Raw genomic sequence first — 144,179 nt, 5'->3', positions numbered from 1 at the left:
TCAGGGGTTAGTCAAATGTGGCCAAAGTTCAAGAATCCCTAGCCTTGGCAGGCATCTGTTTTGCTTTGCTCTTTCCTAATTGCCAGTGATGTTAAGAAGCTGTTTCTAAAGTCTGAGTCCCTTTCTGCAGCCAAATTACTGACAGGTGTTAATAGTGCCCCTCATAAACTGCCAATCGTGCACACGATCATCAACCCCCATAACTCAAGGGCATATTTGGCTTCATAGGGCATAAAAAGAAAGGAGATGTAGAAAAATATCCTAGTCAAAGTACACATTATAAATTTAATACTAGGAGTAAACTTAAAATTTTCCACTACCCCAGAATCTTTGGAAAATCTTAAAACAAGAGTACTAAACAGGAACTCAAACAGATACTTGTATGCCAGCGTTCACAACAGCTTTATTCACGATAGCCAAAAGGTGAAAGAACCCAAGTGTCCACCAAAAAATGAATGCATGAACAAAATATGCAATATCCACGCAATGGAATATCATTCAGCCATAAAAGGAAGCAAAGTTCTGATACAAACTACAACATGGATAAACCTTGAAATATTATGCTGAGTGAAATAAGCAAGGCATATAAGGACAAATACTGTATGATTCCATTTAAATGAAATAATCTGGAAATAGCAAATTCGTAGAGACAGAAAGTAGATTAGAGTTTACTAGGGGCAGGGGGGAGCTGGTGCTTGGTAGGTAAGTTATCTCTCCATAAACCAAATTTTTTTTCCTTTGGCTACATTTTTATTTCATAGCACTTATCACAATTATAACTAATTAATTGTCTGCATAATTACCTATTTAATGTCAGTCTCCCTGGTTATTCTGTAACTTCCTGAGGGTAAGGAGTAGGGCTATTTTTTTTATATTCCCCATGTGGAGTATATTGGCTGGCAGACAGTAAGTGCTCAAAAAAAAAAAAAAAAAAACTGTAGATGTTCTCTTTGCAAAAGTACCATGCTTTAATTATCTCAACGTGTCACTTAAATTGTCTCAAAAGCACTTTGAGACACTTCCTGGCTTTATTAGACTATAGTTTTGCATATTTCTATCGTATATTTTTGCATATATATTTCTAGATGGATATTTATATGGCATAGTTATACTATGGTTATGTAAGATATTACCAGGGTGAAGGGTACAGGGGCTCTCCCTGTACATTTTGTGCAAGTTCTTATGAATCTACAATAATTTCAAACTAAAAGGTTACCAGAAAAAAGGACTTGCTTCCTGCCATCAACTTCCGGGATTTCACTGAACAGTAGGGATTTTCATTTCGAGCCTGTCTCACCCACAATGTATTTAACTTCCTGGACTTCACCAATGTTTTCTGGGAGCTCAACTTCCAAGGATGTGAATCCTGGACAACCTAATAGCAGCTACAAACCTCATCTGTATCTCCCTCCAACCCCCAACAAAACGGATCACTTTGTACCGGCCAACATGCCAAGTATGATGGTCATTTTCATACAATTCACCCCTTTCTTTCTTCACGCAGAGACCACCAAAAAGCTACCACATGGTAGTAATTTTCAAGAACAAGCTGAAATACCAAGGGAAAGATGTGATGTTGATGAGCTAGCTGGTGAGCCCATCACTCCCCCCAAGATTTGGGGTTGGCAGTAAAATACAATCCAGCTTCCCAGCCAATGAACCACACCCCTAAGTGCTATTTCGCCACATCCTTGCAGCCTCAAATTACAAAAAAAAAAAAAAAAAAAAAAAAAAAAAAAAAAAAACAGGCCACCACTGAGCTGACGAGAGCCTTTTAAACTGTACAAAGTACATGAAAATCAACCAAAGGCCTTCCCGCGTCACAATATTTGGATAACTTCTCACCCCTCCCAGTTCCCCCACACACACGAAGCCATCACTGGCTAAAGTTTCACACCGCTGACTGAAATCGCATAATCAAATTCAAACTCTTAAACAAACCGCTAAACAGATATTAACTTCCCTGTGAGCCTTGGAATCCCATCCAGTGCTGCTAGAGGCCAAGTCTGTGTCTCGGAGCAGAGCCCAGTCAGGATGGCAGAGCGTATCAGAAAGTGAGTTCACAGCTGCCCACACCAGCTCCAAGCTGAGACCCCACACTCAGGGGCTCCTCCTCCCAGTAGTTTATTCCCTTCCCCGGTGGAAAAACTAAAAACAAAACGTGGCTTAAAAGTCTCATCAGTCTCTGTGGGTCAGAAAAAGGGAAAGGCTGCTTTCTAGTTTTCTAGCACATCAACAGGCTTAAAGCGTCTCCTTTGGTTGATCCTCAGCAACTCTGAGCTATCCTGCCCCGATTTACAGATGAGGAAACTGAAGCTTCTAGAATCATAAAGTTAATAAAGAGGCAGAGCCAGCAAAACAGTGGATCCATCAACGGTTTGGTAGAGACAAAAGAAGCAGATGGGTGTTGCCATGCTGTGCTTTGGGGAAAAAAAAGAAAAGAAAAAGAAAAAAAAAAAAAACCAGTTGGGGTGTGGGGGCAGCAGGTAGTGGAGTCAGTGTGGGGGCTCATCTCAGCCTCTGTGGTGGGCCTGGGACTGTGGAATCAGGACTTCAGAGAGTTACGATTATTCTAACGCTGACAAGTCAAAGAGAATCGTCCCTAAACTGATAAATTCTCATTTCAAAGGTGATTCATGAAACATTGTCTCCCAAAAGAAAACCACCCAGAAATGTGAGATTAGTGAGTTACAAAGGGCCCCAGCTGTTACTTGAATGGGTCGGTGCCTCCAATGGGCACCAGCTTAAGCCAAAATATCAAAGGACTTTAAAACTGAGCATCTCACCTTGTCCTGAGTTTGGAATACACCTGGGGCCCCAGGTAGGGGAGCCAGAACTCAAAGGCCAGGCTCATGGTACATGTCGCCTCCTCTGATTCCTTCTGACCTCAGCCCTAAGGAAAGGACAGTGGGGCCACACCATCCTGTGCTGAAAGAGAAGCTTCTCTTCCCCAGAGTTCCTAGTCCACCAACTTTTTAAGCACAGACGTACACACATCCAAACTTTCACAGTGTAGATTGGGTTTTAGGCAGATAGAGATAAGAGTGATGCAGTGGAAATGATGTGGAAGAAACACAGCCCCAGGTACTGGCCTGGGCTTTGCCACTTACCTGTGACATTATTTCCATTTCACCACTGGGAATAAAAGTACTTTCTTTTACCACCCCACAGGGTGTTGTGGAAACCCAATTTTTATGAGCACCCTTGGAATACATAAAGATAAAGCCTCATTCTGTAAACCTTGGGGAAATAAGTTACTTGGCAAACTCAGCCTACAATTCCATTTTGGATTCTTAACCATGAAGGTTTTCTCTGCCTCCTGGTTGGATGATCTGAAACGACGCTGGGTTTTTTTAACAGCCATTTAGGAGATCAGCAAAATTGCTCATTTCGAGTATGCTGAATCTGGCCCATGCGAGACCAGCGTGCTTTCATGTTACCCCCTGCTAGAGAATGTTTGAGGCACGTCACCCAGGACAGAGGCTAAGGAGAGCAAGAGGACACCCCCCAACTATGAGCATCCAAAATATACCAGCACCTGGAGTAGCTGCCTTGAGGAAGGCTCAGCTGCCCCAGTCACTGGGTCCCAGCATGGCCTCGTGGAGCAGAGATGACCAGCTGCCCGCCAGCATTTTAAGAGAGAGAAAACGAAACTTCGGTCACTCAAAACACAGACAGAAACTTGGGATGGATGGGATCAGGCAGCCCAGTGCAAAACTCACTTTTTGTGAGACTTCGGGATGTATTTATTATATTTTAATATAGCATAAATTTGCTATACCTTCATCCACTGTGAAATAACTGAGCCTCCCTCCCTCTTCCCAGCACACTCTTCTGAAAGTTTATTCTGGATTTCTTTTTTCACTCTAAAAACGGTAATAATGGATGTGAGAAACAAGCACTATTCCTAAAAAGGAACAAATGCTCACCAGATTGTGGAGAAGAAAAGAATTTATTCACAGTCTTGCAAGAACGGTGGCCCAACCAAATGTGGGGGTTGGTGCCCAGAACAATAGAGTCAGCAGTATTTATTCCCTAAACCTAACCACAAGTCCCTCCCCTGTTTCTCCATTGGCTGGATACTCCAGAGGTTACATTCTATTGGACAAGACTAACTAGCCTGCGCAAATTTGAAACATGCAGCCCGCCCAAATTGGAAACATTTGAAATACGTTTCTACGGCAAATTTGCAACATTAGGAACCCTTGGAACAAATCCCTATCCTTGACTATAATGGTTATGCCCAGGCCTCTTTAGAGCCAGTCTGGGCTAGTTTGGTAACAAGTTATGAGGCTATTTTGAGAACCTCTATTCTGAGGCTCCACCCTGCAAGGATAGTAGATAGTGGGTGGATAAGCAGGGGGACTGACTGTGGATAGTGGGCGGATAAGCAGGGGGACTGACTGTGGATTACAGTTTGTCGTTTTAACCTTCTACCAATTCCTTAACTGCCCCACCCTGCTAGGCACACCTGTCCTGTGTGAAAGCTAAACTTAATCTCATTCTCACAATGGATCAGGCTTATCTTGCTGCCCTTTCTCACAGCTGCCCAAACTGAGATAAATAGAAATGCACGGTGCGCCCCAATCTAAAGAGAACTGTCCTCTTACTATTGCAATGTCCTGGCCCAAACCTAGAGAAGAGGGGCTGGCCCCTTCCTGTCCCAGCTGGGGCTTGGGGATCTGACTCTGCAGCTTCCAAAGCCACTCTCCATGTTCAGTGCCCCTCACACACAGCACCCACCCCAACTCTCACACATATACCCCAGGCCCATCAAATCAGAGGTCCTGTCATCCCTGGGGAATGGGTCTCTGTGCCTACTCACCAGACTGCAGCCACCCCCAAACTCAGGGACTAACTCATCCAGCCCCTGCATTCCAATTTCCCTCAACTGTGAGCATCCAAAATATACCGGCCCCACACACCCTCTAAATGGAACTCAGTATTTTGAAAACAAAATACCTCCTAACTCTGCTATGTGGGCAAAGGAAGCCTCAGGTCTCCTGAACACAATGCCCTTCTCTCCCCTTGGGTATTAGAAGGAGAGGGAGAAAAAAATCTCAGTAAATTGTCCTGCTCTGTACAGTTTTGTGCTTACTCTCTAACACCAATAAATAAGCTGCCTTCAACCTCACGTAGTTCAAGCATCAGATGGTTAAAGTGCAGAAAAGGATGCTTTTCTGCCCCTTCTCAGGAAGATTAGAAATCATCCTGCAAGGAATCAGGAGGACAGGCTACTTCCAAGGAGCATGAGACTGTCATCTTACCTCTTATGGAAAGGGTTGCTCTCCATTTATTTAAAAAAAAATAGGGCAACTGCAGAAGTAATTACATGGAGCAAATATACTACTCCCCACTTCAAGGAACCTCTTCACTGAGACCCAGGTAAGTCTGTCATTAAGGTCCACAAAGAAAAGGGCATATCAACATTGAGGTTTTTGTGGCAAGCCATGATGAGGTCTCCCTAGAGTTTGCTGCTGTATCTAACCAGGCTACTTTATCCCAACATGGCTGTGGTTTGCTCCTCAAACAAGTTGAAAGATAAGCAAATACCACCCCCTTTCGGGTTACATTTGACTGCCCTCAGCATCAAGCGTGTTTTGTGAGTGCCAACAGGATAGTGGAAATCCCCAGTTCACCCACACTCAACCTCAGAACCCCCAGCTGGAATGAACCAGAGTTAGAACAGAGCTTCCCAACCAAAGAAGAAAATCAAATTTGATTAAAGGTGATACAGCAGCCTCTCTCAGCCACTGATCCTTTTGAAGTGGGAAATGAGAGAGTTAGGGAAATAAGATGAGTAATTCAAGTCACTATAAAACAGTGCCAGACAGCACAAATTGTTTCTTTTTTTTTTTTCTTTTTAATTTTTATTTTTATTGAGATTGTTCAGATACCATACAATTATCCAAAGATCCAAAGTGTACAATCATTTGCCCCTGGTACCCTCATACAGCTGTGCATCCATCACCACACTTAATTTTTGTTCAATTTTTAGAAACTTTTCAGTAATCCAGACAAAAAATAAAGTGAAAGATGAAAAAAGAAAAAAAAGAAAAGGAAACTCTAATCCTCCCATATTCTTAACCAAGCCCCCTCAAATGTTGACTCATAGTGTTAGTGTAGTACATTTGTTACTGTTTATGAAAGAATGTTGAAATACTACTAACTGTAGTATATAGTTTGCAATAGGTATATATTTCTTCCCTATATGCCCCTCTATTATTAACTTCTAGTTGTATTGTCATACATTTGTTCTGGTTCATGGAAGAGTTTTCTAATATTTGTACAGTTAATCATGGACATTGCCCACCATAGGATTCAGTTTTGTACATTCCCATCTTTTGACCTCCAACTTTCCTTCTGGTGACATATATGACTCTGAGCTTCCCCTTTCCACCTCATTCACCCACCATTCAGCACTGTTAGTTATTCTCACATCTTGCTACCAACACCCCTGTTCATTTCCAAGCATTTAAGTTCATCCTAGTTGAACATTCTGCTCATGCTAAGCAACCACTCCCCATTCTTAAGCCTCGTCCTGTATTTTGATACCTTATATTTCATGTCTATGAGTTTACATATTATAATTAGTTCTTATCAGTGAGACCCTGCAATATTTGTCCTTATGTGTCTGGCTTTTTTCAATCAGTATATTGCCCTTGAGGTTCTGTCATCAACCCATTTTATTTTTTTAAGAAGATTTTGTTCACACACCATACACTCATCCTAAGTAAACAATCGATGGTTCTCTGTATGGTCACATATTTATGTGTTCACCACCTTCACCACTATCTATATAAGGGCATCTACGTTTCTTCCACAAGGCAGGAGGGAGAGTCAAAGAAGGTAGAAAGGCAAAAGAAAGAGGGGGAAAAAATGACAGCTAGGAAGTAGCAAAAGGAAAAGTAACCTTAGATCAAAGTAGAATAAAGAGTCAGACAACACCACCAATGTCAAGTGTCTAACATGCCTCCCCTATCCCCCACTCTTATCTGCATTTACCTTGGTATGTCACCTTTGTTACATTAAAGGAAGCATAATACAATGATTCTGTTAGTTACAGTATCTAGTTTACATTGATTGCATCCCTCCCCCAGTGCCTCCCCATTTTTAACACCTTGCAAGCTTGACATTTGCTTGTTCTCCCTCGTAAAAGAACATATTTGTACATTTTATCACAATTGTTGAACACTATAGATTTCACCAAGTTACACAGTCCCATTCTTTATCTTTCTTCCTTTCTTCTGGTGTCTCACATGCTCCCAACCTTCCTTTCTCAACCGTATTCATAGTTACCTTTGTTCAGTGTACTTACATTGCTGTGCTACCATCTCCCAAAACTGTGTTCCAAACCACACACTCCTGTCTTCTCCTATCACTCTGCAGTGCTCCCTTTAGTATTTCCTGTAGGGCAGGTGTCTTGTTCACAAAGTCTCTCATTGTCTGTTTGTCGGAAAATATTTTGAGCTCTCCCTCATATTTGAAGGACATCTTTGCTGGATATAGGACTCTTGAATGGTGGTTTTTCTCTTTCAGTATCTTAAATATATCACACCACTTCCTTCTTGCCTCCATGGTTTCTGCTGAGAGATCCGCACATAGTCTTATGAAGCTTCCTTTGTATGTGATGGATTACTTTTCTCTTGCTGCTTTCAGGAGTCTCTCTTTGTCTTAGACATTTGATAATCTGATTATTAAGTGTCTTGGCATAGGCCTATTCAGATCTATTCTGTTTGGAGTACACTGCACTTCTTGGATCTGTAATTTACATCTTTCATAAGAGATGAGAAATTTTTGTTATTTCCTCTATTATTGCCTCTGCCTCTTTTTCCTTCTCTTCTCCTTCTGGGACACCAATGATACATACATCTTGTACTTTGTTTCATCCTTAAATTCCCAGAGATGTTGCTCATATTTTTTCATTCTTTTCTCCATCTGCTCCTTTGCATGTAGGCTTTCAGGTGTTTTGTTCTCCAGTTCTTGAGTGTTTTCTTCTGCCTCTTGAGATCTGCTGTTGTATGTTTCCATTTCGTCTCTTGTGTTGTGCCTTTCACTTCTGTAGATTTTACTAGTTGTTTTTTTGAACTTTCGATTTCTGCCTTATGTATGCCCAGTGTTTTCTTTACAGCCTCTATCTCTTTTGTGAAATATTCTCTAAACTTTTTGAATTGATTTAGCATCAGTTGTTTAAATTCCTGTTTCTCATTTGAAGTGTACGTTTGTTCCTTTGGGCCACAGCATCATTTTTCTTAGTGTATGTTGTAGTTTTCTGTTGTCTAGGCATCTGACCTCCTAGGCCACCCCAATCAGGTTTTCCCAGACGAGAACAGGCTCAGGTCACAGAAGGAGGAGATATTCAGTATCTGGTTTCCCTGATGGTTTTTCTTAGAGGATTGATACACCTGTGCTTTTCTGCCTGGCAGGTGCACCTGTCAGCCTGTCACCGGCTGGTGTAAGAGGGTGTGGCCTTTGGCTCTCCTCCCCCAGGCTTTGGGGTCTGGTTCCTGGAGTAAGGCAGGCAGTAGAGCTGGGCCCCTCCCTTTCCTCTTGGGAAGCTGTGCCCCCTCCAGAGAGGTCATTGCATATCAATAAGTTCTTTGTTTCTCTGACTCTGCTGATCAAAGTCTTTTGATTTTAAAATGGCTGAGGCTGTCTTTACTGTAAAGCACTGTGGGCTGAAAGTGGCTGAGGTTTTCTCCACAGAGAAAGAAAGGGACAGAAAAGCTCCCAGGTTCACCCGTCAGCCAGAGATAGCACCAGGTCCTCTGGGCTCCCCTTCCTGAGATATATATGTCCCCCAACTCTCTCAAGGTCAGTTGTCACCAAAAGCCCCTGTCTGCTTGTTGAGGATTCGCTGTCTGTATTGAGCTGTTAACATTAAAGCCCCAGTTGGAGCTGGACTGAGAGAGTGCTGCTCTCTAGCACCGTGAGGCTTCCGTGAGGGAGGGGCTATCAGCTCTCAGCTCTCGGCATGGGTCTGCAGTTTTACTTACAGATTTTATGCTGTGATCTCGGGCATTCCTCCCAATTCAGGTTGGTGGATGATGAGTGGACAGTCACATTTGTCTCCCCGCAGTTATTCCAGGTTATTTACTAGTCTTTTTGGTCATTTATGGATTGTTCCAGGGGAGACTAACAGTCTTCCACTCCTCTCTATGCTGCCATCTTAGCTTCTCCTCACAAATTGTTTCTTAACACCAAAAAGAAAACTTAGAGAACAAATTTTTAGACAATATCTGCACTGCCCAAACAGAGGTCACTAGCCACATATAGCTATTAAAATTTAAATTTAAATGAATTAAAATTAAATAAAATGTAAATGTCACCTCCTCAGTTGCACTGACAACACTTCAAGTGCTCAGTAGCCATACATGGTTGGACAATAGCTAGCATCATATTGGACAGGAGATAAAGAGAACTGTCTTCATCACAGAACATGCTACTGGAAAGCACAGGACTAAATACTAGAAAGTGAGAGGAAAAGGGAATAAAACAGAAACAAATGCTTTTTTTTTAAAAAAAAAAAAAGTGTTAGGTGACTTCTTTTGCAGCCCTAGGACCAGATAGACCAATATTGTTCATTAAAAATATGGTAAGAGTACATGAACCATGTATAGTTACTTCTGTTATTATCACAGCTTTTTAAATCAACTGAGAGCAACCCTTTCAACAAACCATTGCTTGGTGGTCTCATGCTCATTTTGGCAACCCATTTTCCTGATTTCTGGTATGATGATTTTAGATCTTCCTGAAAGAGCAGGAAAACATCCCACTTCAAGAACTTTTAGGATTCATTTATATATTATCTCTCTTCTTTCCATAATGTTCTTCATAGATTAAATGATTTCTTATTTTAGCATCTAAAGGAATTTTCTTAGCTCCAGCATTTGCCCAGGAACACCCCAGGCCTTTCAGTCCTCCTTTCCCGCAACATTGGATGTTGGATACAGAACAGAAGAGATTGTCTTCATCAAGGTTCTTTGCATAATGCATAGCAAAAACTCATAGGGGTTATCTTAATCAGAAAAGTAAATTTGTTAGAAGGATGCCTGGGGTAATAGGGCCCTTGAGGGACTTGGGAACCTAAAAATCTGTAAATTCTCTCTCTGCCTCTCATCTTTGCTTCTTTTTGTCTGACTACTTAATTGCTCTCTCTCTACAGAGCTTCATTCTCTACTTCACTTCTCACAAGGTAGAAGAAGGCCACCTTATGGCTTCAAGAACCATAAGCAGCCACCCTACAACTACTGGATTCTCACATATCCCTTGGTACAGTCAATCACAAGGGCTACCTGGAATCTCTGAGACCCAATTCCAAGTGCCCAGGAAAACTAATTGTCCCACCTGGGATTAGGGGTCTCCCAATTGTCCAAAGACTTAACCATTGCGAGAGGGTAGATCTAATGGTATAAACATGTCAGCAGCAGTCACTGGGGTAGAAGAGAGTGGGGCAGACAGTTCTCAGGGAGAGGAAATCATCATATTCTGGGCAGAGATACCAAGGGTGTGAGGAAAGAAAAGGCACATTTAAGAATAAAGCCATCTGTGGGGGCTTGAAGTATAGGACAAGAAGGTGTGACCCATCTCAATCAGGATAGTTGGTCTTAATCCTATTACTGGAGTTCTTCATAAGTGCAGTGAAATTCAAACACAGAGAGAAAGCCACAGAAAGTAAAAAGCTGAAATAATGAAACCCAGAAGAAACAGAGAAGCTAGAAGAGGCCACCATGTGCTTTGACATGTGACAGAGGAGCCAAGGATCACCTTGATGACTCCTTGATTTGGACTTTCTTTTAGCCTCAAAACCATAAGCTAATAAATTCCCACTGTTTAACCTGACCCATTTCATGGTATTTGTTTTAGGCAACCTGGGAAACTAAAACAGACTTTGGTACCAGAAGAGTGGGGTGCTGCTGTTGCAAATACCAAAAATGTGGCAACAGCCTAGGAATTCATAATGGGTAGACACTGGAACAATTGTGAGGTGCTTGATAGGAAAATCCTAGATTGCCTTGAAGTGGCTGTTGGTAGAAATAGGAGCACTAAATGTGCATCAGTGAGGCCTTGGAAATGATGAATGTGTTACTGGAAACTGGAGGGAAGGCAAGCCTTGCTTTAAAATGGCAGAGAACTCAATGAAATTGACTTCTGACGTTGGATGGAAAGCAGAACTTGAGAGTGACAAACTTGGATATTTAGCCAGGAGATTTCCAAGCTAAGTGTCGAAAGTGTAGCCTGATTTCTCCTCACAGCTCATGGTAAGATTTGAGAGGAAAGGGATATGCTGAGAACTAAACTCCTGGGCACAAAGAAACCAGAAATTGATGGTTTGGAAAATTCTGAGTTTCTGAAAAGTGAGTCCCCAGAGAATAGTGCTCCATGTGAGGGTTTAACTGAAAAGTCAGCCATTTCAGAGGAAGTCAGGATTGGAGATGCAGTTAGTCAGGAAGGATCTGTGGAAAGTCCTACTATCTGATGGTTGGGACCCTTGTGAACTACATGCAAGGCCAACAAAGTTTTTTGTATAATTCATATGAAAGAACCACTACTGGCCTGGTCTGGAATTAGACAAGGGACAAATTGAAGGAAAAATCACTTCAAATACAGAACCATGGAAGCTGAGATCTGGACCAAAGACATCTTCTTGGGCCAAGAGAGTGGGCCAGCCACGTGTGTGGAGAGGGTGACTCTGCCCCCGCACTTAGAGAGGGTGGGCCTTCTGCCCCATTTTGTTAAGGAAACTAAAACAGCCATCTAATAGATATATTCAGATACCAAAAAATACTGTAATACAGGTGTCCATAAACTCTGGAAATACAGGTAATTACTTAAATATGTCCTTGACAACAAGGATATTCATTCACCTGTTTTCAAATTTTATGCTTCTTCAGGAACCTGACCCTCATTGCTATAATGCTCAAAGATAACAAATGTTTTATAAGGAGATTAAATTTCCTGCAGACATTTATTTTCCAACCTATTTGAAAAGTTGAGCTAATTTTTATCTTGAAATTTCTGCATATGCATTTTTCTTTACAAGAAAAAATGGGCTAAATCAAAGGAATTATAGTCATTTTGGATCACTTAAGTTAGTGTTTCTGTAATAGCTTTTATTTTGGAAACAGTCTATTGAATTGATTTTGTTAATAATTATGTCTCTACCTGTTTTTTTTCAGAGATATTTAATATTGATATTCTTTGCAAGGAACTGAATAAATGCCAAATTATTATCTTTATAGTTGTGCTGTATAAAACTAAAACAGTGAAAGTTTATAGATCACTCATTGCAGCTAATTATTTTTTGTAAACATTAATGCCATATTTTAATTTTTAATATATGCCCAAAGTTTATTTCTTAAATTATAAAATCATTTCTAAAGGAATATTTTCCCCTGACATTGAAAAAAATGATTTCGTTATTCATGGTACCTTTTTACCAGGTATGTTTTTTACTCCCTGTAGTTCCCAGAATAAAATAAAAATCAGGTCATTTAAAATAGGAGTGGATCAGTTTTACTCATCATTTGACCCAGAATGGCCAAGGAAGTAGATGAAGAGCTGAGACTTTGCTGTATTTCATTGGCTTTTCGCATCTCTTGGCCCAGCCTTTCAACATCTCCAGCAATCCACTCCAACTTGCCCCCTGTCCATGGGGTAACAAGAAAAATATAGTCTTTGAAGTCAAACTCCATGGAAAATCTATTTCATTTTGAGCAAGTTACTTAATCACACTGAGCCACAGTTTCAATGCAAATCTCACAGACCTGTGAAGGTTAAAGGAGATCATGTGTATAAAGCACCAAACCTGGTCCTCGATGCTCAATAGTTATAAATGTATATTAGTGTTAGATTTATTGTTATCATCTTTCCCTCAGTGAGGTAGATGTTAATATGGACTGTACTCCTGAAAATAACCTTCTTTGGCTTGGTCTTCTTGATAGTTTGAAGCTGTATGCACCACCACCCCCCACTGCCCCTGAAAACATCATGTTCTTGGATCTGGTCCATTCCTATGAGTGAAAACCTACTACAGATGGGACATTTTGATTAGGTTATTTCAGTTGAGGAGTGCCCCAGGGAGGGTCTTAATCCTCTTACTGGAGTCCTTTATAAGAGGCTAAGAAAAAGAAGAGAAACACAGGAAAAGGCCCCCAGACAAGCTACGAGGGACAGAAGCTAAAAGAGAGAAAAAGGCAAAACTCAGAGAGGAAGCCACTGAAGCCAGAAGCTGGAAGCAATGAAACCTGGGAGAGAAGGGAGAGACCAGCAGACGTTGCCATGTGCCTGGCCATGTGACAGAGGTGTCCTGGATTTCCAGCAGGCTTTCTTCAGGAAGAAGGTATCATCCTGATGATGCCTTGATTTGGACATTTTTACAGCCTCAGAATTATAAACTTGTAGGTTATTAAATCCCCATTGTAAAAGCCAACCCATTTCTGGTATATTGCATTTTATCAGCTTTAGCAAAATAAAACAGCCTTGAAAACCCGTCCTCTGGGCATCCCAACTGGGCACATAGCCTAATAGCCCAGGGTCCCCCACCCTCAGCTCCATTCCTAGCGTGCTGACCCAGACACTGAAACTAAGAAACTGCAAGACAAAAATTCGTTCTTTGAAAATGCTATTAATATTGATAACCCTCTCTAAGACTGATGAAAAGAAAAAGGGAGAAGACACAAATTAAAAAGTACCAGAAATAAAAAACACAGATATGACTACACATGCAGCAGATTAAAAAGATAGAAAATTTGAGAATATAAATGAAATACATAAATATCTAGAAAAATATTAATTGTCAAAAATGACTCTTGAAGAAATAGAAAATTGAATGGTCCTTTCTATCATTTTAAAGATTTAAAAATTAATTCAAAACCTTTCCTTTCCTGGGTGATAAGACTGTTGGATTTATTCTACTATTCTCTCTACTTCCTATTAAGGAAAAAATCAAGTATACACAAAAGTCCAAAAAGAAACATTTTCCAGAAAGAAATGTTTCGGTAGGTAAGTCTTATCAAACATATAAGGAAGAGGGAATTGCAACCACTCATAAAGTTTTTCAGAGAATAGAAAAAGAGGAAACAATGCAACTTATTTTTTCACTTTAATATAATCTTGATGCCAAAAGCAGAGGATGAGATTAGAAAGGAAATTTTACATCAGAGGAGCAGTACTGGGAACTGGCACGTGCCCATGCAGAGGTTATGCCCCCTGATGGCTTTCCCTTGAACTAAAGGCAAAGCCATATTTTATATTAAAATTTGCAGGATCCTCCCCCACTTATGTTGTCATTTATTTTGTTCAAACTCTAATCCCTCCTTTAACATCTGATAAATCCTTACACCATACAGGGTAGTGCCGTGGGTGGAAAGGAGGGAAGATTTTTAAAATGCATGGTTCCTGCCCTACACCCATTGCCATTACCCACCATCCCAGCTCCCAGAGGCAGGTAGTATGGTGGCATGGGAAGCCCTAATTCACGTGCTCCAAGAAGAAATCCTACGTAGAGTAAGCAGCCAGGATGCAGCTGCCTCCATATGGCTTTGCCATTGCTCAGACCCCATCATCGTGTGAATGTTCTAAGAAATTACTTGATCTGGGCACAATGTGTGAACCAGCTGGGTGCAACTCACAGCAGCGCTGCCCCACAGCCAGGCTCAGGACAGGCCCAGGATGAATGTCCCCTGCTCCTGTCATCAACAGTGAGGCCCACTTCTCACTGACCTTCACCCCATAGATGAGAAACAGAAACAAAGGGACTCAGAGCTAGTGATGCTTTACTCCAAATCCCTCCTCCATACCAAGGGTGGCCTCCTTCATATTATTAACCCAACTGTACCATTTTAGTAACTTCAGGAATGAAAATATCCTTGCAGTCAGCAATTCCTCATTTCCCCAGGCTAGAGAATCACAAACAGAATTGGTCAACACAGGAATGGACATGAAGCATTTAACTGGTGGCAAGATTTCAGCCTGATTGATCCAGAGAGTTCATTGCAGGAGTACAGAAAGGCCAGTTTGTCTATACCAAGTTAGACTAAGATGAGCACGTTTTTACTTATTTGGGTTGACCATTTTTTCCCCTAAATTTTTTTTAGTTACAGTGCCATTTCAATGAATGAAATCTTATACCAGCCTTCAATATATAAAATCAACCAAAACAGAGCTGTACTTCTTGAGATAGGACCATGGAGATTCAGAGATTCAGCTGCTTGACCTTCTCTCATCCCTTGGGTCAGCCCCTGGGACAACCTCTCAAGGCCTTAAACTCCAGCCCTCAGCCCTATGGTCCCTGAGCAAACACTCCAAAATCCACTGCTATTAGCACTTAATTTCCACTTAAAACCTGTATCAGAGGGTCATACCATTCTCCTTGCTGTTTACTCTGCTTAGGATTTAAAATTGAAGGTGTTGAGTAAAATAAAATGGCCACCTACATTGGGCAGTTCCAGGGGAGACCCCTTTCCAAGAAAGGATTTTCCTTTCAATTGTTTTCCAATCAAAAACAACTGAACTGCAGGGGCTTTCTGAGAAAACAGAACAATGGAATGCACCCTTCAAAAGGGCAGATGAGCAACACCTGCTGATAAACCAGTTCCCACCCAGTAGAGAGAACTTATCAGAATGGACAAGCATACCATACTAATCATTATATACCTGCACGCCACTTTGTAAGACCCTGTGGTGGTGTGGAGCCCAGAAAACTATGTTCTTAAACTTAATCCTTTCCTGTGGGTGTGAACCCATTTGATGAGGTTACTTCAGTTAGAGTGTGGCCCACCTCAATCAGGATGGCTCTTAATCCTTTTACTGGAGTCCTTTGTAAACAGAATGAAATTCAGACACAGAGAGAGAAAGCCATGGGAAGCAAGAAGATGAAGGTCAATAGCACCTGGGAGAGAATGGGGATGCCATCATATGCATTGCCATGTGTGATGGCTTAAAGGTTTTATGGACCCCAGAAAAGTATATTCTTAAATTTAATCCATTCCTGTGGGTGTAGAACCATTGGATAAGGGATTTTTTGATTGGATTATTTCAATTGAGATGTGACCCACCTCATTCAAGGTGGGGTTTAATCTTCTTATGGAATCCTTTATAAGAGGATAAAACACACAGAGATGAAATTCAGAGAATCACACAGAAAAAGACACAGAAGCTGAGAAAGGAAGCCACAGATGGAGAAGCAAAAAGCTGAAAACAATGAAACCCAGAAAGGAAGGACCAGCAGATGCCAGTCATGGGCCTTCCCATGTGTCAGACATGTCCCGGATACCAAGCAGCCTGTCTTCACAGTCCAGGTATCTTCCTGTTGATGCCTTGAGACAAATATTTTTATGGCCTAAGAACTTTAAGTCCTAGGTTAATAAATCCCCATTGTAAAAGCCAACCCATTTCTGGTACACTGCATTATGGCAGCTTTAGGAAACTAAAACACCATGTGACTGAGGAGTCAAAGACCAAGGATTGCCAGCAGTCAACCCAGAATACCAGTCTGGGGAAAAAAAGCATCACTTTGATGACACCCTGATTTGGATTTGATTTAGACTTCTCCTACCCTCAAAGCCATGAGCCATTAAATTCCCATAGTTTAAGCCAACCCAGTGCACAGTATTTGCTTTGGCAGACAGCAATAAAATCAGAACATTTCATCACTTGCTTCTGCATTTGCCCTATGTAAGGTCCTCTTTACCACCCCCTCCATGGAGCTCCTTTCTATTTTCTAAATGGGATGCTGCCCAGTTCATGAACCGCTCAATAACACTGCGAGATTCTAAATTTAATGTTGCAAAGATTTTCTTTCAAGTTTTGGTGATGAGGACAGAACCCTAAGGTGACTGCTGATGACTCTGGAGACAAGAAAGACAGGCAAAGGCACTCACTGAACCCTTTGAGTTCTCTTCTCTGTCCTTCCTGCCATCCCCAAGGGTCGTGGTGAGTCCCTCTCCAATCTGGGCCCCACTCTTGTTGTGTTTGAGATCTCCAATATCACTAGCTTTAGTCCAAAGGTTAGTAGGTTGATCTTGTTGATTCCAAGACTCAAATGTTGAGCCCTGAGTCCCAAGCCTTTTGATGATGTCCATCATTTCATTTTTGCTACTGCTGGTTTACTTGTCCCATGCACAAGGCAAATAGTGACAAAGTAAAGATGGGGCACTCAAATTGGTAAAACTTTGATTCTCCACCCTCTGACACCCCAACGTATTATGTTTTCAAAAATCATGGGGCTAAAAGCTGTGCCTATCTAACAAAATAGTAAAATCTCACCAAGGACAACCGAGAGTTGCAATGGCCATTGTGGGGAATGTTCCAATTAGACAGATGTACACTCAAGAAAAAGGGGTACCATGTTAAATAGGCCAGATAAGATACCTATTTTAATTGGTACTCAGAGTCTGCTAAGAAATTGTAAGACTAAAATAGCTTATATAAACTAATGAATTGTGTATTTCTGTGTCTTCTTTGTTTCTGTGTTTTTGTGCCTGACTCATGGCCGAAAAAAATTAAACTGAAGCTATAAGCTATTTCTGTTTTTCTATATATTTAGTGTAGGATATTTTCCTACCTCCAGATGGTATTAACAAATTAACCTGTACAACCCCTTAAATGAGGTCTAGTCAAATTGGCTTAAAGGTCAATAAGCACTTATATATAAATTGATATTCCTAAAGTCCCAGAAATTAAGGAAATCAAACTCTAATATTTCCAAGGAAAAAAGAGTATTTGTAGACCTAAACCCAAATATTTTTAAAAATTCAAGTTCAACCAAAGCTAAATGTCTATAAGAGGGGGCTATAAGGGAGTGGTATGGGATTCTTAGTGTTGCTGTTGTTGTATGACCTTTCCATTGTATTCTATTTTATTTTATTTTTTCTCCAACTTTAATTTTTTTATTCCTATTTTTTCCTTTTCCTCTAGAAATGGCAATGTCCTCATATAAATTGTGGTGGTAAATCATAATTTATGTGATCATACCAGGAATCATTGATTGTTTACTTAGGATGAATTGCATGGTTGTATGAATAAAACTATTTAAAAAATAAACAGAGGGGTACAAAAAAATTCAATTTCACATAATTCAGGTAAATTTTTGACAAATGGGACTAGTTTAGTATTGTTAGTTAAATAAAAAAAGCTATGTCTTCAGAGTTATCAATGTTAAGTGCAATATAATCATACAACTTTATTCTACTTGGGTTTTTGCTTCCTAAATTTATACAGGTTTACTGATCAAGTGAGCTACCATTGTATCTACTAGGTCATTAAAATAAAAAATGTAAATTTGTTTTTTAACAAATTGTGTTGTTATTCTGACAAAGCTTATTTCAAAAGTAATTGGGTTTTCTGGATTTTGGCTTGAAGACCATTTCCAAGATCTTGCTGGTAACTTAAATGTGTCAGGTATGCAGGATGTGTTTTTGTTAAGGAAAAAGAGAGTGGTTTTGTGCCAAAGTAAAATGACTAGTTGTTGCAGAATGAGAAACAAGAATGTGTAGGACAATTTTGAATGGATATGGAAAGTTGTAATATGTTTGCAGGAAAGGAATTTTATTTGTTTTGGTCAAGGTTGGCTAAGACTTGATAGGTTTTTAAGATTTTTACGAGTTTTCTATCAGAGAGTATCTGCATACAAAACTAGAATTTGGTTTTCTGTTAAAATGATGAAGTTTTCTTGGATTTTTGGTATACTTCTTAGTAAGAGGTTGTGAAAGGTTTTTCTTAACCATCTGAGTAATCCACCTAGAAGGCAAAGATTCTGAATCTTATCAAAATAATATCCTGTGCTTTCACTGACCTTGTCGTCCTATATTGTTTTAGAGAACAAGTATTCACACTTTTGAAAGAACTAAGTTTTTTTTTTTTTACAGCCATGTTAACTCCACTATTTACTTTAAAAATCCTATGACCTGTGATGTTTAGGTTCATGTGTCAACTTGGCCAGGTAATGGTGCCCTATTGTTGGTCAAACAAGCACTGGCCTAATTGTTACTGTGAGGGCATTTCATGGACTTAATCATCAGTAAGTTGATTGCATCTATGGCTGATTACCTCTACAATCAACTAAGGGGAGTGTCTTCGACAACGAGAGACATCCAATCAGTTGAAGGCTTTAAAAGAAGTGATGACTACTTCAGCAGTCAGAAGAGAGAATTTTCATCTCCACTTCAGCCAGCCAGCCTCTCCTAGGGAATTCATCAAGAACCTTCATCCAAGTTGCCAGCTTGCAGCCTGCCCTAAGGAATTTAGACTTGTACATCCCCACAGTTGCATGAGAAGCTTTTAGAAAATCTCTTATTTACAGATATTTCCTCTTAGTTCAGTTTCTCTAGAGAACTCTGACTAATACATGGCCCATGATCCAAAAAATCAAACCCTAAATGATCTCTTCTTGATCTCAAACTGTCTTTAGGATTTTCCAGAGGGCCCCTGGAAAATCAAAAAGGATTTGTTCTCTCACCTTGGAAAAGGAGAGGTGCTAAAAATAGTTTATTTGAAATGTTGTGAATTGCATGGGAAGTGTGGTTACATTCAAAAGGATTTTCTAACCTTCTGTTGGTTAATTTCTATGAATAAAAAGTTAATATGAAATATATACATAATTTCATATAAATTTAAAATTTTCCCTTAAGCTGTGTGTAATTCATAAAGCATTCATCTTTTTCCCCCTGCCTGATCCCTCCAGAATTTGGAAACTATTTGTACTTTTAATGGCAATATAATTATTTGCATAGGTTCGATATAAGTTTGTCCTCCTTATTAACAGGACATAATTGAAGACACTGATTATATAGGCAAGGCTTTGACTGAAATGTCATGTTTAAGAATAATGCTCATTAATCAGATGTGACCAGATACTTTTAAGAAGCTAAGGTTCATTTTTGGGGGCCATTAATAAAATACTCTTGGAAAAGTCTAGTACCTGATTCCAGGGTTCTCAGCCTTATATGTCATTAAAGAAGTTTACTTCTGGAAAGCATAGGAACCATATGATATTTGGGGACCTCAGGAAAAAGGAATCCACCCAAATCTATAAGTACTGTAGGTGAAACATGGTGGTGTGCTCTTCATTTGGCTTCCTGGCCTGGAGAGGCTTTTAAAAGTCCAGTTGGGAGTCGGGGCAAGATGGCGGACTGGTGAGCTGTATGTTTTAGTTACTCCTCCAGGAAAGTAGGTAGAAAGCCAGGAACTCCATGGACTGGACACCACAGAGCAATCTGACTTTGGGCATACTTCATACAACACTTATGAAAATGTAGAACTGCTGAGATCAGTGAAATCTGTAAGTTTTTGCGGCCAGGGGACCCGCGCCCCTACCTGCCAGGCTAAGTCCCGTGGGAGGAGGGGCTGTCAGCTCCAGGAAGGAGAAGGGAGAACTGCAGTGGCAGCCCTTATCGGAAACTCATTCTACTGATCCAAACTCCAACCATAGATAGACTGAGACCAGACACCAGAGAATCTGAGAGCAGCCAGCCCAGCAGAGAGGAGACACACATAGAAAAAAACAGCACGAAAAACTCCAAAATAAAAGCGGAGGATTTTTGGAGTTCTGGTGAACATAGAAAGGGGAAGGGCAGAGCTCAGGCCCTCAGGCTCATATGCAAATCCCGAAGAAAAGCTGATCTCTCTGCCCTGTGGAACTTTCCTTAATGGCCCTAATTGCTTTGTCTCTTAGCATTTCAATAACCCATTAGATCTGTGAGGAGGGACCTTTTTTTTTTTAATCCTTTTTTCTTCTTCTAAAACAATTACTCTAAGAAGCCCAATACAGAAAGCTTCAAAGACTTGCAATTTGGGCAGGTCAAGACAAGAGCAGAACTAAGAGAGCTCTGAGACAAAAGGCAATAATCCAGTGGCTGAGAAATTTCACTAAACACCACAACTTCCCAAGAAAAGGGGGGTGTCCGCTCACAGCCATCATCCTGGTGGACAGGAAACACTCCTGCCCATCGCCAGCCCCATAGCCCAGAGCTGCCCCACACAAACCAGTGTGACGGAAGTGCTTCAAATAACAGGTACACTCCACAAAACTGGGCGTGGACATTAGCTTTCCCTGCAACCTCAGCTGATTGTCCCAGAGTTGGGAAGGTGAAGCAGTGTGAATTAAAAAAGCCCCATTCAGCAATCATTTCAGCAGACTGGGAGCCTCCCTACACAGCTCAGCAGCCAAGAACTGCCCTGGGGGGACAGCACTCACCTGTGACATAGCACAGTCATCCCTCAACAGAGGACCAGGGGGTGCACGGCCTGGAAGAGGGACCCACTCGCAAGTCTCAGGAGCCATACGCCAATACCAAGGACTTGTGGGTCAGTGGCAGAGACAAACTGTGGCAGGACTGAACTGAAGGATTAGACTATTGCAGCAGCTTTAAAACTCTAGGATCACCAGGGAGATTTGATTGTTAGAGCCACCCCCCCCCCTCCCTGACTGCCCAGAAACACGCCCCATATACAGGGCGGGCAACACCAACTACACACGCAAGCTTGGTACACCAGTTGGACCCCACAAGACTCACTCCCCAACTCACCACAAAGGCAAAGCAGGGGAGAACTGGCTTGTGGAGAACAGGTGGCTCATGGAAGCCACCTGCTGATTAGTTAGACAAAGTGTACTCCACGAAGCTGTAGATCTGATAAATTAGAGATAAGGACTTCAATTGGTCTACACATCCTAAAAGAACCCTATCAAGTTCAGCAAATGCCAAGAGGCCAAAAACAACAGAAAATTATAAAGCATATGAAAAAACCAGATGATACGGATAACCCAAGCCCAAGCACCCAAATCAAAAGTTCAGAGGAGACACAGCACCTAGAGCAGCTACTCAAAGAACTAAAGATGAACAATGAGACCATAGTACGGGATACAAGGGATATCAAGAAGACCCTAGAAGAGCATAAAGAAGACATTGCAAGACTAAATAAAGAAATAGATGATCTTATGGAAATTAAAAAAAGTGTTGACCAAATTAAAAAGATTCTGGACACTCATAGTACAAGACAAGAGGAAGTTGAACAACGAATCAGTGACCTGGAAGATGACAGAATGGAAAATGAAAGCATAAAAGAAAGAATGGGGAAAAAAATTGAAAAAATCAAAACGGACCTCAGGGATATGATAGATGATATAAAACGTCCTAATATAAGACTCATTGGTGTTCCAGAAGGGGAAGAAAAGGGTAAAGGTCTAGGAAGAGTATTCAAAGAAATTGTTGGGGAAAACTTCCCAAATCTTCTAAACAACATAAATACACAAATCATAAATGCTCAGCGAACTCCAAATAGAATAAATCCAAATAAACCCACTCCGAGACATATTCTGATCACACTGTCAAACACGGAAGTGAAGGAGCAAGTTCTGAAAGCAGCAAGAGAAAAGCAATTCACCACATACAAAGGAAACAGCATAAGACTAAGTAGTGACTACTCAGCAGCCACCATGGAGGCAAGAAGGCAGTGGCATGATATATTCAAAATTCTGAGTGAGAAAAATTTCCAACCAAGAATACTTTACCCAGCAAAGCTCTCCTTCAAATTTGTGGGAGAGCTTAAATTTTTCACAGACAAACAAATGCTGAGAGAATTTGCTAACAAGAGACCTGCCCTACTGGAGATACTCAAGGGAGCCCTACAGACAGAGAAACAAAGAAAGGACAGAGAGACTTGGAGAAAGGTTCAGTACTAAAGAGATTCGGTATGGGTACAATAAAGGATATTAATAGAGAGAGGGGAAAAATATGACAAACATAAACCAAAGGATAAGATGGCTGATTCAAGAAATGACTTCACGGTTATAATGTTGAATATAAATGGATTAAACTCCCCAATTAAAAGATATAGATTCGCAGAATGGATCAAAAAAATGAACCATCAATATGTTGCATACAAGAGACTCATCTTAGACACAGGGACACAAAGAAATTGAAAGTGAATGGATGGAAAAAAATATTTCATGCAAGCTACAGCCAAAAGAAAGCAGGTGTAGCAATATTAATCTCAGATAAAATAGACTTCAAATGCAGGGATGTTTTGAGAGACAAAGAAGGCCACTACATACTAATCAAAGGGGCAATTCAACAAGAAGAAATAACAATCGTAAATGTCTATGCACCCAATCAAGGTGCCACAAAATACATGAGAGAAACACTGGCAAAACTAAAGGAAGCAATTGATGTTTCCACAATAATTGTGGGAGACTTCAACACATCACTCTCTCCTATAGATAGATCAACCAGACAGAAGACCAATAAGAAATTTGAAAACCTAAACAATCTGATAAATGAATTAGATTTAACAGACATATACAGGACATTACATCCCAAATCACCAGGATACACATACTTTTCTAGTGCTCACGGAACTTTCTCCAGAATAGATCATATGCTGGGACATAAAACAAGCCTCAGTAAATTTAAAAAGATTGAAATTATTCAAAGCACATTCTCTGACCGCAATGGAATACAATTAGAAGTCAATAACCATCAGAGACATAGAAAATTCACAAATACCTGGAGGTTAAACAACACACTCCTAAACAATCAGTGGGTTAAAGAAGAAATAGCAAGAGAAATTGCTAATTATATAGTGACGAATGAAAATGAGAACACAACATACCAAAACCTATGGGATGCAGCAAAAGCATTGCTGAGGGGGAAATTTATAGCACTAAACGCATATATTAAAAAGGAAGAAAGAGCCAAAATCAAAGAACTAATGGATCAACTGAAGAAGCGAGAAAATGAACAGCAAACCAATCCTAAACCAAGTAGAAGAAAAGAAATAACAAGGATTAAAGCAGAAATAAATGACATAGAGAACAAAAAAACAATAGAGAGGATAAATATCACCAAAAGTTGGTTCTTTGAGAAGATCAACAAGATTGACAAGCCCCTAGCTAGAATGACAAAATCAAAAAGAGAGAAGACCCATATAAACAAAATAATGAATGAAAAAGGTGACATAACTGCAGATCCTGAAGAAATTGAAAAAATTATAAGAGGATACTATGAACAACTGCATGGCAACAAACTGGATAATGTAGAGGAAATGGACAATTTCCTGGAAACATATGAACAACCTAGACTGACCAGAGAAGAAATAGAAGACCTCAATCAACCCATCACAAGCAAAGAGATCCAATCAGTCATCAAAAATCTTCCCACAAATAAATGCCCAGGGCCAGATGGCTTCACAGGGAATTCTACCAAACTTTCCAGAAAGAACTGACACCAATCTTACTCAAACTCTTTCAAAACATTGAAGAAAATGGAACACTACCTAACTCATTTTATGAAGCTAACATCAATCTAATACCAAAACCAGGCAAAGATGCTACAAAAAAGGAAAACTACCGGCCAATCTCCCTAATGAATATAGATGCAAAAATCCTCAATGAAATACTTGCAAATCGAATCCAAAGACACATTAAAAAAACCATACACCATGACCAAGTGGGGTTCATTCCAGGCATGCAAGGATGGTTCAACATAAGAAAATCAATCAATGTATTACAACACATTAGAAATTCAAAAGGGAAAAATCAAATGATCATCTCAATAGATGCTGAAAAAGCATTTGACAAAATCCAACATCCATTTTTGATAAAAACACTTCAAAAGGTAGGAATTGAAGGAAACTTCCTCAATATGATAAAGAGCATATATGAAAAACCCACAGCCAGCATAGTACTCAATGGTGAGAGACTGAAAGCCTTCCCTCTAAGATCAGGAGCAAGATAAGGATGCCCGCTGTCACCACTGTTATTCAACATTGTGCTGGAAGTGCTAGCCAGGGCAATCCAGCAAGACAAAGAAATAAAAGGCATCCAAATTGGAAAAGAAGAAGTAAAACTGTCATTGTTTGCAGACGATATGATCTTATATCTAGAAAACCCTGAGAAATCAACGATACAGCTACTAGAGCTAATAAAAAAATTTAGCAAAGTAGCAGGATACAAGATTAATGTACATAAGTCAGTAATGTTTCTATATGCTAGAAATGAACAAACTGAAGGGACACTCAAGAAAAAGATACCATTTTCAATAGCAACTAAAAAAATCAAGTACCTAGGAATAAACTTAACCAAAGATGTAAAAGACCTATACAAAGAAAACTACATAACTCTACTAAAAGAAATAGAAGGGGACCTTAAAAGATGGAAAAATATTCCATGTTCATGGATAGGAAGGCTAAATGTCATTAAGATGTCAATTCTACCCAAACTCATCTACACATTCAATGCAATCCCAATCAAAATTCCAACAACCTACTTTGCAGACTTGGAAAAGCTAGTTATCAAATTTATTTGGAAAGGGAAGATGCCTCGACTTGCTAAAGACACTCTAAAAAAGAAAAACCAAGTGGGAGGACTTACACTCCCTGACTTTGAAGCTTATTATAAAGCCACAGTTGTCAAAACAGCATGGTACTGGCACAAAGATAGACATATAGATCAATGGAATTGAATTGAGAATTCAGAGATAGACCCTCAGATCTATGGCCGACTGATCTTTGATAAGGCCCCCAAAGTCACTGAACTGAGTCATAATGGTCTATTCAACAAATGGGTCTGGGAGAGTTGGATATCCATATCCAAAAGAATGAAAGAAGACCCCTACCTCACACCCTACACAAAAATTAACTCAAAATAGACGAAAGATCTCAATATAAAGGAAAGTACCATAAAACTCCTAGAAGATAATGTAGGAAAACATTTTCAAGACCTTGTATTAGGCGGCCACTTCCTAGACTTTACACCCAAAGCACAAGCAACAAAAGAAAAAATAGATAAATGGGAACTCCTCAAGCTTAGAAGTTTCTGCAGCTCAAAGGAATTTCTCAAAAAGGTAAACAGGCAGCCAACTCAATGGGAAAAAAATTTTTGGAAACCATGTATCTGACAAAAGACTGATATATTGCATATATAAAGGAATCCTACAACTCAATGACAATAGTACAGACAGCCCAATTATAAAATGGGCAAAAGATATGAAAAGACAGTTCTCTGAAGAGGAAATACAAATGGCCAAGAAACACATGAAAAAATGTTCAGCTTCACTAGCTAGTAGAGAGATGCAAATTAAGACCACAATGAGCTACCATCTAACACCGGTTAGAATGGCTGTCATGAAACAAACAGGAAACTACAAATGCTGGAGGGGATGTGGAAAAATTGGAACTCTTATTCATTGTTGGTGGGATTGTATAATGTTTCAGCCACTCTGAAAGTCAGTCTGGCAGTTCCTTAGAAAACTAGAAATAGAGTTACCATTCGATCCAGTGATTGCACTTCTCGGTATATACCTGGAAGATCGCAAAGCAGTGACACGAACAGATATCTGCACGCCAATGTTCATAGCAGCATTATTCACAATTGCCAAGAGATGGAAACAACCCAAATGTCCTTCAACAGATGAGTGGATAAAAAAATGTGGTATATACACGCGATGGAATACTACACAGCAGTAAGAAGGAACGACCTCATGAGACATATGACAACATGGATGAACCTTGAAGACATAATGCTGAGTGAAATAAGCCAGGCACAGAAAGAGAAATATTATATGCTACCACTAATGTGAACTTTGAAAAATGTAAAACAAATGGTTTATAATGTAGAATGTAGGGGAACTAGCAATAGAGAGCAATTAAGGAAGGGGGAACAGTAATCCAGGAAGAACAGATAAGCTATTTCATGTTCTGGGGATGCCCAGGAATGACCATGGTCTGTTAATTTCTGATGGATATAGTAGGAGCAAGTTCACAGAAATGTTGCTATATTATGTAACTTTCTTGGGGTAAAGTAGGAACAGGTTGGAAGTAAAGCAGTTATCTTAGGTTAGTTGTCTTTTTCTTACTCCCTTGTTATGGTCTCTTTGAAATGTTCTTTTATTGTATGTTTTTCTTTTTTTTTTTTTTAATTTTTTTTTCCATACAGTTGATTTAAAAAGGAAAAAAAGGTTTTAAAAAAAAAGGGAAAAAACAAGGAAAAAAATATGTAGTGCCCCCTTGAGGAGCCTGTGGAGAATGCAGGGGTATTGGCCTACCCCACCTCAATGGCTGCTAACATGACCACAGACATAGGGGACTGGTGGTTTGATGGGTTGAGCCCTCTACCATAGGTTTTACCCTTGGGAAGTCGGTTGCTGCAAAGGAGAGGCTAGGCCTTCCTATAATTGTGCCTAAGAGCCTCCTCCCGAATGCCTCTTTGTTGCTCAGATGTGGCCCTCTCTCTCTAGCTAAGCCAACTTGAAAGGTGAAATCACTGCCCTCCCCCCTACGTGGGATCAGACACCCAGGGGAGTGAATCTCCCTGGCAACGTGGAATATGACTCCCGGGGAGGAATGTAGACCCGGCATCGTGGGACGGAGAACATCTTCTTGACCAAAAGGGGGATGTGAAAGGAAATGAAATAAGCTTCAGTGGCAGAGAGATTCCAAAAGGAGCCGAGAGGTCACTCTGGTGGGCACTCTTATGCACACTTTAGACAACCCTTTTTAGGTTCTAAAGAATTGGGGTAGCTGGTGGTGGATACCTGAAACTATCAAACTACAACCCAGAACCCATGAATCTTGAAGACAGTTGTATGAAAATGTAGCTTATGAGGGGTGACAATGGGATTGGGAAAGCCATAAGGACCACACTCCACTTTGTCTAGTTTATGGATGGATGAGTAGAAAAATAGGGGAAGGAAACAAACAGACAAAGGTACCCAGTGTTCTTTTTTACTTCAATTGCTCTTTTTCACTCTAATTATTATTCTTGTTATTTTTGTGTGTGTGCTAATGAAGGTGTCAGGGATTGATTTAGGTGATGAATGTACAACTATGTAAAGGTACTGTGAACAATTGAATGTACGATTTGTTTTGTATGACTGCGTGGTATATGAATATATCTCAATAAAATGAAGATTTAAAAAAAAAAAAAAAGTCCAGTTGAAGTTTCCTTATAACAACTCCCAGCAAAGCAAACTTTAAAAGGGCCCATATGGGAAATCACCATTCTTGTTGCACCTGTGTAAATAATCAGGCCAAATCTAATGAAACCAGCCTTATTTTATGATGGGGGGTATCTTTGATCGAAAGGAAGGTGACTTCAGAGAGAAATTTTGTGCTTCAGTGGAAGACTACAGCACACTCCAGTGAGTTATCAGAGTCTGCTCCTTGTTCATTGTCCAAGATATTTTGCATCCCCTTTGTAACTGCAGATAACTGCATTGTATTGTTACCTACCTGTTAATTGGACTGGATCCTACGATGTTGGGTATATTTTCTACCCTAAATGCCAGTCAAAAAGTTGACTTAGGATCTTGAAATATACTGAGGTTTATGAAAAGAGCTTTAAAACCACCCTGAATTCTCTTCAGGCCCTCCAGGCTGAAGTCAACAGGTTAGCATCAGCGGTCTTGCAAAACATATGGGCTCTAGATACCCTGACTTTCCATGAACAATGTTGCTTTTATGTTAATAAGTTTGGCACAGTGATAAAGAACCTGAATATTTTAAAGGACCAAGTAAAGGTGTTTCATGATATCAACCAGGCTCAAACATTTCAATGGATGGACCTATTTCCTGAACTAGATTCTTAGTTTAATGGAATATAGGAACAAACTAGTATGCTTTGGATTTATGCTTTTAATTGTGATTATCAGTCTATATGTTTTATTTCTTGTTGTACAAACCGTGTTTCATGATTCTTTTCAAGTTCCTTGTCATCAAGGAAGACGATTGCTCTTAAGATAGCTAATCAAAAGGAAAATGAAATAGAAATGATATTTCTCTAGTGGACCAAGACTAAAAATAAAAATAAATACTAGAATCTAAGAATAAATCCAACCAAATATGTAAACCATTTGTCCACAGAAAACTTCTTTGTTACAGAAATCAAAGAAGACTTAAATAAATGGAAGGACATTCCATGTTCATGGATTGGAAGACTAAATATTATTTAGATGTCAGTTCTAACCAAAGTGATTTACAGATTCAACACAATCCCAAACAAACTTCCAGCAACGTTCTTTGCAAAAGTGGAAAAGCCAATCATCAAATTTATATGAAAGGATAAGGGAGCCCAAATAGCCAAAGCTATCTTGAAAAAGAATGAAGCTGGAGGACTCACGCTTCCTGATCTTAAAACAAAGCCACAGTCATCATAACAGCGTGGTACTGGACAAGGATAGACATATAGACCAATGGAATTGAATTGAGAGTTCATAAATCAATCCTCATATTTATGTTCAACTGATTTTTGACAAGGGGGTAAAGACCACCCAAATGTAAAACAACAAATGGTGCTGGGGGAATTGGATCTCCATATGCAAAAGAATGAAGGTGGACCCTATACACACCATATACAAAAATCAACTCAAAAGGGACCAAGTGCCAGAATTATAAAACTCCTAGAAGAAAACACAGGGAAGCATCTTCAGGATCTTGTGTTGGGCAATGGTTTCTTAGAGTTTACACACAAAGCACAAGCAACAAAAGAAAAAATATATATAAATGGGATGACATAAAAATTAAAAACTTTATTATGAAAGTAAAAACATAATGGGGGAAAATAATTTGAAACCACATATCCAGTAAGGGTTTATTATCCAGAATATGTAAAGAAATCCTTCAACTCAACAACAAAAAGACAAAAAACCCAATCTAAAAATGGGCAAAGCACTTGAATAGACATTTCTCCAAAGAAAATATACAAATGGCCAAAAGGCAAATGGAAAGATGCTCAACATCATTAGCCATTAGGGAAATGCAAATCAAAACCACAGTGAGATACCATTTCACACCCATTAGAACGGCTACTATTTTAAAAAATGGAAAATTACAACTGTTGGAGAGGATGTAATGAAATAGGAGCACTCATTTAAAGCTAGTGGGAATGTAAAATGGTGCAGCCACTGTAGAAGACAGTTTGGCATTTCCTCAGATAGTATAGAATTACTGTATGACCTGCAATCCCACTTCTAGGTATATTACCCAAAGAATTGAAATCAGGGACTGAAAGAGATATTTGCATACCAATGTTCATAGAGGCATTATTCACAATTGCCAAGAGATGGAAGCAACCCAATGTCTAACTGATGAATTGATAAACAAAATGTGGTATATACACACAATTGAATATTATTCATCCCTAAAAAAGGAATGAAGTTCTGATACATGGGACAACATGGATGAACCTTGAAGACATCATGTGGAGTGAAATAAGTCAGAAACAAAAGAACAAATATTGAATGATTTCACTGACATGAAATAATTAGAATGAGCCAACTCATAGAGTCAGGATCTAGAATATAGGTTACCAGGGGTTGGGGTGGGAGTAGGGAATAGGGAGTTAAGGTTTAAAATGTACAGTTTCTATCAGGGATGATGGTTGCACAACATTGTGAACATAATTAACAGCACAGAATTATATATTTGAATGTGGTTAAAAGGAGAAATTTTAGATGATACATATGTTACTAGAATAAAACTTTTTTAAAAAATCCATGGAATGGCACAAGGCAAACTCTGAACCCTAAGTTGAACCATGGATTATAATTAACAGTACAATTATATAAATGTCCTTTCATCAATTGTAACAAATGTACTGCATCAGTGCAAGGTGTTAATAATAGGTTGGCATGTGGGAACCCTGTATTTTATGCATGATTTTTCTGTATATCCACAACTTCTCAAATTAAACAAACAAATAAATAAATAAAATATGCCCTAACTCAGAGAGAGGGTTGTACCCATAATCCGTTCGATTGAGTAACCCCACTCCAGGGGTCTAAAATGTAATTGAACAGTCACCCAATGAGCCTCACTGAATTCAAGAAAGGAAACAAACACGAAAAATGAAAAGGAAAAATGCAACAAAACCACTGACAGAGCCTACCCAATTGCCTGACAAGAAAAGAAATGAATGGTGGTGATCAGAGTGTTTTGGTCATGTTTCCCATGTGATCGTTGGAAACATGACCAAAAGAGGTGACTGTTGAGTAAAATAAAATGGTCACCTGTGTTGGGCATTGCCAGGAGGGACCCCTTTCCAAGAAAGGATTTTCCAGAAGACAAAACCAATTGACCTATAGGGACCTGCCAAGAAAAAGGAACAATGAAACACACTACAGAATGGCAGATGAGTGACACCTGGTGATAAACCAGTTCCCATCCTGTTGAGAAAGTTATGAGAATGGACAAGCATACCAGAGTAATCAATGTGTATCTGCTCCCTACTTTGTAAGGCACCCCTCTATGTAAAATGGAAACTTAACGTTAGCCAATCAGAACATTTCCTCACCTGCTATATAAAGTCCCCTCCCACCTCCTGGGCGGAGCTGCCTTCTACTTTCTGAATGGGGTGCTCCTCAATTCATAAATCACTCAATAAAGCTGTGAGATCCTAAACTGAATGCTGTTGCAAACTTCTTCTTTTAACAGAGGTTTATTAAAACAAGCCCTTCGTTTTGCAGATAAGAAAACTGTGGGAGGAAGGGCCTCAGGGGCATGTCTCAAGTTCACGGCTACTCAGTGGCAGAGGCAAAAGTGTTATGTGTGTACCTGACTTCTACCTCCTCCTATTTCCATCACACCCTGCTGACGCTTTCACCAATTAAATGAACTTGAAACTGTTGAACTTACATTCATTAATTATCCCTATGTTGTTAACTCTTCCCATACCTGCATGTCATGTGTATACACTTCAGGAATTTCTAACGATACGTGTAGCAGAAGTCCTGGCTAGACTGTGGCTGAAGGGAAGATGCCTGGCTCCAGGAAATGCATCCCACACGCGTGCACATATTCACACTATTTGATTCATTAACACTATTTGATTCATTCATTATGGAGGCTGGAAGCCTTCTGGGAGATTACTTCTTTGGCTGTTGAGCCTTGGGGCAGGTAGAACAGTGAGGAGTCAATAGAAGGTAGGAATAGGGGAGATTGAGGGGGTCCCTGAGCAAGAGCCCACTGCACTGGATAAGGGATTTGGGCCTGATGATCTAGACTCACCAACAGGACCTAAATGTTAGAGGGAAACAGCAATTCCAGCTGTGACAAAAGAGTCACCTGTATGCTGTCCCCAAACTTGACCACAATGATGGTGTATAAATGACTTGTGAAAGAAAATGAATGTGCAAGAAAGCAAGAAAGCTGTCATTCCTAGAGGATCCAGCACCCTGCACCTTTGCAGAGGGGACCTTCCAGAAGAGCAGATTGGAAAGATGTTTCTCTACCAGCAAAAGGGAGTAAACCCCAGGAATTCAGAAGATCAGGAGGCAACAGACACTACCCACCCCCACCTCACACACACTCCACCCACCCCCAATGAGTATCAGCTTCCTGAAGGAGGCTTGGAGCTCCAGGAGCAGAAGGCAAACCCTAGCTGCCAAGTCCAATGTAGAAAACTCCAGAACAACCTTGACTGACCCTGTTTGAGATACATGACAACTCCTGAGGCCAATTGCCACGGTGAAAAGGATGTGGTGCCGTGAGGTGACACACCTGTGATTCAGGTGCTCTTTGGGCTAACCATCCCTCCCACAACCACACATGGTGGGGAAAACAACAGGACCCCAAAGGCGAATTGAGGTTCTGTCATTGGAGGAGGCTGTGCTAAGCAGACCGCAACAGCAGATACCTGCCACAGAACCTCAGGGTGAGAAATGTCTATACAGTTAACCTGAAAAGGGTCAAGAATAAAAGGTTTAAATAAGTTGAAATCATTTTGGAGAGGAATAGGTGAAAGAGAAGAGGCAAAGGTGAGAATTTAAGAAGATAAGAAAAGGCAATCACACATCCAGGAGGATAATAAGGGGGAAAATAAGGAGCTAAGTCAACCAAAAATAGAAGCATGGAAATGAAGAAAGATAAAAGGAAGAAACTAAAGATCAATAAAAGCTACCATTTAGTGATACCTCCGAGCGCAACATGAGGCATTTCATTTAATCCCCCCAAATGACCCCATCTTAGAGCTGAGAAATCTGAGTCTCCCAAGGTCAAATAATTCACCAAAGGTCATTCACCTAGTTACATGGTAGGATTGGGACTGACCTCAAAACCTCTCCCATCCCCTTTCATCCCTTTCAAATCTCTCTGCAACCTCATCTCCACCCTCAGGCCTCTCTCTATGCCATACTGTCACCTGCATCCTGCAGAGTTTTAAGGTCAATCATGAGGATTTTGGAGCTGGTACATTTTTTGAAAATGCAATAATAGCTGAATTAGAGGTTAGTGTATGTATAAGCTTTCAATACCTACTTTGAATATAACTAGATGGGAGAGAGAACTGGAAAACCAGGAAGGTGTGCGGCAGTAAGTTTCGAGTGTTAATGCTGCAAACTTCTCTGGGTGCTGTTACAACTGCACCTCTAGGTCCTCCCCTGAGAAATTCAGATTCTTTGGGTCTGGTGTGGGGCCCAAGAATTACAGCTCCAATAAGAACCAGCTGATTCTGAGATAGGGAGATGGCAGACCAGCATTCAGATATACTGGCGAGAGACCCCGGAGGGTTAATGATAGGAGGATGTGAAAAAAATAAAAGAAAGTTGAAAGATGCCTATGTTCTAATGTTGTGAGAACTGGAAATGAGGAAAACAAAAAGTGTCAAAGGTGACCACTAAATCTAGTTGTCTACTTTTAAAGATAGATGTAGTCTTTGTCCCAGAGAGAGAACATTCTGGAAGAGCTAGGCAACTGGGTTAGGAAGTAAGTGTGGGGAGGGTGTGCCTTCTGTGTCACTAAGTGGCAAAGTACCAAACCTAAGCCAAGGCTTAAAATAATTATTAATACTTGATCTAAGGTTATAAAAGAGTAAAGGAAGAAAATAAGAGGAAAGAATGCACTAAGTCAATGTTATTGATTTACACTCTGAAAGAAATGCCAGAACTATTATTTAGATGTCAAAATAACTCCAAGAAGAGTACAAGGCCGTTTTGATCATTTGAAACCAAATACCTGCCTTCTTTGAGATGGAGCTTTCAGACAGAGAGCCTCCTTAAATACCACTACGATGCTCTAAACAGGTCAGATTTCCCCTTCAAAGGTTATACCATGTTAAATTATATGCAATTTCCAAAAGAACAAGTCGTTGTCCTACTTTGAGTCACCCTTCTCTTAAAAGGATGTTTTGACTAAGATTAATTTATAGCCCAAGGAGATTTAGAGAAAGGAAAGAGCCTTGAAATTGCAAGTAAAAATAACTAAGAATTCTGGTCGCTTCTTAAATATCAAGGAATGTTGTTTTGGGAATGGGACCAGATTTGCACATAGCTCAGGTAAATGGGCCGATTGTTTGATTTGGAGTGTCCAGTAGACACTTTGGGGAAACAAAAACTAGCTGAGGCCACAGTGCTTGGAGTAGCTGTAATGGAGCCCAACATGGGGCAGTTTGCTCACCATCGAAGTGGTTCATCAGATGGGAAGCAATGAAGTATGGAAAAAATGAGGCTGTGCATGCTCCTTTACCTTGCAGAGTGTTACGACATTAATTAGCAAATGCCCATGAAACACCTAAGTGGGATGATTCTTGGTGCATCTAATTTTAGGCTTCTATAAAACGTACTTGCCTCCTAGATTCACTGTACCTTAAGTACCGATCGCAATAGCCAGGGGACATGATCATGTAGAGGGCTCTTTCTATATTAAATAAGACCCTTCATTTCCTTAGTAAGATTTTTCCATAATAATTTATCATTTGAGTTTTTCTTTAAAACATCCTCTTGTGATTCTGCTTTCTTTCTGCATGTTAGGAACTACTTCATCAGTCACTTATATAACACTTGCTTTACCAAATCAGTATAACTAGTTATTCAGGACGATCAAAGGGGCCCCAGAAGATCTTACTAAGTCACCTAGCACTAGGGTTTATTCACTCTCTTAAAGAAGAAAAACTTTCTTATACTGCTCGACTTTTGCCTAGAGTAACTTTGATAATTCCATCTCCAGCATTTTTTGATTAGTCAGAAGCCAATTGCTGAAAAGAAAAGATGTTTTTCACAAGAATAGGGGATTAACTGATTGTACAGCAGACTTTTATCTGTTGAGGAATGTCCTAAAACTTTGGATTTTAAATTTTGTCCCCATGCTTGTTTCTTTAGGAATAGGATATACCAGAAACATTAAGAGAATCAGATATGAAAACCACAAAGAATGGTGGAGTCTTCTCAGGTATTGTAAATTGATCCATACCAACACCAACTGGTAAATAGTCCTGCCAGTTTGAAACTGTTAAGGATCCCAGAAGAACCATGACCTTTTAATCCAATCTTATTGGGTGGAAGCTTTTGATTGAGTGTTTCCATGGAGATGTGACTCACCCATCTGTGGGTGAGATCTTTGATTAAATTATTTCCATGGAGGTGAGGACCCCACCTATTCAGGGTGGGTCTTGATTAGTTCACTGGAGTACTTAAGAGAGATCAAGAGCCGACACAGACAGTGATGCTTAGAGATGCTTGGAGATGCAGACAGAAGGACATTTTGAGATGCTGAGCTAAGAGATGAAGGCCAGAGTTTGCCCAGGAGAAGCTAAGAGAGGACCTCCAGATGCTTAGAGAGAAACACCCTGGGAGAAAGAAGCAAGGATGCACAGGAGCTGAGAGAAAGGAGCAAAGACAGAAGCTCAGAGACATTTTGGAGAAAGTCATTTTGAAACGCAACCCAGGAACAAAGGACCAGCTGATACCAGCCACCTGCCTTCCCAGCTGACAGAGGTGTTCCATACACCATCGGCCTTTCTTCAGTGAAGGTATCCTCTTGTTGATACATTAGTTTGGTCACTCTTATGGTCCCAGACTGTAAATTTGTAACCTAATAAATCCTCTTTATAAAAGTCAATCCATTTCTGGTATTTTGCGTAACGGCAGCATTAGCAAACCAGACCCTGACATAAGCATACCCCTGACATAAGTCAATTATATTTAATAAAAGCACTATATTTGTGGGAAGCAATTGGTGTTATTTTCTAATCTTAGCTATTAAAAGGGGCTTCCACCCAACCAGAAACCCTTGGACATTCATTTCAGTTGCAAATGATTAAGTACATCAAAATACATAGCTTAGAAACCACCTGTTTCTAGCTTCTGATGGAAAAAAAAATATTGTGGATGCAGCATTGAACAAACAAAGCAATGAGGGCTTTCAACTTGATATCTTTTCTGAAAAACTGCTGCAGTTAATTTCAATAGCTGTTACTATTTCAATAAACAATGAGATGCAATCCTGGTGGTACTTAATCCAAGATTTATAAAAATCTATGCAAACATCAAATGTGATTAGCCAATGAGGAGGTTGCAGCTTCTAGCACTGGGTTGCTGTTGGCCCATGGGATGCAGTATTTTTCTTCATTGAGATCTGTGACTATTAAAATGGGATAAAGTCACAAGCATGGGATCATTGAACAGAGGCGTGAGATTCTGGAAACAGTCCTAGATTGTTCACCATTATCCATACAACCACTTAAGACAAATTTAACCAACCCCTACTGAGAGATTTTTCTGAACCTCACTGTGCTCAACCCTTTTTGGGCAGCTCATGACATTTCCATCAGTTGTCTATCAGAGAGAAAATATGTCCCTGCCTTCTCAGCCTAACCAGTACTGTGAGCTTAGATTTCCCATTCATCTTTCCAATCTTTATTATTTTTTCCTTGCTTCCAACATTGAATTACTTTCTTATAAGTCCTAAATCCATGATACTTTGTATCACTACACCTACTAACAATTGTTAAACAAGTGGGATGATGGATACCAGTGTGGGAGAAACACAAGAATAGCCTGTGTTATAGACCTCTGTAGTAAAGCTATTCGTGTGTTTATGACATATTCGACCTTGAGGTGACCTCATTCACCACCAGTGTGGCTGATAAAGGTGTCTGAATTGGGGAATATATGCATGTTACACTCACTCTAAACAGGGACATCACCATTGCCAAGTTCCATTCTGTCAACGGCACCCCCAGTTCTGAAGGACTTTCAAGGTCAGGAACTGCACCATCCGATTTCTTCTCTTGATACTGTTCCCAAATGATCAACCCAAAAGAGCACAATTTAGGACCTTTGGCTAATTCAATGGTATTACACATTTGTAAGAAATATTTAGAGTGAGTCGAGTGAGCGGTAGAAAACATGATGGTTACATGCAATTCCCAGGTAGAAACCACTTGTTCACTTCAACAGAGTTTGTCACCCCTATGTCTCCGCTCTTCATAGAGAAAGGGGGAAAGCTCCTTTTCACTCAGCTTCAAGGAGTCACCTATTTCACAATTAACAAGGTTTCTTCTTGGTAAAACTTGTATAAGACAATCTGTTGTGAATTGCCAGCAATCTGTTTGAAAAGTATACATATATATATGTATATATATATATATTCAAATATATATATTTGATTAAAGGAAACTCTGATGATCATCATCATTGTCATTATCCTTTATTCAACACATTTATTGGGCATCACCAGAAACTCTGCTGAGCCCTGGGCACACGCTGGGGAGCACAAAGACACAAGCCCAGCCCGCAGGAAGAGTCAGTACAGTGCTACTGAAAGGTAGCAGTTTGGAAAACCTTACTCTATTTTTCTCTTTTGCGTTTTTTGCCCTGATCTGAGACAACCCTCTGCCAAAGGGAAAGATGAGGATTATAGAAGGAATAGACAGAAAAGGACCACAGTAATTGCAATGGTTAGGTTCATGTGTCAACTTGGCCAGATAATGGTGCCCAGTTTTTGGTCAAGCAAGTGCTGGCCTAATTGTTACTGTGAGGACATTTCATGGACTTACATCATCATTAAGTTGATTGTATCTATGGCTGATTACATTTACAATCAAATGAGAGACATTTTATCCAATCAGTTGAAGGCTTTAAAAGGAGAAGTGATTATTTCAGCAGTCAAAAGAGAATTTTCATTTCTTCTTCAGCTGGCCATCTTCTCCTTGGGAATTCGTGGAGAACTGTCATCAGAGTTCCCAGCTTGCAGCCTGCCCTATGGCATTTGGACTTGTGCATCTCCATAGTTGCATGAGACAATTTCATAATATTTACAGATATGTCCTGTCAGTTCTGTTTCTCTAAAGAACCCTGACTATTACAGTAATATTTACCTTCAGGCATTCAAAAAAGACAATTTTGCAGCAAGATATAGCCTCTGGGGCTGGGCTGTTGATCTGAGAAAGGATATCCGGGGCCCCATAACTTCCTCATAGCATTGCAAGAGCAAGACTTGGAGGACTAAACCATGGAGGGTTAATAAGGAAGACCTAGACAGGGCCTTTTGTTTCTGGCCCTGGGCGGCCTGTGGTAAGGAGAAGGGAACCCGGAGGCAGGAGGTCAAGTCAGGCCAACAGGTGTCCCATTTTTCAAGTGAAGTTATCAGGGCAGAGGTTTCTGGTGCTGCTACTTGTGTTAGGCTCTAGAAGGAGCCACCGTACAGTCTGCCCCATGCCAAAATGGAGCACACCCACAACTAGTAAATTTGACAACACAAAAGGCCTGGCCATTCAGAAGGAAGCCTTGAAGATCAGATGTCCTGGACTCCTCTGTTCCTGTGTGGCTCGGTCCCTGAGCTGAGAGGTAACTTCTTGCAGTGTGGATCCCCAGCCTGGGGCCAGGTAGAGACTAATGCTCAGGGGTCTGCAGGCTGCAAAAGCCACCAAAGGAATGATGGCAGATGTATCCGGGGAATATTGCCTGAGCCCTACGAGTTTAGCAAACAGCAGAACCAGCACGGGGCTGGGACATGTGTAAATACTACCTACTACCCACTTGCATCCAGAAGCCATTTTAGAAAAAGAAGTATGGTAGGCTATTTGAGCACGTTTATCTTTGGGCTATTGCCTAAAGGAGCCACTTAAATTCAATTGGGGCTTTTTAAATTAAATTGGATGGGACTAGGATTTAAACTAGATGGAGCTAAAAGGACAGCAACAGATAAAATGAAGGAATTGCATTTTCTCTGTAGTGTGAGTTAAAACCCTGACCCTGCACCATAGGAAGCATTGGTTGAGCGCCAATTACCAGCAGGGCATTCTGCTCTCCCTGCCGAGCTCCATCTCATCGTTTCTGACATCAGCCCTCTTCCAGTCCCCATTTGACAGATGAAGACGTGGAGGTACAGTGTGGGCATAAACTTTCCAGAAGCACTGCCAGCAGGATGCAAACCCAGGTGGGATCCCCTCGGGAAGCCACAGACCACACACCCCCAATCAGGAAAGAGCTACAGCAAAAAGCCTGGGGAATGAGGGGGCCCACTGAATCAAAAGAGAGATGCCATATGAATTTTTTAAATATCAAAGCAAAAGTCCTATACCAGCACGTGAAGCTCCGTAACTTCTAAGCAGCTTGAGTCCAGTGGCACAAACTGCCTAAAAGGTACATAACAGCAGGAGCAGTAATTAAAGATGAGATGAGAACAATTAAGAGAAAAGGAAAGTTAGAAGAGGTTTCCTGGGAGATTTGTACTTTTAGGGAAAGAAAGAGGAAGAGAAGAATGATTTTTCTTCTGATGACTCTATCAGACTCTGAGGTTTGATGGAAGATATGACCTTGAACCAGAGCAGAGAATAATAAAAGACAATTTCCAGTAAGCATGCTAGCTCGAATTAATGATTCACTTTTTATTTTTAAACTGAATTCAGCAGAGATTTACATGCATTAGGTTACAATGATTAACATTTGAAATTTGACCTTGAAATAATCTTTATGTCGTAAATTCTTAATGATCAAAACAATGTTCTCAGTGATTAAAACATATTAGTAATTAATTATTAAAGAAGAATAATTGCAAATACACATTCCTAAAATCTCTAGGCTTTTAAACCATTTATACAAATGACTGTACATTTTTAAAATTTGAAGGAAAAAAAACCTCCAACTGATTCCCATTTTCATTGTCAATTCAACAACAAAAAAAACCCTTCTCTGCCTCTACCTCTCTGTTGCCTTGCAAGCTAGAAATGAAGCAACTATCTGATCCGATCGAAGTCAAAGAAAGAAAACAAAATTGTTTCATACAAACATGTAACATTAAATAAAAAAAAGAAAAAAGAAAATCCCCAAAATTTCTTAAGTAAGATCAATAGTTTTGGTCATTTTAAAAAATCACTTTGTAAATAGTTTAATAGTTTAGATACAGGGCATGATCTTAGTGCTGCAACTAACAACTCTGATGCCCAAATGCAAGAGGGCAAGTGGAACTACCTAACAAATCAAATTCCCCTGAACAATTTATACTGCCTAATAAGATTTCAAGAAATAATATATCTGGTGCCACAGAGAAAAAAAAAATTCAGCCAGATATCGGCCCTGTGTTTTTTAAACAATCTCTACCTAAACCATGGCTTTCCTTAGCTTAGATGCACTTGCCTGGAACAGGTTCCTTTTGACAGAAGAAAAGCAAATATGTGTTCAAGACATACTGTCCACTGCCCAAGACTGTCCCAAGGGCCCCACAGGGGCACTTGCCTCCCATAGAAACACATCCCCTAAACTCTCTCCAATCCAGCCCCTCATCCATGGAATTCCATGTGAAGTGATGAAGTTCAACGGAAAAAGACAAAAAGGCAATTTGCTTGGACTTTTGATGTATGTAATTGTCGAACATAACTTTTTGCAATTTGGTCTTGGTAGATTATCAGCAGACTTTTTCCAATATAAAAGGAGCGATATTTGAAACGGCACCTGTATTGGTTTTCTATTGCTACGTAATAAACTTAGCAGCTAAAAACAACACAAATTTAGTATCTAGCCGTTTCCTAAGGTCAATAGTCCAGCACATTTTAGCTGGCTCTTGGATCTTCTGCTCAGGGTCTCACAAGACTGAAATCAACATGTTGGCCAAGTGCATCTTCATCACGAGACTAAATTAGGGCAAAATCCACTTCCAAGCTCCCTTGGGTTGTTGGCAGAAGTCAATTTCTGGCAACTATGTAACCGAGGTCGCCATTTTCTTGCTGTCAGCCAAGAACCACTCAGGCTACTCTGAGCTCCTTGCCATTTGGACCTCTCCATAGCCCTCACACATTTCAAATCTCTCTCTTCAGAAAGGACTCTGTCCCTTTAAAGGCTGATTAGGTCAGGCCCTCCAAGGATAATCTCCTGATTAATTCAAAGTCAACTGTATCAGGATCTTAACCTATTTATAATATTCACAGCCCATCCACACTTAGGGGGAGGAGATTTTACGGGCATATGCACCAGGGGCAGGAATCTTGGGGTACCATCTCAGAATCCTGCCTATTGCAGTTCTAGATTCTACGTCAAATTCTCTAAGACTATTACTGTAATAGTCTTAGACTCAGATTAGAGTCTGAATCGCAAACATTCTCAATGTTGTTTTAAGTATGATTTACATATGAATCATTGTAATGAAATGACCCATCCTGAACTTTTGAATGAACACTGAACTCCATGCTCCTGAGAGTAAGGAGCAAGTCTTCACCAAAGAGACTGATGGAAGGTTTTATCAGAGTTGGCTTTCTTGAGAGAGGTCAAGACAGAACTCAGAGGCCAAGTCTTAGACCGGCAGGGGAGCTCCTGCCTTACGTTAAGGTTCACTCTTGAGGCAGGACCTGGAGACTCACAGAATGAGCTGGCGATAGGCCAACAGTGACCTCTGCCCAAGGCCATTGAAAACAAGAGGAGGGGAGGGGAAGGCCTCCCTGTGGAGCCCCACTTGTTGAAGATGACTGTATAGCTAGTTCCCTTCAACAAAGTCCTGTTTTTTAAGTTCCAGCCTGACTTGGCTGCACTGCATGAAATCAAGGATGGGCTGTGAGTCAGACCAGACTTAGGCCAGAACAACCCACAGAGAGCAACACTGAGGAGGCCAGCATGGAGGTGTCATGGCGGGTCAGTGAGGACCCCCCAGTGAGGGGACTCCCAGGAGCAAGAATGCAGGCTGGGTGGTCCAGCTCTCCCACCCCACGTGGCGAGTCTCCTTCTACTACCAACCTGGAGGATGTAGGCTTCCTTGAACCAGTAATCAGTAAGTATTAACATCAGATAAAATCGGTATAATACTGGCACCCCTTACTGGGAGCTTACAGTGTGTCAGCCGCTGTGCCAAGTGTTCACGGACATTCTTTCTTCAGCCCTATTGGGTGGGAATAAATGTTTCCAGTTCTTACAGATAAAGGAATGCTGACCTGTGTACCTCCAAGGCTGGTGCAGACACCACTGTATTTCACTGCCTCAAATGGAGCATTTATACTCCAGAAAATGGAGTGAAGAAGCAAAAATTCGAAATATCAATGAGAATTATCAGTTAGAGGTTTGTGCTGAAAGATTTAGAATTTTCAACAGAAGTTTCAGAAAGCCCAGAAGTGCTTGGTAATACATTACAGGAATCACAGGGAAGGAATATGTTTTCTAACCAAAGATGAGTTCTCTGGAGCAATACATCATGCTGAAGTTTGATGAGTTGTAATCTATCCTCTTTCTACAATTTATGGACCAATAAGTTCTCTGAGCCTCAGTTCCCTTATCTATAAAGTCAGGATAATAACCCCCAAGGGGTTCTTGCAAAGATTAAATAAGATTTGCAAAGCTCTTAGTACAATGCCATTACAAAGATAGTACTAAGTAGAAGATAGCTGTTGTTAGTATTGTGTTTTGAGGTAACAAAGTAACTAGGTCATAATTAACCCATTTCAGGAGCATGTTCAAGTATTAAATGGGCCACCTTCTGTGGAATGGATGGGCCAGGGAGGAGCAAAATTCTCCACCCTTAGCACCTCACGACCTGCTCCATCTCAACAGAGTCTCAGAAGGGATCATGTGTTGGTTTGAATCTGTTATGTACACCAGAAAAGACTATGTTCTTTTAATCCATTTGTGTGGGTGCAGACCTACTGTTGGGTGGGACCTTTTGATTTGGTTCTTTCCATGGAAATGTGACCCAGCCCACTCAAGGTGGGTCTTAATTCCCTTGCTGGGGTCCTCTATGATAGGATAAAAGACAGATGAAATGCAGAGAACTCAGAAGCTAAGAGGGAGACACCCAGAGACATTTGGAGAGAGAGAACCATATTGAAACCAGATCCCGGGAGCAAAGGATCAGCAAATGCCAGCCATGTGCCTTCCCATGTGACAGAGGAAACCCAGATGCCATCAGCCTTTCTTCAGAGAAGGTATCATCCTGTTGATGCCTTAATTGGGACATTTTCATGGCCTTAGAATTCTAACTTGTAACAATAAATCTCCATTGTTAAAGCCAACCCGTTTCTGGTATATTGCATTCCAGCAACTTTAGCAAACCAAAACAGACCATAAACTTCCACACAGACAGATTACTGGTGAGTACCAGACTCTCTTAATTAAGGAAAAACCACAGCCAGGTCTAGTGTGCTTCCAAGTGTATTCTTCGCTTCAATAAGGTAGATTCTGAATTTTTGTTTCAACACTACTATACTGAGAATGTTCCCCTATATGTCTCCAGATCAACCCAGCCTGGGTATAAATAGGGTCACCACAAAAAAGGACAAAAATGGTATTTCATCTGCAAATGGTATGAATCCCAGTCTCCTCAAATCTTTCCTCTCTCAATTATCTTGGGTTAAAAGCAACCAACTAATCTTAGGCAAGAAAATTCGGAAGCATTTGTTGAATAAGGGCTCTAGAGTGAGTCATAGAATCAGCAAAAGAGATGGACAGCAAACCACAAGCAAGCCAGGAGTAGGACTCACATAAACTTCTCTCTAGGGCCTACCATCAGATGGCTAAATTCTAGCTACTCCTGATCTCTATGTGACCTCAGTCTTGGAAGAAAGAATCTAAGCTTTGCTTGAGTCCCATGGCTATTCCTGAGAGGAGCAATCCATCAGGATGGGGGAGAGTTCCCCCAAAGAAAGGGAAAGTCTGTTTGCAGAAAAAGGGGGCAAGGGGAGCAGGGTGAAGAAAAACAACAGATATCCACTACCCTGCCAACTCGGGAAGTCCCACCTGGCAATTCACACAAGCTCCTGAGTGTCATCGTTCAGCCTAAGGTTTCAGTAGGCTTAAAATATGATAGCAACTTAACTCAATTGGGCTGAATTACGTTGGCTTAAGAGGCAGAGTTCTAAGAGTGAATTGTTTCAAAATCCATCTTGGACTGTTTCCTTTTCCCTTAATCTTTCTAACATGGTTTTAGAATTCTCTAATATCCTGTTTTTCCATGTAAAGACAAGGTCATCCTAGTTTAATCTGCATTGCTTAACTGACATTTGTACCATTCCAGGTTCTTCACTTTTCTTCTCTTTGAACATGCAGAGGTATAAATTATATACAGAACTCTCCGATTTATCTGGGAACTTGTCCAGGTCAAATAGAAATATTCTGTGTGTCACAAGATGCCACAAGTTCCCTAAAATAAATAAATAAATAAAAGTCACATAAGATCCCAGATGAGAGACCTCTGAAGTCCATCTGGGGGCAAAGATGCTATTTAGCCTCATTACAGAGTATGAGCTGTTAAAAAGATGGATAGAGGGAGGCTGTACTCAGAAGGAACTGAAGAAATTTATTTGTGAAGGCAGGAGGTGGTGTATGATAAATCTTCATCCAACAGTCAGAAGTCAGTTGAAATGTCTAAAACTTATGGCTTATTTCTAAGAACTGTTTGAGAAAATACAGCTCATAGTAAGCTATTTTATATTAACTTCTTTAAAAAGTCTATACCTGATCAATTAAGAAGTTGTAGGATTAGTATTTTATTTAGCAATAAGGAGACAACCACCACAATCATTAAAAGAATAATCTGTTGATTATTCCTCTGGGTCCAAGTCTGAGTTTAAGGGGTGGGTTGGGAGGGGTGGGAAGAGAAAGGGAAAGGAAAGATGATTCCGTGTGCACGAGAAGTTAGTCTGGTTGAATTTTCGTCAACCTGTGTCGCACATTCACTGTCACTTTGCCCATTCCCTTGAGGCTGCCATCAATAGAGCTGAGGTTAATAGACTTTCCTTTGATTCTGAAAGCCAGACTAGTTTCTACTACACTCCCTGCTCCATGGAAGGAGGATTTACTAATTTGAGGATCAGAGTTCATGACCTCCAACTCTCAACTCTCACCCATTCCTTGGGTGGAGGGCAGAGGGCGGTATTTGGCCCACATCTCCTTTTCAAGACACATCCTCCTGAGAGAAGCTGGCAGTGAAAAGATGCTAAAATTCAGATTAGAGGAGGGTAGAAAGCCCAGACTACATATTACAACCCAGCACTTTCCAGACTTTACCTTGCAGGTGTCTGGGTTTGAATGCCACTAATTAAAAGAGCGGTTCTTTGTTTCCAGGTGACCACCATTCCTTGCATATAGCTTTCTCTGGAATGTCATGGGGAATAGGGTGATTGGCAGGACCTGATTGCCATGTCCCTGGTTTAATGCCATCAAAATAGGATGTGAAATCCCACTTCAATTCCTAACAGCTACCACATAGCGGGGGTGGCTTACTCTCCTCTGTAGGTCCTCAGATCACTGTTAGGGATGGAGAGAGATTCTTCCATGGTAAGCTGGGCTCTGCAGACCCAGTCTCTGGGGCTTCCTCCATCTCCCAACATTGGCCTTGCAGATGCCAAGCTGATACTGTGTTCTCTTCTCTTGGTTCCCTCCCAATTATTCAATAGTCACTGGATGGGGGAGGGTGAGAGAGGAAGGAAGGAAAGGGGGTGTGCCAGTCTGGATGTATTATGTCCCCAAAAAGGCCATGTTCTTTAAAGCAGTCTTGTGGGGGCAGATGTATTAGTGTTGATTAGGTTGGAATCTTTGGATTAGGTGGTTTCCATGGAGATGTGACCCACCCAACTGTGGGTAATACATTTGATTAGATTATTTCCATGGTGGTGTGGCCCTGCCCATTCATCGTGGGTCTTGATTAGTTTACTGGGGCCCTATAAGAGCTCAGACAGAAGGAACTCAGTGCTGCTGCAGCTTAGAGAGATATTTTGGAGACAGCCATTAAAAGCAGACTTTTGCTGACACTTTGGAGACACTAGCCCAGAGTTTGCCCCAAGAAGCCAAGCCTAGAGACATTTTGGAAAATACCATTTTGAAATGCAATGTGGGAGCAAGCAGATGCCAGCCACATGCCTTCTGAGCTAACAGAGGTTTTCCAGGCACCCAATGGCCTTTCTCCAGTAAAGGTATACTCATGTTTATGCCTTACCTTGGACACTTTTATGGCCTTAAGACTGTAACTTTTTAACCAAATAAACCCCTTTTATAAAAGCCAATCCATTTCTGTTATTTTGCACAAGAGCAGCATTAGCAAACCGAAACGGGGATGGGGGAAGGTTCATCGAAACCCCACTTTCTGTTTCTCTCTGTTTTGAAGACCACCACCCAGCACTGCCTTGCACACTCAGGATCTTGCAGATATTTCAATGATAACAGATTTTAGAGGCTGTGGTTGTTTCTTCTCCTCTGAACTCTGGAGAAAGTCCCCGGGAAGTGAGCAGAAGTGGCCAAGCCAGTCACAAACACTAAGTTGAACTGAAAATTGTTTTCCTGTCTCGGATTTCTCTGGAGGACTGGATTGCAAAATTCCATTGGCAGCAGAATTTATTTTTCAGATGAAATATTATAGGGGGCCACCATATATAAACAAATAAAAGCAGAATGATTCCTTTTGTAACCTCTCCCTGGCCTCCCAGTCACCCCTCTAGAAGCCCCAGAGTCCTGTCCTCTGAGCTTTATGGAATGCTGGCTTAAGTCACTGCTTTAGATGCATTTCTTGCCATTGAGGACTCAGAATCATATTGCAATGACCATGCCCGGCAGCCCCAGCCATGTGCAGACACAGCTGCATCCTTGGTATGTGCGTGGGCTCACCTGGAGCCACAGCTCTCCCTCCTCAGCTGTTCTAGTTTGCTAATGCTGCCAGAATGCAAAACACCAGAGATGGGTTGGCTTTTATGAAAGGGGGTTATTTGGTTACACAGTTACAGTCTTAAGGCCATAAAGTGTCCAAGGTAACACATCAGCAATCGGGTACCTTCACTGGAGGATGGCCAATGGTGTCCGGAAAACCTCTGTTAGCTGGGAAGGCACGTGGCTGGCATCTGCTCCAAAGTTCTGGTTTCAAAATGGCTTTCTCCCAGGACATTCCTCTCTCGGCTGCAGTTCCTCAAAAATGTCACTCTTAGTTGCTCTTGGGGTGTTTTTCCTCTCTTAGTTTCTCTGGAGCAAGAGTCTACTTTCAACGGCTGTCTTCAAACTGTCTCTCATCTGCAGCTCCTGTGCATTCTTCAAAGTGTCCCTCTTGGCTGTAGCAAGCTCACTCCTTCTGTCTGAGCTTATAGTGCTCCAGTAAACTGATCAAGGCCCATGCTGAATGGGTGGGGCCATACCTCCATGGAAATTATCCAGAGTTATCACCCACAGTTGGGTGGGGCACATTTCCATGGAAACAACCTAATCCAAGCTTTCCAACTTAATCCCCACTAATATGTCTGCCCCACAAGATTTCATCAAAGAATATGGCTTTTTCTGGGGGACATAATATATACAAACTGGTACAACAGCTCCCTAAAATTCCTGCTTTTTAACATTTTTTCATTTTTAGTACTCAGCTTAAGGCCTGTCTAGTTTCTCCACCCACTCACTTCTTTGTAGAATAACTAACTGGAATTTCTCATTCCAATATTCTGTGTTTCAAATTCTGTTACTAGGCCTTTGCACTTTAAATGCTGACACTCATTTGCTCTCAGTCAATGAAGAGCCATATGCATTTACTCCCACCAGAAATTGAGTGGAATGTCCATATTATATGTCCTTAGCCTTACACTTTGCAAGTAGTGTTCCAGTTTGTGAGGACTGGGTTAGAGGGGTGGGCACAATCAGAGAAATCTGTTGGAGCTGCCTCCCAAGGCATCACTGACTCAGGGGTTTCCATGATCCCTCATTCTCCAAATTCAAGATAGCAAATAGAATAAAGTCACCAAGAAACATTACGGGGTCTAGTTCCAAAGAAAGGGATGAGTTATTCGTAATAGTCCAGTAAAAAATCACAGAATGTTAAATATGCTATACATGAACCCTTCTTATTTTAGATGATGAATCTGAGACTGGCAGAATGGAGTGACTTGCCCCAGGTCACCAGGTAGTTAGTGTCAATCTAGGATCGAGCCCCAGTCTCCTGACTCCACTCCAGTCCCTTCTCCACCCACCCTACCCTAATGCCAGTACCCCACACCCACACCTCAGGTATTTACCAAGATAGGAGCAAGTGGCTTCCTTCATAGTCATCGTGTGAGTTACATTGTGTATGGCACTCCTAAACCAATCTTCCCTTCATTATACCCATCTTCATGCAAAGAGCAAAATGTGAATGCCATCAGGATGTTTTTAAATGTTCAGGACAGCCTAAAGGGCTTCAAGAGTATAACATGTCATGTAACCGTGAGGTTGCCCTTGGTTTGCTTTACGTAGAAACCAGTGACCATCAAGTCCCTCTCAGGGTATTTTGTCTGCAATCACAACTCGTCTCCTAGCCTGGTGACATAGAAAGTGGAAGAAGAAAAAGAAAACTGGAAATTCTCCAGTGGCAGAGGATACAGTAATGACACTTAAGCCTGTATTAGATAGATGCTTTCAGCTGCAAATCTGAAAACCCAATCAAAGAGCTTAATAATAAAAACATGTATAACCTCATGTAAGGAGAGGTTAGTGACATGAAGGATCCAGAGTTGGTTATTTAGTGACTCAGCAAAGTTCCAGGTTCTTTCCTTCTTTCTGTTTTGTCATCCTCAGGGTGTTGGCTGTCCTCTTGAGCAGGCCCCCTCATAGTCCCAAAGAGGCTGCCATAGATCCAGACATCATGCAGAGATGACAACATCCAGGAGCACAAAGGGACTGTTCCTTCTAACTTGCCTCTTTGTATAATTTGGTGTAGAGGCTGAGGAGAGCTAAATTATGCTGCAAGTACAATGGGAAACACTAATGCTTTACAACTTCTTCCAAAAACAGAAGAGGAGGGAACATTTCCAGACTCATTCTTTGAAGGCAGCATTACCCTGATAACAAAACCAGACAAAGACATCACAAGAAAAGAAACTACTGACCAATATCCTTATGAATATAAATGGAAAACTCCTCAACAAAATTGAATCCATCAACATATAAAAAGTATTATACACCATGACCAATTGGGATTTATCCTAGGAATGCCAGGTTGGTTCCACATATGAAAATCAATCAATTTAATACACAATATTAACACAATTGTACCAGTTTGTATATATTATGTCCCCCAGAAAAAGCCATGTTCTTTGATGCAATCTTGTGGGGGCAGATGTATTAGTGTTGATTAAGTTGGAACCTTTGGATTAGGTTCCATGGAGATGTGACCCACCCAACTGTAGGTGATAACTCTGATTAGATAACTTCCATGGAGGCATAGCCCTGCCTATTCAGCATGGGCCTTGATTAGTTTACTAGAGTCCTATATAAGAAGCTCAGACAGAAGGAGCTTGCTGCTGCAACTTACAGAGACATTTTGAAGATGGCCATTGAAAGCAGAGTTTTGCTGATGCTTTGGAGGTACTGGCCCAGAGTTTGCCCCAAGAAGCTGCAGCCAAGAGAGGAGAAAGCCATTTTGAAACCAGAACCTCAGAGCAGACACCAGCTACGTGCTTGTGCCTTCCCAGATGACAGAGGTTTTCTGGATGCCATTGGCCATCCAGAATGACAATAAAGGACAAAAACAAGTAATCAGATGCAGAAAAAGCTTTTGACAAAATCCAATTCCTATTCATGAGAAAAACATTCAACAAAGAGGGAAGAGAAGGTAACTTCCTTAACCTAATATATTACATCTACAAAAAAAAAACATTGTTAGCATCATACTTAATGGTGAAAGACTGAAAGCTTTCTCACTAATATGCAGAACAAGACAAGGATGTCCAATCTCACCACTTCCATTCAACATTGTACTGGGGGTTCTAATCACTGCAACTAGGAAAGAAAAAGAAATAAAAAGCATCCAGATCAGGAAGAAAGAAGTAAAATTATCTCTATTTGCAGATGACATGATCTTGTATACAGAAGACCCTAAGGAATCCAAGAAATAAACTATTAGAACTAATAAACAAGTTCAGCAAGTTCACAGGATACATGATCAATTTACAGAACTCAATTGTATTTACATACACCAGCAATGAAAAATCCAAAATGATATTAAGGAAACAATTCCATTTACAGTAGTATCAAAAAGCATAAAATCTTAGGATTTCATTTATAAAAAGAAGTGCAAGACTTGTACACTGGAAAACAAAAAACAACATGAAAGAAATTAAAGCCCTAAATAAATGGAAAGATATCCCATGTTCATGGATGGAAAGACAATATGGTTAAAATGGCTGCAATGATCAATTTTATGTGCCAACTTGGCTAAGCTATTTTCCTCAGTTATTCATTCAAACACAAATGTTGATGTTTTTGTTAAGGTTTTGTAGATGTGATTTATGTCTATAATTAATTGAGTTTAAGTAAAGATTATCCTAGATAATCTTGGTTGGTCTGATTCAATCAGTTGGAAAGCGTTAAGAGCAGAACTGAAGTTTCCAAGAAGAAGAAATTCTGCCTGGAGACTGCAGTTCCAGACTGCCCTTCCTGATGGTCTGCCATATAAATTTCAGACTTCAGTGGTCCCTACAACCACATAACCCAATTCCATGTAATGTTTTTCTCTCCCTCTCCATCTCCCTCTCCCTCTCTCCATATATATATGAATGATACTCCCCATATTGGTCTAAAGATACAGATTCTACACAATCCCTTTCAAAATCCCAGCTGGTTTTTTTTATTTTTTTTTTTTGCATGAATTGACAAGCTGATACTAAAATCTATATGGAAGCCCAAAGAACCCAAAATAGCCACAAAAATCTTGAAAAAGACCAAAGTTGAAAGACTCACATTTTCTAATTTCAAAACTTACTACAAAGTAACAGTAATCAAGAATGTGTAATATAGGCAAAAGGATAGGCATATAGATCAATGGAAAAGAATTGAGCATCTAGAAATAAACCCATACATATAGGGTGAATGGTTTCTGACAAGGGTGCCAAGATAATTCAATGAGGAAAGAATAGTCTTTTCAAAAATGGTGCTGAGACAACTGGATATCCACATGCAAAATAACAAAATTGGATCCCTACCTCATACCATATACAAAAATTAACTTAAAGTGGGTAAAAGAGCTAAACGTAGGAACTAAAACTATACACTCTTAGAAGAAAATATAGGCATAAGTCATTGTACCAGTTTACATATATTATGTCCCCCAGAAAAGCCATATTCTTTAATGCAATCGTGGGGGGCAGACCAATTAGTCTGTTGACTAGGGTGGAACCTCTGATTGAATTATTTCCATGGAGTTGTGGACTCCACCCATTCAGGGTGGGTCTTGATTAGTTCACTGGAGTGTTTAAGAGAGCTAAGAGTTGACACAGATGCTGAGGCTTAGAAGTGCTTGGAGATGCTTGGAAATGCTAGCCCAGAGTTTGCCCTGGAGAAGCCAAGAGAGGATCCCCAGATGCTTAGAGAGAAATGCCCTGGGAGAAAGAAGCAAGGACACAGAGGAGCTGAAAGACAGGAGCAAAGACAGAAGCCTGGAGACATTTTGGAGAAAGCCATTTTGAAACACAACCCAGGAGCAAAGGACTGGCAGAAGCCAGACATATGCCTTCTCAGCTGACAGAGGTGTTCTGGACACCATCGGCCATTCTTCAGTGAAGGCATCCTCTTGTTGATGCCTTAGTATGGACACATCTATGGCCTGAGAACTGTAACTTTGTAACCTATTAAATCCCCTTTGTAAAAGCCAATCCATTTCTGGTATTTTGCAGAGCAAACTGGAACAGTCTTAGTGACCTTAGATTAGGCAATGATTTCTTGGATATGACACCTACAGCGCAAAAAAGCAAAGAAAAAAAGATAAGTTGATCTTCATCAAAATTTAAAACTTTTATGCTTCAAAGATACTCTCAAGAAAGTGAAAAGACATTTCATACCCTTGTGCTTCTCCTTGGCCAACTCATGGAAGAAGTGGTCCATCCTTCAGGGCCTAATTGTGTCGGTGGAAATAGAAGCCCAGAGAGTGGTAGGTGTAGGACACTCAAGATGTAGGTTGACCAGGTGGTTGAAGGAGGCCTCCATTTCAGTGGAATAATTCTGACAGTTCTGGGAGCTCATGGTTGGTCAACAATGAGGAACTAACTACAAAAAAAAATGGTGTTAGCTGGTCCTGAAAGCAGGGGATGCTGAGAATGTGGTCCTGGAGGTTGCAATGGAGAGGAAGTTGGAGGGTGGTCCAGTGCTGAAGAGGGGGATATGCTGTTCCATCCAAACACTGTTAAAGCAGGAGACAAATCAATGGGACCACCAGGCGTGCTGTCAGTGCAGCCACTTTTGAAAACAGTTTGACAGTTTACTTTTCTGCAAAAAGTAAAATGTAGAATAACCACAGATGATACAGAAATTCCACTCCTAGATATACCCAAGAGAAATGAAAACATAGTCACACAGAGCAGCATTATTAATAACAGCCAAAAAGTGAAAACAACCCAAATGTCCACTAACTGATGAATGAATTAACCAAATGCGGTATTCGTACAATGAAATAATGTTCAGCATAAAAAGGAATGCAGTACTGATACATTCTACAATTTGGATGAACATTGAAAACTTTCACTTTGTGCAGAGTGAAAGAAGACAGACGCAAAAGACCACATATTGTCTGATTCCACTTACATAAAATATCAAGAATAGGCAAATCCATGGAGACAGAAAGCAGATTAGTGGTTGCCAGGGGCTGAGGGGAGTGGGGAGTGGGGAGCAACAGCTAATGGGTATGGGTTTCTTTTGGGGGTGATGGAAACGTTCTGGAATTAGATATTAGTGATAGTTGCACAACTTTGTGAATATACTAAAAACTACTCAATTGTACACTTTTAAACAATGAATATTATGGTATGTGAACTTCTTCTCAATAAAAAAAATTAGAGTGAAAACTTGGACCTCCTCTGAGTGTTCCAGAAGGGTGTGGTGAGGATGAGAGAAGGGGATGAGAAGTGAGAAGGGCTGAGAGCCAGAGAAGCTTAGGGATCACATATGCGGGTGCAGTGGGTAAGGGAGTGAGTATCTCAAGGACCAAAAGGATTTTAAGCACAAAGTTCTCTAATGTGTGATTTTAAGAGGACACTGCTACATGCAGCAGGGATCCCCTTCCAATCCTTTTTCTGAGGTTGAAGACACACAAGCTCCGGGGACTGAAGGTATCCTTGTGTAATCAAATTGAAGAACGACCTCAGCTTTTGGTGTAATGTAAACAAGAGTGATGCTGTGCGATCTTAATTCTGTTGGCAGCATAAAAGAATCCCAGCGATGTGTACGCTCACAGCAGATGAGGAATGACAGTTCCCATGTCTGCTTCTTAATGCAGGTTCTGAAGTTCCCTCCAAAGCTATAATTTGGGGGAAAGTTTACAAGAGGGGAGGGGGCATGGAAGAGCAGATGGAAAGGAAGCACTGACCATGAGCCAGAGGCCGAGGAGAAAGAGCAAGGCAGGTGGGTCCTGGGAAATGTGGGGGGAGTGCAAAGGCTTAAGAGGTCTAAGGCCTGTGGGAAGGGAGAAGAGAAAGGGTCTCCACCAGGGGAGGGTCTGATGGCCAGAAGAGACACAGGTTGGGTCGAAAGGTCAGTTTTACAGAAAGAGTTCTTCTGGGACAAAAGAACAAGAAACACAAACTTTTGTTAGGAGCCACCATGAAGTATATTCTTGGACCCACTTTATGTTCTTCGAAAAACTAGTAAAAATGGAAACTCCTGTTGGGGAGTTTCCTAAAACCTGCTCTGGACTGATCCACCTGATGTGAAAACAAAACTCCTAGGGGATATACTATGTATAAACTACTACAGAGTCCAAGTTGATGCAAACTTACTGCAAGAGTCGTTTAGAAGGATTTTGTTTACTCGCTGCTCTTCTGAAGGATGAGCAAATGAGTCTTTCTCCCCAGATGTATCAGAAGTGCAAAATTACACGACAGGAAGTACAGTGAAATGAGTCCCTGACTGTCCTGAGAGAAAAGTTCAATCCCTTACTTACTTCTTGATCCTAACTGCATTTTGTTTCAATCCACATTTTCTTTAAAATTACTGAGTAAAATGTTGGATATGACTCCTGGGTATCCCAAAAGTCTCAAAGCCCTGCAAACTTGCATCAATTTAAAGGAGATCCAAGATATTAGGATTTTTTTTCCTTCTATAGTCAAAACATGGAGCTTATGCTCTTGCGATTCACATATATAAAAAACTCTAAGTCTATGTTACAGTCATGCAATGGTGAGGCCAAATACATTTGGTTATATCAATAATGAAAATTCACAATTTTGTCTTAAGGGGCTTTTCATATTTGATATATGACTTCATTGCAACCTATTGCTGGTTATTTGCTTTTCAATACACTGTAGCTATTGGAAACATCCATTAACCACTGTTTATCAATATTTCAGGAATTGAGTATGGTCCAATAAAACTTTATTTACAAAACAGGCATCAAGACACAGGCATGGTTCATCAACCCTGGTTTACATTATACTAGAATCTACAGAACCATGATTTATACTTTATAACTATACTATAAATTTATATAATTTATAATCATGTTTTCGTGAATGATGATATTTCATATTTATTAGGCTCAGGCAAATCATTTATTTTAGTTTAGTTTTGTACATTGTCAAATTACATTGCAAAGCTGTATCACAATTTGAAGGGGCAACCTTTTAATGAAAAGAGCACATTGTGATTTGGAGACCAAACTACATCACCCCAAGTCTCCCTAACACTGCACCATGGCCTTTTTCCATCACTCCACACAATGGACACAATGGACACAGAGTCAAACCCCCAAGAAAATGAAATGACTGGTTGTTTCAGTTTGCTAAAGCTACAAGGATGCAATACACCAGAAATGGATTGGCTTTTACAATGGAGATTTAATAGTTCACAAATTTACAGTTCTAAGGTCATGAAAATGTCCCAATTAAGGCATCAAGAGGTAGATATTTTCTCTGAGGAAAGGCCGATGGCATCCGGGGTTCCTCTGCCACATGGGAAGGCACATGGTGACGTCTGCCGTTCAATAGCTCTCTCTCTCAGTTCCTGTGTGTCCTTGCTTGTTTCTCCCAGGGCATTTCTCTCTAACGTCTGGGGGTCCTCTCTTAGCTTCCCTCCTGTTTCTGGTTTCAGCAGCTGTCTCCAAAATGTCTCTGGGCATTTTCTGTCTAGGCATCTCTGAGCTCTCTTCAACATGTCTCTGCCTTTTACCTTCTCATAGAGGGCTCCAAGGGGATTAAGACTCAACTTGAATGGATGGGGGTCACATCTCCATGGAAAAAATCTAATCAAAAGGTCCCACCCATAACAGGTCTACCCCCACAAGACTGGATTAAAAAAACAGTCTTTTAGGGGTACATAATAGATTCACCGGGAGAGACTAGAACAAAGACTATGGGGCAGAAGTTGTGAAATGTTTATAAAAGCCCTTCTTCACTCTCATGGTCCTTAACTTCCTTTCTTCTTCCCATTTTTGAGTGTGACTGTGTGGTAAGATTTGGGGAGGCATGTTTTGAAATTAGGTGTGTGTTCTTGATTGGGAGGCGACAAGCTTTGACTCTGAAGAGCTAAGGGGAGCCAAAGCAGGGCCCCAGGGATGTCAAGCCAGGAGCTGGCCTCCTGGGCTTGGTAGTTACCAGGTCACAGGCCCACCGTGGCTGCAGATGTCCTTTGGTGTGTTCTCACTCCCTCCCTGTGATTTTCAGTGCTTGGGGGGCTGCTTCGTTCCATGAAGTCTTCCTATCCTAATTATGGCATATTTTCTGCCTCTAGATAGATGTGAATAACTAGTCTTACCCAAAGAGAGGTCTGGCCTTCACCTTCAGCTACTAGGAGGTGGTCTCTAAGCCTCTGAAATGTCCTGTCTGAAAGGAGTGCCTTAGTTTGCATGGGGGCTTTGGCCACCATACAGTCTAACAAGGTTACATGATGGGGACTTGAGCCACATAGTCATATCAGCTCCAACCTCCAGAAGAACCAGAGACTCAGGCATTAGTCTGACCTCCTGGAGGGGTTGGACAGTAAAGATCAGCCACACAGGCAGGATGCAATCACACCCCAACGAAAACTCTGGGCACCAACGGCTCAGTGAGCTTCCCTAGTTGGCAATACTCTGTGCCTACTGTCACACACAGTGGCTGGCAGAAGGTAACTCCATCCATGACTCCATGGGGAGAGAATGACTGGAAGCTTCTTGTTGGACCCCTCCCAGACTCTGACCTATACATCTCTTCTTTGGGCTAGTTTTAAATTGTTATAAATTTTGTATATATTTTTGCTTTTGCTATAATAAAATTGTAATCATAAGTGTAGTACTTTCCTGAGTTCTATGAGTCATCCTAATGAATTATCGAGCCTAAGGGTGGCTATGCGATCCCCAAATTTGTAGCCAGCTGGTCTGAAGTGAGGGTGGTCTTGTGAAGGATTGTTCCCTCAGACTTTGCAGTTTGGCAAACTCATTGCAATGGCCCACTCTGGAGAGCTCACCTCAAAGGATCAGTCTACCACAGTTAAACTCACCTTGTTCAGGACACTCTCGTTCCTACCTGCAAAGGTGTAGACAAATCCAGAACTCCTGAGGCCTGCTCTGCAGTCTTTCACAGGAAAGGCCCTTTCTGTCCTGCTCTCCGATCTCTCTTTCCTGAAAATGCAGCTGTGGATCCCACTTCCAGCGCCCCAAATTTTTCAACAGGAGAATAATATTCTACATTGTGATCAACTTTAATATGATTCCAGTCAACTGTGAGGTATTATGAACAAACAATTTGCTATGAATAAAAAGTTAACCATGATGCATTTTAAATTATTATTTTAAAAATGTAGAGTAGACTAAATTTTATCCCTGGTGTAATGTTAGGGAAACTTGGGGTTATGTATTTTTGTCTCCACATCATTATGTACTCTTTTCATATCACCTCTGATGTGCTTTCTTGAGTAGGGAAAAAAAAAAAAAAACTTGGGTTGGAAGGAAGCAGGGTACAGTTAGCTGACAATCCTACCACTCACGACCCAAAAGCCTGTGAAACACAGTTAACAGTTGTGGGACCTATTCAGGGTTGTACTGCTTATGAGGTGTGATTTTACAGTTTCTGTTTTCTTTTTCATTTCACTCCAGGATATATTTTTTTAAAAACAGACATCAAGGATGAGTAAAGAATGTGTGAACTGCTAGCAAACAAGAATGCTGCCCCACAACGTCTCTGAGGACAGACAGCAGGTACAACTCCCACGCCAAAGGCAAAGTGTAAGGCCAGGGAAATCTGTAATTGGGCTTTGTGGTAGCTGAATCCTGACCACCACAGTGACACACTGAAATTCTAACCCCCAGTTTGGTGGGTGTGGACGCCTGGGTGACTAGGATCTCCAAAGATCCTATTTAGATGAGGCCAAATTGAATCAGGGTGGACCTTCATCCAATATGGCTGAAGTCTTTATAAGCAGAAGAAACAGGTGCAGTCAGTTAGGAGACACCTGAGGAGGAGAGAACGATCACCATTTGTTGGAGGCAAAGATGCATCTACAAACCAAGGACCGCCAAGGATTGTGGGAAGCCACGACCAGATCACTGCAGATTCTGGGAGAAAGCACAGCCTGCCAACACCTTGATGTTGGGCTTCGAGACTCCAAAACTGTGAGCCGATGAATTCCTGTTGTTTAAGCCAACCCGTTGCGGGGTATTTGTCATAACAGCCCTGGCACACTAAAACAGCCTGTATTAATTGTTCTTTACTGTTTTCCAATATTATTATTTCAAAGTTACTTTCATGCATGTTTCACAAGAAAAAACAGATGCTTGAATTTGCCCACGTCCCTAATTAGCAGAGGCAGCCCCCTGTTAGCACTTGTGATAATCAAGCCTGAACCTTTTGGTCTCTTCATATTAATAATATTCAAAAATATGTGAATTCTGTTTATTGGGATTTTTAACAAAAAAGGTACTTACTTAAACATCCCTTAAAATACTTTAAAAATAATTTTCAGTGAATACATTAGCAATACTAATTTTGCCTACAAAATAGCTGCTTCACTAGATGTGTGGAATAAGTGTATTTATAAGAAAATCAGCAATGTCATTTGCCTTAACATCCCTATAAGACTTTTTACATTTTATCAAAATCTGGATCCACTCGTGGGAAGTGTCATGCTATTAGATGAATATATATTGATACATCTTGAATGCGAAAGTCACCCAAGGCAGGAGGAAAAAAGTGTTGCCACGAGAATAGATAATATTTGCTTTTGGCTTTAAGGGAGCAACAGAGCAAGATCGTGTTATTGTCCAGTCAAGCCCCTGAGAGGAGAACGGACCATATACGGTCAAAAGAGTTTGCCGTGGTTGGAGCATTGTGGCGGGATGGCTTTCTGGAGCTGAATACCAAGTAAATAACTAGACCAGGTTCAAAAGCAGAGACTAAGAGAAGGGCTCTCCAACAGAACCCTCAAAGAAAGTATGGATTTTATTGGATCTAGACAAGAGGTCAGCAAACTTCTCTGTGGAAGGCCAGATAGTAAGTATTTTCAGCTTTGTGGGTCACTTGGTCTCTGTCACAACTACTCAACTCTGCTGTTGTAGCATAAAAGCAGCTAAAGACAATAGGCTGTGTTCTAAAAAAATTTTTATTTACAAAAATAGGGGCAGGCCATAGTTTGGCAAACCCTAGTCTTGAGTTTTCTTTTCTTTTCTTTCATAAATTTTTATTGTGGTAACATATATACATCCTAACATTTCCCATTTAAACGATTCAGTTGTGTTACTTACATCCATGTGGTTGTGCAACTGTCACCCCCATCCACTACCTAAACTTTTCCATCACCCCAAACAGAAACTCTTTACCCATTAAGCATTAACTCCCCATGCCCCCTATCTCCCACCCCTGATACCCTGTAATCTATTTTCTGTCTCTATGAATTTGCATATTCTAGTTATTTTATATAAATGAGATTGTACAATATTTGTCCTTTTGTGTCTGGCTTCTTTCACTCAACATGATGTCTTCAAGGTTTATCCATGGTGTACCACGTCTCAGAACTTCGTTCCTCTTTGCAGCTGAATAATATTCCATGGTATGTTGTTTTTGTTTCACACCTGCTGAAACAAATACTATACAATGGGTTGGCTTAAATAAGGAACTTATTGGCTCACAGTTTCAGAGGCCAGAAGCCTTGCTTTCTCCCTGGATTAGCATCTTCTGGCTGGCCAGCCATCTTTGGGGTTCCTTGGCTTTTCCGTCACATGTCAATGCACGTGGTGGCATCTTCTTTCTCTTCTGGGTTCAAATGACTTCCAGCTTCTGACTGTTCCCCATGGCTTCTCTCTCTCTGTGAATTTCATTCTGCTTATAAAGGACCTCAGTAATCCAATGAAGGCCACCCTTATGCAATTTGGGCACACCTTAAGTGAAGTAACATCTTAAAAAGGTCCTATTTACAACAGGTCCACACACACAGGACCAGGGGTTGGGACCTGAACATGCCTTTTGTGGGGGGCATGATTCACGATTCAATCCCCGACATAAGTATACACCACATTTTGTTTATCCACTCATCTGCTGATGGACATGTGTTGCCTCCATCTTTGAGCTATTGTGAATAATGCTATGATGAACACTGGTGTAGAGAGTTTTCTATAACACTGAAGTGACCCGTGGTGGGTGTTATTCCAGTGGGCGGCTCCTCTCCGGTGCTACCCCAGCCCATTAGACGCAAGATGGCGAGTACTTCCCATGAGTGCTGTAATCCTGTCATAGGATGGTGCCATTTCATGATGTGTATATACATGAGGAAGGCGTATGTGACTTTGAGGAGCCTCTACACTATGTCCTTTACACTACACTGTGTACTTGAGAAGAGACAAAGTGAAGAGGATGGTGTGGCTGCGTGTGAAGATGACTGGTTTGGGAGGCCCAGTCCTCATTGACAGCATGGCCTCAGTCTTGTCATTTCTGCTCTCCAGGCCTGAATTTAATTATATGATTCTAATTTGCTGGCTCTGTGATGTCCCACATCAGAGAAGTGTGCCCCTTACCAAAGAGCAGTGACAGGGCATTATACTGTCTCATGGATGGCTGCCACCATCCCTAGACATAGTTTCACCCAGAAGAGTAAATATCCTAGTAGGAATATACATAAAACGCAAAGCTTGAAGTCATAATTCAATGTATAACAACCTGCAAACCAGTGCAGGTTTATTAGATGGCTAATAAAAATAAATCATTGTCATGTTTTTAAATGACTTTTCATGTCTTGTGGTTTCTTCTCAGACCTACTGTAAATTAACTGTGAAGTGCTATTTCCTGCAGGGTTTGTTGTTTTCCCCCCTCAAATGTAACAGGGTTATAAGGGTAAAGAATGCAGACATACATCGTGTCTGTAGAAATCATAAAAGAGATCAAATGTAATATTTTCTTTCAACATGGACAACTGCTTTGAGATTTTCCATTCAAGCAGCCTTGAACACAGCCTCCAGCGTTTGCCAGTTACTCCTGACAAAATCCTTTTGGTCCTGAGTGATGTTGTAAGTGAAATAAAACAGCGGGAAGAAAAAAAACAGAACACGATAAAAGGGATTTTTTTTTTTTGGTCTGCTGAGAACCTACTGTAAGTTATACACTTGGGGAAGGAGGCCTCGCTTCCTGCCAGTGACTGACTCCTTGTGACCTCGAGTTCTAAGGCGACTTTTGTTTGACAGTAATAGGAAGGGAAGACAAAACTCAGTTTTCAGGTCCCTTAAAAGGGAGGCAGCTCTTTTTTCCTCCTCACAAAGAAAAAAAAAAAGGTATATCCACAAAGAAAGGGCCACCGGCTCTGTTCCCCGTCACTCTGCACGAGATGAGCTAATGGGCGAGAACAATGCCATGATATTTGTGTTTTGAGCGTGTTAGAACCCGCAGTGGGAAACCAAAACCACAAGAAAGGAAAGGGCACACCAGCATTCAGCATGCAGCTGTCTGGTCTTCTCCACCCCGTTCTTTCTGGACGTTTCCTCCTGCTCTGAGGTCTCTCTATCCCAGAACCCCCAGGGTGGACTAAAATCAAGCAAAGCCCGAATCTGCTCCCACTGCCGCTGCCGCCGTTCCCAACTCTCAATCTTTCCCACTCATTCCCCACCTTGACCTCAGTGATGCAGGGAATCAGGAAACAGACAAAGGAAACAGCCGGAGGAGAGGGTATATGGGCATGAAGAGCCCACGTGGCTCAAGGAGACCGAGATTCAAATCCGGGCCTGTCTCCTCCCAGCCAGTGGCCTCAGGCTAGATCCTGCTACTGACCTACCGCCCAGGGGTGGTCCGTCTCTGCCAGGAGGAGAAGAGTGAAACCATGAGATTGAAATCCATTCATGGACGGGATTCATCTGGCTGGCACTTTAGCAACGCAGTACCCGCCTCCCCTGGCACTTCAAGAGGTATTTGGGAACAGCCATGGGTCCAAAGTAAAAGCAGCAAAACCACAACGATCCCTCTGCTACTCCAACTTGGCGGGTCCTCTCCCCAGAGCGCAGGACCCCTGCCTCACTCTCCACAGATAAGCCGGCTCCACAGCACCCCATGTCAAGGATGGGCTCCCCCCAGCAGGGCCAAAGGGCTTGCTGATGGTGGGCAGACTGGCTCGGGAGACTGGTAGTAGATCACAAAACCGCTCCCTGTCTGCAGCCAGCCCCACGTCTAAGGCAGAGCTTTCCTAATTTTCGTGAGCACAGGAACCTTGTTACCATGCAGATGTGGATTCTGTAGGGTTGGGGTGGGGCCAGCAACTCTGCATTTCCAACAAGCTTCCTGGTGTTGCTGGTGCCACTGACTTGTGGATCGCCCTTTGATCCACCAAACAAGACAAAGCCAGAACGGTATAAATTATAAGGAGTGGGGAGGGGAAGGATGTCAGGGGGGAAAAAAGGAACTTACTAGCTCTGCAGTAGTCTTGAAGTAAGAGCAGATATTAGAGGCACCGAGAAAGCCCGACAGACCAAAAGAAACCATTTTTATTAGGCCGCCAGCATCGTCAGTGTGTGATGGGGTGCAAAGTCAGTCCAGTACCAGCAGCTTGGAGATCTGGAGGCTGTCACCGTTGACAGAGAAATCCCAGGATAACTTTGGTGGTTTTGTTTTGTTTTGTTTTGTTTTGTTACTGTACATTGAAGCTCTGTCCTCAGATCAAACACACACCTCTATTAACAGACAAACCAGCCCTCCCACCGATCAGCAAACACAGTTCATTTCCAGCCCTCCACTAAATGGGCCACTTTCTTATTCTAGAAACATCTGGAATCATCCCTCTTTCTGTAGGTGGGTGGTCAATTTAAACTCCTGAAAGGCTGCTCTCCGTCTGTTGCCTGCCTGCCAGGGCCTGAGTCTTCTTGCTGCTCATGATCAGAGATGGAGATTAAAACCTGCTGCCTGGACAGAGAAACTCCTTCTCAAAAGAAAGTGCTAAATGCATGCATCTATTTATGGCTTGTCCATGGGCAGACACAGGGGAATCGCTGCATCTAACCCCGGCCCCCTCCTCTCCTCCCTGACCTCTGACCTGGGCTGCTGCCCCATTCTGGCCAGGCCCTCCCCACCTGCATTTCTCACACAAGGAGAACCAACAGCCCAAAAGAGAATGTGAACTTCTGCATTTTATCCCAGGAGCAACAGACAAATGGGTAGTAGTTGTGGGTTTTTGTTTTTGTGCTTTTTTGTTTTGTTTTGTTTTTTTCTCTTGCTGCCATCCTACGAATATTCACAATTCCCTGATTTTGCTGGAGCCGCGATGAAACAGCCTCTGGAGTCAGGGAGCTGAGCTCGGCAGTCCTCTTGCACCACCTGGTGTCTAAGGATGGCGACGGCAAACCATCTACTTGTGCTTCTCAGACATCGACCCAAACACTCCGGACACTTAGCGGCATGGTTTTTTTTTAAAGGAAATATTGTAAAGAACGAAAATGTGTTGAGCACCTGTGTAGGCTTAACTCAATTTGCCAAACCGGATGATAAAGCATTTGATGTCTGGATTCATCTATAGTCAAGAAGAATTGATTTTGTTTTGAAGATTTTTTATGCAGCATAAACTTGCATATTTTAAGAACTGCAATCTCTACCCCTGGCTTCCCAAATGATTGTAATTCAAGGCCTTTGACAACCAGAATGTTCCAGCTGGAGGAAGTTAAAGCTGCTTGTTTCTACAGTATAGGGGTTCAAAAAGTGAACTTGGGCAAACTCCCAGAGTCACCTGGGAGCTTTAAAACCACAGCAAACCAATTAAATCAGACCCTATGGACGTGGGACCTAGGCATCCATAGTTTTTAAAGCTCCATATGGGACTCCTATGAGCAGCCAAGGCTGAAAATCACTGCTACACCCTATGCTATTTGAGGCTTGGGGGCTAAGATAGTTGATAAAATAGGTCTCTGAGACCTACTTCAGAAGCAAAGGTCTTCATGGCCCATCTCCAACAAGCCCCTTAGACCTGACCTGCTTGCTCAGTGACATCTGAGTCTCCATGTTAGAGTACATGGAAGCTCTGTCCTCCGATCAAACATGTGCCTCTAACAACAGACAAGCCAGCCCTCCCACAGTCAGCAGAAATGGCTCCTCTCCAGCCCTCCACTAAATCGACCATTCATTTTCTAGAAATTTCTGGCAGAAGAGGAGCTACAGGTCACAGGAAGAGTTCCTCAGTGTGTGTGTGTTTTAGACATTTTAGAGTCTCCCTTTGTGATAAAGGCAAACTTTGAACTGGAATTACTTATTTCCTAATAATTGCTGAGTAGGCTTTTTGCAATCTTGGGTTTGGGGCCTCATCTTTTGAGTCTAGATATTGGAAAGAATATTCAGGGCTCTAAGCAGTTTCCAGGCACCAGGAGGCTTTCAAATGCTAGTTGCTACTCTAGGGACATCAGGAGGTCAACAGGAGCCTCAGAGACAAATTCCCCAGAAATGACAGAAGACTTGCCTTGCAGAATAGCTCACCACTTCTCACTCCTTTCCTAACCCCTCCTGCCCTTTATGAGCTGTGGGTTGTTGCTGTGATGGGTAAGGGAACCGTTAAACTGAAATGGGGCAGAATAAGGTGAGGGCTTAGCCTGTACAAACTTGGAGGGGGTCCTCCTACCTCCTTGCAGCTTGGTTAAGGAGCTCCTGCTACCTGATTCCTTGGCACCGGTTTGCACAATGATGTCAGTAATGGTACCCATTAGAACCCAAAACAAAGAAAATAAGCTGCTGTATGGAGGTAGGCCCCAGTCCCTATACCTCAGGCTGTCTGCTGTGGGAGGCAGAGACAGGCATAACTGACAAACCACAAGCTTGAACACAGACACTCCTTGGTTCACATCCCAGCTGAATGGTATTTACAAGTCGCTGGACCCCTCTGTGCCTCAGTTTCTTCGCTGCTCATAAAAGATGTAAGACCCATCTCCTAGAGCTTCTGCCGATTAAATGAGAAAGATGAATATCAAATGCCTGGTGTTCCAACCCCCAGTTCAGACCCAAGACCAAAGAACACACCAGGAATGGAATTAAACAGGAGTTTAATTAGGACTTATGAATAGGAGATTGTCCAACGGTGGCGGCTGGCCGGAAAAAATGGAAGTTAGCACTCCACAAAGAATGGGGAGTGCAAAGGGCAGCTTATAAGAGTTTAGGACAAAGACATTCCATAGGGTATGAGGACAGAGTTTCAGCAGAGTCTCATGACACAGGAGGCTGAAGTCTTGTTATCAACAGTGATCAGGGGAAGGAGTTCCAATGCTTTGTTTATGACACCATCTGTACATACTTTCTTCCTTGAGGAGGTCTGGTGATCTTCAACTTCTGTCCTGGTCAAGGAGGCTGCTACATGCTGTGGGGCCTCCGTCCCCATTAGGGAGGTGTGCCGGTTTGAATGTATTATGTCCCCCAGAAAAAGCCATGTTCTTTGACGCAATCTTGTGGGGCAGACATAATAGTGGGGATTAAGTTGGAACGTTTGGATTAGGTTTTTTGCATGGAGATGCACCCCACCCAACTGTGGATAATGACTGATGGGATATTTCCATGGAGGCGTGGCCCCACCCATTCAGGGTGGGCCTTGATCAGTGGAGCCATATAAATGGGCTGACTCAAGGAGAGGAAACTCAGTGCAGCTGTGAGTGACATTTTGAAGAGGAACTACAGGAGCCACAGCCAAGAGGGACACTTTGAAGAAAGCACAGGAGCTGCAGATGAGAGAAAGTTTGAAGATGGCCATTGAAAGCACTCTTGCTCCAGAGAAGCTGAGAGAGGACAAATACCCCAAGTACAACTAAGAGTGACATTTTTGAGGAACTACAGCCTAGAGAGGAACGTCCTGGGAGAAAGCCATTTTGAAACCAGAACTTTGGAGCAGATGCCAGCCACGTGCCTTCCCAGCTGACAGAGGTTTTCAGGACACCACTGGCCATCCTCCAGTGAAGGTACCCGATTACTGATGTGTTACCTTGGACACTTGATGACCTTAAGACTGTAGCTGTGTAGCCAAATAAACCCCCTTTTTATAAAAGCCAGTCCGTCTCTTGTGTTTTGCATCCACAGCATTAGCAAACTAGAACAAGAGGGGTCCCAACACCTGGCTAGCCCTTTCCCTACCTGTTCTCAGACTAAGCTACCACTTCCTTTTCTCCTTCCATAGCTCAGCTCACACTTTCTGGTTCTCCTAAAGAGGAACAGTTTGGGGCATGTTCATTTGGGAGAGTGTCTAGATCTTACACTCTGGGAGTAGAATGCAGAAGAGTGGAAAGTCCACAAAAATCAGCAAGAAACCATGGGTTCTGATCCACAATCTATGGCCCAAAGCAAGTTTCTCAACTTCTCGGGGCTCCTACCACAAAATGAAGAGGTTGGTACGGATAAACTCCAGGACCCCTTTCACCCCGATGCTCTGATAAGAACGGCCCTGCCACTTCCTAGACTTTACACCCAAAGCACAAGCAACAAAAGAGAAAATAGATAAATGGGAACTCCTCAAGCTTAGAAGTTTCTGCACCTCAAAGGAATTTCTCAAAAGGTAAAGAGGCAGCCAACTCAATGGGAAAAAATTTTTTGAAAACCATGTATCTGACAAAAGACTGATATCTTGCATATACAAAGAAATCCTACAACTCAATGACAATAGTACAGACAGCCCAATTATAAAATGGGCAAAAGATATGAAAAGACAGTTCTCTGAAGAGGAAATACAAATGGCCAAGAAACACATGAAAAAATGTTCAGCTTCACTAGCTATTAGAGAGATGCAAATTAAAACCACAATGAGATACCATCTAACACTGGTTAGAATGGCTGCCATTAAACAAACAGGAAACTACAAATGCTGGAGGGGATGTGGAGAAATTGGAACTCTTATTCATTGTTGGTGGGACTGTATAATGGTTCAGCCACTCTGGAAGTCAGTCTGGCAGTTCCTTAGAAAACTAGATATAGAGTTACCATTCGATCCAGCGATTGCACTTCTCGGTATATACCCGGAAGATCGGAAAGCAGTGACACGAACAGATATCTGCACGCCAGTGTTCACAGCAGCATTATTCACAATTGCCAAGAGATGGAAACAACCCAAATGTCCTTCAACAGATGAGTGGATAAATAAAATGTGGTATATACACACGATGGAATACTACGCGGCAGTAAGAAGGAACGATCTCGTGAAACATATGACAACATGGATGAACCTTGAAGACATAATGCTGAGCGAAATAAGCCAGGCACAAAAAGAGAAATATTATATGCTACCACTAATGTGAACTTTGAAAAATGTAAAACAAATGGTTTATAATGTAGAATGTAGGGGAACTAGCAGTAGAGAGCAATTAAGGAAGGGGGAACAATATTCCAAGAAGAACAGATAAGCTATTTAACGTTCTGGGGATGCCCAGAAATGACTATGGTCTGTTAATTTCTGATGGATATAGTCGGAACAAGTTCACAGAAAGGTTGCTATATTATGTAACTTTCTTGGGGTAAAGTAGGAACATGTTGGAAGTTAAGCAGTTATCTTAGGTTAGTTGTCTTTTTCTTACTCCCTTGTTATGGTCTCTTTGAAATGTTCTTTTATTGTATGTTTGTTTTCTTTTTAACTTTTTTTTTCATACAGTTGATTTAAAAAAGAAGGGAAAGTTAAAAAAAAAAAAAAAAAGAAAGAAAGAAAAACAAGGAAAAAAAATGATGATGTAGTGCCCCCTTGAGGAGCCTGTGGAGAATGCAGGGGTATTCGCCTACCCCACCTCCATGGTTGCTAACATGACCACAGACATAGGGGACTGGTGGTTTGATGGGTTGAGCCCTCTACCATAAGTTTTACCCTTGGGAAGACGGTTGCTGCAAAGGAGAGGCTAGGCCTCCCTATATTTGTGCCTAAGAGTCTCCTCCTGAATGCCTCTTTGTTGCTCAGATGTGGCCCTCTCTCTCTGGCTAAGCCAACTTGAAAGGTGAAATCACTGCCCTCCCCGCTACGTGGGATCAGACACCCAGGGGAGTGAATCTCCCTGGCAACGTGGAATATGACTCCCGGGGAGGAATGTAGACCCGGCATCGTGGGACGGAGAACATCTTCTTGACCAAAAGGGGGATATGAAAGGAAATGAAATAAGCTTCAGTGGCAGAGAGATTCCAAAACGAGCCGAGAGGTCACTCTGGTGGGCACTCTTATGCACAATTTAGACAACCCTTTTTAGGTTCCAAAGAATTGGGGTAGCTGGTGGTGGATACCTGAAACTATCAAACTACAACCCAGAACCCATGAATCTCGAAGACAGTTGTATAAAAATGTAGCTTATGAGGGGTGACAATGGGATTGGGAAAGCCATAAGGACCACACTCCACTTTGTCTAGTTTATGGATGGATGAGTAGAAAAATAGGGGAAGGAAACAAACAGACAAAGGTACCCAGTGTTCTTTTTTACTTCAATTGCTCTTTTTCACTCTAATTATTATTCTTGTTATTTTTGTGTGTGTGCTAATGAAGGTGTCAGGGATTGATTTAGGTGATGAATGTACAACTATGTAATGGTACTGTAAACAATCGAAAGTACGATTTGTTTTGTATGACTGCGTGGTATGTGAATATATCTCAATAAAAAAAAATTTTCAAAAAAATTTCAAAAAAAAAAAAAAGAACGGCCCTGGATTCATGCAATCAGGGTCAAGTTTGCCCAATGCTTCCTATCAAGAGCCCAGGAAATGACCAATTCAACCCAGAGGACTAACACCTCCAGAGGGAGGGAGATCTCTTCCTTGGGAATTTCTAGGTCAGTGGTTCCCACACTTAGCGTGGAGGCTTGTTTGAAATCCATATTCATAGACCCTACCCCCAGAGTCTGAGTCACTGCGAGTACTGATGGCTCCAGCTGCTTGTTACGGAGGTGGTCCCCACCCCCACCTGCACCCCAGGTAGCTCTGTACTTACCTGTTGGGTATCCTCGGGCCAGGTGCTGCACCTCTCTGAGCCCATTTCCTCTTCTGTACAATGTGGCTAATAATACCCTTTCTTGGGGAATGGGTTGTCATTTTTGAAGACAGGTTCCCCTAGGCCACAAGTCTGCTCTTCCGTATGTTAAGGCATCTCTGTGCTTATCAGAAGAAGGCTGTGGATGCACCAGGAGAGAGCACTCCCTATGTACCCCAAACTTTCTTCCGAGGTTGACCAACCTGGATACACCTGGGTGTATACAGTTCCAATCAGATGAGGTCAGGTCCCTACCTGCACCCACCTGCACCTTTCCCGAATGCTGGCCTTGGGAGTCTGAAGTTGGCCAAGGTTCAAATCTTCGCTCTGCCCCTTAGCAGCTGTGTGACCCCAGCAATAATGTTACCTCTCAGAACTTTCATTTCTACATTTACAAAATCAAGGGAATATAGCCTCAACAGATTAATGTAAGGATTAAATGAGGCCATCAATGCAGTGTGTGGGACAGAGGGCCTAGCATCCCCAGGGCCCCACGATCTTCATCAGAGCAATGAATTCCGGACACTCCTGTGCAAAAGTGTTCATTGAAAGTGAGAAGAGAGATGTAATTCTTACCCCTTAGGTACTAATCTTACATTTTTTAACAGCTTTATTGAGATATAATTCACATACCACACAATTCACCCATTTAAAGTGTGCAATTCAATGGTTTTTAGTACACACAGAGTTGGGCAACCATCACCACAATCACTTTTAGAACATTTTCATCACCCCAAAGAAACCCCTCAGCCCTTAGCCATCACCCCCCCCCCCCCAACTCCTCCATCCCCTAAGCAAGCACTAATTTACCTTCTCTTTCTACAGATTTGCCTATTCCGGACGTTTCACATAAATGGAATCATACACGGCCTTTTGTGTCTGACTTATTTCACTCAGCATTACATCCTCAAGGTTCATCCACGCTGTCACATGCTTCAGGCTTCATTCCTTCTTACAGCTGAATAATATTCCATCATACATATGTACCACATTTTGCTTATCCATTCATCTGCTGATGTCCACTTAGACACTGTTTTTACCTTTTGGTTATTAATAAAGCTGCTATGAATATCCATGTGCAAGTTTTTGTGTGGACATTGTTTTCATTTCTCTTGGTTATATAGTTGGGAGTGGAACTGCTGAGTCAAAAGGTCATCCTGAGTAAAGTACTGCCAAGTTGTTTTCCAAAGTGTCTGCACCATTTTACATTCCCACCAGCAGTGTACGAGAATTCCAATTTCTCCACATCCTCGCCCACACTTCTCACTGTCTGCCCATTACAGCCATCCTAGTAGGTGTGAAGGGGTAACTTCACATTTTTATTAAATACATCCTACTAATTTTTTGAGTTTGTTTTTTTAATTAACTCAGAGCCTAATGTTAGAACTACAAACAACAGAGGGAACTTTAAAAAAATGTGCGCTCCAGATAAGGTTATACAAGCAATGAAGGCAGAGAACTGGCCCTGGAAAGTGCGAGGGTAGGTTTGGAGGGAGCAGGAGGCCTCGCTGCGCTGCACGGGAGGGCCTGGAGGCAAGAACCTGCAGCTGACCGCTTCCCCTAACGTTCTTGTTTCCTTTGATTCACATGTGATTTTCTTTTCCAAGTGAACCAACATGATTCACATGTGATTTTCTTTTCCAAGTGAACCAACACCTCAGCGTTCCTGATGAGACTACATTCAAATGTCAGAAAACAAATCAATATGGGTTTTCTGATAGTTGCCTGCCTCCTCGGGACAAAACTGTTGCCCAATATTGATAGAGAATACATGAGTTAGTTGCTGTTTATCAAGAAAGGAGCTGAAAGAGATTCCCCACTTCTGTATCTTGACAGTTCCTCTAATGGTGGCAGCCAAATGCATCAGTAAAAAAGCCATTTTCGTAGAATTGCAGGTCCTGTTTCCTCAAAGGTCATGACCAGTCTCCACCTTCAGGCAGAAGCACTGAAACCATCTCGGGCTGAGAAGAGCCTCTTCTATTTTTAATTTGAAAGGTTCCAGAGGAATGCCTCACATGGTCCTCAACTTCTGGGTGGCTGTCCCCTCTGGCCAAGTCAGCAGTGGGAAGTTTACCACCCACACACCAGATCCTAACAAGAAGTGGGAGTCCTGGCAACCTCAGGCAGGCCCAAGGCACTAACTAGCAAAGAGAAAAGAAAAACAGAAGGAAAAAGAAAAAAATGGCACTGGGGTGATGGGAGGGGGGTGGTTAGAGAATTAAGAAAGTACCAGTATCCTTGGTAAGAGGGTACCACTAACTGCCCCTCCTGGCATGGGCAGGGAGAAAGGTGCTGCTGGCTCATGTGATGATGTTACAGGAACAAGCCCAGGAAGGCAGTGGGGTGGCTTATAAACAGTGGTTTCACCCTGCAAGCCACAAAGCAGCCCTACAGGAGCCACAGATTCCTGGCAAGGAGGCTGCGCTTTCATACATACACCAAGGCTGAAAGTCTTACACAACTATTTTTCAAATAAATGTACATTGGTTGTGAATTACAAATTAGTCATTTTAAGTGTTTCTGAGCAGTTGCTTTTCGTCATTATGCATTTTTTCTAATCACTGGACGACAAAAGCACAACAATTATAACATGAGGGTCTGCTAAGTTTTTAAAGTTAGAAGGGGGCTTCATTTTTGGAAGGAGTGGAGCGCCTTGAAGTAGGAATTAATATATTTAGGTCCTAAATGTCCATTAATATGGGACAGGAAAAATAAATTATGGTGTAGCATAGGAGTTGTAAACTACAGCCTGCCACCTGTCTGAAATAAAGTTTTACTGGAATTCAGCCATGTCATTTTTTTAACGTATTGTTTACGGCTGCTTTCATGGAATAGTTGTGACAAAGACCATATGACCCAGAAAGCCTAAAATATTTACTATCGGGCTCTTTACCAAAAAGTGTGCCTACTCCCAATATAGCATATCATGGAATATGCTGCAGCTATTAAATAAAATCAACATAAACTACATATACTAAGAGGGAAAGAGGTTCAAGACATAAAAATGACACATTTTGTTTATAACTCTGCCTGCCTTCTGAGGAGAGGGGGCCCAATCACCTGGTTTTGCTGAGCTCCACAAAGGGAGAGGAGTTCAAGTTCTGGAGCAGAACGAAAACATGTGAGGGAAATCAAGAGGACTTTGGGCAGTGGAAAGGTCTCTGTTGCACTTTGCTAAAGCTGCCGGAGTGCAATATACCAGAAATCAGTTGGCTTTTAACAACGGGGTTTTATTAAGTTACAAGTTACAATTCTAAGGCCATGAAAATGTCCCAATTAAAGCATCAACAGGATGATACCTTCTCTGAAGAAAGGCTGCTGGCACTCAGGGTTCCTCCACCAGACAGCAAGGTGCACAGCCAGCGTCTACCAGTACTTCAGTCCCGGGATCCCCTGCCAGATAGCAAGGCACACGGCTGGCATCTGCTGGTTCTTCGCTCACAGGTTTCATTGCTTTCAGCTTCTAATTCCTGTGGATTTCTCTCTGACCATCTGTGTATTCTCTCTTAGCATCTCCAGGGCATTTCTCTCTCTATGTTCTCTCCAAATGTCTCTGACTTTCATCTTCTCATGAAGGACCCCAGCAAAGGATTAAGACCCACCTTGAATGGGCTGGGTCACATCTCAGTTGAACAACCTAATAAAAAGATAATAGGTCTGCACTCACAGGAATGGATTAAAAGAACATGGCCTTTTCTGGGGTACATAACAGCTCCAAACCAGCACAATCTCACTGGGTTTCCCCTCACAGTCTACAGTGGGATGGGCAGGCCCCATCCCTAATCTCTGACAGTGTCATTCAACCCCTCTCCAAGGCTCCACCCCATCATTGTTACATATCCTGGGGTCCCCTGAAGTCAATGACTCTTCTGAGTTATGGGATGACTTTCCCCCCATACACACACCTTAGTTCTGATAGGGTCAGAAATAAAACAGAGTAAAGATGTAAGTCAAAATATCAACATGGCTTTAGGTCAGTTCACCTCAACTGAACCCAGAATTCGACAGACACCCCCACCCACAGGGCACCGCTGTGCTGGATGGGGACAGGCTCACCAAGGGGCAAGGTCTGCCCAGGAAACACTCCAGGAATCAGGCTGAAAGGATGGTGGAGCTGAGCCGGTCGTTCTTCCCAAAGTAACAATTGGGCAAGTTCCTCCTTAGGGATGTGAGGGGTCATGCGCATGCTTAGGGGAAAAACCCTCCTCCTGGAAACCCCAGGTTTCCCCCTCGAAGGCTCCTCCAGCACCCACCTCAGTGGGTCCATCCAGGGAAGAACAGGTGGGCCAAGGAGATGCTGTGTCTACAGAGCAGAACACCAAGACCCTCCCTTCTCACATAAGGCCCCCCCAGGACCAGGAGAAGCATGCCGGCACCCACCTCCCGCCTCCCTAAGGGAGGAGACCGCAGTGAGTGCCACCTGATGTCCTCGCCCTGCTGCGAGACAGAGAAGAAAGGCTGCTTCCCGGCAGGCTCACGCTACAGTTTTCATCAAGACTTGGACACTGTCTGGCAGGGAGAGCAATGGAGACCCCTTCTGCACCTGTCTCCCCAACAAAACCTTCAGTACCATCTACAAAGCTCGCTCCGATACTTCCGTGGGGAAGAACGTGAAGAAGTTCTGCCCTTTGCCCAGGGCTGATGCCTGCTGCAAATGGAGCTGACAGTCCTGGACCCAGAGTGCAGACAGAAGGAAGAGCTGACATCAGGACCGGCATGGCGAATTCTGGACACACATACACCAGAGCTGTGAACAGTGGCTCCTGCTGAGGGTATTTTCACTCCACCACATCCTACATGTGTAATCATAGGCAGCTCTCTTAACCTCTGTTTGTAAAATGGCATGATTGTGGAGGGTGAATGACTGGACATACAGGCCTTAGCAGAGTGCTTCACACATAATCAAAACGATATTTAATGAATGGTACTGTCATATGTTTCAATAACCGTCAAGTTTTATAATCGGCACAATCTGCTTCTGTGATTGGAACAAGTAAAGGTTTTTACCTCTCTGGCCCTGGCTCTATCAATAAGTGTGTGGCCTCAGTAAAGTCAGCAGCATGTTGAGAAAAACTACATCTGCTCTACCTCCCTCAACAGCCTAAAAAGGCTGTGAAAAGTATAAAGCCAAAGTCAGTTTAAATCTAAAAAGCTGTTGAACAGGGCACACTGTATAGAAAAGTCATATTCAGAGGAAAGCCTACAGCCTAAAATGCATCTGTCATTTAAAAAATTTAAAAAGGAAAGCAAAAACTCTTTATTCCAAATGGCTAACTGAACACAAAAAAAAACTACCTCCTCTCCCTCCCAGTAGCCCCATTTAAATGATAGAAAAGCAGCAGATAAAAGCATTAAACACCCATCACTAAGAGAATGGAAGGGGACCATCAGCTGACAAGAATTTCTGGAAAACCTCAAGTGAGGGAGAACAGAGAAACAAACTTCACATTTCTCCAGTATTTAACAGTGGCAAATTCACTTCCCATTTAAAATCATGAGTAGCCGGAGCTGGACAGTGCCCCAGATTATAGGCCCCTGCTTCCCAGACAGGGGTGAGGCTCTGGCTCAGAGGATGGCTGAGGGCGAGGCCAGGCCGGGGCCCAGAACTGCTGGGGCACCCCCATACACACACACAACCCCACACCAAGCCCCCACTGCTAACCTGCCCCTTAACCTGAGGGTCTCAGAGCATCTTAGAACCACAAATCCTTGCCCACATCAATAAGAAGCAGGAAACCCAGTGGCCGACCACACGGAGTCCCTGGGCTGACCCCTGCTCCCTCATAGGCTGCCTCTCTCCTTACAGTTTTGCACTTTCCTCGTACTTCCTTCAGGCCAGGGTTAGTTTTATAGAGTGTGAGATGAACGAACTTCAGAACAGCCCACCCATCTTCCCTGGGGGCTCCAGAATCCCAGAACCTGCTCTGCCCCCAAAGATACCCTTCAGTGTCCTTGGATCAGCCATCACTCCACTCCAGGAAGTATTCGTAGCAAATGGAAGAGGGTTACATATATAATTGTTTAACAGAAACCAATGATCAATCGTAAATGATAAAATACATTTAATACCTCAAACCTTAGTGAAAAAATGTCTAGTTTACTTCAGAAGTCACACCCACCACAGGAGGTGATCAAACGCACTTTGGTCAAGTTAGGCAAAAGCTGTTCGCAAATTGTTTAGAATCTCAGCAGATACTTGTAGAATCTTTAGCTCTTCTGCCCACAAAGTTTCTACCAAAGTTAGTTGGTTTATCAAAGCTGCTTCTTCATCCTTCATATGAGAAACCTGAAAGTGAGTTTTAAATTATTTTTAATCCCAGTGATGGTTTCATACAAATGAGCTGATTTATCATTTAATTAAAACATTTGCTAAATGAAAACATAAAAGAGGAAATCATGCTTGAAAATCTATTACCAACAGGTTCTACAATAATTTCTACTTATTAAAATGTGTAGGCGCAGGGTCAACAGTCAAAAATTGAGATTATACCAACATTCATTTATTTAGGGCCCTAAAAAGTGTTTTTATAAAGTACACTATCCCTATCTCACTTGTACAAAACAAGTAGTTACTTGATCAGAACACTTCTTTAAGAAAAGATGTCATATTCTAGAAACATACCTTTTGAAGCATAGCATTAGTCTCTTCTATGAAATAACAGCATATTTTCTGGCTTATTTCCAAACTTGTCTTCTCATTTGTATCCGAAATTACTTCACCAAGAAGTACTTTTTTCCAGCATGTGCTAGAACCAAAATGGTAAATAAGATAACATTAGCAGGCTTTCAAAAAATAAAGAAAGCTTTTCCACTTCAATAGAGCATGCAAAGTCTAACTTTCCAGAAGCCTAATAAAAACTCATTCCATAAAAAACATTCTCTAAAAGCTCTATGAGCATTTGACGGATCAACATGTTGATTCCTATGTTAAAGCAGGCAAGGTAGGTAAGAAGTGAAAAGGGAGCAGTGTCAGGAGAAGTAACCAAGAATAAAATGCAAGGAGAGTGGGTGCTTTTTGCAGGCAGAGACTGAATTTTATCATCGTAATCCTGTGCCTGACACGTAAGTAGTGGCGTCACAGCTATCAACCAAGGGAATAAGGCAAGAGGAGCAGGAAGGTAAGTCCACGGAATAAGGACCAAAGAACTAAGGAACAAAGGGGGCACAGCTTTCCTTCTTTCCAAGTAACAATCTTACCATTAAAAAAAAAAATTAAAAAAAAAGGCAAACTGGACAGAACATTGTTATAAAGTTAAATGCTTTACATATGGAAGGACAAATCTATAGTCAAGGCTGTCTCCACACACAGGTCTCTCCAGTTTTATACTGTAAGAGTCTGCAGGAAATGAGGTTCTGTGGGTAGGGTGTTAGGGTTGGCGAGAAGGAGCCAAAGCAGGAGGCTGAGCCACAGGGTGAAGAGCCAAATCCATACACTACGAAGAAGCACTAACCAGGAAGAAAGAGGTTGGAGGAACAGATTCTAGATGTAGAGAATTTGGAAGCACAATCTGGCCTAGAAGGGACAAGATAAGATGACTGGGGCAATATCCCAGTGGAAGTTTAAGATGTCAGTCAGAAATGCAGAAAAGCTGGTAAGACACAAGAGAGAATGTCTTAGAAGTCTTCAGTTTTAGAGGCAATGGTTTAAACCTAAGGAATACAAGAATTCTCAGGAAAGAAAGAATTTACTGTGTGCCAGCCCCAGCGCTTTTATGTATACCCATTATGTAATTTATTCTTCACAACAACCTTGTTAAGAAAGCACTCAGACATGAAGAAACTGAGAATCAGGAAGTTAAGGAACTTGCCATACCTGACAAAGCTAGTGAGAGGCAAAAATAGCAGTTAAACACACATCTGGCAGAGTCCCAACCTCATACTTTAACTGCCATACCACACTAAACCATTAGAAATGATTCAAAGAGAAGAAAAATGGGCCTAAGCACAATCTTTAGGAAACATCCAGCTTTCTATTTAATTTTAGGTTGACATGCCTTTCTGAAAAGGACTCATATCTCATTTCGAGAAGGATTTAAAGAAGCTTACATGAATCTCCCCCAAGCTACATGAATGGGGAAAACAAGACGACAAAGGAGGAAGACAGATGATGCTACTACAAATCCATCAGCGAGAAATTGCATGCCTTTAAATTCTGTATATTTGGATGGACCACAAATTTGCCTCTGAGTTTACCAGCAAATAATAAAAAGGAAACATAATCAGTTATAGAATTCAGCATCTATAAGATAAAATCACACCATGTGCTGAGGGTAAACACAAGTATTTCTGACATTGAGACCAGGAAGAAATTTCATTCCCGAGTGTGCCGGTTTGAATGTATTATGTCCCCCAGAAAAAGCCATATTCTTTGATGCAATCTTGTGGGGCAGACATAATAGTGGGGATTAAGTTGGAATGTTTGGATTCGGAGATACGCCCCACCCAACTGTAGATGATAACTGATGGGATATTTCCACGGAGGTGTGGCCCCGCCCATTCGGGGTGGGCCTTGATCAGTGGAGCCATATAAATGTGCTGACTCAAAGAGACTGAACGGAGTGCAGCTGTGAGTGACGGTCTGAAGAGGAGCAAGCTTGCTAGAGAGGAATGTCCTGGGAGAAAGCCATTTTGAAACTAGAACTTTGGAGCAGATGCCAGCCATGTGCCTTCCCACAGAGGTTTTCCGATGTCATCTGCCATCCTCCAGTGAAGGTACCTGATTACTGATGTGTTACCTTGGACACTTTATGGCCTTAAGATTGTAACTGTATAGCCAAATAAACCCCCTTTTTATAAAAGCCAATCCATCTCTGGTGTTTTGCATTCTGCAGCATTAGCAAACTAGAACACCGAGTCACTACAGAAGAAGTCAGCAACACTACAAACAACGAGCGGAGGAGGTGGCGCTGGATGGGCACCAGCCGCTTCCAGGCTCTGTGCTGAGAGCTCTTTATCAGCACCATCTCCTTCAGTCCTCCAGCCACCGTGGACTGGCTTCAGCATCTTCCTCAGGTAGCCTACTGAGAGCGTCTCTCTCACCTGTGTTTCTGCTAAGTACCAGGCAGAGCGAGATGAAGGGTGTTCTCCTGACAAGGACTGGGGTGAAGGAGCTCCGTGCAGAGGGCAGTGAATGGTCAGACGTGCCAAGAATAGGGAGCGACCGCCTCATGGAATACTAAGGAGCTGACCAGGATGCATGTGTACACCGAGGGCTCCTGCAGTTGCCTCCCCCACGGAAAAGTTCAGGCCTCTCCGTCAGCAGGGGCTCGGAATCTGCTCCTGTACAGAACTGGGTGGCCCTGGAGTTTGGAGCTCTCTTTGCTCCCAGGAAAAACCTAACTAATCTAGGCTGAGACTTTCCTCTGAATGGTGCCATTGCTCCCAAGTTTTAAAGTGTTCACTCGGAACAATGAGCAGGTCACCAGGGGAAATAACTGATTAGAGACTAAAAGGTCCTCAGAATCAGGTACTCTGAATATGGCTTTAAAACAAGGATTCCAAAAATGGTTAAACTTGGAAGTAAAGACTCACTACATGGGCAAGTTACAAAAATAAGCTAGTTCAATATATGAAGACATTCCTTTTTCCTCCCAGGATAGGTATTCGAACGTCAGCCAAAAATCCCCTGTGATGGTTAGGTTCATGTGTCATCTTGGCCAGGTGATGGTGCCCAGGTGTCTGTTCAAGCAAGCACTCGCCTAACTGTTACTGCAAGGACATCTGTGGCTGGTTAATAAACCAGAAGGCTGGTTTAGTAAATCATCAGTCAATTGACTGTACCTATGACCGGTTACATCAACGAAGGGCATGTCTGCCAAAATGAGAGTATACAATCAGCTGGATTTAATCCAATCAGTTGAAGACTTTTAAGGAAGAGAGAGAACCTTCACTTCCTTTTCAGATTGCCAGAGAAGCATTTCCTGAGGAGTTCATCAAACACCTTCATCGGAGTTGCCAGTTCACTGCCTGCCCTACAGAATTTGTACTCGTGCATCCTGCCCTACAGAATTTGGACTCATGCATCCCCACATGTGCATGAGACACTTTCATAAAATCTTGTATTTACAGATATCTCTTGTTGGTCCTGTTCCCCTAGAGAACCCTACCTGATATACCCCCAGTTATATCCAGATTTTAACTACAGCTCATGACCAACACATGGGGAACTTACAATTCTTCAGCTTCCAGACATAACAACTTAAGAGCTGTGAGCAACCTCCAAGATGGTCCATCCCATCCAAATGTCAAATTTCTAAAATAAAAAAACAAATAGTAACAAATCGTTTATTTCACTGTTTCATGACACCACAGCAAATGAATGACAAGTCAAATATTTTTTAAAGGGGCCACTGAACATGATGTAACCTGAAATCTCAGTTGTGGTGGTTTGAAGCTGGATGTACCCCAAAAATCATGTTCTTAAATCTAATCCATTCCTGTGGGTGTGAACCCATTAAGTAGGATATTTTGAGGAGGCTACTTCATCAAGTTGTGACCCACCTCAATCCTTCTACCGGAGTCTTTTATAAATGGAACAAGTGCAGAAAGAGAGAACGCCAGGGAAGCAAGGAGCTGAAATCAATGAAACCCAGAAAAGGGAGAGCCCAGCAGATGCCACTATGTGCCTTGCCATGTGGCAGAGGAGCCAAGGATCACTGGCAAGCCAGTCTTTGGGAAGAAAACATGGCCTTGATGATACCTTGATTTTGGACATTTTCCCAGCCTCAAAACCCATTCCTGTTTAAATCTGACCCATTTCATGGTATTTGCTTTGAGCAGCCTAGGAAACTAAAGCATCAGTCAAAAAGCCAAAAAAAAAAAAAACAGGTCTACGGACACTTAAGAATAAAGCCTGAGTAACAGAAAGTTCCATTTTAGTGTAAAAAAAAAAAGAGAGCGAGAATAAAAAGTTAGCTTCCAATTAATTCTGTTAAGAAGCTAAACTTGGACAAGGGAACCACAAGAGTGCACATGCCACAGTTCACAGTGAGGTGAGGGATATAGAATTTGGTCTAATCCTGGGGCTCAAACAAATGGCAGCTGCCACAGCAAGGCGGCCCACACACTACTATTGGACTGTTTAAAAGTTAACTTTATCTGAAAGGGAGAGCCTGGAACTCTGTTTAGTCCACTCAGCGTGGAATCACCCAGCCAGCCACACACCCCAAGTGTCCAACCAGCACCCATGATGCTGGGTGACTGGGAATGTCCAGAAGCCAGGCTGGTCCTGCATTAGCCCAAGGCCGTCCCTCCCAACACATTAGAGATGCACACACTGGGCCATCAATCAGTACATTCAGGGCACCCTTTTGGTATCATAATTTAATATTTCAGGCCTGGATCTTATGTCCCCAGATAAGTTTCATAAAAGCGTCTCAGACTCCTTATGTTCCCCACAATGTTAAGCACGTTTTTACTGCACCTAATAAGTATTCAACAAATCCTCACCTGCCAATTGATGCAGTCAGGGGCAACTCCCAACTATAGGATTCAAAAAACTGAACCCTCGATTTTTTCAAGAAAATTCCTGAAGGAAAAATTCAAAAGAGAGAGAGAAATACTTACTCTATAAAGCCATGATCCTTTAAAATGGAAATCTTTTTGTTCATCTGCTTATCTGTTGAGGGAAGATATTTAACAAGTGTATCTGTATTAAAAAATATAAAAAATTATAAATCAGACTGAGATTTAGGGTATAACTCACACAGCAATGTGCACCTTCCCTTCTCAAGTCACTTGCCTTCCCATTGGCAATCAAGACACATGTAAACAGCGTTTTACCTGATTAACACACAAAAAAGGTCTAGTCCCCAATTCCAATTCAATGAGATCATTATTTAGTTCCTGAAACGCCATCAGGACTTCCAGGCAGGAGGCCAAAACAGCCAGCTCCTACTAGGCAAATCACAAATCACCTAACACTAGGACATTGGCAGAGCTGTTGAGAAATGATAACCAACAAAAGTAAAGCCTCTGTAAAAACATGGGCAAAAGTTTATAACATTAAGCTTTAAAAAGCCCAAATTCAAAACAGTCTAGATACTGGTGACTGGAACTATAAAAAAATCTAGAAGTGAAGATGCAAAAACAAACAAACTCTTTTGGGTAGTACGGAAATGAGGGATTTTTCTATTTTGAAATTTTCCTTTTATGTTCCTATGCTGTTTTTATTTTTTAAAGGTAAAAAAACAGACCAAAATACAAATTTTGTTCAAACTATTTTACAAATTGATATTTCATAGCCATCTATATTGAAGTTATGAGGATTTTGAAAATAAGAGGCTAATCTTGAAGCTAGTTTTCTAAGAAACACTGCAAGGCCCAGTGTTTCTCTTTTTTATTTTGAAAAATAACTATCATTTGGTCTAAAAAATGAAATATCACCTTAACCAAGTTTCTACTTCCACTAGAACTTATATTAAAACTGTGTCAAATTATAAACTTCATAAATTTCTGGTCATTTCTTCATGGCCTAGAAAACTGTTTCTGCTGCTTCAGGAAAGAGGGAGATATCAATCTTCTATATATGGTTTTTTTTTTGTTTTTTTTTCGTTTTTTTTTATCTTCATTTTATTGAGATATATTCACATACCACGCAGTCATACAAAACAAATCGTACTTTCGATTGTTCACAGTACCATTACATAGTTGTACATTCATCACCTAAATCAATCCCTGACACCTTCATTAGCACACACACAAAAATAACAATAATAATAATTAGAGTGAAAAAGAGCAATTGAAGTAAAAAAGAACACTGGGTACCTCTGTCTGTTTGTTTCCTTCCCCTATTTTTCTACGCATCCATCCATAAACTACACAAAGTGGAGTGTGGTCCTTATGGCTTTCCCAATCCCATTGTCACCCCTCATAAGCTACATTTTTATACAACTGTCTTCGAGATTCATGGGTTCTGGGTTGTAGTTTGATAGTTTCAGGTATCCACCACCAGCTACCCCAATTCTTTGGAACCTAAAAAGGGTTGTCTAAATTGTGCGTAAGAGTGCCCACCAGAGTGACCTCTCGGCTCCTTTTGGAATCTCTCTGCCACTGAAGCTTATTTCATTTCCTTTCACATCCCCCTTTTGGTCAAGAAGATGTTCTCCGTCCCACGATGCCGGGTCTACATTCCTCCCCGGGAGTCATATTCCACGTTGCCAGGGAGATTCACTCCCCTGGGTGTCTGATCCCACGTAGGAGGCAGGGCAGTGATTTCACCTTTCAAGTTGGCTTAGCTAGAGAGAGAGGGCCACATCTGAGCAACAAAGAGGCATTCGGGAGGAGGCTCTTAGGCACAACCATAGGGAGGCCTAGCCTCTCCTTTGCAGCAACCGTCTTCCCAAGGGTAAAACTTATGGTAGAGGGCTCAACCCATCAAACCACCAGTCCCCTATGTCTGTGGTCATGTTAGCAACCATGGAGGTGGGGTAGGCGAATACCCCTGCATTCTCCACAGGCTCCTCAAGGGGGTACTACATCTTTTTTTTTCCTTCTTTTTCTTATTTTTTTTTTAACTTTCCCTTCTTTTTTAAATCAACTGTATGAAAAAAAAAAGTTAAAAAGAAAACAAACATACAATAAAAGAACATTTCAAAGAGACCATAACAAGGGAGTAAGAAAAAGACAACTAACCTAAGATAACTGCTTAACTTCCAACATGTTCCTACTTTACCCCAAGAAAGTTACCTAATACAGCAACATTTCTGTGAACTTGCTCCCTCTACATCCATCAGAAATCCACAGACCACAGTCGTTCCTGGGCATCCCCAGAACGCCAAATAGCCCATCTGTTCTTCCTGGATTATTGTTCCCCCTTCCTTAATTGCTCTCTATTGCTAGTTTCCCTACATTCTACATTATAAACCATTTGTTTTACATTTTTCAAAGTTCACATTAGTGGTAGCATGTAATATTTCTCTTTTTGTGCCTGGCTTATTTCGCTCAGCATTATGTCTCCAAGGTTCATCCATGTTGTCATATGTTTCACGAGATCGTTCCTTCTTATTACCGCGTAGTATTCCATCATGTGTATATACCACATTTTATTTATCCACTCATCTGTTGAAGGACATTTGGGTTGTTTCCATCTCTTGGCAATTGTGAATAATGCTGCTATGAACATTGGTGTGCAGATATCTGTTCGTGTCACTGCTTTCCAACCTTCCGGGTATATACCGAGAAGTGCAATCGCTGGATCGAATGGTAGCTCTATATCTAGTTTTCTAAGGAACTGCCAGACTGACTTCCAGAGTGGCTGAACCATTATACAGTCCCACCAACAATGAATAAGAGTTCCAATTTCTCCACATCCCCTCCAGCATTTGTAGTTTCCTGTTTGTTTAATGGCAGCCATTCTAACCGGTGTTAGATGGTATCTCATTGTGGTCTTAATTTGCATCTCTCTAATAGCTAGTGAAGCTGAACATTTTTTCATGTGTTTCTTGGCCATTTGTATTTCCTCTTCAGAGAACTGTCTTTTCATATCTTTTGCCCATTTTATAATTGGGCTGTCTGTACTATTGTCATTGAGTTGTAGGATTTCTTTATATATGCAAGATATCAGTCTTTTGTCAGATACATGGTTTCCAAAAATTTTTTCCCATTGAGTTGGCTGCCTCTTTAACTTTTTGAGAAATTCCTTTGAGGTGCAGAAACTTCTAAGCTTGAGGAGTTCCCATTTATCTCTTTTCTCTTTTGTTGCTTGTGCTTTGGGTGTAAAGTCTAGGAAGTGGCCGCCTAATACAAGGTCTTGAAGATGTTTTCCTACATTATCTTCCAGGAGTTTTATGGTACTTTCTTTTATATTGAGATCTTTGGTCCATTTTGAGTTAATTTTTGTGTAGGGGGTGAGGTAGGGGTCCTCTTTCATTCTTTTGGATATGGATATCCAACTCTCCCAGCCCCATTTGTTGAAAAGACCATTATGACTCAGTTCAGTGACTTTGGGGGCCTTATCAAAGATCAGTCAGCCATAGATCTGAGGGTCTATCTCTGAATTCTCAATTCCATTCCATTGATCTATGTCTATCTTTGTGCCAGTACCATGCTGTTTTGGCAACTGTGGCTTTATAATAAGCTTCAAAGTCAGGGAGTGTAAGTCCTCCCACTTCGTTTTTCTTTTTTAGAGTGTCTTTAGCAATTCGAGGCATCCTCCCTTTCCAAATAAATTTGATAACTAGCTTTTCCAAGTCTGCAAAGTAGGTTGTTGGAATTTTGATTGGGATTGCATTGAATCTGTAGATGAGTTTGGGTAGAATTGACATCTTAATGACATTTAGCCTTCCTATCCATGAACATGGAATATTTTTCCATCTTTTAAGGTCCCCTTCTATTTCTTTTAGTAGAGTTATGTAGTTTTCTTTGTATAGGTCTTTTACATATTTGGTTAAGTTTACTCCTAGGTACTCGATTTTTTTAGTTGCTATTGAAAATGGTATCTTTTTCTTGAGTGTCTCTTCAGTTTGTTCATTTCTAGCATATAGAAACATTACTGACTTATGTGCATTAATCTTGTATCCCGCTACTTTGCTAAATTTGTTTATTAGCTCTAGTAGCTGTATCGTCGATTTCTCAGGGTTTTCTAGATATAAGATCATATCATCTGCAAACAATGTCAGTTTTACTTCTTCTTTTCCAATTTGGATGCCTTTTATTTCTTTGTCTTGCCGGATTGCCCTGGCTAACACTTCCAGCACAATGTTGAATAACAGTGGTGACAGCGGGCATCCTTGTCTTGTTCCTGATCTTAGAGGGAAGGCTTTCAGTCTCTCACCGTTGAGTACTACGCTGGCTGTGGGTTTTTCATATATGCTCTTTATCATGTTGAGGAAGTTTCCTTCAATTCCTACCTTCTGAAGTGTTTTTATCAAAAACGGATGTTGGATTTTGTCAAATGCTTTTTCAGCATCTATTGAGATGATCAATTGATTTTTCCCTTTTGACTTGTTAATGTGTTGTAATACATTGATTGATTTTCTTATGTTGAACCATCCTTGCATGCCTGGAATGAACCCCACTTGGTCATGGTGTATGATTTTTTTAATGTGTCTTTGGATTCAATTTGCAAGTATTTTGTTGAGGATTTTTGCATCTATATTCATTAGGGAGATTGGCCGGTAGTTTTCCTTTTTTGTAGCATCTTTGCCTGGTTTTGGTATTAGATTGATGTTAGCTTCATAAAATGAGTTAGGTAGTGTTCCATTTTCTTCAATGTTTTGAAAGAGTTTGAGTAAGATTGGTGTCAGTTCTTTCTGGAAAGTTTGGTAGAATTCCCCTGTGAAGCCATCTGGCCCTGGGCATTTATTTGTGGGAAGATTTTTGATGACTGATTGGATCTCTTTGCTTGTGATGGGTTGGTTGAGGTCTTCTATTTCTTCTCTGGTCAGTCTAGGTTGTTCATATGTTTCCAGGAAATTGTCCATTTCTTCTACATTATCCAGTTTGTTGCCATACAGTTGTTCATAGTATCCTCTTATAATTTTTTTAATTTCTTCAGGATCTGCAGTTATGTCACCTTTTTCATTCATTATTTTGTTTATATGGGTCTTCTCTCTTTTTGATTTTGTCAGTCTAGGTAGGGGCTTGTCAATCTTGTTGATCTTCTCAAAGAACCAACTTTTGGTGATATTTATCCTCTCTATTGTTTTTTTGTTCTCTATGTCATTTATTTCTGCTTTAATCCTTGTTATTTCTTTTCTTGTACTTGGTTTAGGAGTGGTTTGCTGTTCAATTTCTAGCTTCTTCAGTTGATCCATTAGTTCTTTGATTTTGGCTCTTTCTTCCTTTTTAATATATGCGTTTAGTGCTATAAATTTCCCCCTTAGCACTGCTTTTGCTGCATCCCATAGGTTTTGGTATGTTGTGTTCTCATTTTCATTCGTCTCTATATATTTAGCAATTTCTCTTGCTATTTCTTCTTTAACCCACTGATTGTTTAGGAGTGTGTTGTTTAACCTCCAGGTATTTGTGAATTTTCTAAGTCTCTGATGGTTATTGACTTCTAATTGTATTCCATTGTGGTCAGAGAATGTGCTTTGAATAATTTCAATCTTTTTAAATTTATTGAGGCTTGTTTTATGTCCCAGCATATGATCTATTCTGGAGAAAGTTCCGTGAGCACTAGAAAAGTATGTGTATCCTGGTGATTTGGGATGTAATGTCCTGTAGATGTCTGTTAAATCTAATTCATTTATCAGATTGTTTAGGTTTTCAATTTCCTTATTGGTCTTCTGTCTGGTTGATCTATCTATAGGAGAGAGTGATGTGTTGAAGTCTCCCACAATTATTGTGGAAACATCAATTGCTTCCTTTAGTTTTGCCAGTGTTTCTCTCATGTATTTTGTGGCACCTTGATTGGGTGCATAGACATTTACGATTGTTATTTCTTCTTGCTGAATTGCCCCTTTTATTGGTATGTAGTGGCCTTCTTTGTCTCTCAAAACATCCCTGCATTTGAAGTCTATTTTATCTGAGATTAATATTGCTACACCTGCTTTCTTTTGGTTATAGCTTGCATGAAATATTTTTTTCCATCCTTTAACTTTCAGTTTCTTTGTGTCCCTGTGTCTAAGATGAGTCTCTTGTATGCAACATATTGATGGTTCATTTTTTTTTGATCCATTCTGCGAATCTATATCTTTTAATTGGGGAGTTTAATCCATTTACATACAACGTTATAACCGTGAAGGCATTTCTTGAATCAGCCATCTTATCCTTTGGTTTATGTTTGTCATATTTTTCCCCTCTCTCTATTAATATCCTTTATTGTACCCATACCGAATCTCTTTAGTACTGAACCTTTCTCCAAGTCTCTCTGTCCTTTCTTTGTTTCTCTGTCTGTAGGGCTCCCTTTAGCATCTCCAGTAGGGCAGGTCTCTTGTTAGCAAATTCTCTCAGCATTTGTTTGTCTGTGAAAAATTTAAGCTCTCCCTCCAATTTGAAGGAGAGCTTTGCTGGATAAAGTATTCTTGGCTGGAAATTTTTCTCACTCAGAATTTTAAATATATCGTGCCACTGCCTTCTCGCCTCCATGGTGGCTGCTGAGTAGTCACTACTTAGTCTTATGCTGTTTCCTTTGTATGTGGTGAATTGCTTTTCTCTTGCTGCTTTCAGAACTTTCTCCTTCTCTTCTGTGTTTGACAGTGTGATCAGTATATGTCTCGGAGTGGGTTTATTTGGATTTATTCTATTTGGAGTTCGCTGAGCATTTATGATTTGTGTATTTATGTTGTTTAGAAAATTTGGAAAGTTTTCCCCAACAATTTCTTTGAATACTCTTCCTAGACCTTTACCCTTTTCTTCCCCTTCTGGGACACCAATGAGTATTATATTCGGACGTTTCATATTATCTATCATATCCCTGAGGTCCGTTTCTATTTTTTCAATTTTTTTCCCCATTCTTTCTTTTATGCTTTCATTTTCCATTCTGTCATCTTCCAGGTCACTGATTCGTTGTTCAACTTCCTCTAGTCTTGTACTATGAGTGTCCAGAATCTTTTTAATTTGGTCAACAGTTTCTTTAATTTCCATAAGATCATCCATTTTTTTATTTAGTCTTGCAATGTCTTCTTTATGCTCTTCTAGGGTCTTCTTGATTTCCTTTGTATCCCGTACTATGGTCTCATTGTTCATCTTTAGTTCTTTGAGTAGCTGCTCTTGGTACTGTGTCTCTTCTGATCTTTCGATTTGGGTGCTTGGGCTTGGGTTATCCATATCGTCTGGTTTTTTCATATGCTTTATAATTTTCTGTTGTTTTTGGCCTCGTAGCATTTACTGAACTTGATAGGGTTCTTTTAGGATTTGTAGACCAATTGAAGTCCTTATCTCTAATTTATCAGATCTACAGCTTCGTGGAGTACACTTTCTCTAACTAACCAGCAGGTGGCGTCCATGAGCCACCTGTTCTCCACAAGCCAGTTCTCCCCTGCTTAGCCTTTTTGGTGAGTGGGGGAGAGTCTTGTGGGGTCCAATTGGTGTACCAAGCTTGCGTGTGTAGTTGGTGTTGCCTGCCCTGTATATGGGGCGTGTTTCTGGGCAGTCAGGGAGGGGGGGTGGCCCTAACAATAAAATCTCCCTGGTGATCCTAGAGTTTTAAAGCTGCTGCAATAGTCTAATCCTTCAGTTCAGTCCTGCCACAGTTTGTCTCTGCCACTGACCCACAAGTCCTTGGTATTGGCGTATGGCTCCTGAGACTTGCAAGTGGGCCCCTCTTCCAGGCTGTGCACCCCGGGTCTTCTGTTGAGGGATGACTGTGCTATGTCACAGGTGAGTGCCGTCCCCCCAGGGCAGTTCTGGGCTGCTGGGCTGTGTAGGGAGGCTCCCAGTCTGCTCAAATGATGGCTGAATGGGGCTTTGTTAATTCACACTGCTCCACCTTCCCAACTCTGGGACAATCAGCTGAGGTTGCAGGGAAGGCTAATGTCCACGCCCAGTTTTGTGGTGTGTGCCTGTTATTTGAAGCACTTCTGTCACACTGGGTTGTCTGGGGCAGCTCTGGGCTATGGGGCTGGCGATGGGCAGGAGTGTTTCCTGTCCACCAGGATGATGGCTGTGAGCGGACACCCCCCTTTTCTTGGGAAGTTGTGGTGTTTAGTGAATTTTCTCAGCCACTGGATTATTGCCTTTTGTCTCAGAGCTCTCTTAGTTCTGCTCTTGACTTGACCTGACCAAATTGCAAGTCTTTGAAGCTTTCTGTATTGGGCTTCTTAGAGTAATTGTTTTAGAAAAAGAAAAAAGGATTAAAAAAAAAAAAAGGGCCCTCCTCAGAGATCTAATGGGTTATTGAAATGCTAAGAGACAAAGCAACCAGGGCCATTAAGGAAAGGTCCACAGGGCAGAGAGATCAGCTTTTCTTCGGGATTTGCATATGCGCCTCAGGGCCTGAGCTCTGCCCTTCCCCTTTCTATTTTCACCAGAACTCCAAAAATCCTCCACTTTTATTTTGGAGTTTTTCGTGTTGTTTTTTTTTCTATGCCTGTCTCCTCTCTGCTGGGCTGGCTGCTCTCAGATTCTCTGGTGTCTGGTCTCAGTCTATCTATGGTTGGAGTTTGGATCAGTAGAATGAGTTTCCGATAAGGGCTGCCACTGCAGTTCTCCCTTCTCCTTCCCGGAGCTGACAGCCCCTCCTCCCACGGGACTGAGCCTGGCAGGGAGGGGTGAGGGTCCCCTGGCCACAAAAACTTACAGATTTCACTGATCTCAGCAGTTCCATGTTTTCATGAGTGTTGTATGAAGTATGCCCAAAGTCAGATTGCTCTGTGGTGTCCAGTCCACGCAGTTCCTGGCTTTCTACCTACTTTCCTGGAGGAGTAACTAAAACATAAAGCTCACCAGTCCGCCATCTTGCCCCGCCTCCCTATATATGTTTTTAATGTCGTATTTGGAATTTTCACAACATAAATTTCATAGTTAAATTATTATTTTAAAAACAGTAATACTAATGACAAGGGCTAGTTAGTTCATGCCAAAAAAAAAAATGGAATCACTATTTCATCAGGCATTAAACTCCAAAAACAAGGACTAGGTGATCTATTTATCTCTGCAATTGGCACAGTGCCTCATACGTACACAGTGCTTAATATTTTTGATATGTCTCAGTATAAAAATTTCCATTTCTTTCCATCTATTCATATAGATATATTTATCTCCTTAACAGTTTCCCTTCTCTTCCATTCTAACTTCTCAACAAATGTAATAAAGTTTTTCTCATTTCTCATCCTCAACATCAATCAATCTAAGCTTTTGTTTTTACTTCAAGATTGAAATCATGTGGTCAGTAAGAGTAAGGCTAGCCCTATCTAGGAGAAAATAAATGATGTAGATGTACGCATTAAGGTTTTGCTATTCCTAGGAAAGTTTAAAATAACCACATGTCTAGATGAGGGAAAAAAAGTATATCATTTTGGTGATAAGAACAAAGTTGATACCAACCTCTTGAGACATAAACACAAGCATGAGGATTGCAGACGGACACAAATCCATATTCCAAGAGCAGCCGCTGGTTATCGTGAGGGCCATAGCAAATAAATACCTCTTCATGTTTTCTACATCTTGAAGCTGTTCTGATTTCATAACAGCGAGTTTCTTCATTAAATGCCGCTTTTACCTACAAAGAAAAAGTATTCAAGATTTTTTTAAAGTATAAAACTAAAGAGCTGATTAAGTTATTGTATTAATTTAGGCCAAGTGCAGCTTTCAAGCACATAGCAATGAATTTAACCACCATGTGGGAAAGAAATGCCAAGTCCAAGCTTTAGCCTTTGAGCAGCGGGATCTTGGTTGATACTACATGTGGATTTTGTGATATAATTAACAGGTATAACACATGAAGGTATAACAAGAAGACCTAACTGCTCCCCACAGTAAGAAATGGGTACAAGCATTGAGGCCTCCTTGCTACACAGCAACTCCCAGCCAAGATAAAGATGAGTAACAGGCTGAAGTTCCTCATTCTCTGGGGAGAAGTTTTACAGCACCAACAAAAGCTTCAGGCCGTGGTTTGGAGTTTCAGACAGCTGCAGGTCACTTCAGATCAGTGGTGAGTAAACTTTTTCTGTAAAGGGCTAAAAAGTAACTATTTTAGGCTTTGCTGGGCACAGAGGGTCTCTGTCTTGCGTTGTTCTCTTCTTTTTACAATCCTTTAAAAATGTAAAAACAATTCATACCTCAGGGTGCCCCTGCAGGCCAAATGCCCACAGGCCATAGTATGCTGCCCCATTTTCACTGTAAAATCAACAGCCCCAATAAAATGTAAACACGCCCAGGAGACTGACCAAGTCCCCATGTCCATCATATTTTTGCACTGCAGCCCCTGAGAGTTATTTCATTGACATCAACCACAGAAACACTCATCTAATTCAGTTTTCCTGGTCAAAGATTGTTAGAGAGACGCATCTTCCTACAGAAGTATCAGTGCCCAGACAAGAGGATGCTCCTCAGCCTAAGAAAGCAGTTAGGATGTCCCCACCCCTCTTCCTGCTGGCATACGGCTCACCAGGAGTCATCACCTCAGGGTGGTGTGTCAGGTCCCAGCCAGTGCACCCCAAATGGGTTACAGGTGAGAGGGCTATGGATTCCCCTTTGCCTTGAAAGCCAGGCCCTTACCCCATGTGCCCTACAAGTATATCTGTTTCCTCTATGTGCCATGGGGTGATAAGGGCTGGGGAAGACAGGGTCTGTGACTGACTCCTCAGCAGGGTTCTTTAATGATTTTCAAGTCATTTTGGCCACAAACTTTCATCCATTCAGCAAACATGCACTGAACACTTATTATGGGCTAGGCCCTGGGCTGGGCACTGGGACGACAGAGAGAAACATGCAACACCCCCTTCTCAGAGAATTCTGAGTCCAGGGTGTGGAGGAGCAAGTCCATCAGCGGTCACAGCAAAGTTAAATGCTCTGACAGCCATGCCATCAAAGGGAAGGGGACAAGAAGGCTGGCTAGACTTCAGTCCCAAATCTCGAAGGAGGAAGGGGGACGCTGCACCATAGGGGGCTGCGCATGACAGAGTTGTGGAACAGGGCAAAGAAGAGATGCCAGCAGGGAAAGTGGGGTCCGGAGGAAAGACAGGAGCAAACCTGCCAGCAGGTAGGTCTAACAGGTTTGCTTTCTGGTTCTTCTCACTCTGCAGTCACAGGTTCTACAGGTTTGGGCCAATCCCATCAGAACCAAGCATGGGTCCCTTACCTATCTCTTACCTGGACACGTGGGCTGTGGTTCAGCAGATCCAGGAATGGAGCAAGCGCATAGGTATCTGGCTCTGTGGAAAAGCCTTCCCGCCGTCTGGGCCTCATGTACACAGCTCTGGTGTTCACGGTGCACCATGCCCACAGCAAGGCACTGTAGCTAAAGATGCTTTCCACGGCCTCGGAAAAGAGAGGCTGCAGGGAAGAGAAAAAGTCCCTAGAGGAAGTAAAGAACTCCTGCACATGGGTTCTCTGCTCTTGGGCCTTTGCTCTTAAAGGTTCAGGAAGAAGTTTCACCACCTTCGGTTCCAAATACACGGGGCAGGTGTAGGCCTTTGGTAGAATCTCCAGGTAAGGCTTCCAGAGGGACTGGTCCCCAGCATGCTTTTCTGAGACTAAAAAGGTGCACAGAGCGAGCAAAGGGGACAGAGGAGGCTTCCACCTTTGAAAATTAAAAGCAGGTTTAAAGGAATTACTATTATTCAAAATAAAATCATAATGCTTTAACATATAATCATCAATCAGTAAATAATAATAAACTAAATACATAGGTAACTAATGGTTTGTTCTGCTCTAGAGGGACTGTGCAAACTGTCAACACATTCTAGGTTTCCTTAATGGACCCACTGGAGTTTCTTCCTTCCTCAGGTCTTCCCTCTCTGAGGCACATTCCAGGTAAGTACTCTGAGCACGTCAAATTTATGAGTAGGAAGAAATGACTCAAAAGACCAAGTTCCAGATTTGTTTGTAAGAGATTTCTTTTTGCAAACAACCTCTTTGCTTCCTACTTGGATCTCCAGTCTTAAAGTTTTTGATGCAAGCCCATTTGGATCACTCGGATAAGCATGGAAAAACCGGTGGAAAGAACCTAGACCTGCACCATCCAATACAGTAGCCACTAGATACATGTGGCTATTTAAATTAAAATTTTAATTATTTAAAGTTAAATTATATTTAAAATTCAATCCCTCAGTCATAAAAGTCACAATTTCAAGTGCTCAAAAACCGTATATGACCAGTGGCTACCATACTGGACAACGCAATATTGAATATTTCCATCATAGCAGAAAATTCTATTGGATGGCCTAAACTACACCAAAAACTGAATTTGCTCAAAAGCTTGGAACAGTTCTAAAGATTTTATTCCCAAATATATTGTGCTCTATTGCAAATTATATATTGCAGTATTTGTTTGCAAGGTTGCCAATAAAAACAGCTCATGTTGAATGAAAGTGTTTAGATTCCGAGACTGTCACACATTGTACTCAAAATTTCACAATACAGAAAAGGATTCCTAGAGTATCCTTGCTTCTGTACTCTAGCCTATAAAGATACCATAGCCCTCCTACAAAAACATACCAGGGGTTGGAAAAAAATGCAATTCAAATTTTAAAAAGCCTAGTACTTACATTAAGGGTAAAATCTACCCTTAATTTTAAAAAGCCTAGTATTTACATTAAGGGTAAAATCTACCCTATATCTACCCTATATCTCAACCTTCAAAATTTCTAATCCCTTCTGCTGAGGATCTCACTCATTCTGTCCTCATAAAGCCCCCCAAAACAAAGGTCCACCATAACACGTGCAAGAAAATAGTTCTCAATTCCCACTTTGGCCTCCTTTCTTCTACGTTAAATAAAACGAATTCTTTCATAATGGTGATAACTCTTCACAGCTTAGGAAGAATTCAAGCAAGTACAAGTAATAAAAATAACAGAGGGAGAAACCAGCATATGTCAAGACCTGCGTTGTGGAAGGGACAGGGCTACCGTGAATCAAGGCTCTCCGCCAGTGCTGTCCCATTTCATCTTTTCTAATAAAGGAAGATCAGGGTTCAAACCCACATCCTAGGCAGCCTGTTAAAAACCTTAAAAAAGCCAGCTTACAATCAACTAAGAACAAACTTCATAGAATAGAGCAATCCTTTCAAATAATTTCAGATCATGATTCACTCTAGAAAGTGTCCTAGTGAACTAGGCCTTAGATGACACATTAGCCAACGATGAAGGCTTTGAAAGAGACACACTTCCATCGCAGGAGTGGGTGTGCAGTCACTTACTTAGTAATGTAGGCCCCTAAGTAGCTTCTAATCACCGTGTCCGTGGTGAGCAGGCAACTCTCAGGCAAAGAAATGATCATCTGTCCCACCTTACCAAAAAGAAAATAAAGTTGACAATGCCCATGCTTTAGAAGGCCCTGTGAGAATGAATTCTATAAAATCATTGATTCCACAATCATCTACCAAGAACCCACTACGACCCAACCACTGACCACAAAGGGCTCACTCCCAAGCCTCCGAGTCAGCAGGCTGCTCCAACGCCAGGTACTACAACCGCAACAAGAATTAGAGGTTAATTATATCATTGACATCCACCACCAGTCAACCTCTCACCTGTAAAGAATGTAAAGACACTCTGACAACTCAAATCATATTGTTCACTTTCTTATGCCAGGAAATAGTACTGCCTACAGGAAACAGGCAGAAACCACCCAAAAAGTCCTATCCAGTGAAATACAGGTGCACAGTGATTATTTCAAACTAGTTGCATAAACTTTTACTGGCCAACAAGACAAAGAAAGGACAGCTCATGTAGCGCAAGGATCTAGTTTTATCATTTGAGTTTCTCTCACTGAGATAGAAACACAAAAGGAAAAAAATTGAGATATAAGGTAACAGACACCAAGAACAAATAAACCGCCAATAAGCCAGATGTAAGGCTCTGCTTTCATTTTAACTAGCATCTACAATTGGTTAAAAATCTCAGCCAATCCAATAGCAGATCTTCTGGGTTCAATTTCTGGTGTCCTCATCTATACAGTAAGATTAAGCTGGGCATTCACCACAGTCCTTCCAGCTCTGACATTCCATGACCTTCTGATTTTAAAAAAGTCACTTAATAAAATATTCTATATCTTGATTGGATTATATATCCCTTTGTCACCAAAACTCATCAAACTGTGCATTGTTTGTGTATAAATTATGTCGCAACTTTTTAAAAGTTTAATTAAAAAGCCACACTTGAAAGTACATATGAACCAACTGCCAGTTGTCATTTCATGATCCAAACAAATACTACCTAGCTTTACTGCTGTATTACAGGGCTAGTATATCTCTACTCCCTGATTTGAAAATAAATGTTTCTGCTAGAGAATAAAATTAATTCTACCTTCCTCAAGAATAAAAATGTCATTTAAAGGCACCACTCTCTAGGCTAAACATATGTACATGGCTGGATTTACATTAAAAGTACCTTAAGGAATTAATTTCTAGCTGTACAGATGATTTTGCATTAGATGTTATTTAAATATCACAGAAAGAACTAAAAGGGCCCTTAGAAATCATCCTGGTCCCTCATTTTGCAGGTGAGGAAACAAGCCAAGAGGGTTAGGAGGCAGGCTCTGGGCCCCGCAGCTCACCGAAGGCAATCCCAGGACGAGATCCAGGGCCTTCTCCCACCACTAGCTCAGGGTCCTACTTACCCAACTCTGCACCATACCCACTGCCCAATGCCACACCATACTGTGAGAGCCGCTCTCCTGGCACATCTAAAACATGAACTTACTAAATTTGCTGTGGCAGAGGTGGTTAGTTGCCTTCCGCAACATGCCTTCTCTCCTCCACACTAACAGAATCCTACTGGAGGGCACAGTGCCCAGGAAAGGGCTGACACGGCCCCCATCTTGCAGCTAGCCATGGCCAAGTACCTGTTTGTTGGCCAACAAGATGCAGGGTGAAATTTCCTTAGAGGGAGAACACCTGCCGTTCTTCACCCCCTTGCTCCTGCTACTGATGCTCCAGGGCCCCTTGGACCCAAGGGTGTGTGGGGGGCTTCCCCTAGGGATGTGGACAGAGAGCTGGATGGGGTTTGGACCTCCAGTGGCCATGGAACCAACACACCAGCCCAGGTCTGCCCAGGCTTCTTTTACTTGAGGGCAAAATAAACTTCTATTCTGCTTAAGCACTGTTTACTTTGGGTTTGTCTTATATATAATGAAATGTAATCCTAACTGATAGAATTGTCTTCAAACATATCCATTAGCTAAGGAAGAAATACTTGTGTTTCTAAAATATTGTTAACTCATTTGATTTGAACCACAAAACCAAAGCCGCAAAGTCCACAGCAAGTTTCAAGGATAAAAGAAATGTTCTGACCTCCAGGGATGTTTTGCTCATCAGCCCTCTTCCTGTACCTAGGAAAGAAAAGACAGAATAAAGATAAATCCTACCTTCCAAGGTCTTAGAAATGCCATTTAGAATAAAAATTGTGAATGAACATCAAAAATACTCAAAGTTGAAGCTGGTTTTCTCTCATCCTTTGACCTGCAGGGGAAAACAGGGTATCAGGAATGGACCCCTGCTATTCTAGAAAATGCCTTCGTCTCCTGAGGGTTTAGAATCAATCCTTAAAGGGCAAAGCAGCCTTCAGGGTCAGGGCCCACAGACCACCATTGGCTTTATGCAGACCTTTGCTGGACCTCTTTCCAGAACCTTCCAGCCGGGTCCCACTCCCCTGGGGCCACCCACCTGGTCCTGAGGGCCAACACCTAACCTCCACCCAGCTCAACGTCATGGGCTGGGCCCTCAGGCCACCTCTCCCCACTACCAAACCCAGAGTATCCAAGGATGATCTTGAGATCGCTTTGGTTGACTGATTCCATGTCCCAGACAGCCTGCAGACCGCATCCTCCCTTCTCCAACCAGGTAACCCATGAGAGATCTTCTTGACCTGGGTGAGCTGCTTCCTGTTGAACCAAGGCTCTGGTGGGAACACAGTCACCATAGCAACTTCAGCCACACTAACTCCCCACCAGCTTCCTGACATTTATTCCCCCCATGCCTAAGGCAACTCTCCTGGAACACAGATGGAGCCTAAAAGGATGCTTGGATGACAACTTTTCCAGCAGGCATCAGAATAACGTGACTATAAGAGGCCAAGGGTTTAACGTATTAAATCTTTTCAAATTCATAGTTCTTCACCTTTTTTCTCTCAGCTGGGAAGGAATATAATTCAGCAAAGGTCAATCCCTACAGGACTACTGGGGAGCTCCTGGTTCTTGGCAGGAATTCCTGCTTCAAGTCCTGAATCAGTTGTCTCCGAGTTGTGTTTGATGTACCTTAACTCTCATCTCCACACCCACGAGCACACCATCTGCTCAAAGGATTTTGGTTTTAAGAACATGTTTTATTTTTTCTGAGTATCATCACATGGTGAAGTTAAGCATCTTTGTGGAGCAAAATACTTCCTGGAATCAATTACTAACAGGAGGATTTTTTTCTATGGGGTCATCCTTCAAAAGATATATATACTAATTTACATGGAAATTTCTCTCCAAATGTACATAGGAACAAAATCTGGCATATGGGATGAGTCTGTAAGACATTTTACCTGTATTTCTAGAAAATAGGGTTCAATATCAAAGAACATATCATAGCAATCTGTGCTTTCTATCATTTTTATACTGTATATATTAAATCAGGTGAAAAGGGGCCATTAGGAAATTATAAAAAGGAAAGCTTATTACAAACCTCTCATTGCTTTAAAATTTCTGCTCTCATAAATCCACCTGAGAGGACCAGATTTGGCCAGTGGTTTGGGAGATGACAGAAGATGCAGGAGTCAGTTCCTCAAGTGTAAATTCAGTAAGAGCCTAAAGACTGAATCCTGCTTGCCACACCAGAGGCTTACCTTTCCCCTCACCAAACCAAGATTAATTCCCCAAAATTTTGTGTAGTTTGACTGAATCCCATAACTCTTCCCTCCTACCATAAAGCTAAAAATATAGAGCCTTCTTAGGGAAGGCTCCTTGCCTCCAGAACTATGAACAGTGAGCTCTGAGTACTGCAAAATCATTTTGCTTTCCAACCTCCACAAGCATGTGCCGAGAGCTGGGCCCAGGAAGAGTTCTTCCACTTTTAAAAACAGGAACTCTTTACCACTCCAAATCATAGACAGACTTCTAATTTTCAGATGACTTACTTCCATCTAAACCATATACCAATTCTTGCCTGATCATTTTAAACCTTTCTTTCTTAGGCCAAACTCACGCCCCTGAAGTAGACAGGCCTTCGGCACAGTAGAGCCACTCCTGGCCACCACTTTCTCCTGATTTTCTCAAGAAGAACACCATCCAGTATAATCTAAGCATGTGGCTTTTACTGACCATTCCTTGACACACACACAAAAGGGAAAGCTAAACATTCAGTTAGAGGCTAACAATTATGTTTCACCATCATAAATTAGGAGAAGCCTTAACTGAAAATGGCCCAATCAAGCATTTCAGCCCCAGGTCACCATGACTCACAATGTATAAGATTGTTTCTTATAATTAAACCCCCTGGGGCACAAAGGGTAAACAATTTTTGGGGGGGATATCCAAGGAGGTTAATTTACTCCAAGTCCAATTACTTAAGGGGTGTTTAATAATTATCTTTATGGCCAAGAAGCGCACTTGGTGGCACATGCTTCCAATGTTCCATCAGGCTAACATCCATGGCCAGCCTGGTGTGGTAGAACTTTAGGGCACTAACTGTACAATTGCCTCTGTGCTTCAACAGACCCCAAAACCTTCTGAAGAGCATCTTGGTGCTCCCCATACTTACCACCAGCCCACCTCTGGGCAGAGTGGGTAGCTCTGTATGTAGGCACACACCGCACAAGCTCAACTTTCATAAGAGAATGGTAATCCAACCTCCACAGCAAGCTCCTCAACTTCCATAAGACAATGCGAATCCACCTCTGCTTATAGCTCTGCCATTAACTGACCACACAGCTCCTACAAAACTTGGGGAGCACAGCCACAGCCAACTAAAGGGGCATTATCTGCCCAAGCCTCCCTAAGGGGTACACATGGAGTCCTCTCCTCTAGGTTGTTAACTTGAGCCACACTAACAGGGAAGAGACACCTCAACTGGTTATTTGGAACATCCTTTCCTCCCACTGAGAAAACTCATTTTACCCAACGGAGCTATAGGACAGCCCATCAGTCTGCAGAGTTTAAAAAATCCCAGGAATCCACCATGGCGGGGAGGGGGGTTGGGGGTGGGGCGCTGTGAGGCTCCCCTGGCCACCACATTACACAGATGTCTTCATCTTCCCTGGATCTGAGTTCCAGGAACACATGCACTTCTGCAGAGCAAACGATTTAGCCTTGTATGCAGAACACTATGATGCAAGTAACTGATCATATCAATTGACTGGAGAGATGAGTCAAATTTGCAGTTCACAAATTTCTGACAAAGGTACAAGATACCATAATCATATCTTTTAGGCATTATCCTTATGCCTGGCTTCATCTTATTTTTCTATTTCATTCCCCCTTTAAAATTTTTAATTCTATTTCATCATTTTGTACTTTCTCCCCACAAGCCACTTTATTTTTAGAACAAGGTGAAGTATAAATAAATATAACAGGTACAAGGTAGGAAAACTGACACACAAAATAGAAGCTGTGCTCCCAGAGAGAACATGGCCCACCTGCAAGAATCGCCCTGCTTTCCCATCACCTGTAGGCACACATCTCTCAATTAAGACAGGTCATGAGAGTCAAATACCAGACTTTACCTGGAAAACGAGCAGGTGTTAAGTTTGTATCTTCAAACTTCCTATCTTTCAGCCACCTCTTAAGCTCTATAAATTCAGGCTTGTGGCTCTCGTTCACTAATCAGGAGAGGAGAGAACAAACGATGATTAAGATCACTGTAGAGGCAGATCACTATTCAAAAAAAAAAATCTCTGATGAACTATTTCAGGCCAACAGTCATGTCAAAAAAGGGAAGAATTTTTTTAAAAAAAACAAATAATGTAAACTAAAATATGAGGGGATTCTTGAGTTTGGAGGGCTCTTCATACTTTTTGGATGCAAGCACTAGAGCAAATATGGGATTTACTTACATTTTCTTCCTGTCTGGCTTTTCTTTTCTTCCCTTATCAGTGTTTTTTGATCATATGATCAATATGATCATCTCAACAGATGCAGAAAAAGCATTTGATAAAATCTAACACCCATTCCTGATTTAAAAAAAAAAAAAATTTCTCAGAAAACTAGGATAGATGGGAGTTTCCTCAACCTGAAAAAGAGCATCTACAAAAACCTACAGCTGATAAACTGAAGAGTGAAAAATTGAGTGCTTTCCCCCTAACATCAGGACAAGAAAAGGATGTCCCATCTCCCTACTTCTCTGTAACACTGTAATGTCAGCTCCAGTTGGTGCTTCAAAGCAAGAAAAATAAACAAAGGCAACAAATGTGAAAATAAGAAATAAAACTTTTTATTTGCAGAAGCTATGATCATTGTGTAGAAAATCTAATGGAATCTACAAAAGAGCTAGTAGAACTAATAACTACGTCTAAAAAAGTTGCAGGATACAAATCAATATACAAAAGATCAATTCTATTTCTATATACTAGCAATAAACAATTAAAAGTTGACATTTAAAAAGCAATACCACTTACAGTAGCATCATAAAATACGAATACTTACTAGAGATGAATCTGACAAAAGATGTGCAAGACCTGTATACTGCAAACTACAAAACATTGCTGAGAAAAATTAAAGAATACCTAAATAAATGGGGAGCTATACCTTGTTCATGGTTAGAAAATGCAAGATTGTTAAGAAGACAATCCTTCCCAAATTGATCTGTAGATTCAATGCAATCTCAATCAAATTCCCCGTAGGCTTTTTTTGTGGAAATTGACAAGCTGATTCTAAAACTCATATGGAAATGTAAAGGACCAAGAATAGTCAAACCACTTTGAAATGCTACCTGATTTTAAGACTTACTATAAAGCTACAATAATCAAGACAATGTGGTATTGTCATAAATTAGACAAAAAGATCTATGCAACAGAAAAGAAAGTCCAAAAATAGACCCACACATATACTGACAACTTATTTTGGACAAAAGTGCAAAGGCAATTCAGGAGAGAGAGGATAATCTTTTTAATAAATGTTGTTGGAACAATTCGATATCAACAAGCAGAACTGAACTTATCCATATTTTGTACCATATACAAATATTAATTCAAATGGATCACAGACCTAAATCTAAAGCCTAAAACTATAAGACTTCTAGAGGAAAAGAGACGAAAATCCTGTGGCTTAGGCCAAGGTTTCCTAGCTACAACATTAAAGGAACGATCCATAAAAGAACAAACTGACAAACTGGACTTCCCAAAATTTTAAACTTCTACTTTTCAAAAATTACTGTTATGAAAAGAATAGAAAATCCAGACTGGAAGAAAATATTTGCAAATCACATACCTGACGAAGTGCTTGTATCCAGAACATATAAAGACTCAAAACTCAAGAAAAAGAAAACAAACAACCCAATAAAAATATGGGCAAAAGATTTAAACGGACACTTCACCAAATAAGTTCCTACATATATGGCAAAAAAAGAACATAAAAAGATATTCAATGTTACCAGTCATTAAGAAAATGCAAATAAAACCAAAATAAGATACCACTTCACAGCTACTAGGATGAGTATAATCAAAAAGACAAGTGATAATAAGCATTAGGGAGGATATACAGGAACTGGAACTCTCATAAATCGCTAGTGGAAACTGAAAAACAGTTAGGCAGTTTCTTAAAAAGTTAAACATACACTACTATATGATCCAGCCATTCCACTCCTAAGTATTTACCCAACAGAAAACAAACCATATGTCCATACAAAGATTTGTACACAAATGTTCAAGGCAACTGTATTTCTAACAGCCCCAAACTGAAGCTTCCCAAATGTCCATCAACTAGATAAACAAATTGTTAAATACTGTTCAGCAATAAAAAGGAATGAACTATTGATACATATAACATGGAATTATCTCAAAATCATGCTGAGTGAAAGTCAAATAAAAAAAAGAGTATATACTGTAAAATTCCATTTATATAAAACTGAATGAAATGCAAACTAATCTACAGTGACAGAAAGCAGGCTAGAGAAGGAGAAAAGAGGGGTGGAAGGAAGGCTTACAATGGAAAACAAGGAAATTTTGGGGGGTGACAGATACGTTCATTATCTTGACTGTGGTGACGGTTTCATGGGTATATACATACATCAAAATTTATCAAATTGTACACATTAATCATGTGACATTTATTATATGTCAGCTATACCTCAACAAAGTTGTTTAAAAAAAAAACAAATAATATGAGAACTCTGTATTTTATGCAAGATTTTTCTGTAAACCTATAACTTCTCTAACAAAATAAAAAATCCAAACAATATGATCCAAGATATAAGGCTTCCCAAAGTGTTATCGTTAAATTAGAGAAGAGTTTATAGTAAGAACAATTAATCAGTGTTTTTTGAGCAACTATTACACACAGCACTGGCTAACCATTATGGGGCATGTTTGATGTGTTTTTCACCCTCAGTAGGTTGACCATTTAGTTGGGAAACAAGAATTCCATGAGACACAACTGGAAAACCATAAGGTCCTTAAGAATTACAGTCAAGAAGCATGATAGCAATTCAGAGAAGCTTAGCATTAGTGAGAACTAGAAAAAGGATTTCTTAGGAAGTAAAAGCTAAGCTCAGCTTTAAAGCCTGGAGAGAAACTGGACAAGAAAGGAGAAAGAACAGGCGTTCCAGGCCAAAGAAGCAATATGGAGAATGACACAGAGGTGGAAGTTTGTAGGGTATGTTCAGGGAACAGTGGAGCAGAGGTTATCTATGTCTAGGACATGGAATTTGGAGAATGGAGCCCCTTAAAAAGGGCCCTGAAAGCCAGGAGGAAGAGTCATGCAAAAGGGAATGAGATCCCTGAAAGCTGCTAACCAAATAAGTGACCTGGAAAGTAAGACTGACAGCAATAAATGGGACAGCCAGAATGGAAAACAAAACAAGGGTGTAGCCAAACCAGCAAAGAGCCAGCTACAATCATCCCAGGGTACAGGCAACAGAATGGAGAAGAATAAGCTAACCTAAGATAGGCTAGGTGAGATTTAGTAAGACAATGGTTGGCTACAGAGGGTTAATGTGCCAGTTTGAATGTATTGGGTCCCCCAAATGCCATTATCTTTGATGTAGTCTTGTGGGGCAGATGTTTTGGTGCCGGTTAGATTTGCTTGGAATGTGCCCCACCCAGCTGTGGGTGATGACTCTGATGAGATATTCCCATGGAGGCATGGCCCCGCCCATTCTGGGTGGGCCTTGATCAGTGGAGCCATATAAATGAGCTGACTCAAAGAGAAGGAACTCAGTGCAGCTGTGAGTGACATTTCAAAGAGGAGCAAGCTTGCTAGAGAGGAACGTCCTGGGAGAAAGCCATTTGGAAGCCAGAACTTGGGAGCAGATGCCAGCTACGTGCCTCCCCAGCTAACAGAGGTTTTCCGGACGCCACTGGCCATCCTCCAGTGAAGGTACCCGATTACTGATGTGTTACCTTGGACACTTGATGGCCTTAAGACTGTAACTGTGTAGCCAAATAAACCCCCTTTTTATAAAAGCCAATCCATCTCTGGTGTTTTGCATTCCGCAGCATTAACAAACTAGAACAGTTAAGAAGGAGAAAAAGTCAAAGATTACCCCGACAGTGGTGCTGACACATTTGGGGTCAACTAAAAGGGGTTATTAATTTTTATCAAAATGACAAATGCAAGTATATAGTACTTTCCAGTTTGTCAGACACTTTCACATACAGTATCTTGTTCAGACTGGGTTACGATGAATGTGAAATAAATTTATATCCAAACAGTGATATCCTAGAGGTGGCTGGAATTTAGGAAAAAAGTCAGAAATGAAAACATGGGATCATCCCCAGAAAAGACATAGTTGAAGCAATATGCTTGTATTCCCACAAAGGTTTAAAAGGTTTAAATACTTTAAAAGTATTATTTAAGAAATATTCTCCTTGAACACTGTCCATATGCCTGAGAAAAGCTATGTGTATTAACAGACACCAATCAACAAAGGACTTATTTTTTCCATCTTTGGCACCAAAAGGATCAAAACTACCTCCTCTTGATTCAGAACTTCTGAAGAGTTTTCGCCTTCTGATCCGGCTTGTTCTCCCTCTTCCCTTCTGCATACTAACAATGGAGTTTCTGTTTAGATGCCAAATCTAAAATCAAAAGCATCTTCTTTGTCTTCCGCCTTATTTTCTTATTATATGACGACCACTGTTCTTTGTACCTATAAAGATTTAAATATACAAATGTATATTATTCAGTAAACCATTTCTCTAGAGTGTGTCTGTATACAACAGGTTTATATTGTAGGTGAACTCAAATTCCCTGGTGCAGTAATGGAATGCCCATTACACTGGTCCTGCTAAAACAGATTAATCCTGAGGTCTTATTAAATGCTGATTAATCATGGAAACCCACCTAATTGAAAACATAAACATGTGCTTTGGTGACTTACACATCTCAATTCTAATCCTCATTTACTAAGTACCCACTTAACTCTACTTAGAAATGAATGTTCTAATTAGTGAGTAGCCACTAAGCCACCCTGAGCTAAGAAGTCTTACAGGCCAAAAAAAAAAAAAAAAAAAAAAAAAAATCCCCTCTCAGTGTGAAGTAGGTAGTAATTTGTTCTAGGATATCAGGATCCAGAAATAAATACAGTTAAATAGTTGTTTGCAACAGATTAGGGAGAGAATGAGAGCCTAGAAAGCAGACAAACCAAAGAGATGATCATAAAATCTACATGACTACTAGAGATTCCACAGGTTACATCCTTGGAAGCATAAAAACTGAAATTCATTAAACACACCAGCACCACAAAGCAATGGAATGTTATGCAGCCAGTAACAGGAAAAAGATACATGCTGAGCTATCAAAATGTCCCAGATATATTAAGTGAAAACAGAAAGCTGCTGAATAATATAAATTAAATGATCACTTTGGGTTTGGTTCTGAGCGTATTATATATGTTTATTAAACAAGCGGATTTCAGGAAGGAAGAATATTCAAAAATGTGTCCCCAGTGCATGCCTGTGGGGAGTACGAAAGCGAGAGGGGCGTGAATATTTTGTGTATTCTTACGCTGTGATATATATGTGATATATATGTGACATAAGTATTAATGTTATATATATGCAAATACATGTATTTAAGCATATAAATGTTTCCTAAGTCTATCCATTTAAAAAAAAAAAAAAAAAAAAAAAAACAGGGAAGAATTGAATAATGAGTAAAGAACTCCAGACACTATTAACACCACACTTCAGCACTGGACAGTTCGTTGATCTACGGAAAGCTGGCGAGGCCGGCCCCAGAGCCGTGGCGCGTGTCCCCTCCTGGTGCCCCAGGATCCTCCACCCACGGGCCGGGGGGCCCCACACTGACCAGCGCCCCCGGCTGCGCGCCACGTGGAGCCCAAGTGACAGCCACTGCTAATGGCATCGTTGTCGTTCCCACAGTCCTCAAACTCTTGAAAAGAGATCACCCTGCTGTCCTCGACACACACGGGCCAGATGGGCATCGGATCTCGGATGGTTCTGAACTCCGGGACTTAGGCTCCTTCGTGACCCCCAACACCAGAGCAGCGGCTTGCTGGGTCAATATTCGCTAAATAAACACTTTCTAAAGGATGTGGGGCTATACTGCTGTGCACAGTATAATGCCAGACCTGGCGGGGGTCTGCAACCTGACGCGAAGTTCTCGCTTTCACACGGACGAATTCAAACCAGATGAAAGGAGCAGCCGCGTTACCCGGACAACGGGAGAGGCCCCGCCCCTGGGGGCACTTCCGGCTCACCTCGGTGCCTCCAAGATGGCGGTGGCAAAGGGCGGGCCGCGGCGCGTGGAAACCGAAAATAGTACCCGAGACAAATGCAAGCAAAAGAAGTGCGGGGGAGTTGAAGCCCCAGAGGCTGAGCGCCAGCACGCCCGCCTCGACACCTCAGCAACCTAAGTCCTCAGTCAGCGAACGGGACCTCCATCCGCTGTGGGCCACCGCTCCGCCAGCGCGTGCGCATGCGTATCTTCTCCCCGGACTCGCCACGGCCGCCCAAGCCCGCGGTCCAGCCCCTCCCGCAACTCCGCCCACCTCCGAGCCCCGCCCAGGAAGACCCAGCGGCCCGCGGCAGGCAGCCTGTGCACTGAAGAGCTGGCCTGCAGCTCCGGTCCTTCTGCAATTTCAGAAACTTCTCGGGATGCACGTGCCTGGCCCCGCGCCAGAAGCCAGGCCCCAACTGTCCCTTCGCCCGCCAAGCTCCGCCTTGCACATGGCCTAGCAGGCCCCGGCCCGACCAGACCTGGAACCGACCCCGACCCCTCACCCCTCTCGATCCCTCACCCCTCCCTCAGGTTCTCTGGCCGCGGCCCCGCCCCGCTCCCCGGGACCCGCCTTACAAAAGAATTCCAAATAATTTATCTAAATACTCCTTCCTCCCGGAGGTGGAGCTCAATTTCTGCCCCCATAAACACCTTCATTATGGGCTACCCTTGGTGACTTGCTTCCCAAGCGTACTGTTTGGGAAGGGGGAAAGAAGTAGTTTTGCAATGGAGAAACCTGGGCACGCACTACCTTGGCCAGGCGGTCAAGGTTGACATTGTCAGCGTTGGGTCATGTTGATCACATGTTCCTGGATATGTTGTGATAAGAACAGTACTTCACTTCTGTGCTTTTCTTCCCCAAAACCCATAACCCCAGTAGGAGAAAAACCTCAGAGAAACCCAAAAACATTTGACCAGTACCACTAAAATCTGTCAAGGTCAGGAAAGACAAGTAAACTCCAAAAAGCTGTAGCAAACCAGATGAAACTAAGGGGACGCGGGGCACCTAATGTAATGAGGTATCCTGGAAGGGATCCTGGAACAGATAACGGATGTTACCTGAAATCTGAATGAAGTGTGGTGCTTGGTTAATAGCCATTTTCCATTATTGGTTTCTTAGTTGTGATGAGTGTAACCATATTAGTAAGAAGACAATAGGGGAAACTGGGTGAGGGGTATACAGTATCTAAAACTATTCTAAAATTAAAAGTTGAATTAAAAAGGGCTGGAAATATATGGCTCCCGATTAGGAACGACAATTCAGTAATGTTATCAAAGATCAAGGCTAAGTCTCTTTCTGACTTTCCACATTACCATTCTTAGGGAGATGACTTTTCATCCATAAATTTGTTTCCTCCTGATCTAAAAATGGTTGCTGCAGCTCCAGAGACCACATTTTCACACAACTACATTCAAAAACGGAAGAAAAGGGGCAGATGAAACCAGGACTTTTATCAGAGAAGAAAATAATATGAATTACCATTTTATAGATGAGAATTAAGTAAATTGATTGAGTTGCATATCTACAAAGCAGCTCAGCCACAATTTGATGCTAGGGCTCAAATTCCATGCTCTAACCCATTAGAAAGGCCTATTGAACATCCCAAGAAGCATAAAATGTATAAAGAAAAGTCAGTGTTAACTAGAGCTCTGTGAGGGTAATCAATTATGGGCTAGATAAGACCCTATGAGTTAAACTGTTTACACTTTAACAAAACTCTTGTCCAGCATATTTTATTAGTTACCATGAAATTGTGTACTTCAGGGCAAACTTTAAAAAATGTTTCAGACCAGTGGGTAGTAAAGATGTGCATTTATCCCAAAAGTTAACAGAAGTGATAAATTCTGTCAGCCATCTAACTCTTACAACTAAGGTGTATCTTCCAAGTTTGTCATTAGCAGGAATAAAGGAGATCTGAGCCTCCATCTGTGCTCTTTTATTTCTCAAACCCAGACAAGGTGCTAGGTTTTGGGGGAACCTCAAAAACACACCACTGACATCAAGATACAGCTGTGACCTTGAATGAGGTGGGTTACTTCTCAATTGAAATAACCTAATCAAAAGGTCCAACCACAATAGGTCTACACCCAAAGGAATGGATTAAAAGAACATGATTTTTTTCTAGGGTACATACAGCTTCAATCATCACATCTCCTCATGCTTTTCTGGGTTACATACCATTTCAAACCACGACAGTACAGAACTAAAAAGATGAACAAATTGGATTGAAAAATCATGACTCATGGCCCGTTTAAGATTTGCGTTTTGAAACAGCAGGTCCTTGACTTTCTGGGGATCCATTTCCTCCTCTTAAAATGGGAATAATAAGATGTGTCCTGAGGTCAAGGATGTCAGTCGCTTTGCTTCAAATACTTGGCAGGGAGGAGAGGAAGAGGGGGGAGCAAAGAAACTTAATGTCCTGTCATTTTCTTCCAGCTTAGAAGGCATTCCAAAACTCAACCTCCAAGGGCTTCAGTTCCAGCAATATTTAAAAATCCCGTATAAATGCCCAATTTCCTAGACGAAGAAAATCCCTTGCAGAACGGAGATCAAGGTTCCGTTAAATCTAGTTACACCAGTCCCAATGCTTCTTGCCTGCAGAGCGCACAGGCGCCACCACCCCCTAGCCTCGGTCAGCAGCCTGCGTATTTTCCAAAGTGCAGCGGGGTCGCGCTCCTTGCACCCCCACCCTCCACCCCCGGGAGGTCGCGCCGAGGGCGGAGCTGCGCCTGCGCACTCGCCCGGCGGCTACGGGCGTACGTCGCAGGCTCGCGCGGGGCGTCCACTATCGGGTCCGCCGTGGCCTCGGTGCCCAGAACCAGGTCCTCCCGCCGCGCAGGTGCCCCGCGCCCTCGGGTCTTCCGTCCCCCGGTCTCCCGGCCTCTTCCCCCGGCCATGTCGTCCTGCAGCCGCGTGGCGCTGGTGACCGGGGCCAACAAGGGCATCGGCTTCGCCATCACGCGCGAGCTGTGCCGGCAGTTCTCGGGGGACGTGGTGCTGACGGCGCGGGACGCGGCGCGGGGCCGGGCGGCCGTGCAGCAGCTGCAGGCCGAGGGCCTGAGCCCGCGCTTCCACCAGCTGGACATCGACGACCAGCAGAGCATCCGCGCCCTGCGCGATTTCCTCCGCAAGGAGTACGGGGGGCTCGACGTGCTGGTCAACAACGCGGGCATCGCCTTTAAGAGTAAGGGGCGGGCTGCTGGGGGGGGCGAGGGTTGCTTCGGCGGGAGACGCTGCAAGGACCTTATCAAAACCGTAGGACTTTATCAAAAGCAGGAAAGTGGCACTGGCAGATAACATTAAAGAGGCGCAGGCTTTACATGGAGTTCACCTCTCTCTTTTTTTTGTTTTTTGTTTCCTTCTTGGAATGTCACCACATCACTCCTGTTTACTAATTCTGTTCTCTTTCTCCTCTAAAAGCCGCTGATGCTACCCCCTGCTGGATCTGTCCTCTGGCTGCCCCTGATCCTGTCTGCTAAGCTCTGGGCTCTTTGCCTTACCTGGCTGGGCTAAGCTGTCCTATCCTTGTGCCTCCACCCTCCCCAGTGAGCCCCCACCTCAGGACTTTGTCACTCACTTCTCCGGGGGCTTCTTGCTGACTGGTCACACACCCCTTACTCTTCCTCATCCTTTAGGTCTTAGCTCGGGTTTCTCTTTCTTTTCCCCTCACACGTTGAATTCCCTGAGGATGTCATTCTTGCCCTCTTCCCTCCTCTCTGCTCTCTCAGAGTGATCGAGTTCAGGTGGTGGAGCCTTCACTGGACCCTGCTGAATCGCTGTCCCCTGCCTAAGACACTCCCTCAGCTCCAGACCCACAGATTTATCTCCCTGCTTCTCTGTGGCCTTTGCTTACCCTCCTTTCTTCTCCCCTCCAGAGACCCAAACATTTCCAGAGGGCAGTCACCCTTTCCCCTCAGCCATCTTGGCCAGTGACCCCACCGTGCCCTGTCCTCTGATCATTTTTTCTCAGATCTTAAAATTTCAGCTACTGAGTTTCTCCCAAATTCATCTCCTCCATCCTAGCTCCACCTCCTGCCCTCTGCTGTCATTTTGGGAAAATTGCAAACCCTTCCTAAGTGATGGCTTGAGTCTTTTCGTTTCCCTGCATTCTGCATACTTTCTCTGCAATCATTGAACCTGCTGCACCTTCAAATGAAGTCTTACCCTGCAGGTCAGTGTGGCCATCAGTAAAGAGGGGCCTGCACTTGATGAGGCCCCATCTTTCTCCCCATTGGCCTCCAGAGTGACTCAGGAAATTCCAAGGGGCTCTAGGAGGCACAGTTTTAAAACACCGCAGCATTGCATGAAAACCGCTTATCAGTCCAGAGAGTGAAATAACAGGTACCTTAGACTTAGAAAAGATAGACCTAAGTGGGAGTGTGATGAATGCAGAATCGTAGCTCTGGAGAAGCCAGGTGTGGACCTAGTACCTCTGTCCTAGACTGTTAGAGCCAAGACTGTTAGCAGATTTGTTTTTTGGAAATAAGATGATGTTTGTAAACATGCCTTGTTATCTGTGTCCATTTGGCTTTTCGGTCGGTGAGAGTTTGGGGTGTCAGGCAGAGGTGCTGGGGCCTCACGAGTATTGACAGGGCCATTAGGGGGTCAGCCCTCCACAAACAGTTCTAGAGCAGCTACTGTGTATATGTCCTGGAGACATGGCCCCTAGCCATTTGAAAGAAACCACGGCTTCCTGAGAATAAACCCATGGTCAGATACAGGGAACAGCCCAGGTGGCCTGTGAGTCTGACCCCCTCCCCACCCCCATTCCCACCAGTCAGTATTTCTTTCTTGGACTGTTGGCTTAGTTTTCTCATATGAGTAGAATAACTATTAAAGGGCAGCTCATTCATGCATACACATGCCATTAACATGAGAAAGTTGGGAAGATCGTTAATGCTTGGAGATTCTTAGGGACTAAGCTATGTTCATTCCACTGCGTTGTCACTGAACTGCCCTTTGAAAGTCGTGAGTGCCTTCCGCAGATGAAAAACCTCAGATCAGAGACTTTGCTGTGTGTATTAGTTTCCTAGGTCTGAGTTCCACAGACTTGTGACTTAAAACAACAGAAATTTATTCTGGCAGTTCTGGAGGCCAGAAGTCTGAAATCAAGGTGTTGACAGGGCCATGCTCCATCTGAAACCTGCAGCAGAGAATCCTTTACCTCTTCTAGCTTATGGTGTTTGCCAGCAGTCCTTGGCGTTTCATTGACTTTTAGATGTGTCACTCCAGTCTCTGCCTCCATCGCCACAGGGCCTTCTCTCATTTCTGTCTGTGTGCAAATTGCCATGTTGGATTAGGACACCATGTTGGATTGCACCTACCCGAATCCAGTTTGATCTCATCTTAACTAATGGCATCTTCAAAGACCTTATTTCCAAATAAGGTCACATACGTGAAACCAGAGGTTAGGACTCAAACATATCTTTTGGGGGGACATAGCTCAACCCATGACACTGCTTTTAACTAGCTATATAACCACTGAGGAGTCCTTCTGGCTTCCTGGGTGAGTTTCCTTTCAGCCCTGAGGAGTGGCCCCAGGTGGCTGGCCCTGCCCCATTGGAGATCTGGGCAGTGGGAGGGCCTGGGGTGCTGGAGAAGGGCTGGGAGTTGCCGAAGGCCAGCCTCAGCAACGGTCAGGGTCCTGATAGGGGGGCTGGAGTCGGCGAAGAAAGAAGACAGACACCTTGTCGTGTCTGGGTACGAAGATGAAATCTCCGACCAAGCAGAGCATCAGAGCTTTATTTTTATAATTTTCTACAACATACGCACTAGCATTTAGGCATACAGTACTAGAATAGTTTGGCTAAATTTCAGACATTATTTATTCTTACACAATGATCAATGGGCCAGCAGGGACAGACTCCCTGGAGCGCAGCAAGACACAGTGTTTTTGGCACAGGCATAACAGTTCCTGTTATTTGGTACCAGGCAACCTATAACTATTTTTTGTGTTCATGTTTTTGAATCTCTTAATCATTACCTTTTTGTTTCTTCTAGCTAACTCTTTCAAAGCTGGGGAAGGGGGATTACCGCCTAGTTGACAGGTGGCCAGTGGGAGTGAGCAGAAAGGGTGACCTATTGTCTTCTAAGAAAGGAGCAGGCATTTTCACTACGCTGACGCTAATGCAGGGTAAGCCGCTGGCTCATTAATGTAGCTAGGTGTGGGAGCATTTCACCACCACAGAGCCCAAAAGACACCAAATGGGAAAAAGAGGCAGTAAGAATGTAAGAAACAGCAGCAAGAAGCAAATTCCTTTTAGGCAGGAGTCATAGGTGCCACTCGGTGCTCCGCCTTGCGGAACGGTCACCGCGACATGTACTGAAGGCCCAGGGACCGTGCCACTAGGCCGACTGCCAGGTGCTGAGTTGGCTGCCCACAGGGAGTTTACCTGGAGAGTGCTGTAGACCTCCCATTTGGACTTCCCTATTATGTATAGATAACTATTTTCACAGCTCATTGTAGACTTTCTGCAGTAGACAAGTTAGTATAGAATAGAAGGTATCACTTGATTACAGAGTATTAACAGTCTAGAGGAAGTTAGCCATTTCTCCACCTCCTGTCCAGACTGAAGACCCATGAAAAATAATCCCTAGGCCTTATCGGTAATTGTAGCCACCTTTCTGATATACTAGTTAACCATTTTGACTCTACTTCCTGGTTTTACTTTCTTTGTGCCTTTCTGTGTTTTATAATTTTGAGTCATAAAGTGTATATTGCTTTTGTTATGAAAGAGGCAGATAGTATTTTTAAGAATAAAATGAACTCTCATTAGAACCCCTGAGTGGTGCTTACTAAATCATTTTGACCAATAGATTCAGTTTTCCCCTTAAGACAGTGTCTTCTCTCTTAATTTTTCCCAGTTGATTCTTACTCTTTACGTGTTCTAAATGAAAGGAAGGACATGGAATAACTGTCGTATTTCTGAAATGTTTCATTTTAGATGAAAGTCTCAAAGATTAATGAGATAATTTTTACAAATCCGTTTATCACAAATGATCATTCAGTGGGAGTCCTTATGCCACATGTGATATAGTTTTTCCACATTCCCCTTCCTTTCCCAGGATGAGGCTCACCTGGGAAATTCTGGCAGACCTTCCAGGAGGTTTACATTTAAAAGGGATGTTCCCCAAATGACTTGACTCTCTTATGGTGGTGTGTGTTCAGACTTTTTTTTTTAATGTTTCACATATTTATTTGTTCATTTTTAAATGATAAACCCATCATTTATGATAGTATATGTACATTTTACTAATAATAACTATATTTTCCAAATCAAAAAATTCAGTGAGAATAATGGCATTGTTTTCCATTTTATAATAGCTTCCTTCAGATATACTTCATATAGCATAAATTTCAGCCAATTAAACAATAGCTTAGTGATTTCTCATTTTCACAGAGTGTGTTAAGAATCACAATCAATTTTAGAATATTTTCATCAACCAAAAAACAAAGCCCTTTAGGTATCACCTTCCTATCCCCTCAGCCCCTCCAGCCCTAAGCATCCACTCACCTACTTTCTGCCTCGAGAGCTTTGCGCATCCCAGAAATTTCACATAAATAGAACCATGCAACATAAGTTCTTTTGTGACTGGCTTCTTTCACCTAGCATAATATTTTCAAGGTTCATTTTGTACCATGTATCAGAACTTCCTTTTTATGGCCGAAGACTACTCCATTGTAGAGATACACCGTATTTTGTTTACCCATTCATCAGTTAATGGACATGTGGATTTTTTCCACATTTTTGGCTATTGTTAATAGTGCTGCTAGTGAATGTTTGTGTACAAGTTTTTGTTTGAACACCTGTCTCAATTCTTTCGGTTATATACCTAGGTAAGAGTGTAATTGCTGAGTCATATTGTAACCATTTTTAGCCATTTGAGGAACTGTCAAACTGTTTTCTCCAGTGGCTGCAGCATTTTACATTGCAACCAGCACTGCATGAGGTTTCCGAGTTTCCCACATCCTGGGTAACACTTACTACCTTCTGTCCTTTTGATTATTGCCATCCTAGAGGGCGTGAAGTGGTATCTCATTGTGATTTCATTTGGATTTCCCTGGGGACTAATGATGTGGAGCATCTTTTCATGTGTTTGTAGGCCATTTGAATATCTTTAGAGAAATATCTTTTCAGATCTTTTACCCATTTTTAAATTGGATTGTCTCTTTAGAGTTGAGTTACAAGACTTCTTTGTATGTTTCAGGTACAAGTTCCGTATCAGAAGATTTGCAAAAATTTACTCTCGTTCTTTGGGTTGTCTTTTCACTTTCTCATTACTGACCTTTGAAGCCAAACTTTTTTTCTTCTTCTTCTTCTTCTTTTTTTTTTTATTCATTTTATTGAGAGATATTCACATACCATGCAGTCATACAAAACAAAGCGTACATTCAGTTGTTTACAGTAGCATTATATAGTTGTGCATTCATCACCAAAATTACTTTTTGACATTTTCATTACCACACACACAAAAATAATAAGAATAAAAATTAAAGTGAAAAAGAACAAATAAAATAAAAAAGAACTCTGGGTGCCTTTTTTTGTTTTTTTTTCTTCCCCCATTTTTGTACTGATCCATCCATAAACTAGACAAAGGGGAGTGTGGTCCATATGGCTTTCCCAATCACATTGTCACCCCTCATAAGCTACATTTGTATACAATTGTCTTCAAGATTCATGGGTTCTGGGTTGTAGTTTGATAGTTTCAGGTATTTACTGCTAGCTATTACAATTCATTAGAACCCAAAAAAGGATTGTCTATATTGTGAGTAAGAGTGCCCACCAGAGTGACCTCTTGGCTCCTTTTGGAATCTCTCTGCCACTGAAGCTTATTTCATTCCCTTTCACTTCCCCCTTTTGGTCAAGAAGATGTTCTCCATCCCACGATGCCAGGTCTAGATTCCTCCCCGGGAGTCATATTCCACATTGCCAGGGAGATTCACTCCCCTGGGTGTCACATCCCATTTAGAGGGGAGGGCAGTGATTTCACCTGCCAAGTTGGCTTAGCTAGAGAGAGAGGGCCACATCTGAGCAACAAAGAGGCATTCAAGAGGAGGCTCTTAGGCACAATTATAGGGAGGCCTAGTCTCTTCTTTGCAGCAACAGTCTTCCCAAGGGCAAGTCCTGTGGTAGAGGGCTCAGCCCATCAAACCACCAGTCCCCTATGTGAGCACATCAGCAACCATCGAGGTGGGGAAGCCCAACACCCCTGCATTCTCCAACAGCTCCTCAAGGGGGCTCTGCATATTTTTTCATTGTTTTTTTTTTTTTCAATTAACTTTTTTTTAATCAACTACATCAAAAAAAAAATTTTTTAAAAACACAATAAAAAATTTTTCAAACAAACCATAACAAGGAAGTAAGAAAAAGACAACTAACCTAAGATAACTACTTTAGGAACCCTACTCTACCCCAAGAAAATAACCTAATATAGCAGCATTTCTGTGAACTTGTTCCTACCATACCCATCAGAAATTAACAAACCATAGTCATTCCTGGGCATTCCCAAAATGTTAAATTTACCAACGAGAGCTTATCTGTTATTACTGGGTTATCATTCCCCCTTCCTTAATTGCTCTCTATCGCTAGTTCCCCTACATTGTACATTATAAACCATTTGTTTTACATTTTTCAATGTTCACGTAGTGGTAGCATATAATTTTTCTCTTTGTGCCTGGCTTATTTTGCTCAGCATTATGTCTTCAAGGTTCATCCATGTTGTCATATGTTCCACGACATCATCCCTCCTTACAGCCGCGTAGTAGTCCATCGTGTGTATATACCACATTTTATTTATCCACTCATCTGTTGAAGGACATTTGGGTTGTTTCCATCTCTTGGCAATTATGAATAATGCTGCTATGAACATTGGCATGAAGCACAAACATTTTTAATTTTAATTTTAAATTGAAGAACCCCAATTTCTCTGTATTTTCTTTGTCACTTGTGCCATTGGTATATCTTAAGAAACCGCTGCCAAATGCAAAGTCAGAGAAGATGTATCCCTATACTTTATTCTAAGAATTTTATAGTTGTAGTGTACACATTTAGCATTTGCATTTGACATTTAGCAAATGAGAAATGCTGATGCCCTGCCCCTTCAGCAGAAGATACCATAAAATTCCGGGGAGAGTGAACCCTGTATTTTTTTTCCTCCCCCAGCTCTTCAAGGGGTCCTCAAATATGTATTTTTATTCTCCACTCAAATAACTTTGGGAAGTGTTGCCATTTCACTCTAACCCATGCAGACCTACCACAGCTCACTTCCTATTCAAAGTTCCATGTAATTCTGGTGTTTGAACAAACTGACTGTAGAAGTTATATTGTTTAGAAAATATAGATCCTACACCAAGTAAAGATCTCTTCCCTTGGTGAACCCTGTATTTTTGTCCCAAACGTCTGGAGAGGAGATTCCCTACTCTGAGATGGGATGGGGAAGAGGAGAACAGCTCATGGTTCAAATACCATGAACTCTCACGGTTCTCACCATCTCTTTGTAGATTTTCTTGAATCAATAATTCATTTGTTGTGTGCCCTCAGGACCATTTCAAGACATAAATGGTCAGTTGTTGTTTTTTTCCTATTATTTTCACCATTTGCTGTCCACATTGCCATTCCTTATTTATTGCTTTTTAAGTGAAATATTTGATTTCTATAAGGTTGACAAATAAGACAAATCCTCAGATCCTTTCATCAGGATTTAAAAATAAAAGATTGTTACTTACGATAATAAAACATAAAACTCAATGTGTTTTACGTGACATGTAAATATATTCTCTTCCTTGCTCTTGGCTGCACATAAGAGGTAAGTGCTGACATGAATTTGTCATTCATTGTTGCTGGGCATGTCTTTGTACATAATGATCTGGATTGTATTTCAGGCAGAGTGGTGAATGTGTCTAGCATAGTTAGTGTCCGAGCTCTTAAAAGCTGCAGCCCAGAACTGCAGAAAAAGTTTCGAAGTGAGACCATCATGGAGGAGGAGCTGGTGGGGCTCATGAACAAGTTTGTGGAAGATACAAAGAATGGTGTGCAACAGAAGGAGGGCTGGCCCAATACTGCGTATGGAGTGTCGAAGATCAGTGTCACAGTCCTGTCCAGAATCCAAGCCAGGAAACTCAATGAGCAAAGGAGAAGCGACAAAATCCTCCTGAATGCCTGCTGCCCGGGGTGGGTGAGAACCGACATGGCAGGGCCCAACGCCACCAAAAGCCCTGAAGAAGGAGCTGAGACGCCGGTGTACTTGGCCCTTCTGCCCCCAGATGCGGAGGGGCCTCACAGACAGTTTGTTTCAGAGAAAAAAGTGGAACAGTGGTGAGCACCATCATGGCTCCATAACAGCTGCATCACAGCTCCATCCCTGGGCCATTTTACTCCCTGTCTTCCTTCTACCAAAAGTACTTGCAACACTTGTCACAAACAGCCTTATTGAGCGCTGACTTTGAGTTGCCTAACTAACTTTAGGAAGTCTTTTGTGATTTGCTTTATAATACTATACAGTACGTAGTAGGGGGGAAGGTGTAATTGATGAAAATAATGATTGAAAATTATAGATGAATAAATGGTTCTTTTAAAAGCCAATTTGTGCAGATAATGTTATAAACCAGCTTCATCTCAGAAGTATAATAGACCTACTAAAAGTTGGGTTCAGGCAAGGGACAGTATAAACCAGGGGTGGGCACACTCTTTCTGCAAAGGATCAGATAGTGAATATCTTTGGTTTTGCAGACAATGCAGCCTCTGTAACAGCTACTTAGATCAGCCACAGTAGCACAAACCAGCCATAGAGAATATGTAAACCATGAGTGCAGCTGGATTTCGCACAGACTACGGTTTACCCACCTCTAATAGAACATGAATAATGGGAAAGGCAAGACCCCTTACCAGGGAATTGATTTTGTCAGCAGAGCCATTGCAGCGACAGTGGTTCCCAGGTGTGAAAGAAGGGCCAGACCCACAGCTGTTGGCACAGTCTTTGCGGGTCAAGACAAGCGGTAACATTTTCAGGACAGTTGTGGAACACTGATTTCCTATCTGCCTTTTCTCCTATTCACTTCTGAGTGAGAGTAGCTCTCCTACAGTGGTTACCTTTAAAAAAATTGTTGCCTTTTTACTGGGACCAGATGCCAACCTACCCTAACAGTACTGTACATTCTTCCTTGATCAGATTGTCACACTGTTCCCTGCCTCTAAATTAATTGTGGCTCTTCTGTGCCAGATAGTAGTATTTTTACCCACTGTTTCATTACCTCACTAGCCTAAGTGGATTTTATAAATAAGGAAACCAAGGCAGGAAAGGATCGTTACCTGACTTCTGACCTTTCACTGTATGCTCTGCTTCTACAAGGGATGCTGCTGGAAATGTCCACAGTTCTCTCCCCAGCTTGGGGCTCTACTCTTTCCTTTCCCAGGAGCCTACATGCTGGCTATGCTATTTCAGTTAACTTCATCTTACTTTGCACATTTAAGTCACGTCATCCAGTTGGTTTATATCTGCCCTTTGCACATCACCAGGGAAGAAGACAATAGACAGTGAGGGGATGGTTTTTATATTTCCCACCTGTATCCCTAAGATCAGCTGATGGACCACTTGGCACTTTAAGGACAGTTGCTATGGAGCCAGTTGCTACAACTACATATCGTGGGAACACAGGCTCGTGAACACAACAGAAGCTCAGCAAATAATCCCTTTATTACTTGCACACACCGCATAAAGAGCCCAGAAGAGCAAATAACCTCTTTGTTTCTTACACTGCACAAAGAGTCCAAATGAGCAGGGGAAGAAGTCCCATCTCGGCCAGTCCCCAGCAGTGGCTGAAAGCTGCTCTGGCTCAGTGTCAGTAGATAGCAGCTCCATACACCCCACTTCATGCCAGAGAAGAGAGCTCAAGCTATACTGTATGACTGGTTTTTATCCCCTTGCAGGGAGGGTACCGCCACTGAGAATTCCTGTTTGATTAGCACCTGGGGCTGCTTGTTCCTGGTTTCCAGGTTTTAGACATTTTCATTAGACTTAACGTCTCCACCTCCCTCCCCCACTGCAAATAGCACAAGATCAATCACACACAAGGTGAAGGTAGCTGAAGGAGGAAGGATTGCCACTTAGTGTCTCTGCCTTCCCCAGAGAAGGAGGTTGGGGTTTGGGTGATGGCTGCTTAACAGGTGTTTGTGACTTTTCTAACAATTGCCTGGCTCATTGAACACCTAATGCTGGGCTTGGTGCAGTGAGAATTACAAGCTAATGAAGATACAGCCCTGACTCCAAAGTTCACAGCCTAGTGGGGGAAAACATAAACAGATAGCTGTAATGCTTGGAGCAAAGGAGAGATACCATAAAAGTGCAATAAAGAACTTGTACAAGTTCAGATGGGGGAGTGGTCTTTTGTGCCAAGTTGAAGTCCTCCTTTTAAGAAAGGACTTTGAATCCATGTAGCAGTGTGGTGATGGGAGTGGTGATGGGGGGAAATGTCCTTCAGTGGTGTGGGCATGAAGCAAAGTGTAGAGGAGGGAGGCCCACATGGGTTGGAAGAGTGGATGATTACTTTGGGGACTAGGGGTACATGAAGACAAGGAATCAGAATAAAGGTAGATTGGGGTTGCCCAGCAGAAAGTATTCAAAGCCAGGCTGGAGTTTGACTAGATGTATGTGTGGTACAGCCCAGTTAAAATTTAGAAGATTATACTGGTTCAGCAGGAAGGTGGAAATTGGCTAACAGAAAGAACATGTCGATGCAGAGAGAGCCATTAAGAAATCCCTGCAACAACTGTACATGATTTTGTGACTCCTGAATCCTATCTAGACACAAGAAAGGAGAAAATAAAACGAAATCAGGAGAAAGAGCTGGTTTGTGGGGAAAGCCAATTCAATTTTAAGCAGGATTTTGAAGTCCTGGCAAGGTTTCATTATGTAGCAATGAGAAATGCGGAGCTAATATTCAAGAGACAAATGGGGGCTGATGATTGAAAAAAAGGAAAACCACTCTGAAACAGATGAAATCCATTCATACGGATGAATTGAATCACTGAGAGGTTTTCGAACACACGAGGATAAATGCAGATCTGTGGAAATGCCCACGTTTAATTGGTAGGGGATGAAGATAAAGAAACAGAAAAAGGGCCAGAAAGGTAAAAAGAGAATCCAAAAAAAAGTGCACCTTTGAGTGGAAGCCAAGATAAGAGGAAGATTCTCAAACGAAGGGATTGCTACTCTGCCTGTGCTTCAGAGAGGAGGAAAGGGTTGGGAACCAGAAAGGCGATTAGGTTTCGGTAAAGAACAGTTGATCTATGAACGAGGTCTGAAAGGACAAGTGAGCGAATTGGATCAAGGTCAAAGGAAGGGTTTCTCCACTGAAGAAGTGGGAAGAAGAAAAGGTGAAGAAAACATTTCAAACCACACCAAACAGTCCCACCCTTGTCAGTAAAATGAGAAGTTTACTGAGTTTGTATCCAAAGGAGGGCTGGAGAAATATGGATGCAAAACCTGTAGGGTGAGATGAACAGAAGATGACTATTGGGAATCTTAAGCAATGGTAAGGACCCATCTTCAGTGAGAGCAGCATAAATTTAATGTACTTATAGGCAATATAATGTATCAAGAGCAGATTTGTCTGCAAGAAATGTAAAACCCTTCTCAAAGTGGCTCAATATGAAAGAATTTCTTATCTCCTATTGCATATAGTCCAGATATAAAGCCACTTTGGTCTTTCTTTCAGGAGCTCCATTATGTCATCAAAATTCCAGATATTTTCCATCATTCTAGCTCACCTAATGGTCTCAAAATGACTTCCGCTGCTCCAGGGATCACAGGCTTACTCACCAACATGAAGATCCTTACAGGATGCCTGTGCCTTTAGATGCCCCTTTAAGGCCTATGAGCTGTGTAGTTTGTTAAAGCTGCAGAAATGCAATGGGTTGGCTTTACGATGAGGATTTATTAACGTACAAGCTTAGAGTTCTGAGACATGAAAATGTCCTAATCAAGGAATCATCAAGAGCATACATGGACTCCAAGGCAGGCTGCTGATGATCGTCAGCTCCTCTGTCACATGGTAAGGCCCAGGAGAGGTCCGCTGGTCTCTCTTGTGTCCTGAGTTTTGTTGTTTTCAGCTTCTGGCTTCTCTGTCTGTGGCTTGCTTTCTCGGGTTTTTTTCTCTCTGTCTTCTGTCTCTCTTAGCTTCTGTTCTTTCTCTCTATTTCATCCACTCATAAAGGACTCCAATAAGAGGATAAAGACCCTCCTGGAGCATGTCTCACCTGAAATAACCTAATCAAATATCCCACCCACAATAAGTATATACCCACAGGAATGGATTAGCTTTAAGAACACAATCTTCTCAGGTGTACATACAGCTTCAAAGCATCACACTCCACCCTCTGGATCCCATAAAGACATGTTCCTTCCATATGCAAAATACATTGATTCCATCACAATATCTCAAAAGCCTTTAAACATTTCAATGATAAAGTTAAGTACAAAGTTTCATCAGAATCAGTTATAGATGTCTGTCCTGGGATCACAGGCTTACTCACCAACATGAAGATCCTTACAAAATTCCCCTATGGCTGTGGACCTGTGAAACTTAGAACAAGTTATCTGCTGCCAATCTACAAAGGAGGGACAATCACAGAATGAACATTCACATGGCCACAGAGAGAAATTGGAAGGAAAGCAGAATCATGGGTCCCGAATGTAAGGTCGTTCAGGAATCCACACAACGCAGTGAGTCATGGTTTAAGTAGAGAGTTTAAGGTTTATTAGAGGAAGAAAGAAGAAAGCAGGTGGGAGCCAGTGAAAAGAAAGAAAAGAAAAATGGCTCCAGCCCTCTTTCTGAGAGCAGCATTTTTTAAAGGAAAAACCCACATTGGGTGTTGGGGGGGAAGGTCCTGCTGAGTGTGTTCTGGGCCTCGATTGGGTGAGTGCTTATCAGTTTCTGCTGACTGGTTACTAGGGTTCTAACACACTACTCTTCTTTGATGTGCACTGTATTATCTATGTGGAGGAAGTAGGCCGTTTGGCTTGTTTATGGTCATTCATCTTATGGGCACATCTGATCTTGCCTTGTCTGCCCCCTGGAGTCTAGGTGCCACTGTGACCGGGATTTCTAAAACAGCCTTCAACCCTTAGTTTATGGCACACCTGGTATTTATGAGATAAGCAGCAGGGCCCCTGGATCAGACATTCCTTCTATATGTTAGACTCTTTTTTCTGGGGTCTGACACTGAATAAATCCGAAAACCTGCAGGTCATACTCCATTAGACTTCGAGGTCTGGAGGTAATCTATAAAATGAGGTTTTGTCCTGGCTAGATGGGGCAGCAGCCCCACCCTTTCTACTGACTTTTGCATTGGCCAAGCTGTCCCCAAACACTGGGGTGAAGCTTCCAATATCTCCAAGCATTGAGGTGATGGTAGGCTTTTGGTTCCATCCATTCAAACATCAGGGTGGCAGCCGGCCTCTAGGCCCCACACTCTTCAAGCACTTCCCAGTCTCTGGGGCACAGACTCAACCCCTCAGATCAGTGGGGTGGTGGCCAGACTGTCCCCAATGCAGGGGGAATCTTCTCCACTCTCTGAAGACTAGGGTGACAGCACTGTTACCAAACAATGGGATTGTCACGTTCTCCACAATCCCTCAGGCAACTGAGAACCCTGGTGGAGTAACACTTCCTGAACAACGGGGCTAAGGGCTCACCCTCTGCAAGCTCCAGGGTGTACTCACCCGGTCCATATACTTGGGGGGAGGAGGGGTCTCTCTCAGTTTACTCCAGACCTCAGCTTCTATGGTTCTACCTTTTAAGTCATTTTTCCTTCAATCTATCCCTTTTCTGTCCTTTTTAGTCCAGAATGACAGTGGTTCCGTTCATACGGATCTCACAAAAAACTTACCATTTTTGCATGCAATACACAGGGGTCCCAACAGTCAGACAATAGGACTTCCCACAAATCCTTTCTGTATAACTGCATTTCCAGTCCTGACTTGTACTGAAATGGCTGACTGGTTCTCACACTTTTAGGACACTCAGAATTTTCCAAACCATCCATTTCTTGTTTCTTTGTACCCATGAATTCAGATCTCAGCTTATCCTTTTCTTTTTCCATTTTAATATAAGCTGCAAGGAGAAGCCACATTTTGTTTGGAAAGCTCCTCAGCTAAATATCCAAGCTCAACACTTGCAAATTCTGCCTTCCATCCAACATCAGGCCTCAGTTCTCTGCCACTTTAAAACAAGGCTTGCCTTCCTTCCAGTTTGCAATGACGCATTCATCATTTCTAAGGTCTCATCGGAAGTACCTTTAGCATTCATATTTCTACCAACAGTCTCTTTAAAGCAATCTAGGCCTTTTCTATCAAGTGCCTCACAATTCTTCCAGAATCTTTCCCTTATCCATCTATATAGCTGTTCCAGCAATTTTTTGGTATTTGCAATCTCAGCACACTACTCTTATGGTACCAAAATCTGTTTTAGTTTGCTAAAAGAAGATACAATAAAATGAGTTGGCTTTTAACAATGGAGATTGACTAACTTATGGTTTTGAGGCTGAAAAAAAAATGTCCAAATAAAGGTATCATCAAGTTGATACTTTCTTCCAGAAGACTGAGTGCCAGAAATCCTTGAGCCCTTTGCCACATAGCAAGGCACATGGAAGCACCTGCTGGTCTCCCCTCTCTCTTCCAGGTTTTGTTGCCTCCAGCTTCTTGCTTCCATGGCTTTCTTCCTCTTTGTCTGAATTTCATCCTCTTATAAATGATGCCAATAAGAGGATTAAGACCCATCCTGATTGAAGTGGGTCACACCTTAACATCAAAAGATCCTATTTACAATTGGTCCACACCCACAAGCATGGATTAACTTTTAAGAACCTGATTTTCTGGGTTCCATACAGTTTCAAACCTCCACAGTACAGAATTGAAAAGAAGAACAAATTGGACTGGAAAATCATGATTCATGACCCTTTTAGGATTTGCCTTTTGAAATAGTAGGACTCTGACCAGATCCAAGGTCCCTGCACATTGGGTGCTCCCGCTGAGCGGCTCCCTTACTCAATTTAATCCATTAATATTCCATTTTATTACCATAGAGGCAGTACCTACTTCAAACATTTTATCTGTTGGCTTTTATTGGTCAAATCTATTTTTTTCTCACTTTTTCTCCTTTAATTACCCTTACTAATACTCTTCATTTCTGTGTGCTCTTACAGCCCTCTCCCTCCTGAGTTCCCTTCTCAGCTGGTAGAACTCCCTTTAGTAGTTCTTGTAGAACTGGTCTCTTGTTACCAAACTCTCTAAACTTCTGTTTATCTGCAAATATTTTATTCTCCCCCTCATTTTTTTCCCAATTGTATTGTAATATACTCACACACCACACAAACCATCGAAAATATACAATCACTGGCTCACAGTATCATCACTTAGTTGTGCATACATCCCTGTGATTGATTTTAGAATTTTAATTACTCCAGAACAGACATAAGAATAAAATAATAAAACCTAAATCCTCTCCTACCCCTTATCCACCCCCCCCGCCACTTTTGACCCATAGTATTGGTGTAGTACATTTGTTACTGTTGAAAAAGAATATTAAAATATTACTGTTAACTGTGTCCATAGTTTGCAATAGCTATGTTTTTCCCATATACCCTATTTTTTTTTTATCTTCAGAAAGTCCACGTAAAATTGGGGAAATCTCAGTAAGACTAATGAATTAACATTGTGTATTAACATGATATTGTGATATTGTACTTTAGTTCTGCAAAATGTTACCAATGGGGGGAAATGGGTTAAAGTGTATGAGGTCTCTATTATTTCTTACAACTATATGTGAATCTACATTTATCTAAATAAAAATTTATATTAAAAGAAAGCTCTTTCCCTGATTATTCACTTTGTTTTTAGCAACTAATTGGAAATCTACCTTGACAGTGAAATCTAAAGCAGTGCTGTCTGGAAAAACTTTCTATCTGAATGGAAATGTCCTATATCTGCACTTTCTGAAACCAAGTAGCCACTAATGCACATGACTTCTGAGCACTAGAAATGTGGTTAGTGGAGGAGGCAGGGCAAGATGGCGGACTGGTGAGCTGTATGTTTTAGTTACTCCTCCAGGAAAGTAGGTAGAAAGCCAGGAACTGCGTGGACTGGACACCACAGAGCAATCTGGCTGTGGGCATACTTCATACAACACTCATGAAAACGTGGAATTGCTGAGATCAGCGAAATCTACTGGGAGCCTCCCTAAACAGCCCAGCAGCCCAGAACTGCCCTGGGGGGACGGCACTCACCTGTGACATAGCACAGTCATCCCTCAACAGAGGACCAGGGGGTGCACAGCCTGGAAGAGGGGCCCACTTGCAAGTCTCAGGAGCCATACGCCAATACCAAGGACTTGTGGGTCAGTGGCAGAGACAAACTGTGGCAGGACTGAACTGAAGGATTAGACTATTGCAGCAGCTTTATAACTCTAGGATCACTGGGGAGATTTGATTGTTAGGGCCAACCCCCTCCCTGACTGCCCAGAAACACGCCCCATATACAGGGCAGGCAACACCAACTACACACGCAAGCTTGGTACACCAATTGGACCCCACAAGACTCACTCCCCCACTCACCAAAAAGGCTAAGCAGGGGAGAACTGGCTTGTGGAGAACAGGTGGCTCGTGGATGCCACCTGCTGGTTAGTTAGAGAAAGTGTACTCCACGAAGCTGTAGATCTGATAAATTAGAGATAAGGACTTCAATTGGTCTACAAATCCTAAAAGAACCCTATCAAGTTCAGTAAATGCCATGAGGCCAAAAACAACAGAAAATTATAAAGCATATGAAAAAACAAAACAATATGGATAACCCAAGCCCAAGCACCCAAATCAAAAGCTCAGAAGAGACACAGCATCTAGAGCAGCTACTCAAAGAACTAAAGATGAACAATGAGACCATAGTACGGGAGACAAAGGAAATCAAGAAGACCCTAGAAGAGCATAAAGAAGACATTGCAAGACTAAATAAAAAAATGGATGATCTTATGGAAATTAAAGAAACTGTTGACCAAATTAAAAAGATTCTGGACACTCATAGTACAAGACTAGAGGAAGTTGAACAACGAATCAGTGACCTGGAAGATGACAGAATGGAAAATGAAAGCATAAAAGAAAGAATGGGGAAAAAATTGAAAAACTCAAAACGGACCTCAGGGATATGATAGATAATATAAAACGTCCTAATATAAGACTCATTGGTGTCCCAGAAGGGGAAGAAAAGGGTAAAGGTCTAGGAAGAGTATTCAAAGAAATTGTTGGGGAAAACTTCCCAAATCTTCTAAACAACATAAATACACAAATCATAAATGCTCAGTGAACTCCAAATAGAATAAATCCAAATAAACCCACTCTGAGACATATACTGATCACACTGTCAAACACAGAAGAGAAGGAGCAAGTTCTGAAAGCAGCAAGAGAAAAGCAATTCACCACATACAAAGGAAACAGCATAAGACTAAGTAGTGACTACTCAGCAGCCACCATGGACGCAAGAAGGCAGTGGCATGATATATTTAAAATTCTGAGTGAGAAAAATTTCCAACCAAGAATACTTTATCCAGCAAAGCTCTCCTTCAAATTTGAGGGAGAGCTTAAATTTTTCACAGACAAACAAATGCTGAGAGAATTTGCTAACAAGAGACCTGCCCTACTGGAGATACTAAAGGGAGCCCTACAGACAGAGAAACAAAGAAAGGACAGAGAGACTTGGAGAAAGGTTCAGTACTAAAGAGATTCGGTATGGGTACAATAAAGGATATTAATAGACAGAGGGGAAAAATATGACAAACATAAACCAAAGGATAAGATGGCTGATTCAAGAAATGCCTTCACGGTTATAACGTTGAATGTAAATGGATTAAACTCCCCAATTAAAAGATATAGATTCACAGAATGGATTAAAAAAAATGAACCATCAATATGTTGCATACAAGAGACTCATCTTAGACACAGGGACACAAAGAAACTGAAAGTGAAAGGATGGAAAAAAATATTTCATGCAAGCTACAGCCAAAAGAAAGCAGGTGTAGCAATATTAATCTCAGATAAAATAGACTTCAAATGCAGGGATGTTTTGAGAGACAAAGAAGGCCACTACATACTAATCAAAGGGGCAATTCAACAAGAAGAAATAACAATCGTAAATGTCTACGCACCCAATCAAGGTGCCACAAAATACATGAGAGAAACACTGGCAAAACTAAAGGAAGCAATTGATGTTTCCACAATAACTGTGGGAGACTTCAACACATCACTCTCTCCTATAGATAGATCAACCAGACAGAAGACCAATAAGGAAATTGAAAACTTAAACAATCTGATCAATGAATTAGATTTAACAGACATATACAGGACATTACATCCCAAATCACCAGGATACACATACTTTTCTAGTACTCACGGAACGTTCTCCAGAATAGATCATATGCTGGGACATAAAACAAGCCTCAATATATTTAAAAAGATTGAAATTATTCAAAGCACATTCTCTGACCACAATGGAATACAATTAGAAGTCAATAACCATCAGAGACTTAGAAAATTCACAAATACCTGCAGGTTAAACAACACACTCCTAAACAATCAGTGGGTTAAAGAAGAAATAGCAAGAGAAATTGCTAAATATATAGAGACGAATGAAAATGAGAACACAACATACCAAAACCTATGGGATGCAGCAAAAGCAGTGCTAAGGGGGAAATTTATAGCACTAAACGCATTATTAAAAAGGAAGAAAGAGCCAAAATCAAAGAACTAATGGATCAACTGAAGAAGCTAGAAAATGAACAGCAAACCAATCCTAAACCAAGTAGAAGAAAAGAAATAAGAAGGATTAAAGCAGAAATAAATGACATAGAGAACAAAAAAACAATAGAGAGGATAAATATCACCAAAAGTTGGTTCTTTGAGAAGATCAACAAGATTGACAAGCCCCTAGGTAGACTGACAAAATCAAAAAGAGAGAAGACCCATATAAACAAAATAATGAAAGAAAAAGGTGACATAACTGCAGATCCTGAAGAAATTAAAAAAATTGTAAGAGGATATTATGAACAACTGTATGGCAACAAACTGGATAATGTAGAAGAAATGGACAATTTCCTGGAAACATATGAACAACCTAGACTGACCAGAGAAGAAATAGAAGACCTCAACCAACCCATCACAAGCAAAGAGATCCAATCAGTCATCAAAAATCTTCCCACAAATAAATGCCCAGGGCCAGATGGCTTCACAGGGGAATTCTACCAAACTTTCCAGAAAGAACTGATACCAATCTTACTCAAACTCTTTCAAAACATTGAAGAAAATGGAACACTACCTAACTCATTTTATGAAGCTAACATCAATCTAATACCAAAACCAGGCAAAGATGCTACAAAAAAGGAAAACTACCGGCCAATCTCCCTAATGAATATAGATGCAAAAATCCTCAACAAAATACTTGCAAATCGAATCCAAAGACACATTAAAAAAATCATACACCATGACCAAGTGGGGTTTATTCCAGGCATGCAAGGATGGTTCAACATAAGAAAATCAATCAATGTATTACAACACATTAACAAGTCAAAAGGGAAAAATCAATTGATCATCTCAATAGATGCTGAAAAAGCATTTGACAAAATCCAACATCCCTTTTTGATAAAAACACTTCAGAAGGTAGGAATTGAAGGAAACTTCCTCAACATGATAAAGAGCATATATGAAAAACCCACAGCCAGCATAGTACTCAATGGTGAGAGACTGAAAGCCTTCCCTCTAAGATCAGGAACAAGACAAGGATGCCCGCTGTCACCACTGTTATTCAACATTGTGCTGGAAGTGCTAGCCAGGGCAATCCGGCAAGACAAAGAAATAAAAGGCATCCAAATTGGAAAAGAAGAAGTAAAACTGTCATTGTTTGCAGATGATATGATCTTATATCTAGAAAACCCTGAGAAATCGACAATACAGCTACTAGAGCTAATAAACAAATTTAGCAAAGTAGCGGGATACAAGATTAATGCACATAAGTCAGTAATGTTTCTATATGCTAGAAATGAACAAACTGAAGAGACACTCAAGAAAAAAGATACCATTTTCAATAGCAACTAAAAAAATCAAGTACCTAGGAATAAACTTAACCAAAGATGGAAAAGACCTATACAAAGAAAACTACATGACTCTACTAAAAGAAATAGAAGGGGACCTTAAAAGATGGAAAAATATTCCATGTTCATGGATAGGAAGGCTAAATGTCATTAAGATGTCAATTCTACCCAAACTCATCTACACATTCAATGCAATCCCAATCAAAATTCCAACAACCTACTTTGCAGACTTGGAAAAGCTAGTTATCAAATTTATTTGGAAAGGGAAGATGCCTTGAATTGCTAAAGACACTCTAAAAAAGAAAAACGAAATGGGAGGACTTACACTCCCTGACTTTGAAGCTTATTATAAAGCCACAGTTGCCAAAACAGCATGGTACTGGCACAAAGATAGACATATAGATCAATGGAATCGAATTGAGAATTCGGAGATAGACCCTCAGATCTATGGCCGACTGATCTTTGATAAGGCCCCCAAAGTCACTGAACTGAGTCATAATGGTCTTTTCAACAAATGGGGCTGGGAGAGTTGGATATCCATATCCAAAAGAATGAAAGAGGACCCCTACCTCACCCCCTACACAAAAATTAACTCAAAATGGACCAAAGATCTCAATATAAAAGAAAGTACCATAAAACTCCTAGAAGGTAATGTAGGAAAACGTCTTCAGGACCTTGTATTAGGCGGCCACTTCCTAGACTTTACACCCAAAGCACAAGCAACAAAAGAGAAAAGAGATAAATGGGAACTCCTCAAGCTTAGAAGTTTCTGCACCTCAAAGGAATTTCTCAAAAAGGTAAAGAGGTAGCCAACTCAATGGGAAAAAATTTTTGGAAACCATGTATCTGACAAAAGACTGATATCTTGCATATATAAAGAAATCCTACAACTCAATGACAATAGTACAGACAGCCCAATTATAAAATGGGCAAAAGATATGAAAAGACAGTTCTCTGAAGAGCAAATACAAATGGCCAAGAAACACATGAAAAAATGTTCAGCTTCACTAGCTATTAGAGAGATGCAAATTAAGACCACAATGAGATACCATCTAACACCTGTTAGAATGGCTGCCATTAAACAAACAGGAAACTACAAATGCTGGAGGGGATGTGGAGGAATTGGAACTCTTATTCATTATTGGTGGGACTGTATAATGGTTCAGCCACTCTGGAAGTCTGGCAGTTCCTTAGAAAACTAGATATAGAGTTACCATTCGATCCAGCGATTACACTTCTCGGTATATACCCGGAAGGTCGGAAAGCAGTGACACGAACAGATATCTGCACACCAATGTTCATAGCAGCATTATTCACAATTGCCAAGAGGTGGAAACAACCCAAATGTCCTTCAACAGATGAGTGGATAAATAAAATGTGGTATATACACACGATGGAATACTACGCGGCAGTAAGAAGGAACGATCTCGTGAAACAAATGACAACATGGATGAACCTTGAAGACATAATGCTGAGCGAAATAAGCCAGGCACAAAAAGAGAAATATTATATGCTACCACTAATGTGAACTTTGAAAAATGTAAAACAAATGGTTTATAATGTAGAATGTAGGGGAACTAGCAATAGAGAGCAATTAAGGAAGGGGGAACAATAATCCAAGAAGAACAGATAAGCTATCTAACGTTCTGGGGATGCCCAGGAATGACTATGGTCTGTTAATTTCTGATGGATATAGTAGGAACAAGTTCACAGAAATGTTGCTGTATTAGGTAACTTTCTTGGGGTAAAGTAGGAACATGTTGGAAGTTAAGCAGTTATCTTAGGTTAGTTGTCTTTTTCTTACTCCCTTGTTATGGTCTCTTTGAAATGTTCTTTTATTGTATGTTTGTTTTCTTTTTAACTTTTTTTTCATACAGTTGATTTAAAAAAGAAGGGAAAGTTAAAAAAAAAAAAAAAGAAAAACAAGGGAAAAAAAAGATGTAGTGCCCCCTTGAGGAGCCTGTGGAGAATGCAGGGGTATTCGCCTACCCCACCTCCATGGTTGATAACATGACCACAGACATAGGGGACTGGTGGTTTGATGGGTTGAGCCCTCTACCATAGGTTTTACCCTTGGGAAGACGGTTGCTGCAAAGGAGAGGCTAGGCCTCCCTATGGTTGTGCCTAAGAGCCTCCTCCCGAATGCCTCTTTGTTGCTCAGATGTGGCCCTCTCTCTCTGGCTAAGCCAACTTGAAAGGTGAAATCACTGCCCTACCCCCTACGTGGGATCAGACACCCAGGGGAGTGAATCTCCCTGGCAACGTGGAATATGACTCCCGGGGAGGAATGTAGACCCGGCATCGTGGGACGGAGAACATCTTCTTGACCAAAAGGGGGATGTGAAAGGAAATGAAATAAGCTTCAGTGGCAGAGAGATTCCAAAAGGAGCCGAGAGGTCACTCTGGTGGGCACTCTTATGCACACTTTAGACAACCCTTTTTAGGTTCCAAAGAATTGGGGTAGCTGGTGGTGGATACCTGAAACTATCAAACTACAACCCAGAACCCATGAATCTCGAAGACAATTGTATAAAAATGTAGCTTATGAGGGTGACAATGGGATTGGGAAAGCCATAAGGACCACACTCCACTTTGTCTAGTTTATGGATGGATGAGTAGAAAAATAGGGGAAGGAAACAAACAGACAAAGGTACCCAGTGTTCTTTTTTACTTCAATTGCTCTTTTTCACTCTAATTATTATTCTTGTTATTTTTGTGTGTGTGCTAATGAAGGTGTCAGGGATTGATTTAGGTGATGAATGTACAACTATGTAATGGTACTGTAAACAATCGAAAGTACGATTTGTTTTGTATGACTGCGTGGTATGTGAATATATCTCAATAAAATGAAGATAAAAAAAAGAAATGTGGTTAGTGGAGCTAAAAGATTGAAATTGAAATTGCATTTAATTTTAACCATTTAAAATTTATATTTAAATGACCACTTGTGGCTAACAATTATCCTACAAGACAGCAAAGAAATGAAACGTGCCCCTATCGTCCCTTTCCCTCTCTTCTGAGTAGTAACAAGAAGGAAGAAAACTCGTTTTCCACCACCGATCTCATTTATAAACTTTCTGGAGTTCCATTTCCTCCTCTTAAAATGGGAATAATACGATGCATACTGAGATCAAGGATACCTAAGCTTTGATTTCACATACTTGGCAAGGAGGAGAGGTGAGGGAGGAGCATAGAAACATAATCTGTCATTTTCTTCCAGCTTAGAAGGCATTACAAAACTCGAGTTCCAAGGAGTTCAGTTCCAGCTATATTAAAAAAAAAAAAAAAAAATTCCGTATAAATGCCCAATTTCTCCCAATCATTCCGAGAAAAAAATGAATAGGCGGGAAAATACGAGAAAAATCCCTTGCAGAACGGGGATCAGGATCCAATTCGGTCTAGTCACGAGGCCAGTCCGTCGGAACTGTACTTGGCTGCAGGGCGCGCAGCCGCATGACTCCCCAGCCTCGGTTCGCAGCCGGCGGGTTTGAGAAGTGCGGCGGCCTCGCCCTCCTTGCACCCGCCCCACCCCGGGGCCGAGGGCGGGGCTGCGCCTGCGCACTCTCCCGGCGGTCCCGGGCGCGCGTCTCGGGTTCCCTCTGACTCTCACTCTCGGGTTCCCTGCGACTCTTGGTGCCCAGAACCAGGTCGTCCCGCCGCGCAGGTGCCCCGCGCCCTCGGATCTTCCGTCCCCCGGTCTCCCGGCCTCTTCCCCCGGCCATGTCGTCCTGCAGCCGCGTGGCGCTGGTGACCGGGGCCAACAAGGGCATCGGCTTCGCCATCACGCGCGAGCTGTGCCGGCAGTTCTCGGGGGACGTGGTGCTGACGGCGCGGGACGCGGCGCGGGGCCGGGCGGCCGTGCAGCAGCTGCAGGCCGAGGGCCTGAGCCCGCGCTTCCACCAGCTGGACATCGACGACCAGCAGAGCATCCGCGCCCTGCGCGATTTCCTCCGCAAGGAGTACGGGGGGCTCGACGTGCTGGTCAACAACGCGGGCATCGCCTTTAAGAGTAAGGGGCGGGCTGCTGGGGGGGGGCGGGGGTTGCTTCGGCGGGAGACGCTGCAAGGACCTTATCAAAACCGTAGGACTTTACCAAAAGCAGGCAAGTGGCACTGGCAGATAACATTAAAGAGGCGCAGGCTTTACATGGAGTTTACCTCTCTCATTTTTTTGTTTTTTGTTTCCTTCTTGGAATGTCACCACATCACTCCTGTTTACTAATTCTGTTCTCTTTCTCCTCTAAAAGCCGCTGATCCTACCCCCTTTCATATTCAAGCAGAGGTGACAATGAAAACAAACTTCTTTGGTACCCAAGCTGTGTGCAAGGAGTTGCTGCCCCTGATAAAGCCCCAAGGTAAGTTTGCAATGAGGAGGCCACACCTGAGTGCCTTTCCTGCTGGACCTGGCCCCTGGCTTCCCCTGATCCCATTCCCTAAGCTCTCTGCTCCTCACCTTGCCTGGCTGGGCTAAGCTGGCCTGTCCTTGTGCCTCCACCCTCCCGGGCAAGCCCCACCTCAGGACTTGGTCACTCACTTCTCCAAGTGCTTCGTGCAGACTGGTTATCACACCCCCTACTTTTCCTCATTCCTTAGGTCTTAGCTCAGGTGTCTCAGAGAGGCTCTGTGTATTCCCCTCACACATTGGATTCCCTGAGGACACCATCCTTGCCCTCTTCCCCTCCTCTCTGCTCTCAAGTGATCAAGTTCAGGCTGGTGGAGCCCTCACTGGTGCTAGTTCACTGGGCCCTGCTGCATCTCTGTCCCTGCCCAGGACACTCCCTCAGCTCCAGACCCACAGATTTATTTCCCTGCTTCTCTGTGGTCCCTTGTTTGCCTTCTTTTCTTCTTCCCTCCAGACCCTCCTCATCAAAAACAAACATTTCCAGAGGGTACTCACCCTTTCCCCTCAGCCATCTTCGCCAGTGACCCCTCTGTGCACCCAGCTGGGATTCTGGGGGTCACCGTGCCCTGTCCCCTTATAATCTTTTACCAGATCTTAAGATTTCGCCCACCATGTTTCTCCCCAATTCATCTCCCCCATCCCAGTTCCACCACTAGCCCTCGGCTGTCCTAAGTGATCTCCCTGCTTGAGTCTCTTCCTTTCCTTGCATTCTCCGTACTTTCTCTGCAGTCACTCTCCTACAGAACATCCCTTTTCCCTTTGGCGCAAAGTCCATTTCCACTTGGCGTGGCTTATCAGGACCTATGTAATCTGACCTTGATCCTTAGCTCGATTTCAGTCTCTTCATTGCACATAACAAATGCCATATTTGGTTGTAAACTATTCTAATACTTGCCCCTAGGTAGGTATAGGACAAAAGGGAACACCACCCACTAAATATACACCAGTTAAGACAAACAGGCACATTTAGAAAGATTAAAGTATGGGGCTTAGAATTCAGTATAGGCATGTACTGTTTGCCTTCAAGTCTGCTTTGGCAGGGGGTGGCCCTGCATCTTCTCCACACCCTGCTCTATTTCCCTGTCTGGTCGTACTGAAAAGCTCAGCTTCTAAGACTGGTTCACTAGAATCTCAAAAGGTAGCTTTTTTGAATGTCCCCTGCGTTCTCCACTGACCCGACACTTGAGGGCAGTGACACATCTTATATACACATAATTCACCTTGGAACTGGTTCTCCTGACTTCTGGCTGCCTTGCTTTCCCTGCGTCACTGTGTTAGTTCTTGCTGTGCCTGGGCTGGGTTTCAGGCTGAGGAATGAGTGCATTCATGGACTCACAAAGGCAGGCTTTATGCAAACAAGTTCTATTGCATGGGACACCTCGAATTTAATGGGAATTTAGTCACATGCTGTATTTTCACAGTGAGCAGTGTTTTCTTGCCTTTTGGAAACATTGTTTTTCTTCCATTTTGCTGGGAAAAGATAAACAGCAGTTCATGTTGTTTTGACTTTATTCCACCCTCTTTGGAGTGAAAATCTGGGAAAAATCCCTAGCCAAGGTAACCTCGTGGAAATACTGTCCCTGAATCTCAGAACCTGGGATACAAAGAGCAACTAGGAATGGTTTCGATGTGATCTCTTTGGGTGGCAGAAAACATCAGAGAGGTAATTAGTGATCAGTGAGTTGTTCACATAGAAGTGGAAGAAAGGCAGGGGTGTCGCCACTGTGAGGATTACTGAGTGATAACAGTTCACAGCTAGATACAGATTATTTTTAATTGATAATAATTACAAATTATTTTAAGTATTATTAATAATAAAATAAAGTTACTCAGGAATACTCTCCCCACACAAAAAGTTAAAAGTGAAGCTATCACCCCATTTACCCACCACCCAGCTCAGGCTAGGAGACTGTGATTTTTTTTTTATTAAGTTATATTTTGTATATTGATGAAAAATAGGTGTTTCCAACCTTGATTCAAAGCCTTTCAGCTTTCTAAAACCTGAAAATCACTAGAGGATGGATAGGGTAAATGACGGCAGCAAAGGTGTCTTCCACTTTTAATATTTTGTGATCTGTGCAGGGTGATGGAACGGACATGGCTTGATGCTACGTGCTAAGCATTTTACATTATTTTCCCATTTTACTGAGGAAAACGTGAAGGCATAAAGGTCCTCAAGGTCACAGGCACAGTGGAACTTAGATGTAACTCCTGTGACTCCCTGAGCTGTTGTTCTTCCCATGACACAATGGTTTTCAAATACTTTTTACTGAGGATCCCTTTTGTCTTAGTTTACTAGGCTGCCATGACGAATACCACACAGTGGAATGGCTGAAACAAAGGGAATTTATTGGTTCACAGTTGTGAGGCTAGAAGTCCAAAATCTAGATGTTGGAGAAAGGCTGGCTTTCTCCCTGAAGACTGGCTCGTGCCGGCTGCTGACCGTCCTTGGGGTTCCTTAGCTTCCCATCCCATAACAATGTCATCTCCTTTCTCTCCCAGGATCCCAGTGATGTCCAGCTTTTCCCCATGACCTTCTCTGACCCTGGCTTCCCATTTCTCCCCTTTATAAGGCCTCCTGTAATCCAGATCAAGGCCCACCCTGCTTCAGCTGGCCACACCTACACTGAAAATAACATCCTTAGGAGGTCCTGTTTACAGTGAGTTCACACCTGCAGGAATGGGGATTAAGATTAAGAACAGGTATAAATTGAGGTCCATCACTGAACCTACTGCACCTTCAGATGAAGCCTTACCCTACAGGTCAATGTGGCCATTGGTCAAGAGGCCCCATCTTTCTCCCCATTGGCCTCCAGGGTGACTCAGGGAGCCAAAGGGCTCCAGGAGGCACAATTTTAAAACACTGAAGCATTGCATGAAGACCCTTTATCAGGCCAGAGACTGTAAAAGCAGGTACCCTTAGACTTAGAAAAGACAGACAAAGGAAAGAATGTCATCAATACAAAATTATAGGTCTAGAGAAGCCAGGTGTGGACCTAGTTCCTCTGTCATAGACTGTTACAGCCAAGAATGTTTGGAGGTTGGTTGCTCAAGAGATGACATGATGTATTACACTTCTAATACAATGTTCCAGATGCAATTCCCTTATCAGATATAGAGTTGCAAAAATTTACTCTCATTTTCTGGGTTGTCTGTTCATTTCCTTATTACTATCGTTGAAAGCATACACGTTTTTTATTTTTATGAAACCCAGTTTATCTGTATTTTCTTTGTTGCTTGTGCCATTGGTATATATAAGAAACTACCACCAAATGCAAAGTCAGGGAAGATTTGTCCCTATATTTTATTCTAAGAATTTTATACTTTTAGTGCATTCATTTAGCCTTTACATTTAGCATCTGAGAAATGTTGTTTCCCTGCGCCTCCTCGGAAGATACCATAGCCTTCATCTGAGAATTCAGGGCATGTGCCTGGAGTGGAGATTCCCTACTCTGCACTGGGTTGGGGAAGGGAGAGAGCGGGTCATGGTTCAAATGCCGTGAACTCTCAGGGTTCTCACCAACTTTCAGTAGATTTTCTTGAATCAGTAATTCTTCATTTGTTGTGTACCCTCAGGATCATTTCCAGACTTTGAATTGTCATTTTTTTTTCTATAATTTTCGTCATTTGCTTTGAAAGCAGGTCCATGTAGTTCTTTACATTGGCATTACTTATTTACTGCTTTTTAAGTGAAATGTTTGATTTCTGTAAGATTGGAGAATAAGACAAACCCTCAGATCCTTTCATCCAGATTTAAAAATAAAAGATTCTTACTCATGATAATAAAACAGATAAAACCCTATTTGTTTTCCGCAGTGTATAAATATGTTCTCTTCATTCCTTCTTGGCCCCATATGCCAAGTGATCGATGAATTTGTCATTCATTGTTGCTGGGCATGTCTTTGTACATAATGATCTGGGTTGTATTTCAGGCAGAGTGGTGAATGTGTCTAGCATGGTTAGTGTTGGCACTCTTAAAAGCTGCAGCCCAGAGCTGCAGAAGAAGTTTCGAAGTGAGACCATCACGGAGGAGGAGCTGGTGGGGCTCATGAACAAGTTTGTGGAAGATACGAAGAATGGTGTGCACCAGAAGGAGGGCTGGCCCAATACTGCGTATGGAGTGTCGAAGATCGGCGTCACAGTCCTGTCCAGAATCCAAGCCAGGAAACTCAGTGAGCAGAGGAGAAGCGACAAGATACTCCTGAATGCCTGCTGCCCAGGGTGGGTGAGAACCGACATGGCAGGGCCCAACGCCACCAAAAGCCCTGAAGAAGGAGCCGAGACACCAGTGTACTTGGCCCTTCTGCCCCCAGATGCGGAGGGGCCTCACGGGCAGTTTGTTTCAGAGAAAAAAGTGGAACAGTGGTGAGCGCCATAACAGCTCCATCCCAGCTCCAACCCTGGGTTATTTTACTCCCTGTCTTCCTTCTACCAAAAATACACTTAACACTTATCACAAACAGCCCTGTTGAGCACTGATTTTGAGTTGCCTAACTAATTTTTTGAAGTCTTTTGTGATTTCCTCTATAATACTATATATAGGGGTAAAAAGGTGTAATTGATAAAGATAATGATTGAAAATTAATAGATGAATAAATGGTTCTTTATAAATGTCCATTTGTGCAGATTATTGTGTTATAAACCAGCTTCATGTCAGAAGTATAATAGATATACTAAAAGTTGGGTTCAGGCAAGGGACAGTATAACCCAGGGGTGGGCAGACTTTTCCTGTAGAGGGTCAGATAGTGAATATCTTTGGTTTTGCAGACCACGTGGCCTCTGTAACAACTACTCACATCAGCCACTGTAGCACAAAACCAGCCATAGAGAATATGTAAACCATGAGTGTAGCTGGATTTCCCCACAGGCTATGGTTTACCCACCTCTAATAGAACATGAATACTGAGAAAGGCAAGACCCAGGTGTGAATTTACCAGGGAGTTGCTTTTGTCAGCAGAGCCATTGCAGCAGGTGGTTCCGAGGTGTGAAGGGATGGGCAGACCCACAGCTGTTGGCACAATCTTTGCGGGTCAAGACATGAGGTGACTCTCTGGACATTTCCAGTGGAACATTGATTTCCTGTCTGCCTTTTCTCCCATTTCCCCACACTTACAAGAGTAGCTCTCCTACAGTTTACATTTAAGGTGAAATGACTTAACACAGGTAAAACCTTTAGGAAAATGCTCAGTAAATGTAAGGTGCTGCTGCTGCTGTTTTGAAACAGTCCACAGGCTGGAATACTTCTATCCTAAGAACATTTTTCCCTTTCGACTGGGACCAGACCTGCCCTCGCAGAACCTACTGTCTTCCGAATCAGGTTGTAAAACTGTTTCCTGCCTCTAAAATAATAGTCGCTCTTACTATGCTGTGCCGGATACTAATTTTTTTTTTTTTTTTTTTTTTTTTTACCTCTTTCTCATTTCCTTACCAGGCTATTTTTTTAATATTTTTTATTGTGAAATATAACATATGCAGAAAAATGATAAATATTGAAGTACAATTTAACCAGTAGTTAGAAATTTCAAAGTATAGTATGGGTTACAGTTCAACAATTTCAGGTATTTCCTTCTGGCTTTTGTAATATACTAGAAACTAAAAAGAAATACCTTTATAATGAGTCAGTAGTCATAATCATTTGTTAAATCCTAACTTCTCAGTTACAACTCCTGCATCTCATTTGATCATTCTCTCAATCGGGGATATTTCAGCAGTGACCCTTCTAACTACTTCATGCTGAAAAGGGGTGTTGACATTATGGGGTAGGATTGCAACTGGTTGATGTTCTTAGACTGGTATCTGGGTTTCAGGGATTATCTGGCATAGGAACAATCTGGAGGTTTTAAGTTTCTGAAAAATAAACTTAATAAGTAAAACTTTTATAGGGTTTAGATAGAATCCTGAGTATTCTTTAAGGTTTTCAGGAATACAGTTGGTTGGGACTTGGCATGCTGCAATAATTTGCAATATCTGGCTGAAGCTTGCATAAAAGTAACCTCCAGAATAACCTCTCAACTCTATTTGATTTCTCTTAGCCACTGAAACCTTATTTTGTTTCATTTCTTTTCCCCCTTTTGGTCAAGAAGGCATTCTCTTTCCCACGATGCCAGGGCCAGGCTCATCTCTGGGAGTCATGTCCCACATAGTGGGGAGAATAATGAGTTTGTTTGGAGAGTTTGGCTTGGAGAAAAAGAGGTCACATCTGAGCAACAAAAGAGGTTCTAAGGGGTGACTCTGAGGCATAATTATAAGTAAGCTTAGCTTCACCATTACAGAAATAAGTAAGTTTCATAAGGGCAAGCCTCAAGATTGAGGGCTTGACTTATTAAATTGGGAGTCCCTAATGCTTGAGGGAATATCAATAATTCTCCAGGTGGAGAAGTTTAATAATGCCATCTTTTTTCTCCAGTCCCTAAAGGGACTTTGCAAATACTTTTTTTATTTTCTACCCAAAATACTCTAGAATGTATAAAGGTGTTACATTAAGGTATGCAGAATAACAAGATCTCATTCAGTATTCTAAGCTTCATGTAATTAGATTGTTTAAATGAACTGGCCAGACAGGTTAATGTAGGTAATAAGCTACAGAAAATTGAAATTTTGGACACAATAAATATCTCTTCCTTTGGTTTCACACAGAAGTTGAAGTTTTAAAATATCATCCTTTACCCTGTGTTCTGATTTACCTTAGTCCCAACCAGATCAGCTTTATTCATATCTCTAATTGAGTTCAGCTTCTTTAACAGTTGCTGTATGCAGTAATGCTGACTTTCAGAGCTGCAGAACTCTATGTGTGAGTCACAGGTAACATACAGGTACCCAAAGTTCCAGAGAACTACCAGGTTATACACAAACAGCTCAACATTTCAGAATTTAGAAATAACACTTAAAAGAACTCAGGAATAAATGTAACTGCTGTAAGAGCTTACAATCTAGGCCCTATTTTTCTTATAAGCATTTTCTAAATGAGACTATACAATATTTGTCCTTTTGTTTCTGGCTTATATCACTCAACATAATGTCCTCCAGTTTCATTCACCTCATTGCATGCCTCACGACTTCATTGTTTCTGTAGCTACACAACATTCCATCATATGTATACACCACAGTTTGCCCTTCTGCTCATCAGTCAATGGACCCTTCAGCACCCTCCATCCATTGGCAGTCATGAATAATGCCACCATAAACATCACTGTGCATATCTCTCTTCATGTTCCTGCTCTCAGTTCTGAGTATATTCCCAGCAACAGAATTGCGTGATCATATGGCAAACCTGTATTTAGCCTCCCATGGATCCACCACACTACCTCTCCAGAGGGGCTGCACCATTCTACTTCTCTACCAGCACTGAATGGGTAAACTTCTCTCCACCTCTTCTCCAGCACTTGTATCTTTCTGTTTATTTATTCATTTATTTTTAATCTGCAGATTTTATTGAGATATGTTCACAAACCATATATTCTATCCAAAGTATACAGCCAATGTCTCACAATATCCTCAGTTGTGCAGTCATCATCACTCTCAATTTTAGACAATTTTCATTGCTACAAAGAGAAAAATAAAGACACATACACACAAAAGAAAACCCAAACCACACTATATCCCTTATCCAGCCCTCCCCCCAATTATTTACCCCTAGTATTGGTATGGTACTAGTAAGGTGTTACTGTTAACTACAGTCCATAGCATGCAATAGGTAATTTTTCCCCATATACCACTTGTGCTGGTTTGAATCTATTAGGTATGCCATAAAAAGCCATATTCTTTAATGCAGTCTTGAGGGGGCAGATCTATTGTTGGGTGTGACTTTTGATTAGGTTGTTTCCATGGAGGTGGGACCGATCCAACTGTGGGTGAGACTTTTTTATTAAATTATTTCCATGGAGGTGTGCCCTGCCTATTCAGGTGGGTCTTGATTAGTTTACTGGAGTCCTTAAGAGAGCTGAGAGCCAACATAGACCCAGACACTTGAAGATGCAGACAGAAAGATGCTTGGAGATGCAGATAGAAAGATGCTTGGAGATGTTAAGAGACGAAGCCAAGAATTTGCCCTGGAGAAGCTAAGACAGGACACCCAGATGCTAGGAGAACAAGCAAGGAGCTGAGAGTGAGAAGCTAAAAGAGACAGAAGCCCAGAGACATTTTGGAGAAAGCCATTTGAAACCAGAACCTGAGAGCAAAGGACAGCAGACGCCAACCACATGCCTTCCCAGCTAACAGAGGTGTTCCAGACACCATCAGCTTTTCTTCAGTGAAGGTACCCTCTTGTTGATGCCTTAGTTTGGACACTTTTATGGCCTTACAACTAACTGTACATTTGTAACCTAATAAATCCCATTTATAAAAGCCACTCCATTTTTTGGCATTTTGTATAATAGCAGCTTTAGTAAACCAGAACACCACTCTATTGTTAACTCTTTGTACAAGTGTCATCAATTTGAAGTAATCCATGCAAGAACCTATTTATATTAGTAGTATTAATCAGTAAGATACATAACTTTAAAGTTCAACCTTGGTAACAATACTGTACATATTATGTAATTGCTCCCCCTTCTCTAGCTTCTGTCTACCTCTAGGTCCCCTATATTCTAGACTATATTATAAGACTCTAAGTTTACATGTTCTAGGTGGTTCATATTACCGAAGTCATATAATATCTATCCTTGTGTGTCTGGCTTATTTCACTTAGCATTATATCCTCAAGGTTCACCCATGTTGTCACATGCTTCAGGACCTCATTCCTTTTTACTGCTATATAATATCCCATCATGTGTATATACCACATTTTGTTTATCCAGTCATTTGTTGATGGACACTTGTATTGTTTCCATCTGTTCTGGTTTGCTAGAGCTGCCATTATGCAAAATACCAGAAATGGATTGGCTTTTACAAAGGGGATTTATTAGGTTACAAGTTTACAATTCTAAGGCCATAAAAGTATTCAAACTAAAGCATCGACAAGAGGATACCTTCACTGAAGAAAGGTCAAAGGCATCCAGAACACCTCTGTCAGCTGGGAAGGCAGGTGGCCGGCATCTGCTTGTCCTTTGCTCCTGGATTATGTTTCAAAATGGCTTTCTCCAAAATGTCTCTGGTCTTGTCTCTCCCAGCTTCTCTCAGCTCTCTGCTTGGTTCTCATGGGGTGTTTCTCTCTAAGCCTCTGGGGGTCCACTCTTAGCTTCTCCAGGACAAAGTCTGGGCTTCATCTCTTTGCGTAGCCTCTCCAGACCTCCTTCTGTCTGCATCTCCCAGCATCTCCAAATACCTAGCTCTGTGTTGGATCTTAGCTTCTTCCAGGGGCAAACTCTGGATTATCTATCTTAGCTTCTCTCCAAAATGTGTCTCTCAGCTTCTCTGAGCTCCCCTCTGTGAGGTCTCTTAAAGGATTCCAGTAATCTAATTAAGACCCACCCTGACTGGGTGGGGTCCCAACTCCGTGAAATATTCAATTAAAGGGTTCCACCCAACAAGACTGGATTAAAAGATCATGGCTCTTCTGGGGTCCATAACAGTTTCAAACTGGCACACCATGATTTGTGTGAATAATGCTGCTATGAACATCAGTGTGAAAATGTCTGTTCATGTAACTGCTTTCAGATCTTCTGGGTATATACCGAGTAGCAGAATTGCCAGGTCATAGGGCAACTTGTTATTTAGTTTTATGAGGAACTGCCAAATTGTCTTCCAGAGTGGCTGTACCATTTTACATACCCACCAGCAGTGAATAAATGTTCCAGTAACTCCATGTCCTCACTAACATTTGTAGTATCCTATTTGTTTAATAGCAGCCAATTTTATAGCCGTGAGATGATATCCCATTGTGGTTTTGATTTGCATTTCCCTAACAGCTAATGAAGATGAACATCTTGTCATGTGATTTTTAGCCATTTGTATTTCCTCTTTGGAAAAATTTCTATTCATATCTTTTGCCCATTTTATAATTGGGTTGTTTGTCCTTTTGTTGTTGAGTTGTAGGACTTCTTTATATACTGGATATCAATCCCTTATCAGATACATGTTTTCCAAATATTCTGTCCCATTGAGTTGGCTGCCTCTTCACCTTTTTGACAAAGTCCCTTGAAGCACAGAAGTGTTCATTCTTGAGGAGTTCCCATTTGTCTATTTTTTCTTTCATTGCTTGTGCTTTGGGTTTAAGGGTCTAAGAAGCTACCTCCTATCACTAGGTCTTGAAGGTGTTTCCCTATTTTTTCTTCTATGAGTTTTATATTACTGGCTCTCATATTAATGTCTTTGAAGTAGGGGTCCTCTTTCATTCTTTTGGATATAGATATCCAGTTCTCTCAGCCTCATTTATTGAAGAGACTATTCTATCGAAGTTCAGTGGTTTTGGGGGCCTTGTCAAAAACAAATTGACCATACATAAATCTGAGGATCTATTTCTGAACTCTCAATTTGATTCCACTGATCAACATGTCTATCTTTGTGCCAATACCGTGCTATTTTGACCACTGTGGCTTTATAATAAGCTTTAAGGTAAGGAAGTGTAAGTCCTCCCACTTTCTTCTTTTTTAGTATGTTTTTGGTTGTTCGAGGCCCCTTTCCCTTCCAAATAAGTTTGATAACCAGCTTTTCCAAGTCTGCAAATTAGGTTGTTAGAATTGTTATTGGTATTGCGTTGCATCTGTAGATAAATTTGAGTAGAACTGACATCTTAACAATATTTAGCCCTCCTATCCATGAACAGGGAATGTCTTTCACCTATTTAGGTCTTCTTTGATTTCTTTTAACAATGTTTTGTAGCTTTCTGTGTACAGGTCCTTAACAGCCTTGGTTCACTTTATTCCTAGATACTTGATTCTTTTAATTGCTATTGTGAATGGAATTTTTTTTCTTAATTGACTCCTCAGTTAGGTCATTACTAGTGCATAGAAACACTACTGATTTTTGTACATTAATCTTATACCCCTCCAATTTGCTGAACTTATTTGCTCAAGTAACTTTGTCATAGATTTCTGGGGATTTTCAAATATAGGATTGTGTCATTTGCAAATAGAGAGAGTTTTACATCTTCCTGTCTTATTTGGATACCTTTTATTTCTTTTTCTTGCCTAATTGCTCTAGTTAGAACTTCTAGCACAATGTTGAATAACAGTGGTTACAGTGGGCATCCTTGTCTTGTTCCCAATCTTAGGGGGAAGGCTTTCAGTCACTCCCCATTGAGTACTAGGCTGACGGTGGGTTTTTCATATATGCTGTTTATCATATTGTGGAAGTTTCCTTTGATTCCTACCTTTTGAAGTGTTTTTATAAGGAAATTTTGTCAAATGACTTCTTTCAGCATCAGTCAAGATGATCTTGTGATTTTTTTCCCTTTTGATTTGTTAAGGTGTTATATTACATTGATATTCTTGTGTTGAATGGCCCTTGCACGCCTGGAATAAATCACACTTGGTTGTGGTGTATAATTTGTTTAATGTGCCTTTGGATCCAATTAACCAGTATTTTGTTGAGAATTTTTGCAACTCTATCATTAGGGAGATTGGCCTGTAGTTTTCCTTTCTTGTAGAATCTTTATCAGGTTTTGGTAGTAGAGTGATGTAGTCTTACAGAATGAGTTAGGTAGTATTCCTTTTTCTTCAGTTTCTTGGAGGAGTTTGAGCAGGAATTGTTGTTAATGCTTTTGGGAAAGCTTGATAAAATTCCCCTATGAAGACATCTAGCCCTGGGTTTTTCTTTGTAGGAAGTGTGATGGTTAGGTTCATGTGTCAGCTCGGCC

At 41.7% G+C, this 144,179-nt stretch overlaps 3 protein-coding genes across 12 annotated transcripts; 2 read left to right on the top strand and 1 right to left on the bottom strand.

Moving 5' to 3' along the window:
- Positions 1 to 71,710: 71,710 nt before the first annotated feature.
- On the bottom strand, positions 71,711 to 105,137 carry SETD4 (SET domain containing 4). Of its 9 annotated transcripts, none has more exons than XR_005216178.1 (12): positions 104,899 to 105,136; positions 103,150 to 103,326; positions 98,747 to 98,842; positions 95,338 to 95,375; positions 93,244 to 93,332; positions 91,197 to 91,626; positions 89,430 to 89,604; positions 80,067 to 80,148; positions 78,673 to 78,753; positions 75,124 to 75,247; positions 72,558 to 74,787; positions 71,711 to 72,138 (listed from the first exon to the last, which is right to left on the bottom strand). XR_005216178.1 is itself a non-coding variant. In XM_037831818.1 (12 exons), exons 2-11 carry the CDS (start codon positions 103,220 to 103,222, stop codon positions 74,653 to 74,655), a joined length of 1,323 nt encoding a protein of 440 aa, XP_037687746.1. In that variant the 5' UTR covers positions 103,223 to 103,326; positions 104,899 to 105,136; the 3' UTR covers positions 71,711 to 72,138; positions 74,621 to 74,652. The 9 variants fall into 9 exon arrangements, 6 of the variants coding, with proteins under 6 accessions (XP_037687746.1, XP_037687765.1, XP_037687757.1 ...); XR_005216179.1 differs by having other exon boundaries at positions 71,711 to 73,170; positions 74,571 to 74,787; XR_005216180.1 differs by having other exon boundaries at positions 74,571 to 74,787.
- A 2,533-nt stretch (positions 105,138 to 107,670) lies between these two features.
- Positions 107,671 to 120,723, top strand: LOC119531044 (carbonyl reductase [NADPH] 1-like). The gene is made up of 2 exons (XM_037831784.1): positions 107,671 to 108,103; positions 115,802 to 120,723. Exons 1-2 carry the CDS (start codon positions 107,815 to 107,817, stop codon positions 116,236 to 116,238), a joined length of 726 nt encoding a protein of 241 aa, XP_037687712.1. The 5' UTR covers positions 107,671 to 107,814; the 3' UTR covers positions 116,239 to 120,723.
- Positions 120,724 to 131,410: 10,687 nt separating this feature from the next.
- LOC119531034 (carbonyl reductase [NADPH] 1) lies at positions 131,411 to 137,060 on the top strand. 2 transcript variants are annotated; one of them, XM_037831774.1, is made up of 3 exons: positions 131,411 to 132,053; positions 132,324 to 132,398; positions 136,378 to 137,060. In XM_037831774.1, exons 1-3 carry the CDS (start codon positions 131,765 to 131,767, stop codon positions 136,812 to 136,814), a joined length of 801 nt encoding a protein of 266 aa, XP_037687702.1. In that variant the 5' UTR covers positions 131,411 to 131,764; the 3' UTR covers positions 136,815 to 137,060. The 2 variants fall into 2 exon arrangements, with proteins under 2 accessions (XP_037687702.1, XP_037687692.1); XM_037831764.1 differs by having other exon boundaries at positions 131,428 to 132,053; positions 132,291 to 132,398.
- The last annotated feature ends 7,119 nt before the right edge of the window (positions 137,061 to 144,179 follow it).

Source organism: Choloepus didactylus, chromosome 1, assembly GCF_015220235.1.
Source record: "Choloepus didactylus isolate mChoDid1 chromosome 1, mChoDid1.pri, whole genome shotgun sequence".
Classification (NCBI taxonomy): Eukaryota; Metazoa; Chordata; class Mammalia; order Pilosa; family Megalonychidae; genus Choloepus; species Choloepus didactylus.
This window is presented reverse-complemented; position numbering and strand designations above follow the sequence as displayed.

What these genes read in the sequence shown, in the direction of transcription:
- SETD4 (XM_037831798.1), bottom strand. Translation starts at nt 103,222, where the DNA reads ATGCAGAAGGGAAGAGGGAGAACAAGCCGGATCAGAAGGCGAAAACTC. An exon ending in AACACCTGCTCGTTTTCCAG is followed by an intron (nt 95,376 to 98,746) that starts GTAAAGTCTGGT and finishes TTTCTTTCCTAG; the next exon opens with GTACAGGAAGAGGGCTGATG. An exon ending in AAGGATCATGGCTTTATAGA is followed by an intron (nt 78,754 to 80,066) that starts GTAAGTATTTCT and finishes TTTTTATTTTAG; the next exon opens with AAATTTGACATTTGGATGGG.
- LOC119531044 (XM_037831784.1), top strand. Translation starts at nt 107,815, where the DNA reads ATGTCGTCCTGCAGCCGCGTGGCGCTGGTGACCGGGGCCAACAAGGGC. An exon ending in CGCGGGCATCGCCTTTAAGA is followed by an intron (nt 108,104 to 115,801) that starts GTAAGGGGCGGG and finishes ATTGTATTTCAG; the next exon opens with GCAGAGTGGTGAATGTGTCT.
- LOC119531034 (XM_037831764.1), top strand. Translation starts at nt 131,765, where the DNA reads ATGTCGTCCTGCAGCCGCGTGGCGCTGGTGACCGGGGCCAACAAGGGC. An exon ending in CGCGGGCATCGCCTTTAAGA is followed by an intron (nt 132,054 to 132,290) that starts GTAAGGGGCGGG and finishes CTCCTCTAAAAG; the next exon opens with CCGCTGATCCTACCCCCTTT. An exon ending in GCCCCTGATAAAGCCCCAAG is followed by an intron (nt 132,399 to 136,377) that starts GTAAGTTTGCAA and finishes GTTGTATTTCAG; the next exon opens with GCAGAGTGGTGAATGTGTCT.